The 144,179-nt window shown below is 37.1% G+C and overlaps 1 protein-coding gene and 1 pseudogene across 7 annotated transcripts; one reads left to right on the forward strand and one right to left on the reverse strand.

Annotated features, from left to right (window-relative positions):
* Nucleotides 1–595: 595 nt before the first annotated feature.
* KTN1 (kinectin 1) lies at nucleotides 596–119,528 on the reverse strand. 7 transcript variants are annotated; one of them, XM_060142148.1, is made up of 45 exons: nucleotides 119,417–119,528; nucleotides 83,351–83,388; nucleotides 79,079–79,631; nucleotides 75,556–75,693; nucleotides 73,944–74,114; nucleotides 72,429–72,559; nucleotides 58,236–58,352; nucleotides 55,606–55,746; nucleotides 53,042–53,148; nucleotides 52,093–52,225; nucleotides 50,592–50,679; nucleotides 49,041–49,207; nucleotides 48,556–48,624; nucleotides 47,113–47,150; nucleotides 46,347–46,437; nucleotides 45,896–45,964; nucleotides 45,143–45,180; nucleotides 44,918–44,999; nucleotides 44,024–44,092; nucleotides 37,553–37,587; nucleotides 37,044–37,134; nucleotides 36,312–36,380; nucleotides 35,655–35,692; nucleotides 34,887–34,977; nucleotides 34,669–34,737; nucleotides 33,529–33,566; nucleotides 32,655–32,745; nucleotides 32,510–32,578; nucleotides 32,000–32,037; nucleotides 30,564–30,654; nucleotides 28,374–28,442; nucleotides 27,258–27,295; nucleotides 25,250–25,340; nucleotides 22,926–23,012; nucleotides 19,614–19,703; nucleotides 16,059–16,139; nucleotides 15,189–15,278; nucleotides 14,977–15,069; nucleotides 13,953–14,024; nucleotides 13,630–13,713; nucleotides 13,386–13,469; nucleotides 10,425–10,508; nucleotides 8,316–8,408; nucleotides 7,338–7,458; nucleotides 596–1,081 (listed from the first exon to the last, which is right to left on the reverse strand). In XM_060142148.1, the coding sequence occupies exons 3-45, from the start codon at nucleotides 79,599–79,601 to the stop codon at nucleotides 1,077–1,079; spliced, it is 4,074 nt and encodes a 1,357-aa protein (XP_059998131.1). In that variant the 5' UTR covers nucleotides 79,602–79,631; nucleotides 83,351–83,388; nucleotides 119,417–119,528; the 3' UTR covers nucleotides 596–1,076. The 7 variants fall into 7 exon arrangements, with proteins under 7 accessions (XP_059998131.1, XP_059998150.1, XP_059998143.1 ...); XM_060142167.1 differs by lacking the exon at nucleotides 22,926–23,012; XM_060142160.1 differs by lacking the exon at nucleotides 13,386–13,469.
* LOC132530052 (actin-related protein 2/3 complex subunit 1A-like) lies at nucleotides 89,354–90,423 on the forward strand (annotated as a pseudogene).
* Nucleotides 119,529–144,179: the final 24,651 nt, after the last annotated feature.

Consider the following 144,179-nt stretch of genomic DNA (forward strand, 5'->3'; position numbering starts at 1 on the left):
CTGACACCCAAGAGAAGAGAGCTGTAGCAGAAAGAACAGAAAGTGGAAAGGCCCCATGGTAGAAGCATGGCTGAAACAGCAAGGAGGCCACCATATGGTATAGCAGGTACTTTAATACTCAGTGGCATAAGACATTTGTCAATGGTTATTTAGCATCTGAGCACTCAGTGTTTTCAGCCAATTATTAAAAAAGAAAAAGAAAAAAAAGATAACATGTTATCAACATGTTCAAACAACAAAAAAGGTAACATATGTAAACTGTGTATAAGTGTCTGATAAGAAGGAAACAAAAAAGTTAATCATTACTTAAAATAATAATAGTAATAGTAAAAATAAAGTAAAGCTCTTCTACCTGAAGCAGGGGTGGTAGGTCTGAAACCCTAAATACTTGCCCCATCCTTTCTGTAACCCACACTACCTTCAGGACACAGTTTACCTTGCACAGAACCACAGAGAAGACCCAGAGCTCTAGTTAGAGAAGGTGTACAAGCAACAAACCTACCCTGTCTGAAGTTGCAATTAATGATTGTGCTCTAAATTATGTTGATCTAAGTGCTAATGAAATCTGTTAAAGCTCAACGAAAATCAAAACCAGTTTGAATAATAAGCATCCCTTTATTTGCTGACGTCATTACAAAAACCGATTACATTAGCAACAAAAAGTGTTTTCTTGAGTTGAAGTCAGAGGCAGTTGCTCCCCAAAATGTTAAGTAAAACAGTGTACAACATCTGTATTAAAATGTTAAATTTTACATTGTCTTTACCACTTTTGATCTTCTGAACAATTTTATTGAGCAAAATAAGATACAAGATTACATGTTTATTTTATTTTCAGGAATGTAAAGGTCTAATTATTCAAACAGTTTTTATTATAAAACTAAACTCTGAAGGTGTCTACAGAGTTGGCTTTTTTTCTCTCTCTTTAAATCAGTAGTCTAACAAGGATTAGAAAAGACAAAACTCTGTTCAGTGTTTCTGACAAAGTAGAAAGGGTGAAAACATAAATAAGGCTTTAATTTGGCAAAATATAATACAATGCCTTCTGTTATCCTTGAATGAACAGTTTCCCAATTACTTCACTCTGTAAAAGATCAGAAAGAAAGAAATTCATTTTAAAACAAAGAAACAAAAGGCAATCAGAAGACATCTGTCAAATACCAAAAGTACATATGCCATTTGATCTAGCATGGCCTTTTCAACTAAGATCAGAACAATTAATACTGATGGTAATCAAAAATAAGAGAAAAATCTCAGGATTCAGAAGGAGCTTCTGAAGGTGGATTTTTAAATATGTGAACCAAAATCTCAGACCAAAGTGAGAATAATACAGGGATTTAAAAATCCTATTTAGAAAACATTTAAGAGAACAACATTGGGAATCCATTTGTATTACTGTTCTACTCAAGAGACTGTAAAGCTAATAAGGTGAGTGAGCAGCACTGGAAAGAAACTGAAATTTACAACTCTCCCCCGGTGAATAAATAATTGAAGCTTCAGACAGAGATTTTCTAAGGTCTTTTGAAGCTTTCCAAGTCAGATAAAATGACTAAAGAAATTAAACTTCAAAAGCCATTAAAGAGATTAAAAGGACTTAACCATATGCAACATGTGAAGTCTGACTGGATCCTGGTTTGGAAAAAATAGCTAAAAAGATATTTCGGGTATAAGTGGGGACACAAATATGGGCTTTAAAATGGATGATATTAGAGCTACTGTTCTGGTCTTTTTGGATGTGACAGTGATACTATGGATTTGTAAGAGAATGTCTTTGTTCTTAAGAGATACATACTTAAGTGCTTAGGGGTAAAATGTCATATTATCTGAAAGTTACTTTCAAATGTGTTGACATCAACAAAATATGTATACACAAATAAAGAGATGAAGTAGCTGAAGGGTGTCAGTGTTATACACTATATATCCTTTCAACTTTTCATTAAGTGTGAAATTTTTCAAAATTAGAAAGTTGAGGGGAAAAGAAGCAATTAGAAAGTTAAAAAACAAAGTTATCACTGGCTATCATGTTCTCTAATTAAGACAAGATTAACAGCTAATCAGAAAGTCTACATAGCCCACTGGTACATTAAACTAAGAAGTGCTGTGTAAACACATTACACAAAATGAAAACCTGATCCATATGACAGTCAAGTGTAAAGTGTAGAAATAAAAGCTAGTTTTTGTCTGAAACATTAACTCTTACACTCCAATAGCACCAAAAAAGAACTTTTTCCTTTCAGAAACAAGAGAAAACCGTATCATGAAAGAATCTATTTGTTAAAGAGAGTAAGAAGGACACATATATACAAAACACATACACAAAATTTCACCTCAGTTTTTCCTGGATAACTTCAAGAGCCTCTCCAATTCAATACTGACAAACCAAATTACCAACTTTAGGAAAAAGCCAGAACTGAAGGAAGAAACTATAAGAAGCTGGCAATAAAGGATTAGACAGAATAAGGAGAAAGGAAAGCTGTGACAAGGATCAGAGCACATAGTGCTTGAATTAGGGAGAAGAAAAGTGCAGATTAAGAGCACAGGGCCTAGGCCCAGACCACCTTAATTTAAATCCCAGCTCACCCAGTTACTAGCTGTGTGACTTTGGGCAACTTACAGAACTTCTTTGGGTCTGCTGTAAAATGGGAATAAAAAAATAAGTAATAATATTAATCATCATCATCGTCACCATCATCCCTATCTATCTACTGCACTGGGTTGTTGTGAAAATTTAAATGAATGACCATGTGTTAGAAGCATGTTCGTTCTTAGAGGCACATTCATGAAGTGTCAGCTGTTAAAATCATCAGCCTCCTTCCACATGATTCCACAAACAGGTTCCAAGGTAAAAGATCCTGGGTGTTATAGTCTGAATGTTTGTGTCTCCCCCGTCCCCCGAAATTCCTATGTAGAGATTCTAACTCCCATGTAATGGTATTTGGAAGTGGGGTCTTTAGGAGATTCCACTGTCATGAATGGGATTAGTGCCCTTTTAAAAAGGACCCCAGAGAGCTCCCTTGCCCCTTTTGCCATGTGAGGACACAGAAAGAAAATGGCCATCTTTAAACCAGGAAGTGGGTCTCACCTGACAGAACCTACCGGTGCCTTGATCTTAGACTCCCCAGCCTCCAGAAATGTGAAAAATAAATGTCTGCTGCTTAAGCCACCCAATGTATGGGTTTTTTTTTATAGCAGCCCAAACAGACTAAGACATGGGGTGATAAAGTTTTCTGATATAGTCGGACATACACTTGGAACACTTAGAAGCCAGGCAGATATGAAATACAAGAAAAAGTAGGTATCTGGAAACAAAAAAGTATACTACAAAATACTACTGTTAACAATCCAAAGCTACAAAAACAATTACCTTAATTAAAAGGGGGACAGGCGGATGACAGCCTTCTGTTTGGGGAGGTGGCAGGGGTGGGGAGAGAAGGATAGCAGATGAGCAGGAAGACTTCCAGAAGAAAAGAAGGGTTAATGTTTTACAAATTATAAAATAGGGGCAAGACAAATGCCCCTACAACTCAAAGAAAGGCTAAGTTCTGTGTATTAGGATTTCGAAAACTAAATTACTATACATCATCTCTCTCATTTTTGTCTTTTAAAAATAGCTTTTCTCTTACTGAAAATGTACAGCATTATCTTAAACAATTCATATGTACTTGTAGTATATACTAAAAAGAAGTAAGATTCCTGGTAGGAAGGTAAATTGGTGCAGCCACTATGGAAAACAGTATGGAGGTTCTTCAAAAAACTAAAAATAGAGTTACCATATGCCAATCCCACTCCTGGTCATACAGCTGAAGAAAACTAATTAAAAATACATGCACCCCAATGTTCACAGAGGCACTATTTACAAGAGCCAAGACATGGAAGCAACCTAAGTGTCCATCAACAAGAAGACGTAGTATATACATACAATGGAATATTACTTGGCCATAAAATAGAATGAAATAATGCCATTTGCAGCAACATGGATGCAACTAGAGATTATCATACTAAGTGAAGTAAGTCAGAAAGAGAAAGACAAATACCATATGATATCACTTATATGTGGAACCTAAAATATAACACAAATGAACTTATTTACAAAGCAGAAACAGACTCACAGACATAGAAAATAAACATGGTTATCAAAGGGGAAAGGGGGCTGGGGGAGGGATAAACTGGGAGTCTGAGATTAGCAGATACAAACTACTATATATAAAACAAGATAAACAACAAGGTTCTACTGTATAGCACAGGGAACCTTATTCAATAAGGTTCAATATTCAACATATTGAATATTCAATATCTTGTAATAAACTATATGGAAAAGAATATGAAAAAGAATATATATATATGTATATATATAACTAAATCACTTTGCTGTACACCAGAAACTAAAACAATATTGTAAATTAACTATGCTTTAATTAAAAAAAAAAAAAACAGTAATAACATATACCTAAATAAAGCAGGGAAGAAAAAAAGATTCTTGACATCAGACATTAACCTATAAATTCTGATGATTAAGAAATCTGTATTTCCAATTTAATTATCTGGTAGTAATTTTAAAAGAGTTGACAAGAGGGAGAATACACTGAGCAAAAATGATGGCTGAAGTTAAAAACTCGAGGGTAACACAAACATTTAAAGGGCATAAAGAAGAGCTGTGGGAACCAAGAGATCCCTAAGGAGGGGTTATCACTGTCAGTGCTGGCTAGAACCTATGCAAGGAGAGAGTTCTCAAGTGCTGGTGGACCTCTAGCTTCATACAATCCATCTATCTTTCATGATACACTGCTGACCACTCAACCGCCCTTTCACTTGCCAAATTTGAAATTAAGTTCATCAGCTAACAAAAGAATGCTGAGTTATCTATCACTTAGGTGAGCTGTCTGCTAAACAACAGTTCAGCTGTGTTGCCAGGGTATATGTATTTCTTTTAACAAATTACACACTACATTTTTATAAATTAGGAAGAAAAAAGTCTGGAAAAATAAAAGTGTTACTACCAATGATCAGTGTAAGTCTCAAATTTAATATGATTAAGGCAAATGTGGAAACAGGCAAGCAAAAATGGTTCAGACCACATGTTTGAGAAGAAAAAGAAAATACTGAAGAACACTTTTGAGATGCTGGAGAGATACTACTGACAAGGTCTAAAGGCAAAGGGTAACAGGCCATCTTATAATTTTTTAGGTTCTCAGAAGCGAAACCCTTCCCTTAGAAAACAGAGGCCTAAGGACTGACCTCACCGTATTTAGAATAATTCACAACTATTTTCAGTATCTTATATGCAAAAGATGATCCTGTATTAGCTCTAGCAATTAGGAAATCATTAATGAATTACCTCAGCAAAAAAGGTTTCAACGGAATGGCAGAAAGAAGCCATTCTAGAGGAGATGGAGTAGTTAGTAGCATGAGACTGTGCGAATAGTTTCTTCTTTTAAGAATCTTTGTTAAACAGTGAAGTAAAAAAATTAGGGTGGTAATCTAAAGAAAGTGCAAAGTTAAAATAATATATTTGAGCATTTTTCAAGACTGAACAGAAGCAGTGAGTGGAGAGGACTGAAGATGTGGACTTCAGGACTGAAGCAGGACTGAAGATGTGGGAAGGAAAGTTGCCCTGGGAAGCAGGAAACGAGGTTATTTTCTAGTTTGGGGAAGAGTGGTCAGGTGGCAGAAATTTAACTCTAGGCAACTGAGAGGTCAGCTTACCAAGGATAAAAGATTAAGGTATAATTCTTTTTGCTGACAGGTTATAAGAATGAGTTGGGTTTATTTGAAAAGTCTTCTTAGAGGTAACTCACCTGAAATAGCATTTTAAAGGAGAGTGTATGCTAAGACAGGCCAGAGGACAATCATTCTACAAAAGTGAGACAGAATGCCCCTGTGACCAAGATGGAGGTCCATACCAACTTTTCCAGAGCACCTAACCTATCCTGAGGCCTTTGTATAACCTAAGAGTCTTAAGTTTGGGTTCTGAAAGGGACAATTAAGTGATGAGTTGCCCCCTGGCATTGCACAGGCCACCCTACTCATGTCCAGGACACCACGATTATTATAGAACAAACGGCTTCAAAAGAAGAATATCTAAAGTATTCAGTGCGTATCAGAACACCCTAATTACCCAAGGCATTGTGACTTAAGTCATTCTTGAAACAGGTAAAACCCAGGAATCAAATCAATCAACATGCATTTCCAGGTAATACGGTCAATAAAATTTTACAGCTTGGTTTGTTTATCTTCAGTTAAGACTCTCACTTCAGGAGTTAAAAAATGGATTTCTTTGATTACCCACAGCAAACTTAAATAAAATCCAGCTTCCAATGTAAAGAAACTGTGACGACTTGATTTTCAGTTCAGCATCTTACCTCAGTAAAAACATTATAGTCACTTTATTTTACCAAGTCATTAAAAAAAAAAAGAAATCACACAGATATTCTGCCAGAACTAAGATCAGGATAAACTAAAGAAACAGTTGCAGACATTATGGCAATGAACAAAACCTAGGTAAACAAGTTATGAGTCTGTTCTGTAAAAAGGTCAAAAGAGGCAAAGAAAAAGGGTTTTTACATGAAAACACTAATTGGAAAAGATATGTTCACTGCAGCATTATTCACAATAGTCAAGATATGGAAACAACCTAAGTGTCCACCAATGAATGAATGGATAGAGAAGATGTGGATGTGGTATGTATGTGTACATACACATACACACACACACACACACACACACACACACACACACACACACACACACACAGTGAACTACTTGGCCATAAAAAAAGAAGGAAATCCTGCCATTTGCAACAACATGGTTAGAACTTGGAGGTATTATGCTAAGTAAAATAAGTCAGATGGAGAAAGACAATATGATTTCACTCATATGTGGAATCTAAAATAAAACAAACAGACAAAACAAAAACAAACTCATAAAAGAGAATAGCTTAGTAGTTACCAGAGGGGAAGGGAGTTGGAGGGTGGACAAAATGGGAAAAGGAAGTCAACTGTATGGTTATAGATGGTAACTAGTCTTGTGGTGGTGATCACCTTGCAGTGTACACATGTATAATGCTATACTCATGAAACTTACATATTAAAAAAAAAAAAAAGATAAGGTATGTTTTTTTCTCCTCCAAGCTACAAGACCAAAAAATATGTACAAGATGGAAATAAAACTCCAAGAAAGCTATAAAGCTGTCATTTGGAGGTTCTGAGAGAGATAAAGAGGGAATATTTCCACTAGGGTAACAAGAGTTCCTATATTTAAAGTAAATACACACTATACATACATTCACACACACAGTATGTCAATTATCTATAGACAAACAGTAATACTTCAGTTATTCTTACCTAATACCTGATAGTGTTCTTTCTCCTTTGTGAGCTGTTGGTTTACTGCCTGAAGTAACTGCTGTAACTGTGTTACAGTCTGATTTAGACTTACAGACATTGTCTCCTTCTCAGAAGACTCCTAAAAAGAAGACAAGAAGAGATGAAAAACGCTGAGCACAAGAAAAAGGCATTTGCAACCAAAACCAAAAATAGTTTATTGCTGTTTTAAACACAAACAAAAAAATCTGAAAGATGATATGAAAACTGACAATAAAAACCACATAGCGCAATAGGGTTTGCTACCTAGCATGCAAATTAGTTTACATCAAAGAAAGTTATGTTATAAATGTTGTCACTAGGTTACAAAGGGAAAAATCTAGAATCGATGAATATCAGATATAAATCCATTTCTCCTTTCAGAAAAAAAATTGCAAGGAACCAAAGGAGAGTACATTCATAACAACAGAAAAATAACAGTTAACATATATTGAGCTCTTACTAAACTTGAAGCACTGTTTTAAGTGTTACCCACTATTCTAAGTGTTTTATATAGTAATTCATTTATTCTCTTCAACAATCCTACAAGATAGGTACTAATATCATTGCCTTTTACAGATGGAGCAACTAAAGCACAGAGAGGATAAAAAGTTTCCCCTAAGTCAGTCACACAGCTACTGAATAGAACCAGGATTCAACACAAGCAGCAGAGTCTACATTCTTAAGCAGTACACCATAATACCTTCCACCACAAACCTAAACATTAACATAATAATGTCTCACCAAGCTAAAGTGAAAACAAACATTAATAAGAACACTGCATTTCAGATAAGATACCTCAAAGAAAAAATAACCTTGAGTTAAGAATGCAACATAATTGATAGAAGCACATTAAAAAGGCATTTTTTTTAGGTAGAAATGGATCCTGTACATTTTTTATTCTTCACATAATTTACAAGGTAATCAGCGCAGAGATTTGGAGCTAAAGAAAATGCATACCGTTTCTGGGGAAACATCACTATTCTCAATAACAGTAGTGTCTCCAGCAGCTTTTACTATTTTTGACTGGATAAGATCCAGTGACTGTTGAGCCTGTGAGGAAAGCAATATGGAGTCCCTGAATAATACAACTGATAAATAAATATATACAAGAAAAAAAATGAGTGATTTTCTTACACTCATTATATTTTGTACAAAACTAAAGCTCTTCTCAAAATACAATGTAAAGCCAACCTGTTCCGTTTTTTCCCCCAAATCAAATAGCTTTCTCCCCCACCAGATTATAAAAACACATGCTCACCATTTTAAAAAGTTCAAACAATGCAGAAAATGTATAAAGAAATAAAAAGCAGAAATAAGCACAGTGATATTTAGGTTAACATTAGTCTAGATCAGAGGTCAGCCAAATCTAGCCACACACAGCCTGTTTTTGTAGAGCTCACAAGCTAAGATTGGTTTTTACATTTTTAAAGAGTCGTGCTAGACAAAAAAACAAAGAGTATATGAAAGAAACTATAGGTGGCCCACAAATCCTAAAACAGTTTGTGAGTTTGCTGACTCCTAGTCTAGATCCCTCTTTAGTGCATATATGTCCTAACAGAAAATTGGTAGAAAATGTTCTATAAATGGGCTTTTAACATACATGCTGTTTGACGAAGCATTTTCTTTTTACATGTCAATAAATATTTATGTGCATTTCCAATTCAGAGTTGCACAGTATTTCTATTACATAGATATGGTACAGTTCACTTTCAACTACTGTTGCCATTTTATGCCAAATAACACGGCATATCCATATCTTTGAGCACCTGTTTAATATCCTTAAAGTACCTCTTGAGAAAATAAACTGCTAGGCTAAAACTGCAAGTTTTATATTTTGTCCAGTGATCAAACATTCACGTTATCAAAATATAAATCAGATTGCTCAATCCTGACAATGTATCATATATCTAAGTCAGAGTTCTGAAACTTTTTTTAATAATTCACATTATTAATTTATCTTCATTCACAAAATAGCCCTTGTAAATGCCATTTTATAGAAGATAAACTTGAGACTTGCAAAGAGCAAATAATTGCCCCATGGTCACACAGCTCAGAAGTGGCAGCAGTAGGATTCAAACCTAATGAAACTTCTTAAGTTCACATTTTATCTACTGGTGACAACATCAAAGTAATCTGAAGCAACTCTAGATTCCTAGACTTTTGCATAACAATTATGATATAATCATACAGAACCAACAAATATTTCTTTCAACCTTTAAAAGAGTGGCAAATTTAATTGTTTTGCTAATGACTAGATCTGCTATAAACAATCTTAGCTCTAAAGCAGCTCTGATAAAAGCATTTATGAGTTACACTATTAAAAATCTCAAAACAGGGGCTTCCCTGGTGGCGCAGTGTTTGGGAGTCCGCCTGTCGATGCAGGGGACACAGGTTCGTGCCCCGGTCCAGGAAGACCCCACATGCCGCGGAGTGGCTGGGCCCGTGAGCCATGGCTGCTGAGCCTGCGCGTCCGGAGCCTGTGCTCCGCAACGGGAGAGGCCACAACAGTGAGAGGCCCGCGTACCACAAAAAAAAAAAACAAAACTCAAAACAGAATTACAAATAACTTGTCAACCTAACGCAAAGAATAAAAACTGTAATCCTAAAAATCACCCATCTACATGTGAGATTAAGAAAAACATATTTCTACAAAGAAATAAAGGGACGAATTTCTGAAACATCAGAGGTCTATATATACTTCTTTCACATTCATGAAGATCAAAAGAAACATACTTTGTAAATGACTATATAAGCAAATCCCAATAAAAAATATATAGATGTAACCAATTTTAAGAGTCACATCAACTGAATTCAAAATTTAATCTACACTTTACAAAGCAATTAATTATATAAATATGATGAAATGAAGAAGCGAATTAAGAATGGAAAAACAAGCCAAAAAGTCTAGTTCCAAATATGTAACTGTATAACAAACAGCTTAAATTTATAAACAAATTAATGTAATGATGTAAAAGAATGAATCCAGGGTTAGCAGTATGTCTGCTTAAGATTCAAGGTACAACATAATATGATGATATGGCATCTTCAGGACAAGCAGTGTCTTACCTTATGCAAGTCACCAGCTACCTTCTGTCTTTCACTTTGTTCAGTTCTAAGTTTTCCAAGTGTTTCATTTAACTGCTTCTTTAACTGTAAAAATACAGGAACACCACAATTAATTCACATCCTTCTCTGATTCCTTCTTTGATTATGCTGAGACCTCTAGGACTGAAGAATGAATGAGAAAGAATGGGCTCGCTAACAGTTATTATGCACAGTGGATTAGCCAATATGCTGCACCAGATGTACAGAAAAGCTAAGAAGTGGAGGTTCCAATCTGTAAAGCTAAACATAAGAAAAGCTACAAAACCAACTAGAGTTGAGAGTAGAAAACTGCAAATGTAAAAACAAAACCATCAAATTCCAGTAGATTATTTTTTTAAAGTATTACTATTCACTATTCATAGGGCAGTTCATTCGCATTTATTTCAAATTAAAAGGCAAGTCATAAGAAATTTTACTAGTTTTTACATGTTTAAAGGCTTTCTTAACCTATATAGTTCAGTTAAGAAGAATCAATTGTGTAATATTTTTAATAAAAACATTGAACAGAAGATTACAAATCCAGTAAAATGAAATCTTCAAAAATTTAAATGTCACTCATCCTTTAAGATGTCACTAGAAAGATAAGTGCAAGACCACACTGGCCTAACTATACCAACAAGGCATGTCTTAATATATACATCTCAACCAACTTGTTGAAACAGTTATAAAGCTCTATTAAACTCTAGAGCTAATACATAGTAACTGTTCTCTTAGTAACTATTCTGATTACATAAGAATGAGGGAAATGGACTCACTGACAAAAGATAACTTTTTCTTATTAAACTCATCAAGTTAATTATGTCTCTCACCCACAGGCACAACATTCCAAACAGTTCTGGAAACCCAAAAGGGGGAAATATAAGACACTGACATTTCGAACATGTAGAGAGAATTAGTGCAGGATATTCCATTTGGAAATTTTATTTTGGGAACTCTATCCCAAATGCTTCAGTTCTTGCTCCTTTACTTAACTCTGATTTCACACATCAGAGAGGTTATTCCTTTGGCCCAGGAACACACAATGTATAAGCAAACAAAATTATTTTAATATATCTTAAAATGTGGCAACAGTTACCCTGAGCAAAAAGCAAACAGGAAGATTAAAATGAAGACTGCAAACTCAAGGCAAAAAAATTTTAAATATCACTCAAAATGACCTCTTGACAGAAGTAAAGGGTCAAAATGTACAAAGAGAGCATTAGACTGAATGGAGACTCAACCATAATCCTGTGGGTTTGATGCTGCACTGGAGTCAGCCACAAAGCATCAAAGTTAAAAGTAAAATCTCCAACAACTGTAGGTGGAAGTGGGTTTTTAAAAAACACATTACAGGGGCTTCCCTGGTGGCGCAGTGGTTCAGAGTCCGCCTGCCAATGCAGGGGACACGGGTTCATGCCCCGGCCCGGGAGGATCCCACATGCCGCGGAGTGGCTGGGCCCGTGAGCCATGGCCGCTTAGCCTGCGCATCCGGAGCCTGTGCTCCGCAACGGGAGAGGCCACAACAGTGAGAGGCCCACGTACCACAAAAAAAAAAAAAAACAAAAAACACATTACAGGATAAGCATATCACTTAAAGCTGTTGCATATCACAGTACCAATTTGTGCAATGTATAGCAAACGTATGCATAAAACCTTAATTGAATCATTCCCACACTGCAGTGGGAATGATTCAATTAAGGTAAAATAAAGGTAAATTTTATTTCAAAAATAGAAAGGGGCGTGTGTGTGTGTGTGTGTGTGTGTCGGGGTGCGGACTCTGTGTACATTTCATAGAGAGCTCTACTCTGAAAATTGATTCCCATAAATCACTGCTGTAACACTGCTTAACATGAATGAGTTAAGAAATTTTCTTTGGTACATACAGCAGTGCTAAAAGAAAATCCCAAACTTGGCAGCGTTAACTTATAGTAAGGAGAAAACTGTCTTACTGCAATTGTACTAGAGTTCATTCAAGTACTTTTTTTTTTTTTTTGCGGTATGCGGGCCTCTCACTGTTGTGGCCTCTCCCGTTGCGGAGCACAGGTTCCGGACACGCAGGCTCAGCGGCCATGGCTCACGGGCCTAGCCGCTCCGCGGCATGTGGGATCTTCCCGGACTGGGGCACGAACCCATGTCCCCTGCATCAGCAGGCGGACTCTCAACCACTGCACCACCAGGGAAGCCCCATTCAAGTACTTTTTAAAAATCTAATCATATTCTTAAGTTTTAAAAGTCACAGATAGACATAATGATTACTGTTTCAAACATACAATAAGATAGTCATGTTTATTTAAAAAACAAGCCTGCCTCAGTGTAAATTTTCAGAAAATTTAAGAATGGGAATACAGGGTACTCTGTCTTTATACAACACTTAACTAACTTTGAGTCTGTAGTTTTCGGATTATTATGCTCTGAATGATAAGACGATGATAAAGAATTCCACAAGCTTTTTGTTATCTATAATGTGTAGAAAGGCCAGTTAAAATAAGAAGCTACATTGGATCGTTGCCCTTGAATGAAGAATATGTATCTTCCACCTTCAATAATCTCCTTCCAGGTTAGAAAATAAGAGGCTCAGTTAACTATGGTAACTCTCAGAAGAGAATCTTTGCAACTCAGCCAGTCTTTGTCTGTTTGTTTCATTTCTTTATTCACTGAAAATAATGCTGTTGAAGAAATTTGGTTTTATAAAACACAGAAAATTCTGAAAAAGAGTTGCAAGCCAAACATGCCATTGTTAGGAGCTAAGAAAAGAAGGATCATCTTAGGAATCAAGAAAAGACAGACCATCTTGAGTCATCAGAATATGAAGATTATCTTAAACTTATAAAAATGCCAAGCTAAAGGTGTTAGCAAGGAGAAGAAGTCTGGATGGTTTCTCCACATGTCAACACAAGTGTTTTCAGAGCCTACTTGATACCCCGTGGAGAACAAGCTTCTTACCAAATTTAGCTCTTCATTCTGTCTTACTGCTTCAGAATATGAATCATCAAGTTTTTTCTGCAATTCAGTCAACAGATCTTTCAGCTGCAATGAAGTTTAGAGTTTAAGATTGATTTCCTTATGATATCCCATGTTTGTATGCTACTTGGAAGCTCTGCCAGAAACAACTTACACTGAAATATTTTATCACTGTTATAAATTTAACTTAAATTGAGAAGGTTGAAAAAAATTCTATCATAAGTACCTCTCTGACTTCCGTAACATAGGTAGATCGTTCCATTTCTGCCTTCTCTAGCTCCATTTCCAAATGCTCTTGTTCTCTTCTCAGCTAGCAGTGCAACAAAGAAGGAAAAGTTAAGAGCCATATTTAAGAGGCTTCCCTACAATGAAAAGTTATGACACTTATGAATATAAAACTATACCATCTGAAACACTACTCAAGATATTCTTAAAGGCGTAACAACCACATCATAAGACAAAAGAAATCTTAAAACACAGCTTGTAAGACAATCCTTAATGCTAAAAAATGAGTCCATAGGTTACAAGTCAAATGGTGAGATAACATACATTTTCAATATCTTTATTTTCTCTTCTTAATCGCTCTAGCTCTTGCTCCGAAGATGTGAATGACAACTGCATCTGAAATGTGAAATAATTACATGACCAAGTTAAACCACCAAGGATACAGAGGCTTTTCTATCTTGTAGAATTTTAATCAATTAGACACTTACAGGTTTTTTTTATGTATCTCACTTAAAGCCATAACTGAATTTTAAAAGATCTTAAAAATTAGAGTGTCACATTTAACTTGATTTAAACTGTGGTCAAAACCTACCCCATTTGCATGGTATTATATTAGGTCCAGTTAATTGTTAATTAACTGTAATTAACAATAATCAGCTGTACTTAATCCCCAAATGCATTAATATAGAATACCATCAGCAACCCCAGATTCTGCATAGGTCAGTCCAGGAAAACAAGTGAGCAAGAGATGGCACTCTTTACCACACCCAAGTACTACTACGCCATTCTATATGAGCATCCAAGATACCAGATTCTGGTATCTGTGGAGACTCCTGGAACTAATTCCTTGATGGATATGGAGGGACAACTGTAAACAGAAGAAAAACTAAGACTACAAAATAATATTCAAGTCCCGTGAACAGAAGAAGGACTTACTTTTTCTTGAATACTATATCATGAGTCACATATCTGTGTTTTAAAACTTATTGTGAACACCAAATTCTTTGCCTTATGCTATCACATTGTGGTTCTTTAACTTCCAAAGCACTCTGCACTCTGTATCATTACTCTTTAGTCATACCCTAAACCAGTGAGTCTCAAGCGTCAGTGGGTATCAGAATCATTCGGGGGCCTCTTTAAAACACAGACTGCTAACCCCACAGCTTCACATTCGGTAAGCCTTGGGGGGGCCCAAACAATGTGCGTCTCTAACAAGTTCCCACGTGACGCTAACGCTGCGCGTCCAGGGCCCACACTGTGAGAACCACTACTCTAAGCTTTTTTTTTTTTTAAATCGTTCACACATCCCTTTTATTTTTTTTCCCCTAAGCTCTTCGTTTTTAAATACCTGTTTAATAGTCTTTTGTGATTCATCGACCTTAACTTTCCATTTATTCTCTTCTTGCTCCACACTTCTCTGTAGTTTCTGTAAAATTCCTTCCTATAAACAAAAGTATAGTTGTTCTGAAAACTTCATGTTCTAATACCAAGATAAACTATTTAAGCAACTAAGTAATGTTAATAATTATTTTAAAATGTAGGTTAAAAATCATTTCCTACTGTTTCTGCAAGGACAGATTTGTATTTTTCACACTCTAGCTGTAACAATGTGTGCATTTCATCAGCTTCTTTCAACTTGTGCTCTAAAACCTGCAAATAAAATAAAGAAAAATTCTCTAGTTTAGTTTTACCAGAAAGTTTTGTACTTCAAATTTGTTTCAGTACTTAATGGTATATTATACAAACGGTTTCTGTTTTATTATTAATTATTACATTTCAATCTTCTTAAGTAACAATGAAGTTTAATTACCTTTTTTATGGTCATTTGATTTTCCTAATAAAACTCTTAGAGTCTGTTTAATACAAAATATATCACACAATTTTGTAATAAATAGGCTTGTCACTCTTTAATGAGACAGTAAATCAAAGCAGATCCACATGTGAAGTAAGATCACAATGCCATGGGAAGGAAATTTTATTCATGCCACTTGAGAGACAAAAAAAGTTAATTTCCCAAATTTCAGTAGTCAAGGATAAAAATACATCTAGGCTCTGAATACTCTTAAGTAATGTATTTGGGGATACATTAGCAAACCAGTCAGTTTCTACCTATCAACTGATCTTTACTTTCTAAACCCAAGCTAAAAAGAGAGCAACAGACAGTTAAATATTCAGTTTTAGAAATGACTAAGATAACAGAGTTAAACGAGAAACATCAGCTTTGTACACAAATCAAACACAGGGAAGACTTAATACCATTTCCACCAAAATGTACACAAAAATGAAACCACCTTCTTATACTTTCTGAAAAGATCACTATTCTACTCATAATATAGCCTTTATCTTTCCCAAGCTTATAAAGACAAATTCTGATTTACTTCTTTTTTCTGTGTTTCTTTAAAATATAAATACTTCACTTCATGAACTAACCTTAACCTCTTCTGAACCTGAAGTTCCAGCCACACATTCTTTTGCCCTCTTTTCAAATCCATGCAACCATTCACTATAACTCTGTGGAGAAGAAAAGTCAAAACAACCAATTTCAAAAAATACCTAAATGAAATAAGTAAGTATTTTAAATAACCAAATTAGAAGATTATAAAAGAAATCTATATAGACAAATACCATCCTTCTGGAAATTTCAAAGAAGAATAGAATTGTTACATAAGTTGTACGTGACCCAGCCTTGAACATAAACACTAAAAATATGCCTATGTACTACCACAAAATCAAATTTAAATTTATTTACCCTGTCCTAGGATATGTGCAACTGAATTCTGGACATACAGGTAGAAGATCTGGGCTCAAACCAGCCTCTACCACTTACTAGTGCTAGGACTAATAGATTCAGTATTTAAGACAGAGAAAGCCTAGAATGAATAATTTTTCAAACTTTTTTTCAGGTGAACCAGTTCTCAAAAACTGAACTCATAAACTAAAAGTTCAATTGAGATACTGTAGTGAAAAGATTTCAGATTCTGTGAAGGTGCTCCAGGGATTGTGAAAATACTTCAAAATAAATATGTATTATGAAGCATTTTTTAAATCATAATGAGAGATAAGAATACACAAACATTTGTGTGTTTAAAACCAACAAAAACTCTATTTGTACTGAAAGGTCAGCTGATGCAAACACAAGGCATTATTATAATTTTAGTCATTATTCCACATTTCAGAATAAATTATTCTAGATTTTTGATGATTCTTGTCTGAATTTTAAACTCTGATAGAGAGTATTTGTTAGATACTTTAAAGCAAATTTCCTCTTATTCCTCTTTTAAGTCTTTGGTTTGGTTTAATTCAAGACAAAAAGAACACACATGAAATTTCTATTAATTGCTCTAATTAAAAGTTTTACTTATGTGGCTGAATCAGGATTCTCTATACTCTATCAAATAAAAAACAAAACTGGACGCTGAGATCACCCTGTAGTACAGTACCCCGTAGTACATTTTAGTCAAAAAAGCCTCTCCATTTAAAAACAAAATTACATTCTCACATCATAAATCTGAATGATGACAAAATGATACTATTAAAATCCTACTTAGCTTCAAATACTGGGATTCAATATAAATTAAATTCAGATTTAGATGCTTAAAGTATGTAAGCCTCTCTTCAATCCAGGTCATATAGTTTAGATCACTCCTCTGCTGATTTTCTTAGCAAAAAAGCAATAGAAAACAGTTTAAAAAAATTACTTCATGTATAAAAGCCCTTTTATATCTACTGACTATATTAACAATATTAAATTTAATTATTATCTTAAGGTAAATAGTTTATTATCCATCATATTTCTAAAAATTTTAAATGCTAGACCCTAGGTAGCACATAAAAAGCTTAATATATTTCTTCAATACAGACTACACGCAGAAGTATTCAACTTTTAACAAGTGGATGAACAAAAGCCAAATATCATCATTCATGTCTTATGGTGATTTATAAATATTTATAGTGTCAAAAAGGTCTGGTGGTTGAAGGTGGGTAATATTGCTGTTAAGAATGAATGTTACATTAAAAAGAATTTTTAATTCTGGTGATCTTATACAATCTTTAAAGAAGAGAAACACAAATTATTAACTCTTTTGGCTCATAAAATACTGCCAAATAAATCCTGCAATTCTATTTCCACTAATAAAATATAAAGTAGGAATAAAGAAATAAAAACGGCTTATGGTCACAAAGGAAAAAATATGAAGTATATGCAGAGCAACCCTTTCTCCTAGGTTCAATGTAAGAACAGTACTAGAACTGACAATTTATTCATATTGCCCAGCACAGGTTATTTCATCAGCTCAACCCGTATCTACTAAGCTGATCAAACCTGAATATATCCTCAACAGTTACAACAGAAACAAAAGAATTTTTGCTTCTTGTGCAAGTTAGACGCAGACGATATGTAGATAAAACCGAAGAGAGCAAGCAGCTAACTCAGACTGCACAGAAAACAGGCCATGACGTCTACTTACATCACACCTGGCACCTACAGCCCTCTCCTTGAGAAATACCCTGATTCCAAGTTTGGGGCAGGAAGTGTACACAATAAATCAGGAACAACTTGTCACACCACAAAGCAAAGAAGCTACCAAAGTTTAGCAGTGCTGTGTCAAAAGGATTTGGTAGCCAGCCTAAATAAGCTCCAACGGGCCAAAGAAGCAAAAGCAGACATGATGGATCTCCTAATGGAAGTACACAACACTGGCCATGAAGTAGTCTTGCCTCTACCCATCCTAACCCTGAAGTGTTGAGCCTGAATTTAATCAGGCCTCCACTGACTACCAATTTATAGGATACACAAAGGACAGAGGAACATACTGACATTACTGGGATGCAGTCAGCTAAATCCAGACTGGGAAACTGCATATGAAACCACTACATTAAAAAAAAAAAAAAGGGTGGGCGAGGGGGTGTGCTGACAAATAAAAGGGAACCCGTGGAATAAAGATAATCCAAAAGATGTCTTAAATCAATCACAGGTTGACCTTATTTGAGTCCTGACTAAAACAAACTACAATAAGTAGTTATTATTTCATTAAAATACATTATATGACAACTAAAAAATCCAAATATTGACTAGATGTATGACATAAAGAATTTTTTTAAAATATAATAGTATTTTCTTAAAGGAATCCTTATATTTTAGAAATATTTACAAATGAAATGCTCTGATGTTTGACTTCCTTCAAAATAACAGAGGAAGTACAGGGCTAGAAGTAAAACAAGACCGTGCATCAAGGCATGCGATATACTGGTAATGGCTGAAGTGAGATACTGGTTTACCTGGCTCATTACGCTCCTCTCTCTGCTTCTGACTATACATACATACAACTTCCCACTAAAAGAGAAAAGGACCTGTGCCACCATTTTAGTGCCCTCAAGTATTCACTGTATTAATTCTCTGAACGGAGGGAACTTTTCTCTCCCATTTAAAACACATACAACCTCAAATAAAGCAAGTTGTTCTATATCATCTTTAAGACTTTTGCTTGAAGCAAGTTGTTCTATATCATCTTTAAGACTTTTGCTTGAAGAAGTTAACAGATGACCAAAATCTTAAGTTATGAAATAAAAATAGCCTGGTTCTTAGTATTAAATACATTTAAAAATAAAGTGTTCCTAAAACTAAGAAGGAATCACTTAAAATTAAGTTCTATTTTGAATAAAGCCATTAAGAACATTACTGATTTATTAACCACTATTGACTTAGGAAGAAATATTTCTTTCCCAAATATGATGTTTATGATCCTCTAAATAATGTCTCATATGCAAATTTTATAGATTACAACAAAGTATCAACTGAAAAAACATAAATGTCTTTGAACCAAGTTATTGATTTTAACTACTCAAAACACCCTAGGTTAAAAATGAGAAAGACTGAGGGATCAGTGCACCCTAAAACCAAGTGCAGAGTGCAAATGCTGCTTATTCACAACTTCCTTGAATAATGATAAAGACGTCATATTTTAAAAAATAATAAATTAATCTTACCAAATTAGAAGGTACAGACACCTTTGGAAATAATTTTTTGAGAACTTCTTTAGCTTCTAACTCAACAGCTTCCACATGCTGTTGTCTTTCCTAAAGCAGAAGAAGAACCAAATCAAACTTACAAGATTACAGAATTAAAAAAAAAAAAGCTACAGTCTTTTAAGCTCTAAGGGAAGAAAAAGACTTAATATTTTAAAAATTCTTCTTATTACTGACAAATGTTCAAATTTCCCATTCTGAAATATCAAAATGCTTACATAAGAAAAAATCTGCAAAATCACCCTACATAACAATGTCTTATATTAATCAAACTAAGGCAGTATCTGACAATATGGACATTTTCCTTGCCATCAAGTGATACCCCTCCAGGAACAATTCAAAAAACAAACAAAAACACAAAAAATAATTCCTACAGCTAAAACAAACTGCATGCAAAAAATATGCATCTGGGTGACATAACTGAGGCTTATTAGGCTGGTAAATCTCTTTCCAAAAAATGCATCACTGATGGACCATGGAATTAAAATGGCAACTTTGATACTTCCAGTTTCAAGGTCAGGTGAAGCTATTTAAGCTAAACAAAGGGGGGGAAAAAGGAACCACCAAAATTTGACAGGTGTACATATGGGAAAAAGAGAAAGAGGAAAAACTGATGGTGCACTACTTCACCAATGCCGTCAAGAAGACTAACTCTGGCATGTGTGTATGGACTCTTGTCAGCTGTTAAATTTAAAGATAAGTATCACAAATGCATGTCTAGATTTGGTGATTTTAAATCCAAGTCTAATGGGTATCAATTATTAACTCAAAAGCATTGTTTGTCAAAATTAGGGTAATGACTTGATCACACGAAAAAATAAAAATCGAATATTCAAACTATCTCTACAAGATTAAAAAACAAAAAAAGACATATATAAAAATGCACATCTAAACCAAGCCAAGAAAATCATCTCAAAACACTGGTGAAGTTCAACAGGTGACAAGAAGGCAAGCAAGCTAGCAAGATCTCAACCCTATCTTCCCCCACCATTTAAATCAATCTTTCAAATCTATTATGGATTTAAGATGCACACACTTCAATTTAAGAAAATCTAATAACATGAAAATCTAAAGTTACACAATAAGAAGCTAGAGATTAATCATATTCTGTACACACAAAAAGCTGTTACTTTATTCGGATTAATGGCAGGATTTTAAAAATGGATGTTTTAATGGAGTATTTTCAATAACTCAGTAAAGTCCACTATTTTTCAGGGATACATGCACCTAACTGCATAAAATAAGGTACACTCATTTAAGGAAAATGATTAACTGCTAATTCAGAAACAATGAAGAGCTCATTTTTATCATCTGACCATAGAAGTGGTAGAGCAATCTCTAAAGAAGATCAGGAAAAGAGACACTGTGGAACAGAAACTTTTTTGAAAATTCCCCAAGGGAAAAAGAATCTAACTAAAGGAAATAGGTGTCTAACTTGTAACTAAGAAGCACAAGGATGTACTAGCAATTTTAGGTAAAACGTTTTCATTTGACACAGTAGTTTGGTTGTGGATAGCAATTTCTATTCCACTTTAATACTGAAAACTGCATTATTATAATTTCCTTACTATCTTTACCTAAATGTAACATGTGTGAAGTACCTTTCATGTGAACCTGTCATTAATAGTAGGTCCTCAAGAACATTTACTCCTTACAGCACAACCTGTAGTCAGGGGTCAATCAACATCATTTTATACCTATGCTATCTGAGGACTGTCTAAATTCCATTAAAATAGAGAAGGAGTATAAAGTCTATGCTCTGTAGATCATCAGCCATGCGAGAAGCCATCATGCACTTGGTGATTAGTTCTGAAATATATATAAATTCTTAAATTCACCACCAAACACATGATGAAACAAATTCTAGCTTTCTTTTGGCATCATAATATGCAAGAATGCCTATGACAGGTGGCACGTAACTTCTTGTAGGAATGGCATATTAAGAGTTTAGCACTTTCTAGATAACCAGCCTCATTAACAACATAAGGCTAAAAGGTAGCTCTTAACAGTGAAAAACAAAGTTACAGAAACAATCAGAAACTATACAGAACCCCCACTGCTGACAGGGCTGACTGCAACCACTGACAATAAAATAATAACGTCCTACCTGGCCTAGATTTTTCTACTCTCTGGCTTGGATTTCTCTGGTTCCAATATCTGCCAATATCTCAAATTAAGGTTTTAGTGAAAATTAGGGCCTGATGAATAAGTATATAAGTAAATACAAATCCATTTACACTAAAGGAAATATAACTACAAACATGACTGATAAAAAATTTATTAAAATTCTATTCTGCTTAAAAAAAAGTCCTTCAAATGTCACTAAGACTTACATTTAAAATTCAGCATATTACCTTAGCACACAAAATACTTACAGAATGCTGAATTGAATAACATAATGAACTTTAATTAACCCATATATGAAATTCAATAATTCTGTTCCACATTTATTCTTGGTAGGAATTTTCAAAGTGCTTGACTGAACTGGCACATTTATTTCTCTCAATCTTTAAAAACAGCTTCTCGATTACAATTCATTAGAAATCTTTAAATCCATGGAACAACTTGAACTCAGGGACAATACCTTTAATCGTCTTTAAGACAGAAGGGGATATATGTTTCAGGAGCACTTTACATACTCTGGTCAAGAGGATTATCCCTTACATTAATATTCCATACTAAACATAAAATGTGCATCATTACTGCCCAGATACTTCAAAACCTAAAGTTTAATTTTAATTCCATCTCTTCTAAGGAAGCACCCCCAATAACACACCCAGAATTGATCCCGTCCTTGTACTTCTGAAGATTTTTATCATTTTCCACCTTGTCTGAGTCATCTTGGAGTGCCTCAAAGAACCTAGGAGAGTCCACTGTGCATCACAGGTGCATTCTAGGTAGTCAAATGTGTTTGTTAATTCAGTTAGATTTTTTTTGGCTCAGGGTTTTCACCAAGTTGTCTTAATCAACTCAAGAGGTACACTCTGTCTAAGAAGAGCTTACATGGGTAGCATAGGCTTCCAGAGACTCATCAGCTTAAAGCAGTAATCACCAAAGCTCAAACAATCAAGTAATCACAACAAAACAGCATGCCCAAAATTAAAGCTTCAAGGAGTAGATGAAAAAAAGCAGAGATGACAGAGGTGATAAATGTGGATGATAAGGAGATTTTATATTCAAATTGCAGTAAAATTAAATGCTTTAGTCTGATTTTAAGACAAGCTGCAGATTTTCTCTGTTCAGTGGATTGTTTCTAGGAGTTAGCATTACAACCTTGGAAGTCTTGTTCACTTTGTCCTGCAGCATTTTTTCAGTTGATGCCAATGCTTCCATTGCTTCCCAGTTTTTCTCCCGAAGGTCCTAATCATTTTTAGAAAGAATGATTTCAGTTTATCCATTATTGAAAGATTTTTGCTTTTTGCTTCATCAGTATTTTGCACTGCATTTAACTGCTGCTTACTGCAAAATTATTTCAATGGGAAAATATGTATATTAGCAAAAAAATAAAAAGCAATGTTTAGAAGTTTGAATGAGAAAATAAAGATGCCCACTTCCCATGTTTTAGTATACACACCAAATATGCCAGCTTTAAAGTAATTACTATGCACATATAACAAGGAAGGAAAAGCATTCAAAAGTAAACACAGAAACCAAGATTACAAATATAATTTCAGGTACACAGAATATTAGAGGATTAAGGACAGAACAAATACACAAGTATTACAAAAAGCTTTATGTGTGATTTTTAAACAGGACCCAGTATCACTCATGGGACTTTCCACTGCAGCATAACATTTTTTTCTCTAAATATGTTTTATTGATTTAACACATTTCAAGTCTACCTAGGAATGACATAGGAATTCACTGTATTTCTCTATCTTTCTTGGCATGGTCAAATGTGCATACCAAAAAGCAACCTGACAGGAACTGTATGAGCTACTTGATCAAGGCAAACGAGGAGGCTAGAAAGAGAAACAGAGGCCTTTGGAAACTGAGTTCTGAAAGATCTATTTCAACAGCATTTCATTAGCAAATACTAATAAGGACAATCTGCTATATTTCAGCCTTTCTTCAGATTTAGAAATCTAAACAGATTAAAAACAAAAACTAAAAAGCCAATAATCACCATCTATTGAATGCTTACTTATGTGCCCAACACTGTACTTGGCATGTCACAAAAATTTTCATTAATCCTCATAACAACCCTAAGAGGTATTTATTCCCATTTTATAGATGGCAAAACCACAGCTCAGGTAGGTTAATAAATGTGACCAAGTGTACACAGCAAATGAGGGGGCAGAACTAGAATGGACTGACGTTGCAGTCTGCTGGCCTCCAGTGTCCTGGCTCTTTTCACACACTTCAGTGCCTCCAGCACTGCTGCTGCTGAGGCATTAGACTGGCATTACCATACCTTCCTTATCTCAGAATCCCGATAATAAAACACAGTTAAGATGGTAACAGTAATACTGGCAAATTGAGCTTAGGTTTTCTGGCCAAGCAATGCTATTAGTAATGTTACACAAACACACAAAGGGCAATTCACATACCTAATTTTGACAAACTCAGAGGAGCAGGAACATGTCAACTTGTTAAATTAACAAATTAACGCAAACTTTGAAAAATTAGCTTTCATTAGAAAATACCCGCTTAGATTTCAATAACATTTCTGACCTTACTCAAGTCTTAACAATGATACTTTTGTGTGCAAAAATTCCTCGTCTAACAAGAACGCTTGCATTCTACTTAAAGGTGTCATCCTCTGGTCAGAGAGAATTTAAGAAACTCATCTAAATTCACTACTTGTCAATATTTCACTATCCCTTCCATTCTAACCTAAATGTATTCAGGTTTTGAGCCCTCTAATATGCTTAATTACCAAAATTTGAAACGCCTCTCAATTTAAAAAGGGAGGTGGCAGAAGACTTTGAAAGACATTTAATTATTGAAAATACTAGGTTTGAATACTGGCATTATTTTCAGTTTACAAAAAGGCTAGCCCAATCAAAGTAAGAATAAAAACCTTTAATTTTAAGATACTGAGCTGAAAGAATAATTTTTCCAGATAAAAGTTTAACAGATGGGCTTCCCTGGTGGCGCAGTGGTTGAGAGTCCGCCTGCCGATGCAGGGGACACGGGTTCACGCCCCGGTCCGGGAAGATCCCACATGCCGCGGAGCGGCTGGGCCCGTGAGCCATGGCCGCTGAGCCTGCGCGTCCGGAGCCTGTGCTCCGCAACGGGAGAGGCCACAACAGTGAGAGGCCCGCGTACCACAAAAAAAAACAAACAAAAAAAGTTTAACAGAAAGTCAACTATAGTTTAAAAAAAAAAAATCTGTAGCTGTAATAATTATAATGTCAACATTTAAAATGATATTCAGACATGTACAAAATGGACTTTTCATTTATTCATTAAAAAATCCACTCTCTAATAAAGTGGTTTCCCCAATAATCCTCTCATAAAACCTACACACAAAACAGTACTTTCCTACAAAGATTAAGAAATCTAAAGTAAAAGTTGATTAAAAAATTCTTAACCATGATATTTCAGTGAAATAATAATAATAAAAAGCTTTATTCTGATACAAATTTGCTTACATTGTTTTTCTTCCTCTGGTGTTCAACAGCATCCTTCAAAGAAGCTAACTCATTCTGGAGACCAGTTATTTCTTTCTCTCTTTCTGAAATTCTAAACCAGAACATGAATATATATAACAATATTTTAGGTAAACAGTGAACATATTATTTGTTACTACAATAAAAACAGCAAGTAGATGATGCTTTGAAAAATGCATTAACCTAACAGGCAAACTCTTTAAGCTTAACCAGTTACCACAGAAAGCCTATCCATGAATTCCTATTTTCAGAAATAACCTTTCAAATAAATTTTTACAATATGATATACTGACATTTATGCTAAAGAGAAATCATCCCCTAAGAAACAGTTCATGAATACATGAACAGCTGTAGTTGTAGTCACTTCTATTTTTATCTAGGGCAGTGAAGTAGCTATTTTCAGAGGAGTAAAAACTGATGTAGACACATTCCCTTAAATATTTTTTTTCCCCAGAAGGTAATGAAATCAATTATGACTTTAAGTGGCTAACCCACAATAAAAGCATAATATTAACGTGAGGTAGGTGTTCTCTTTTCATTTTCAAAACAGTCTTGGGGGCTTCCCTGGTGGCGCAGTGGTTGAGAGTCCGCCTGCCGATGCAGGGGACACGGGTTCGTGCCCCGGTCCGGGAAGATCCCACATGCCGCGGAGCGGCTGGGCCCGTGAGCCATGGCTGCTGAGCCTGCACGTCCGGAGCCTGTGCTCTGCAGCGGGAGAGGCCAAAACAGTGAGAGGCCCACGTACCATTAAAAAAAAAAAAAAAAGAACAGTCTTGGGATTCATGTTTTTCTGGTTCTATCAAATAAGTTAGTTACTTCCCAAAAATGCAGAAAGAAATGGCAAAGAGTCACAATTTGATTCTGTAATAGCTGAGAGGAGGCTTGGGTAGAAAATTAAAGTACAAATCGCTCTTCCCTAAGAATAAAGCTCGATATAAGGGGTTGGCAAACTAGGGTTCAGGGCATGACCCACAGTCTGATTTTGTATGGCCCTTGAGCCAAGAGCTGATTTTATGTTTTTAAACAACTGTAGGGAAAAAAGGAAAAGAAGAATATGAAACTACGTGGCCCATAGAGCCTAAAATATTCACTGTCAGGCCATTTATAAAAAAAAGTTTGCTGACCCTTGCTCTATACAGTCAAACTCAAGACTCAATTTAATAGTAAATAATTCTAAACTAGTAAACTACCAACTGTGTAAACAAGTCAAGATGGAAGAACACACAGATATATCACTGAATGTACTTCATGTGGTTGACATTTAACATGTTGAAACATACCAACTTACCTGAAATGACCTTAAAAGCAGCCTCTTAGAGAAAAATACAGACCCACAATAAAAATGTTTCAGTTAAAAAAAAAAAACTACTTAAAAGAGAGTAACCACAAAGATTACAAGATTTACTTTTTTAATGCAGAAGCTAAACCAAAATGTGCACCACTCAATTCCACAAAGATATCAGGAGGATAATTGAGATAATTGAAGGTAAATCAGTAAAGCCTTCAAAATATAGTTAAATGTGATTAGGTATTTTCTGAATGCCTGAAAAACCAGTTATCACCCTCAACAAAATGTTCAAAAAGGGCCTCCCTGGTGGCGCAGTGGTTGAGAGTCCGCCTGCCGATGCAGGGGACACGGGTTCATGCCCCGTTCCAGGAGGATCCCACATGCCGCAGAGCGGCTGGGCCCGTGAGCCATGGCCGCTGAGCCTGCGCTCCGCAACGGGAGAGGCCCGCGTAACGCAAAAAAATAAAAATAAAAAAGAAAAAGAAAAAAAAAGGTTCAAAGAAATCCAAATATCATAAAAGGTACATTTAGCTCAGCCAAAGGCACAGCTAAAGCTCTAATGACCTACAGTCCAAGAAATCCAAATAGAACTGTAAAAATTAGGGGAGCATTTGCAGTTACATCAAATTGCTTATCTGAGAACTGTTTAGTAAATAAAAACAGTTGCCACGTCCCAAATTGTGAATAAGAATTATTACTTACACTTTTAATAGTTCTTCATGAGGGGGAAAAGAAGATGCCTATTAAAACAGTTAAATGTTATTTTCAAACACAGCTTTCTAGAGGACTTCAAAAAAATTAAATCTGTTCTCAGACTAAAACTGAGACAACACCAAAGGTAAAAATATCATATATTCTATATGCCATCAAAAAGTAATTTTAATAAAAACATGTACACATTTATACAATGTACTGAGTGCTAAATCAAATCTTCATTGTCACTATATTCTTAAACTCTTCATTTAACAAACATTTATAAATTTCCTATCATGTGCAAAGCACTGAGTTAATACCTTAAATTTTCATAATGCATAATTCATATTTGACTACACTAAGCTTCCAAAAGTCAAAAAAATACCATTAATGAAGGAAAAGTATGGAAAAGTTAGTTAACTTGCATGTAACAAAAATTTAATTTTACATAATACGTAAAGGTACATAGCCCTTCACATATGGTATTTATTCCTGATGACTACAATCTCCCAAACGAAACTACTATAAGCTTCTTGTCGACAAGGACTCTAATTCTTTTGTCCTTCAAAATACTTTCGAGTTTATCCATATACATTCATAATATAAATTAATTTAAAGAATATTTTGGTTAACATTATTTTTTTTAAAAATCACACATTTTATTTTTACCAAGCAGAATTATACTCTGAGAAAGTATTTTAAATGGTGGTAAACTATTACTTATAATATTACACATTTCTTAGTTTCTCTCCAATTATAGATGTTTTGTTTGCGGAAAGGGGAAGTAGGGTATACACATGTTTTTAAGCTGACCTCTACATGATTTTATCTGACTTGCTAAGAAAGGCATTCTAAAGGATCTGAAAACATACACACACAGATACATAACAGAGCTGGAATACAGATAGTAATGTTATTTGTGTATACTTTATAAATTATAGATTATCTTATCTTGGCTATAGCATAGCAAACTGCTTTGTTTTTTAGGAAATTTGATAAACACTTATAAATAAAACAACACATACTTTATTCTCAATGAAAAGGCAAAATGGTAATACTTATGGTCATGAGTCATAAAATTTTTTTACCACATAAATAAAAGGCAAGGCATCTAACAGTACCTACCTGTTGGTAGTTCTGCTGCTTAAGCTCCTCAATTTGTGATTTAAACAATTTGTTTTCATCTTGTACTTCCTATTTAAACAAAAATTAAACATGAACACATGGACAGAGCTTTTATTTTCCATATAAGCTTTAAAACGTATCATACAGGCAAATTCTACAATAGTAACAATTTTTCAAGGGTGTAATAAGCCCTATATTAAAATACATTATAATTGAGAGTCGATTATAAAATACATTATAATTGAGAGTCAAGAGAGTCCCCTGCCGATGCAGGGGACACGGGTTCGTGCCCCGGTCCGGGAGGATCCCTCATGCCGTGGAGCAGCTGGGCCTGTGGGCCATGGCCGCTGACCCTGCGTGACCGGAGCTTGTGCTCTGCGACGGGAGAGGCTACAGCAGAGAGGGGTCCGCGTATCGCAAAAAAAAAAATTATAAAATTAGAATAATTCAATTATTCAGTACTAGCCTGGGAGTGGGTATGTCTCAATAGAAGAAAACAGGATCCAGAAACAGACCCAAACACATGTCAGAATTTACTACAGGGTGACACCTCAGATCAGTAGGGCAAGTCCTACTGGTATTTTGGGCAGTATTTTCTTTATTATGGGGGCTGCCCACATACTGTAAGATGTTCAGCAGCATCCACAGCCTCCATTTACTGGATGCAGTAGCACCCCTCCGCCAGCTGTGATAACCAAAAATGTCTCCAAATATTGCTAAATGTTCCAGGCAGGGGACAGAGCCACTGCAGTCAAGTAATAATCGATTATTTAATAATGTGGCTAGTCTTTTATTTTTTTTAAGGTTGAAATGCTATTCTTATAACTTACTCCAATAAATTACATGTGAATAAAACATCTAAGCAAAAAAAATAAATTATAAACATAGTATTAGAAGAAAACACGTGAAAACATTTTTATGATCATAGAGTCAGAGATAACTTTCATTTCAAGACTTCAAATTCAGCAAACCACTTAACATTTCAGTACATAAAAATTTCCAAAGCCGGGGGGGGGGGGGGGGGGGGGCAGGAATTAAGTCGAAAGAAAAACTAAAATAAATCACCTCACATGACAAGAAGGCTAACTTCCCTTACTATGTTAAAAGGATCTTATAAATTAGTAAGAAAAAGTCAACCCAGAGGGGAAAATGTAGGAAAAATTACAGGCCAATTCATATACAAATGATGAGTGCTTAACTTCTCTATCAAATGCAAATTACAATAATCTGACCATCTTTCAAGCATAATATCAAATGTTTTCATCTTCATCAGTGTTGAAGAGGATGAAAAGGAAATGGCTCTCTGTTGGAGAGTGTAATTTAGTTGTTGTAGTCTGGTTGTTTAATTTAGTGCAATTTAGTTTAGTTGTAATTTAGTCTGTTGGAGAGTATAAATTAGTAAAAACACTTTGGAGGACAATTTAGCATTATATGACAAAATTTAAAATGAACCTACTTGGGGAGGAAAGGGAATGTGACAGAACCAACCCTTGGAGCATGAAATGTGAGCACAAGTATCTGAGACAGTGCAGACATCTAAAATTTCCTATTACTTCAAAACAATGTTTTGTAAGGACTTTCAATACTAACTACATGAAGATGAAGAGATACTATTTTCTATTTTAACTATCACTTTCAAGAAGGAAAAAACCCCTCTACATAAAATCCAAAATCTCACTTGTAGGAATTATAAATACAGATATAGTATAGTAGCATAAGTATTGAAAATGTGTGTGTAAGGATATTCACCATAGAACTGTTGTAACAGGAAACACAACTCTAAATAATATAAGTATCCATAAACCAGGACTGGTTGTATAAATGATAATACAATCATACAAAAGAATTCCATGAAGCCATTCAACGTTAAAGATAAAAATGTGCTTACGTGGAAGGACCTCAAAAACATTATTAATTGGGTGGGGGGAGCAAAATACAAAATTGTGTATGATTAAATACAATATGTTTAAAAACTATTAAGTACACACACACACACACATTTTATGCATGGGCGCTTGCTCAAAAGATATATAAATAATTGATAGTAGTTATCTCTGAGGAATGAGACCCAGTATCTGGGTAGGAGGGAATGTCATTTTGCATTCAATTTTCTTTTGCAGTAGTTAAAATTGTTTTCAAACATGCAAAGACAGTAACTCACATGATAATTTTAAGTATAAACATATTTACCTGTAACAGCTTTGTTTTTCTAGAAAGATCACTCTCCCTTTCTTTTAGCACAGTTTCTAATCTCTTCATTTCATTTTCCTTTTCTTTCAACCTAGAATTTTTACAAAGACGTTATATTTAGTTAGGTGAATCGGTGGAGCACAGGAGAATTTTAGGACAGTAAAACTTTTTTTTATAATACTGTAATGATGGATACATGTCATCATACATTGGTCAAAAACCCCTAGAATGTACAAAAGGCGTGAACACTAATGGATACTATGGACTTTAGTTAATAGCAATATATTGATTTGCTTCATCAGTTGTAACAAATTACCACGCAAATGCAAGATGTAAATAAGAAGAAAAATGGGGAAGGAGGGTATATAGAAATTCTCTGTACCGCTCTCTCAATTTTTTCTGTAAACCTAAAAAAGCCCCCCCAAATATTATATTAATTTTCTTTAATGTGAGGTAGAAATAAATCTAAAATCATACTTTAATGATCTATATACCTACTACAAATAGGCTTCAAACGTCTCTAAGCTTTCTATTAGCAAATGATAGAAAAGCACCTTGACAGTTATATAATGCCCATAAGATAAACAGTTAGTTGTACATATGAGCAATCTTAGTGCCAATAAAGACATCTCCTTTTTCTCCATAAAGATAATGACCTAATAAATATCTTCAATATCTTACTTTTTTAAAGATACAGTTTCAAAGGGCCACTTCTTAAACATCAATAAAGACTGATGAGATTACATCAAAGGAAAAATCTCTTAAAAGTAATTGATAGAAGGCCAAAACTATGAAGTACAGATACCTTTCTTACCACTGTAGACTGATTTAGTTTAAGAAAACAGACTTCATGGGATAAAAACTGTCTAGGATAACATCTATTAAGACTGATACCTCCTATGCTCATCAGATTCAGTATTTTTACTAATCGGCACAGCATTAACTGATACAACAACAGATACTATTTTCCCCCAAAGGCAAGTTACTTTTATAGAAAGATTCAATATTCATTATCAAGATTATGGCTAAGATTATCTTCTGGTTAATTCAGAGATGTTATTCTTTCAAATACTAAAAATGATTTTGCTTTGAAATAAATTTAACCTCTCTTTATAATAATTACATACTTCATTTAGAAAGAGAGAGAGAGAGAGAGAAAACTTAAATAAAACCAACCAGTCTATATTAGCAGAAAGAGCATCTCAGAAAATGCATTTGAAGGATTTGGAAAAGATAAAGTCTCCAGGTATCAGAAAGCATTTGAAAGGCCTCTGTTTTATTATACCAAACAGAGATTTAACTTATTTGCCCCTGGACTATAATTCCTACTTAACAAGAAAGTTAATAACTTAGAAGAAACTCATCATAATATTCAAGGACAGTCTAGAAAATATTGAGAAGTTCCTCTTTAAAATGCTGGCTAAAAGTATACTTACACAATCTCAAGTTCTTCAAATCGTGAGGCAGAACATGCCTAAGAAACAGATTCACATTTTTAATTATAACATGAAAAAGATCAGGTTCTATAATATATTATCTATAGAATCACTCACCAGTAAAATAAAAACACAATTATATGTGGTAAATTTAAGATTGGGCCATTCATAAAACAAAGAATGGATTTTCTTTATTTAACTTAATTGTTAATATCCATTTGTTAAAGGATTACAGATTAATACACCAATTAAACACAGACTTAAAAATGAGAATAAGAGTCCATCTGAAAAAGTAAGGAGAGGAAATTCTTTCAGACTTAGGTTGACAAATGAGGCAGTAGTAGACTTGACAGGGATAAAAGTTATTTTATCAACAACAAAACAACGATACAACAGTAATTTTTATGGCAAAAAACTCAGAGAACATATTAACTTCTTTGCTTCCTAGTACAGTAAAATAAAGCTTCCTCATGTTTTATAAAATATGCTGGTAATCTGTTTATACTATACCTCTCGCAAGTTATGTTGTGCTACCTCCTGAACGTGAGCTTTCAAAGATTCATTTTCTTCTTGAAGATCCTGAAGAAGAATAAGTCTAAATAAAAGTGATATTCAAGTATAAAAAAGGTGTTTACTATTGTTTTTAACTTCTCACCTGTAACCATTTCCCTTTATTGGCTAGGTCTTTCTCCTTCTCTTCTAAAACAGTCTTCATGGTATTCATCTGTTCCTCCTTTCCTTGTAATCTAACAGTAAGTTAAGAACTATCAGTGAAAATGTTACATGACTAAACAAAGTAAAAATACTGGAGACTGGAAAAGCGTATTTTAGGTTGTACTCATAACCCGAACTGATTAAATAAACTAAAAAATAAATATTTCAAGTATAAAGGCATATAAGATTTTGGAGATATCAAATTAAGCAGTAGCTCTACTCCCACCCCTTAACACCCTGTTTAAGTCAATACCAGCAAATTTAGCTTATCACAGCTAGTTTGGGTATGAAATATATAACCAGTTTCACAGTGGCTATTAAAATGGGCAAAGAGCAACACTGTCAGTTGAAGGTCACATTCAGATTATAAAGCAGAAAAATAAGACTTCCACTCTATCCCCATTCCCATCAAAAAACCTATAGGTTAAATCCTAATGAAAAATTTAAGACTTTGAGGCCTTTGTGAGATATAATTTGATGGGTTTTTTTGTTTGTTTGTTTGTTTTGAGGTATGTGGGCCTCTCACTGTTGTGGCCTCTCCCGTTGCGGAGCAACAGGCTCCGGACGCGCAGGCTCAGCGGCCACGGCTCACGGGCCTAGCCGCTCCGCGGCATGTGGGATCTTCCCGGACTGGGGCGTGAACCCGTGTCCCCTGCATCAGCAGGCGGACTCTCAACCACTGTGCCACCAGGGAAGCCCGATGTTCTTTAAAATATTACTTGAAATCAAATAAAAAGGAGCTACAATTTTCATTATAATTATGTTTAACTTGTGGAAGAGAGATATTAAAGGGAAATGAGGCAAATGGTACTTACAAGTTCTGAAGTTCTTGAACTTGAGAAGTGATAGATAACTAAAATATAAAGAAAGAAGCAGAAAAAAAGCAATTCATAATCCTTTCAGTTTACCTTAATAGGCTTTATGGTAAACCTTAAAATGTGCACACTTCAAATTACAAAGACCTAGCCAAAACAGAGATGACTTGATTTCACCTTCTCGACTCCAATGACAGTAAGAGTAATAAATTAAAAATGGGGGGGGGGGGGGTAGAAGAGACAAGGAATATGGTTATGAATAAGTCTAAACAATGTGATACTTTTTTAAATTGTGAAAATTAGAATATTAACTGTCCACATACCTCCCTATCTTGTCAAAGCGCTTTTTCTTCCCACTCTTCGAGGCGAACTACTCAACAGTACTCTATATTGTCCTTTAATCTCCTCTTCTTACCATACACAGTTCAATAGTACCTTTCATTCCCCACTGCCTTCTCACCGTCCCTTCAGATCTTGGCTTAGATGTCAGTTCCTCAGAAGGAGACCTTCCTGAACTCTCAGTCTACATTAGGAATTTAATCTTTTCCTCATACCCTATTTCATTCAACACATTATCTCCAACCACTAACATAGTACTTTGATAAGCAGGAGGAACTGAATAAATACTGAATGAATCTGTTGGTTGGATGAATGAATGAATCATCTCTTCCATGCAATCTCACCACTTTTTTCAATCAAACCTTATCAGATTATATTCACCAAAACCACCCATCTATTTCCAGTAACCACATCTACCTCTGAAATCCCCCAGTGAAATCTGTACTTTATTCTATAGGCAAAGGTTGAGCAATACGTATTCTATAACAAAATGTTTTGGAACATGCAGTCAAAAAAAAAAAAAGGTTGACCAAAGTGTTTTTTTTTTTAAGTTGGCAAACTAAAATGAAACATTAATATAGAAAACTTTCCAGAAAAAAAACTTTAAACAGTTAAAAGATATGTTGATTAAAATATTAAAACATTTTCTCAAATCAGGCAAAAATAATAAAAAAGCACATAACCCAATATACTTACAGCACACTACTAAAAGTTTTCTTCTGAGTAACAGAAAAAAACCAAATAGTTCATTAATACACATACACTAATGAATCTGTCATGCTATGGCTCTGGGATTTTTACCTGTTGAGCCTTTTCAAGCTGGATATTTCCTATTTCTTCTTTTAGAGCCTCTATTTCCTGTTTCAAATCCTTGACAATGACAAAACAGACAAGATTGGACAATGGAAACACAGAAATTGACATAAAATGCAATGTACAGACAAACACATGAAATTAAATGGTATTCACTAAAGTTGATAAACAAAAAAGCAAAACATAAGTTTTCTCTCTCTCAATACCTGAATAGTTTTCTCCTTATTAGCAACTTTGAGAAGTTCAGCTTCCAGAAGCTCTTCCACAGACTTGATCTTTCCATCTTTTTCATGGATCCTTAGATAAAGAAATGCATTATTAAACTTGAGGAGAAATCATCAAGATCCACCAACTAAGATATAAAAATAGTACCAAATCATTAATAGGCTCACCAAATCAACTCTTCCCATTTTAAGTAAAAGAGCAACCATATTTTGCAGACAGAAGGGGAAAAAAATACTTAAAGCTCTTCCTAAATGAGAATTAAGCAGTAACTACCAGATGGCTGAAGCCTATGCACGCAAGGAGAAGCTGGTGACATGTTTCCAAAGTGCACAGGGAATATAAGATTTGCACCCCAAAGAATACTAAGGAGAACTGAGTTCCTCTCAACAATATAGGTTTCTGGGCTCTGAAAGCTATGGCAAAACTTACATACAATTATGGTATTAAACTTTATAGACACTTCAAGAAAACAACACATACAAGGAACTGATCTCTATCCAATATAACCTGTTCATTAACAGTTCCTAGTGCAGAAACAGAAAATTAACAATTTGATGCCACAAGTTAATAAATGGAGTCAATCATGGAAACTGATTTTTTAACAACTGCACTGGGAAAGCACAGCTAAGTCTCCTTATTCCAGCAATGAAAACTCCTAGCCATCTTAATTGCACAATAAAACAAGATTTATGAGCACTAATAAAACTGGACCAAAAGAAAAAGACCAGTTTAATAATGTCATTACTTACACTTTCTTAAGTTCTTCAACTAGAGATGCAAAGGAAACCTAGAAATAGGAAGGTATCCTACTTGGTAATTTGCTCAAAATATAAATGGGTCATAAATAGAAAAGTATGTTGTTCTTTAAATTTTCCACTACACCAAAACCCCGGAAAAGTAAACCTGGGAAGTAATTCTTTCTAGATTTTTTTAGATGTCATAATTATGAAAATGAAAAGCACTTTGAAAGTAAGCAGCTTTAAAGCTACTTATGGTAAGTGTAGGTCAAAAGAAAAACCAATAGATAAATATTAAAATTATTGACTCAATGATTCTAACCAGATAAGGAGAAAATAGGAAATTTCCTAACTTCAGGTAACCTCTTTTACTATTATTTAGAGTCTTACTTTATATATGTATGCTCAAAACCTTTTATCACTATAGTAACAAGCAATGACATCCTACCTAGAATACTCTATCCAGTGCCTGGCATAAAGTAAGCATTTAATAAATTGCAGCTTCTATTACTGATAATCAAGTCACCAATCATTCACAGATTAAAACTATAATTGACAAATTCCATGTTGGAGAAGGGAGGAACAAAAAAAAGGCTTGCTGCTATATTTGATAACAGGTTTGCCCAACATTTAAAAGAGAATGGTTGCAGGATCTACTAAATATATTACCTGATCATTTTGCTTGGCCTTTAAGTCTTGAACTTCTTTTGTCAGAGATGAATTTTCTGTTCTTATTGCCTTTTCCAAAGACACATAAGCACAACATACTTTTATTTTCTGAAAAAACAGCTAGCTTCTCATTTTTCTCTAGCTGCTTCTTTTCCTCTCTGAAGGCCCAGAAATCTCAGTTGCTCTATATGTCTACAATTCTGCAAATGGACTTTAATTCAATTATCCTCACAAGTATTTCTACTTATGTTTCCACAACCTGAAAACCACACAGTCAAGTCACTTCTCTCCCTAAAATCAAATACACCTTTTACCTTATTTCTTCCAGCAATCCTATCCAAATTAAGTTAGTTAAGGCTAATGATAATCATAAAATAAAACTGCATTCTCTCCATTCTATGGCCTCCAATACTATTTCATGAACTTATCAAGTCCACTAGTTATTCTTGTAACTAGTTGTTGTTTGGTTATAATTCGGGCATGCGTGGAGGTGGGGGAGCATCTATTACAAACCATAACAATAATATCTACATCATTAAGGCAGTGAATGCTATAGGTAACTACACATTTTTGTATTTATAATAAAATCTTAAATTTAATGAAAAAGGACATCATATAAATTCATAAAATGTGGGTAACTAAAAGGTATGGGAAAAATATTACACATTACAGTAAAACCGCTTCATGTTCACTGAATAATCATAAGGAAAACAAATATACAAAATTCTTTACATTCAGTTCTTCCTCTTTAGTGGCCACCTGAATAAGTCCAGTTTCAAGTAATTCTTCTACAGTCTTCAACTTCTCATCTTTTTCTTGAATGCTGAAATTATAAATTTAAAACACATGTATGAACTATTTTTCAAAGAAAACAATATGATTTCTAAATAAATATTTTACATGGATCAACTCCTATGCCCATTTTTCCTTCTAAACTTTCAATTCTAGAAAGGTTTCTAAGGATCTTTGGTCATGGTCCAAGGGTAGTCCCTCTTTACCAAAAACTAAACTGTATTCAAGTAATGCATGCTTACATGCTAGCCTAAACAAGTAAATCATGGCCACACATGACACCCACAAACTTAATGTAATTCCAAATCAATCAATAGTACACCACTCTCTTCCATTATGAAGTACAAAGAGAATTTTAAGAATTTAGATTAATATAGTTAATAATTCTGCTTTCTCACACTTGGTAGAAATGAGTCATTAAAATATTTTTAAAAAATTTAATCTCTTACCATCTTTCCATTTGTTCCAAAACATCTTTATTAGGCTAAAATAAAATCACCAAAAAAGAAAAAAAAAAGATTAATTTTACCAAGTCTGCATGAGGTAAAACTACTTCAGAAATAGAATTCTATTAGTATTAATTAGATCCAAAATTTAGGAAGATGATCCATGTTTGAAGACTGCTAATAGTTAAAGAATTACTGAATTCAGAAAACACAAGACAGGGGCATCCCTGATGGTGCAGTGGTTAAGAATCTGCCTGCCAATGCAGGGGACACGGGTTGAGCCCTGGTCCGTGAAGACCCCATATGCCGTGGAGCAACTAACTGTGGCCGTGTGCCACAACTACTGAGCCCATGTGCCTAGAGCCCGTGCTCTGCAACGAGAAGCCACCGCAATAAGAAGCCCGCACACCGCAACAAAGAGTAGCCCCCGACAGCCACAACTAGAGAAAGTCTGTGTGCAGCAATGAAGACCCAACGCAGGCAAAAATTTAAAAAAATAAAATAAATAAATTTATAAAAAAAGAAAAGAAAACACAGGACAGAAAAGACAAGGCTACACAAAAGACACAGAAAAAGATGAAGTATAAAATGGGCTGGCAAAAATGAACTAGTCCCTTGTAAGTTTTCAATTACTATAAAAGAAATATTAAGGATAAGAAGAGAATTTGCTCCTCCTTTACATTAATTCTTCAAATCTATAATTCCAAGGCTCTAAGGCCTTGCAGGCCAAGAAGGAGGCTTTGTTCCTTTTTTTTTTTTAAAAAGTAACATATAAGGCAAGTGCACAAATCCTGTGTACAATTCAATGAATTTTTAACATGTAGATTTCACATAACCAACACCTAAGCCAATATACAGAATGTTTTAAAATTGATTGTAGGTACTTCCCTGGTGGCGCAGTGATTAAGAATCCACCTGCTAATGCAGAGGACACTGGTTCAATCCCTGGTCCAAGAAGATCCCACATGCCACAGAGCAACTAAACCTGCGAGCCACAACTACTGAGCCCGCGTGCCACAACTACTGAAGCCCACGCACCTAGAGCCTGTGCTCTGCAATGAGAGAAGCCACGGCAATGAGAAGCCTGCACACCGCAAAGAAGAGTAGCCCCCACTCACTGCAACTAAACAAAAGCCCACGCGCAGCAACGAAGACCCAATGCAGCCAAAAATAGTTAAATAAATTTATAAGAGTAAAAAATAAAATAAAACTGATTGTGAAGTGCAGAAGCAACACAAGAACGTATTCTCCTTGCTACATTAAAACATGACATGTGAGCTGATCCCAACCATTCACCCATCCTTCTAGCATCCCGCCCATACACTTTACAAAGTCCTCAGTGTTATATTTACTATGTGTCCAGAAGCAAGGTTTCCCCCTCAGCATTCCTAGGTCTTCAGGCAGCTAAGCAACCTGACAAAACAGGTTTGGGGTCTTTTTCCCTTCAACATTCTCTTCTACCCATACCATTCCCTACCTGCTTTCTCCTAATTTTGTTGGTTTCATAATTTTTTTTCCAATTTTATTACAACAATTTTTCACAAATACTATTAATTTTTCCATTACCAAATCCAAGTCATAAGATTCCACTTTCAACGTATTTCTAAAAATTAACCCCCTTTTCTTCAGTGTCTTAGGTTAGATCCTCAGCTTTACTCATCTTAAATATCACAATACCCTAATTCTTCTCCCTGTCTCTAGAGTTCATAAGGACTATACTGTGAGAGGTACAGAACTTCCGAATGGGAAAAAAAAAACTTTCCTACCATCAGAAAGGGCATAGGAGCTGTCAAAAGTACATTATATCATGTTTATAAATTGTGAAAAATAAATCATGCAGTAAGTTTATAAATCTTTCATCAAGATGGCTTTCGTCCATCTTTATTTTTTTTAATAAATTTTTAAATTGTATTATTTTATTTTATTTATTTTGGCCTTGTTAGGTCTTCATTGCTGTGCGCATGCTTTTTCTCTGATTGTGGCAAGTGGGGGCTACTCTTCATTGGGTGCGCAGGCTTCTCACCGCGGTGGCTTCTCTCGTTGTGGAGCACGGGCTGTAGGCGCATGGGCTTCAGTAGTTGTGGCACGTGGGCTCAGTAGTTGTGGCTCATGGGCTCTAGAGTGCAGGCTCAGTAGTTGTGGTGCACGGGCTTAGCTGGTCCGTGGCACGTGGGATCTTCCTGGACCAGGGCTTGAACCCATGTCCCCTGCATTGGCAGGCGGATTCTTAACCACTGCACCACCAGGGAAGTCCTGTCCATCTTTATTTTTGATGCATGTCCCACATAAAAACAATACAAAGTAGGTGACTATGTATGGTGATAGACATTAACTAGACTTACTGTGATCATTTCACAGTAACACAAATATAGAATCATTATGTTGCACACTTGAAATTAACATGTCAATTGTATCTCAATTTTTTAAAAAAGACAACACTATTAAGTCCTAGTTATATGCAGCTTGATCATTTAGTTGTATTACACCTTTAGTACTGCATACTTCACTACCACATAAATTCAAACACCTCATGGTTACCAGAATGATCCAACTAAAATACTAGACAAAATGCTGATTCATTCTTTCAACATCCTTCAGTAGCATACCACATTCTAGATCAAGCTCATGGTCCTTACACAGCCTACAAAGTCCTTCATGATTAGGCCCTAGCAAATCTTTCTCTTCCCCTTAATACCTCATACTTTGCACTTCCACAATATGCCAATATGCTCTGAATATGCCAATTTGGCCACACTACCATGACTTTTAACACTGTATCCCCTCAGTTTGGATTGCCCCATAGCTGTCAGCAAATTCTTGGCTATTTTTCAAAATCAGGTTTAGCTGTCCCCTCTCTGTGACACCTCTTACTCTCCTTCAGATAGAATTATCTCTTCCTCTAAACCTGTACACACAGTTTAAAATTTTTTCAAAAAAAGAATTTTATTCATCACACTTTTTCTGTGTGTACACCTAATTCCACACTAAACCACATTCTTGGGGCAAGAACCAAGTCTCATTCATCTCTGTAGCCTTAGCATTGCAGCATAGTACCTAGCATACTCTCCATTAGTAAAAATTTAATGGACTCAATATCCTTTAACAAGGTTACAGTTTAACAAGTACTCTTGGTCAATTGCTCACTGAATGTTCAATTGCATGAAATCGACCCAACTTAGTTATCTATCCAATATTTTACCTTTATACATTATTAATCTAATCCAATCCAATTTTCTCCTCCGTGGATGACTTTCAAAACTACATCATACAACAATGAATTATTCTGCAATAAAACAGAACCAGGCTGCAGGGCAAAAGAAAAAAACTTCCTACTGCTACAGTTTTTGCTTAATAATCTTTATCTTTGAATCTTAAAAAACTACTACTAAAAAGTCATGCTGTTCCTTTGCTAAAAAGTCAAGATGCTCAAAAAAAAATAAGACACCTCAGGACCTTCCCCCACAAAAAGTATTATTTTATTCTGAAGAAATGAGATCTTAGTAACTGATTTATTTCTTTGATCTATCCATAGGCCTATATCCAAATGGAGTCTTCTCTTCTCTAGTATATAAACAGGTTACCTTACCTGATATTTGCTGTCTTTCTGCTTCCTACACCTAAAGAAACAACAAAAACTTGGCACCATTATTGGTTTGTGCTTCAATAAGCTCAATTTTTTCCTCCAGGATAAAAATCCATGGAGCAAAGAGACAGAATTTTTTTTACATAACTAAACTGTTCATCTCTCAACTGTCACTTGGAATTCTGACTGCTGGGTAGGAAGGGGTTAAAGAAAGGTGGAAATGAAAGAAATTCAAATTATGCTAATCTTTATCTCTTCTTTCACTAGCAGTGGTAATAAAAATGACCAGAGGAGGGCTTCCCTGGTGGCGCAGTGGTTGAGAGTCTGCCTGCCGATGCAGCGCGGTTTGTGCCCTGGTCCAGGAGGGTCCCACATGCCGCGGAGCAGCTGGGCCCGTGAGCCATGGCCGCTGAGCCTGCGCGTCCGGAGCCTGTGCTCCACAGCAGGAGAGGCCACAACAGTGAGACGCCCACTTACCACAAAAAAAAAAAAAAGACCAGAGGAAAAACCAAAGAGCTGGTTCTCTGGTCTGCTAAGGTCAGAGAGAGAAGTCACAATGACAACCAAAAACATAACATCACAGTCATATGCTTTCTAGACTATTTAAAAAAAAAAAAAAAAGCTTTCGGAACAAGGAGGAAAAATTCTAAGAATTACCAAAGAGCAAATCTTAAAAGATGAGTTTCTCCTCTTATCAAATAATTCTTTTAAATAAATTTTAAAATGTGGCTATGAAATTATGTTCTGTGGACTGTTCTGCATAAAACTGTTCTTCATAAAAAAAGAATCCATCTCACGCTAAAAGTTATGTTAACAGAATATTTAAAAATACACAGAAGCTTTATAGTAGACAGAAGGCTGATTCAGTAAGAAAGAAATTAAAACAACAAGATCCTGTTGTATAACACAGGGAATTACACTCAATATCCTGTAATACACCATAACGGAAAAGAATATGAGAAAGAATATATATATATATAAAAATCACTTTACTGTACACCAGAAACACAACTGTAAATCAACTATACTTCAATAAAAAAAATTTTTTTAATAAAATACAATTCAACACCCCCCCCCAAAATAAAGAAACTAGAGAAAACTAGGTAATTCTTAGGCTATCATGTTACCTTAAGGGGAAAAAAAAAAAAATTAAGGCTAATGGTTTTACTCTTGTCTAATGATGAAGAATATCATTTTTAGTATACAATAGAAGTGAAAAGAAAAGATCCAGGTACTCTGTTTAAAACTAAGAATTACCATCACCTTTAATACTGGAATTCTAGGGTAGATTCAGAAATTTCTAGGCATTTATTTTACCTCCCATGAAGTGAATTTTAGAAAGTTTAAAACTTTATATATTGAAATAGGTGTTCCAGAATCTCTGACAACCAACTCAAAAAAAGGACTACATTCTGCTTTTCTGGGTAAGAATTAACACAGCCAAAAAATATCTATCATATTTTATCTAATCCAAGTCACCAATGTTGCATCTCACAACTGGTAAAATGTTTACATAACACTAAAAATTAAAGATGCCTCCAATTAAACTGTAACCGGAGACTAAGATACATCCAGACTTCAGAGATAATAAACTGAGGAGAAAAAAATTCTTACAGTTGATGAAATATCTTATCTGTTAAAAGCTGTATAACAACAAAAGGAAATAGGAATAAGATTTAAGAATAAAACTTAAATATCATTTGAGCATTACACTGGCATGAAGTCATGTCCACACACTAAACATCATTTGTTCAGCATTTTCTCCTCTATTACCTTTAGTTTGAACGGGTAAAGCATATACAAAGTTTATGCAAAGCACTTAAATACCATATTTGTGGGGGAGGAAAACAAATAATGGATTAATTCTTGACAAGTAAACAGATGTTCACAAAATACTTCTAAGATACTTCCACAACATTTGGCACAGCTACTTACACCAATTCAATACCTGCACAGATGTGGATTTTAAAATAAAAAAGAAAGCATGCATCTGCTAAAGGAAGTGCTATATCATTTGCAATAACCTACACTTCAGCTTCTAATAAAATATGTCAAAATTTAACAGTAGTAGAGAAACATGCCTTCATTTTAATGTGTCATATAATATGAAGTGTTTCTAGAATATTTTTAAAAACTGGAATTTGAAGAATTATTTAGAAGAGTATGAAGGCAACTCTTAGGAACAGCCACAGAACAGACATCACCTGGGGCTCGAGTTTACGGAGCCATGCTTATTCAGGCTGCTACAGTTTTGACCGCTTGCTATAAATACAGAAAGAAGTATGATGGCAATAGAGGGTGGAGATGAGATGGAAAAAAATATTCTAAAGGAAAGGAATTAAGGCTTAAGATGTCTGCTATATGCAAAGCACTAGGCTACTCAACTATACATAAACTCCCCAATTTAAATCTAACAAGCTTGTAATGTAAATAAAATCTCAATGTAGGAGACCTGGAATGAGAGGTCTTAGAAAGGTTAAGCAATTTGATCAACATCACTGCTTTTAAGTGCTGGTAGTAGGTTTCAAACCCATTCTCTTTTTAAGAATCCACACTGCTTTACAGAAAAAAGTGAGGCTCCAAAAGTCTGACTATTATCCTGAGAGCCAAATGCATCAAAATGACTTAAAGAAATTATTTTTATGCATCCTATTAAACTTTTTTTTTTTTGGAAAATGCTATAAACAGCATTAGCTTCTTCTCAGGAAGAGAAATTAAATTTTCCTTGATTTAGAGACTTGATTAGCACAAGATGACTAGAAATGCAATTAAAAGACATATCTACACTTAAACAAAATTTCTAAAAATGAACGAGTTGATTACTACTTAAGAAGAATCAGACCTTGTTATCTATTGGATATTTCTAACTTATAATTCATGAAAAGCCTTACCTGTTCAGAAACAAGAGTCTGTAGCTTCTGAACTTCTAATTGTAATGCTTTCTTTTGGTCATTTAGAATCTAAAAGAAATAATCTCAATTTACTGTTTTATTAAGAAAAGGTAACAAAGCAACCATCTGAATGTTTTTTTAAAAATCAAAGCCATATTACTGTTAAGTACTTATAAAGTGACAGGTGAATTATATACTGACCTAAGAATGCAAATCTCATGAGGCTCCATTTTTCAGTTTCAATGAACATATTTCCAGAGAACAGGAATACAGTAATAGTATAATGTACATATACAATGATCTATAAAAAGTTGTTTCTACTGAGCCCCCCTAATTCAGTCATGTGGTTTATCCCAAACAGTGTTAACACTGTGCTTAGAACCCTTACATGTGTATTTCAAAGAGTTTAATCGTCTGTGCCAATGAATTCTGGGAAACCCTGCTTTCATAAGTGAGTACTTACAGGATTCCTATTAAGCAAAAAAAAAAAAAAATTAAAATTAAAAAAAAAAAAGCAAATCTTACTGCATGCAGAGATGTACCCTGGCAATCAGAATGCTTTACAATAATCCTCAAGCTGTTTTGGCCATGACCAGAAATTAGCACTACACCAACAATGGAAGCAAATAAAACCATCTCAAACTACCAAATGAAAACTGTAAAGAAAAGGTTGCGGCAAAACAAGTATCAAAAGTCTACTATAAAAACAGGTAAGTCAAAATAATCAAAGCAAAAAGTCTATGATAAAATTGTTTGTAGAAGTCCCCAAATAAACTATAGAAACACTGTTTCAGAGTGATCACATATAAAAAAGTAGTATTTCTACATTCACTTCAACTGAAAATTACACAAGTTTGTTCAAAGAAAGCTGAGTTGACAAGTTTAATTACACACCTTAAATTCTTCCATTTTGTTTGAAATTTCACATTGTAGCTGCTCTTCAAGCAGTCTTATTTTATCATCCTTAACGTGAATACTATGAGAAAAAAAATACTTCATATATACAGAAAGCTTACATAAATTATGTGCACAACTATCAGCTATAAGCAGCAATGTCTTCTGTAATTACACTGGAACTTAAATGTATGAATGGCCCATGTACAGCAATACTTTAATCACCTTTTTTGCATCTTCTCCAGTTCATGTGCAGCAGCAGCCTGTTAGAAATGAGAATTGTATCATTTCTCAGGAAGCACTCCAAACTATTCTTTTACTTATTTTTACATATTAAAGTTATATTTTCATATATTTAGAGTAAATAGTTAAATCAACAGCATACATTACAGTAATATTTTTCGCTGTCCAGTATTTTGTACTTCTTACTGTTCAACTTTTATCCTAGTTTAAGGTATATCCTTTTCTGATTAAATGGCAGAAGGCTAAAACAAATCAGCACATCATAAGTGTTATAACTGAATTCTCTGATAAAGTGATCAATTTCTTGGATCAAACATTAATTTCAACATGAATATAGTAACATTTAGGTGAGTTGTGAGAGTCATGGTCAAACAGAAGAGGGTTTGGGGCTTCCCTGGTGGCGCAGTGGTTGAGAGTCCACCTGCCAATGCAAGGGACACAGGTTCGTGCCCCGGTCCGGGAAGATCCCACATGCTGCGGAGCGGCTGGGCCCATGAGCCATGGCCACTGAGCCTGTGCTCCGCAACGGGAGAGGCCACAACAGTGAGAGGCCCACGTACCAGAAAAAAAAAAAAAAAACAGAAGAGGGTTTTAACAACACACCATGCAGCCAAACACAAGTAACCATTATGTTTACTATCTACATAAGTAAAACTAAGGTTTGCAATACCAATGAAAATAAGTGTCAACAAACTGTAATTCTAAGGTAAATGCTTAAAAGCAATAAAGATCTACCTGTTCATTTGCCAGGGCCTGTAATTTTTGCACTTCAGCTTTTAATAAGAAATTCATATTCTGTATATCCTAGAACAAGAAGGAAAAAATAGTATTAGAAGTATTTAATATTAAATTTGAAGTTTTGTAATGTATCTCTTCTACCTAAGCAAAGGTCTCAAAGCAAAGGTCTCAAATTACAATTTCTTAAGTCAGAAAGAAAACCATCAACTTCTGTTATTTAACATATTTCCCAAATTATTATAAATAATAAATATCATGTGAGAAAAGGCCTTTGAACTTCTCTTAGAGGGCTAAAGAGGATTTTGTAGTTTAGAAAAGAGGTAAGACACTTTTCAAATGAATTCTATCTAGAGTATTTTCCAGTCTTCACAGACACTCATACTAATTACAAGATCAGGGTAATTCAATGACTATAAAATACTGTAGCCATTTATAAGAATTACTGTACCTTAAGTTCCTCCTCTTTACTTGCTAAGTGATCATGTTCATTTGCTAAAGAATCTTCAGTCTGTTTTATCTGCTTATCCTTTTCTGCAATCCTTTAACAGGAAATAGATTTGTACATTCAATAAACATTTAGAAGTCAAGTCACAAATCAAAGGATTAGAAGCCTCAAATATGGTCATCCTTACTTAAGTAGTTTTTCACATAACCGTACCTTCCATTTCTACAGACCATATCAGTTTAGTAGTAACTGTCACAGGCATTACTACAACTCCTTAAAATACATACCCCTATTTTAAAACTTGAGGTCAAAGAAGTTAAGTAATTTAAGCTCACAAGCCTGGCAATCTGAAAAAAAGATTCCAGGTCTTCTGAATTTAAGTGATCCATGTCTATGCAAATTATACAATACACACCCAAAAAAAGAACTTCATTTTGGGCATACCACCATATAGTTAGATACAGCGTAGCTACAACTACTTATTAGACACAAAAACTAACTTCCACTAATCTCAAATCACAATAATCTCTTCCACATAACTGCTAAAGCCCAAAGGGAAAAAAGCTTTCCCAACTCTTTTTATGACAAAGACATAAAAACATAGAATACATAATGCTTAGGGGTAGAAGAGCAAAAGCTGCTCCAAATCTACTTGAGAGTATTTTTTGAACAAGTTAGAACGTAAAGTCAAACATAAGTGTAGAATCTAACAGCTATCAGTTAGTGGTGACTAAGCAATTTTAAGAGAAATATAGAAAGGCAGGCTTACACTTTATGTAACTCTTCTGCTAGAGCTGAAGCGGATGTCTAAGAAAGAGAAACAGTGTCAACATAAAAGCCCTTAAGGGAAAGTTTTAAAGTTGTACAATAATCATCACAATAAAGCTTTAAAAATTAAAAGAAATAAATGTATATAAAGTTAAGGAAGTATCTGGCTCATGATGAATGTTCACTAAATAACAGCTAATATTATGAAAGTAAATTTGATCAGTAACAGCCAGTATTAGGGAATTATACACATCATAAGACATTTTTAATAAAGTAAGTTGACAGGTCTGAAAACTATGTAACTGCCAAGCAACACATAAATAGGAAAAACAGCAGCAAAGGCTATTTTTCATTCATGTGCTTCTTTTCCTTAGTAACAATTTCCAATAATGAAATGATACCATTCAAGATTAAGATAACAAGTCGTTTGGTAATGCTCATGTTTATCTTTACTTTTCAAAAGGTACTTATAGCATTCTCTAAATATTAAGTTTCTGATAAATTTTCTATAACTTAAGATCTCAATTCAATTTGAGTTAATAATTTACATACACACATCCATATACACACACCCTTTCCTATATTATATAATTCTTTCCCAATTAATTTTAGACTATAGTTTCTACAAAGAAAACAATTAGAAAAGAAAAAAATGGTGGCAACCTCAAAGTTTTGGGATTTTCAACTTGCCTGAATGTTACAAACAACTTTTTAATGTTAAAACCACTTTTTGCACAGAAAATAACTTCTATTCTAAGCTATTACTTTTCCTACAAACAACTTTTAGAAGTTTAAAGTTGAAGAACTGAAACTGAAATTCACAGTATGTATATTATGGAAACAAGCTAAGTACTTGCAAGTTTCTTCTCTTCTTAATGTTATATTATTTATATTCTAAAGGCTATATATCTATATCTATCTATCTACCTATTTATCATGTTACATAAGAATGATGCCAAAGATTAACAGGTTTTACAATACCACCTAGAAAACTCTGGAAGGTTTCACACTCAAACTATACTGAATTATAAATTTAAAAATGATTCTTTGGCATATATAACCTGAGAGCTATGGTTAACATACTGCTAACACCTGAGGGTATACAAAGTTTTCCCTTATGGCTAGTCAATATTTAGTGAATACTTCTAAAACTTAAACTATGATTCTTGACACCTGTTTTCTGACAGGATGGTAATCAACATTTTTTTCCTCCTAAAGTTAAAAACTCTCTAACCCACCTTCCCATTAGATTTGGAATTCTTCCGTAGTGTTTTCTTACAGCACTATACTAATTATCAGAGTGCTTAGCACTTAGGATCATCCAGTTGATTCATTGACTAGTCACCCAACTACTAATCCAGTACGTAGCACTCAACAGGCACTCAGATTATTTACACAGCTAGGAAGCCATTAGTAATGACAAGCAATAAGAAAGCACCATTACCTGGGCTGCTATCTGGGAATGGAATTGTTGAATTTGAGCTTTTAAAGCCTCATTCTGCTCCAAAATATCCTTTCATAAAGAGCAACCAAAAAGGAGAGGGAAAAGTGTTCTGTTAAATATACCAATGTATATGAACAAAATGAGTTACAGGTACATCTGTTTACCTTTAAAAAGGCACTCTTAGATTCCAAAAGGCGTCATTTTAAACAATGATTAGGCATTCTATTCTGAGAGCTAATTTACAAAGCAGAAATTAAGAATACATTGTACTGTTCCTAATCTAATGCAAAAAAGCATAAGACTGTGGGTAAAGGCATCTTTGAGCACATATTCAGATCATATTGTGACAACTGCTTGAAGATTAAATTAGAATTATTCATCCGCACTCCAGAATTAGGATAAGATAGGCTACCCTCTCTCTTCTACACAAGACACATCCAACCACTGCCCGTCTTTATTTTTTTTAAAGAGGGAAAATTAGATACCTGAACTTGCATTTGTAGAGACTCTTCTTTGTTCACCCTTTTTTGCTCCGATTCCATTAACTGCATTAGCCTTTGCTCCAACTGTTGTTTTGATACCAAGGTATCTGTAAGCTTACTATGCAGACTCTGTACTTCATTTTCTTTGGCCACAAATTTACTCTGTAAATCTAACAAAACATTGCATTTTATAAAGGTCTCTTCCTTGGCCTGGTTACTGCTACTCGTCGTTAGTGTAGGCACTGCCTCCTCTAGAATGCTCTCCTTGAATCTCTCCTCTGCTTCCTGCATATGGCTCCCTTGAGCAGTCTATGCTTACCTTTTTCACAGCACCTGCCACACTGTACTAATTCACTTCCTCTCCCAGAGAGTGAGCTTTTTGAGATCAGAGATTGCCTTTTCCCTATACCCAGAGCTGTACCCAAGGCTTGGCACAAAATACATAGTCAATAAACGTGTTAAATGAATGGTACATGGATGTTTAAAACTCTTATATCATTTCTCGCAAGCATTCTTTATTTCCCCAAAGATGCTTTAGTAAGTTATTTAGTGAAAAAAATCAGAGGAAACCAAAGGTCTAAAGAGCCAAAACTCTGTATGATCTAGCCTTGTGTTTAGAACTATATTTTACTAGCTCTCCACCATTTTCATGGGAGGAAGGGGAGTAGTGGAAACATAGATAAAACACACTAATACAAGCTCCATTATTTCCTAAATGAATTCATCGAATTAAGAATAAGTAGTGAAAGTTAGCATTTAAGTAGGCAGTTTTAAGTCAACTACTTGGGGACTTCCCTGGTGGCGCAGTGGTTAAGAATCCGCCTGCCAACGCCGGGGACACGGGTTCGATCCCTGGTCTGGGAAGATCCCACATGCCGTGGAGCAACTAAGCCCGTATGCCACAACTATTGAGCCCACGCACCACAGCTACCGAAGCCCGCGCGCCCTAGAGCCCGCACGCTGCAACTACTGAAGCCCGTGCACTCTAGGGCCCACGCACCACAACTACTGAGCCCGCATGCTGCGACTACTGAAGCCCGCACGCCTAGAGCCTGTGTTCCGCAACAAGAGAAGCCACCACAATGAGAAGCTCGCGCACCGCAATGAAGAGTAGCCCCGCTTGCTGCAACTAGAGAAAGCCTGCGTGCAGCAACGAAGACCCAACGCAGCCAAAAAAAATTAAGTCAACTACTTGGAATGGTAATGCTCTTGCTGTTTTTCTCTTCGCAATATAGGAATGAGTCCTTCTTAGAAAAAAAAAATTAAATGAAGAACTGATCAAGGAACCAGAGGGAATAACTACAGAAAGGGAACATGCACAGGTTCCCATTACCCTATTTATTGACTATAACTTAATGCCTCAGACAAAACTAGAGAGCTTATTTTTAAAACCCTAAGAAATGTTAAAGAAATAAAAGTACTATGAAAGTGTAAAAGCTATTTTTATTGACCTATAACCAAAATGCCAATTTACACTGTCTTCACATATGGAGAGGGGAGGAAGTTTTACCCAGAATTACATACTAAATTTAAATGAATACCACTTCCCCTTACCTTGCTGAGCTGCTTCATGCTCTGCTGTTCTCTTCCTGATATAGCTCTGGACTTCTTCCCACCTTCTCTCAGCTTCTTGCAGTTGAACCTGGAGAAAGGATAAGTCAGCACAAATACAGAATTCCAATTTAACGGAAAAAAAGCATCCTTTATCTTTACTGTTGTGACATAAAACTGCTTATTCCAACAACTAATCACTAGTCTCCTACATTTTAATAAGATAGGCAGATGTGCTCAGCCTGATAATATGCACAGATATTTTCAGCCACTGCAATTCTACCCTCCAATACACAGGATTTACAGATTGGAGATTATTTCAGAAACTCAATATCTGTGCTGGTGCATCAATATAGCTACTACTATGGATATACCTGATCCACTTTGCTCTGATCAGCTTTCCACTGATCTTCCTTCAGCTGACAGGCTTTCAAAAGGATAGTATCTTTACTGCTAAATTTCAGTGGGCACCTAAAATTCTTATTTTTAGGTATAGCACAACACTTCAATTATGACTATAATATTTAATGTCATTTATCTACTTATCCATATCCATAGAGCACAAACTTCCATATTTATAAATGCTACCAGCAAACACACCAGCAAGACAAATATTTACTGAAAGGAAGGACAACTATATCACTCTCCCACAGGGACCCATGAAAACGTCAAGAAAACAAAAATTATGCTATTTTCTGCATTCAATTATTCTCAAAGCCCTTTTAACCCCTACTACTCTAGAACTGGTATTAAGCTATATTGATTGTATCAATGAACTAGGTAGGAGTCTGTCAGATACATTTAACTTACAGAAATTGAACTATACGTTCAATAAATCCTCTCCCCAGTAAAAGGAGGAACAGACAATTCTACTCGTCACTCTACTCAATGTACACAGGCTAAAAAGTGCCAGAGAAATGAGTCCACTCCTCTCTCTCAGTCAGCCTGAGCAACCCCATGCGTGTCTTCCTAGTATAAGCATCTCATGACAGCAAGTGCCATTCTGGTGTCTAAAGAAACAATGTGTGATTTTTTTCCCACTATGGCTCAAGTGAAAGCAACTGGAGCACTACTTCGTCTCGTGCTAAAGGAAAGGAAAATCATCTATTCCAATGCCGGAATAAAAACAGGCTCTACTAAACTTACTGAGAAATCCAAGTTATGTATAAGCGATGTTGAAGGTGATTTTAACTACCTATCAAAAATTTGATTTTTGCCTTACACATATACACCCTAATCTCCATATATATAAGACGAAATTCTACTGTGTATGCCTGTCAATCAGCTAATTTCAATTTTCATATCTTCAAAAAGTCTTTAACTGCAAACTCAAGCCTATATTCAATTTTTTCATTAGTGTACACGTTTCTATATAGGCAGAGCACTAAGACTACAGAAGTCCCATTAAGCCTCAAACTACACTTCTCAAAGCTATATACACTTTAATGTCATTGAATTGAATACCTACATTATTGATGAAATGATAAAGGTAGGAATATATCACCTTCAACTGAGTAACTGCCTGCTCAGCATTCTTCTTTTGGACTTCCTCTTGCTGCAGCTTTCCTGTTTTCTCAGTCAGCTCATTCACCAACCTAGCATAATCCTGGCGCAGTTTATTTAGTTCAGCAGACTGCCTGAAAACAGTAACTGGATTAGGAACCTTCCATTACTACAAAACACATATGAAGAGTAAACAAAATATATTTTATATGAGTTATACTGAGTTAGTAATTCCACTTATAGCTAAATGAAAATGAATGCTATAAGTGACTACTAATAATGAAGTTTGGTTGAGTGTAATCTGAATCATTCTGAGGACAATAACACAAATACTAAAATTACTATAAAATAATCAAGAAAAACAGATGACCACACACCATGAGCACGAATCAACAGTGTCACCCTCAAATCAGTGTTCTGAAAATCTATTAAAATCAACCAGTCAGAATATTTATTCTATGTAAGCATGCTACTAGTCTTCTCTTGGACTGTTTGTCAAAGTACAGCCCACAGCCAACTAAATCACTATCACAAGGAATGTGTCTTAACATGCAGATTCCAGGATTCCACATCTCAGAGCCAATAAATCATAATCTTATAAGGGTAAGACTCAAGAATATGATTTTTAGCTAACATGCCAGATGTTCTTCAGAATAATGAAGTTTGAGAACTACTGTTAAATGGAATAGAAGGTTTAAAACTTGTAAATTCAGCCTCATAAATTTATAAACTGTTCCAGTGGTGGCACTAGTGTTCATCATACAGTTTAGCTGAAGAGGTTCTTCAAAAGCAAGAGGATAGTTTTAGAAAATTCATTTTAGAAACAAGTGTAAAAAACAAAAGTCTAACCAATTATTATCAAACACCATTTTGGTGACTGAAGAAAATACTCTATCATTCAATGAAAATACTCTGCCATTCTATTAAAAGTAAAGCATTTGCAAACATACTTGCTTTCTAGCTGGTTGGTAGTATTGCTGACAGCATCTCTCAGTATGCCATTTTCCTGCTTCAAATGAGCTATCTCTGCCTCCATCTGCTCACGAACTTGCTGGAACTAAAATAATTTTACACACATAGATTTAGAAAACAATGATTGCCAAAGCTAACTTCGAAGAAAATTTATTATGATGAGAATGCAAAAAGCATCAATAGAATAAAGTCTGGATATCCTTTTCAAATAAATATAAACAAATTTAAAGGATAAATTTTGATAGTGACGAATACAAAGTAAACATAAGCTGCCACAGCATTCAAGAATGCAAGTAGATGCCAGCTGCTATCATAGGCAAAATAAATACACTGAGATGCTGTTTTAGAACTAAAAGATGTTTTAGAACTCTTTCCTACACAATAGACTCACATAGAATTAATGTCAATTTTGTGTTAGCAATATTTTAATGAAAGATTTTAGTAATCAAAACTTTAAAAACTGAAAACATGTTCAAAACATTTACATTAAGTTACAAATTGAGCCATAGCCAAATAGATGGCAAATTCACTACACAAAAATCTACTTGCTAAAATATCTGGCTTCTTGTTTTTTATTTCAGAGTTACAGAATCAAAAGACAAAGAACACTGAATCTTATATCCCCACAACCTCAATTTAGTATGTGAAATAATCTTAATAATTTTTAGTAAACCTATTCAATTAAGAAAATCAAGTCTATGTTTCCACTTTTCAGAGAACTTATCATATGTAATCTATATCCTGGCCTCTATAAGCAATCAAGTTGAAAAAAAGAATCACTTCAACACCCTTAACCTTCAATAAAAGATGTTGCTACATGTATCCCACTAATTTTCAAATGAATAGTAAGTCAGAATTAAGAAGAAAAAAGATCACACAAGGCCAGGAAAATCAGTTCTTCAATAACCTTGTTAATGGGAAAGAATATTTCAAATGGCTGGGGCCTGGGAAGATGGAGGATTGAGCCAAATTAGGGCATCAAAGTAGTGGATGCAGTAAGAACCTGAGAGGAGATTCATTCACTTCTTTATCGCTATTAGTGGTATTTCCACAGAAAAAACTGGAACTTCAATAGCAGTAAATTTTTCAGCAAACTACCAATGTGATCAAAGTAATATTTTGCAAATAAAAATCTGGTACTAATTACACATATTAGAAAGGAAATGAGAGATCTATTAAGGTGCTATAATTATGCTAGTATGAAATAATAAACTAGGGTCATATCTAAAACCTGAATGCAAGAATAACTAGAAATAAAGTATCTTCAAGATTTCAGAACAAATTGTAGATTGGGCAAGGGAGAGAGAAGTCAAAGATTCAAGCATAAGGATAATAATGCCTCAAAACATTAGAAAATAAAAACAACCTGACCAGAAGCAAGAGTTTGATTTTAGACATACGTTAATTTTGAGGTGACGACAAACACTTTCAAATTGAAGCATCAGCCAGCAATGTAAACAATTTCAAAAAGAAATCACTGGTCCACAAAGTCCAATTAGAGGGAGTGTTAGAAGCCCACTTGACAAGCAGACTGAAACCATGTTCTTCAAAACAACAACAAAAATCACTGGTCCAGACCTAACCGAAATCATGAAAATGGATAACACTGTAAAAATAGGCAGTAAGCACTGAACCTTCTAAAATGTTGAAAGAAAACAGGTGAAAATAAGGATCAGAGAGAGAAGGTCACTTAGGCCAAAACCATTATCACTTTTCCTCTCTTCTCCACTCCATCATCAAGCCCTATCTACTATCTCTTTTTTATCAAACTCATCCCCTCATTATCAATGTCTGACTTAAGGTCCTTATTCTCTGACTTGGATTCCTGCAAAAGCCTTTCAACTATCCCTGTTCCACTCTCTACACTGCTGCCACTCTCCATACTATGCCAGAGTAATAATTTAAAATACTAATATAATCACACTGTTGGGTTGCTTAAACTCCTTCACTTGGCTCCCCAGTCTTCAGGGATATAAGGCCCTTTAAGACAAGACCTCCATCTATTTCTCTAGGTCTCTTCATTCCAGTCCTGATTCCCAAATACCACAACTCTTTACTGTATTTCTCACAAACCGTTATCACTAGACGACCTATGCTGAAAACACCTGGAGTGCACTCATTAAAAAGCACGATCCTGGGCCCCAAAAGAGACCTACCAAACCATCATCTCATGGGATGGGAAGGAATTACACCAAGTAATAAGTCTCATACCCAGCACCCATTCGTTCACTTGCTTTCCTGACAATGCCTAATTGTTTCAAAAGATTCAACACAGTCTGCTTCTCATTTCTAAAAAGTCCTCCCTATGAATCCTTCTCTTCCCCACCTCTCATCTGCGCTGTCCCAAAGCACCTGATGCTTACCTCTACTATAACAGCGTATTTACTTGTCAACTTCTAGCCTCCCCAAAAAGTTGCTTACTTAAGGACAGGGAGACAGTTTAATTAGCCATTTGTACCAAAGCCCAACCCAGGGCACTTAAAAGTTTGCTAATTAAATGAATACAAATATTTAATTTTGTATTCAAAGAATGAAAATATACCTTCATCTGCATCTGTTGAGTCTCTTGGTAACTGACATGCATTTTGTTTTGAAACACATTATGTTCCTTTTCTAATGTCCCAATCCGATCTTTCATCCTTGCTATAACCACACTGCTTCTTTCTTTCTCTGCCATCATTTCCTAGAAGAGTAAATCAGAAAAAAAATATGAAAAACTTGTTATTTAAAAAAATAAGAACAAGACTTTACTAAGAAGAAAACAACATCAGTAAAACAATCATGAATTCTTTTTTTTTTTTTAATAAATTTATGTTTTTATTTTTGGCTGCGTTAAGTCTTCGTTGCTGCGCGCGGGCTTCCCCTAGTTGCAGCAAATGGGGGCTGCTGTTCGTTGCAGTGCGTGGGCTTCTCACTGCGGTGGCTTCTCTTGTTGAGGAACACAGGCTCTAGGCACGCAGGCTTCAGTAGTTGTGGCACACAGGCTCAGTAGTTGTGGCTCGTGGGCTCTGGAGTGCAGGCTCAGTAGTTGTGGTGCAGAGACTTAGTTCCTCCGCAGCATGTAGGATCTTCCCAGACCAGGGCTTGAACCCTTGTCCCCTGCATTGGCAGGTGGATTCTTAACCACTGTGCACCAGGGAAGCCCAATCTTGAATTGTGAAATAAGTACTTGCTTAAAAAGCAAGGTCAAAGGTTTTTTAAAAAAAAATTTGTCTTCTGCATCTTACCTGCTCTTTACATCAATTCCCTTCATAAACACTTAGCTGTTCTGTTTACTCATATTTCAAATGCACTTTCTGGTTTAAGAGTTAAAGACCTGAACATGGAATAAAATCCTACATTCTAACTTGATTATAAGAAAGAACATGTGTTTTTTTTTGTGGTACTCGGGCCTCTCACTGTTGTGGCCTCTCCCGTTGCGGAGCACAGGCTCCGGACGCGCAGGCCCAGCGGCCATGGCTCACGGGCCCAGCCGCTCCGCAGCATGTGGGATCCTCCTGGACCGGGGCACGAACCCGTATCCCCTGCATCGGCAGGCGGACTCTCAACCACTGCGCCAAAAGGGAAGCCCCCAAGAAAGAACATTTTTAAAGCAAAACAAGGTAATTCTTCATTATTTCCAGGTACCAGCTCTTTTAGGGTACAGAATAGGCCCCCAGAAAAAAAAGAGCCGAGAAATAAAGTCTCCATCCTAAGTTAAGAGATAAGGATAAGATATGTTTATAGCAGAATAGGGAAAGTAAAACTCAGAAAGTTTTATTATCTTCCCAAGTCAAACATTAAAAGGGTAATTTCATTTTGAGTTGCAAGTATTGTGAACTCCTAGGATAAATATTAACTATTAAAGTGCAAGAAAGCCAAGCAACTTTAAAGTTATCTGCAGGTATGATCAGTCCATTTTCCCTGCTCTCAGAAACTGTTTGACAAACTTTAAGATTTTCATTTAACTAACGGTTTGCCCATAAGAGTTCATTTACATTTGCAAATTGTTTTACTGATGTACATAATACATTTAGGAAAAAAGTATACACATCTTAAGTATACAGCTCAATGAGTTACACAAAATAGTTTCTTTTTTTAATTTTTAAAATAATCAGAAAACTATAGCTACAGAAAACTACAGTAAAGTTTCTAATCTTAAGGAAACACTTATTTTAGCAACACCTTTGATTAATCTTAATCAAATGCAGCCAAAAATAAAATAAATTTATTAAAAAAAAATCAATCTAACCAAGTTTTCCACTGACTTTTTTATTTACCTCAAATTCACAGAAAAGATTTTATATTCAAATGAGGCCATTCTCATAACGTCATCAAGTAGCTACATGAACGACAGTGAAATAAACCTCATATAGTCTACTGTATTTAACACCTAAAAGGAGAAACAAGCACTTCGGGAAAAACGAGACCACATTTACTACAGAATTTCAATTATGTTCTCAGTCTACATGATTTTTTTAAATATAACTGACATAGAATATTATATTAGTTTCAAGTATACAATATAATGATTCAATACTCGCATTTATTGCTAAATCATCACCACACACAGTTACAAACTTTTTTTCTCGTTATGAGAACTTTTAAAATTTACTCTCGTAGCAACTTTCAAATATACAACACAGTATTAATAACTATATTCACCATGCTGTACATTACATCCCCTGGACCTATTTATTTTACAACTGGAAATTTGTACTTTTACACTTGTTTAAAGGCCTTTTTTTTAAACCTCTCAAAGTAAATGGGATTTAAAGAACTTCACTGATTAAAAATTATATCACAAAAACCTTCATGAATAAACCACCCATGTAAGAGTTTCACATTTGTCCCATAAATTGGATTTAAACAAGATCACACTGAGTTTTGTGCTTCTATAGAATAATTCTAGGTCAGAACCAACTGAAACATACTCCCAATGTCCACAGGCTTCCATTATTCAGAAATTAGTATACCTATAAGTACTGCTATTTTAAATTCACAATTCAACTGTAGGCTATAATAACATGAAAGAGTGAGACCCCATCACCACCACCTAAATTCTAAAAGAAAGTTACTTTCACGTGGTATAAATCTACTGCACAAATAAATCAGGAATTATGGACAATTTCTAAAATCCTTCATTGTATCTGATTTAGAAAGTATAACCCTTAAATACAAGAATGTCTTCACCTGGGTTAACTGCTTACACCGATCCTTCACAGCAGCAGCATCTTCCTTCAGAGCAGTAAGTAACTTGTCTTTTTCTTGAAGCTGATGTACAAGTGCAGTCAACTCTCCTTTATTTGACTACAATTGAGAAATCAATACAAAATTAGTTAATAGTAAACATCGGCTAATGAAAATTATGAAGATGAACTATCTGATATCAAGTGTTCTTAGGCCAATGCAGAGTTCACTATTACATATAAAGTAGAATAACTGCCAAACACTGGTCAGTGAAATATCATTCAGAAAAATCACTGTATCATTACATATTCTGATGCATAACAGAGGACACATATCAATCAAGAAACAGATTTTTACAAAGAATTATGACTTCCATTTTTAAACACAAAATCAAGATAGTAATCTCTCCCTTCTCCTCCTAAAAGTTCAAAAGAGGGGTATGAAATGAAATGCAAACTGAACCAAAAGAAAACAAACATCTGTAACGTCAAAGCATAATATCAGGAAAGACTTCCGAAAGCAGTGGAGATCAAACAGATGCTCAACAACCTTGTCAAAACATACCCAAGACTACAGAGGTGCCATGGGTACATAGTTCTCTGAAGTTAACAGGAATACACTGAAAGGTAAAACCAACAATCCCCCATTTGACATCAGGAACAAGCACAAATATAGAAGGTAGGAATTTTCTTGGTAGTTCTCTGAAGTTAACAGGAATATACTGAAAGGTAAAACCAACAATCCCCCATTTGACATCAGGAACAAGCACAAATATAGAAGGTAGGAATTTTCTTAGCAAGCAGAAGTAGGAAAGAAGAAATCATACAGGTAAACTTTATTCAAAGAGAGCAGCTAATCAGTAAGGAAGAGTTAAGAGAGATCCTCTACAGTGAGATCCTCTGTAGTGAACTCTTATATGAGAAAAAGGAAAGGCTAAAAGAACTCATTTTCACACATAGCCGAAGGAGAACAGCTCGTCTTAGCCATTCATTATCAATCCCTAGCCACAGAGATGATCCAAGAGAAACACCCCTCACTGGAAGAGGAGTATTAATGAAAAAGAAATAAAACAAGGTCTATGTAAGATATGAGAAAAAAGGAAGGAAAGCAATAAGAAAAACCAAATGCCAAATGGAGAAAAATCACCATAAAAAGATTGTCAAGAACGGACAAAAACTGATTAAAAAAACATATCACTATGACTTTCGAAAGTCTAACATAGCAACGATTTCTAGAAAAACAAGAGCAAAGAACAGAGCTCACAAGAAATAATTCAGAGGAAAGATAAGACCACAGAAAGAGATGAAATATAAGCTGGCAAAGCCCAAAGTAGAAGTAAAAGTAACACCATCTCAGAAATACAATCCAATTAGAAGTAGCAAACAGAAAAAGACATGGTGCTGAAAACACAGGAGAAGACATAGAGTTCAGGGTGGAGAGAAGTAAATAAAAATAAGAGGAAATAAACCAAAGCTTTATTTTTTTAGGACAAAAATATGAAAGATAAAGACAATAGGCAAGGAAGATCCAACTTATGCTTAATTGATACCATTATTTCAATTCTTTTAAGGGACACTGAATCTCATGACTGAAAAGACATGCTTTGCCCAAGGGAATACTGATAGAAGAGTCAATGCAAAGCCACATTATAGCAAAATTCCCATGACTTCAAAGAAGCTGAATTCCTTGATGTTTGTACAGTAGGGTGGACACTGGAAAGTCCAATAAATAATAAAAACTTGGTTGATTACCCAAAGGATGTTTTCATTGTGAGAGTGTATTTTGACAAAAATACATGAAAAGAATGCAAATTCAGGGGACTTCCCTGGTGGCCCAGTGGTTAAGACTCTGGGTTCCCAATGCAGGGGGTATGGGTTTGATCCCTGGTTGCGGAACTAAGATCCCACATGCCACGTGGCAGAGCCTTTAAAAAAAAAAAAAAGAATGCAAAACTCAGGCTGGTCTCAGACTTCTATCCAGCGATAGGAATGTAGAGAATGGTAAAGCAAGCATGACAAATTATCAAGGAAAGAAAGTGCAACCCAGAAAAATTATACCCCACCAAACTATCATTCAAGTACAAAGACAATAAAACAGCATTTTAACTTGCCAGAATTTGGGAAATACAGGTTCCATAAGCCCTTCTTGAAGCAATTCCAGAAAAAAAAAAACAATTTCAGCCAACCAAGAGATGAATACAGAAGCTTATGGCAAAAGAACTGGTATCAAGCTTTGAACCAGCATTAAGCTACAGAATTAAGACTGAAACAAACATAAAAATTACAGTCACAAAACAAACATTAAATATTGTAAGTATCTGATAAACAAATGCTATAATTAACAAAAGTAGAGAGGGAAGGAAGAGAGAAGGTAGGAAAAATTTTAAATAGACTTCCTCCTGTTATACAACATGGGGCCAAAATAGTTACTAACTTAGAGTTGGAAAAAAAACACATAATTGAGGCAAGTATATTTAAAGGCCAACAAGAAGAAATCAATAATCAACCAAAACTATCAAATATTTTTTTGCCTTTTCTTTTTTTTTAATTGGGGTGTAGTTGATTTACACTGTTATATTAGTTTCTGCTGTACAGTGAAGTGGATCAACTATATGTATACATATATCCCCTCCCTCTTGGACCTCCCTCTCAGCTCCCACCATGCCACACATCTAGGTCACCACAGAGCACTGAGCTGAGCTCCCTGTGCTATACAGCAGGTTCCCACTAGCTATCTATTTTACACATGGTAGAGTACCTATGTCAATCCTGATCTCCCAATTCATCCCACCCACACCTTCCCCCACTGTGTCCACACGTCCATTTTCTACATGTGCATCTCTATTCCTGCCCAGCAAACTGGTTCATCCATACCATTTTTCTAGATTCCACAAATATATGTGTTAATATACAATTCAAATACATTTTAAATGTTTTCTTACTAGTAATCACACTGAGTTAACATTTTTGAGCAATTATTTTATGCTAGGAACTCTAAGATAATACCTTATTATCATTCCCATTTTTGAGATGGGTAAACTGAGACACTGAGGTTAAGTAACTTATCTAAAGCCACAAAGCTCAAAGCGGCAGAGTCCAAATTTGAATCCAGGAAATCTGACCCTAGAGCCCAGGATCTTAACCTACACTCTAAATATACAACAGAAGTGTCTTATAGCTTAAACACAAAGGCGTGTGTACATACGCATAGAACGTAACATCTCCTCTCCAACTCTGCAAAAGCCCTCTAGCTTTTACTGTTTTCCCCTTCCCATCTAAGCTTATTCAAAGTGGATATTGTCACCTTTCCTATTCATTCATCACTTAGTTATAGTCTAGTACTCCAATGAAACTGCTTTCACTAAGGATATCAAATCCATTTTTTCAATCCTTACTCTCCTTGATTGCTCTAAAGCATGTCACTGCTGATTTTTCCCGCCACCCCTGAACTCTCTACCCTCCCTAAGCATCTGTGATCCCACTGTCTCCTGCTGTTTCTCCTCTCACTATACTCTGTGGTGGCTTTCCCTCACCTTTAAATGTTGGTGCTTCTCAAGGTTCATTCCTGAACTTTCTTACCACTCTCCACATCCTCTCTGGACTAACATATATCCACTATATGTACTGGTGATAGTTGATTACTTTCCGAAATTACCCACTTTGCAATATATTTTCAACACCAGAGAATTATATATTCAATTGTGAAATAATTGTATCCATTTAAATGCTCCAAAGGATGCCTAAAACAACTTCCTAAATATTTTCATAATCCTCTACTCTCTCTTCCTTTGCAAAGTGCTCATGAATACCATTGTCATCACAATGTATCCAGTTACTCCAGAGCAAAAACAAGCATTCATTCTAGACTCTTCTTTAGCCACCATATCTAATTGGTCAGCAAGTCCTCTAACTCCTCTATCTCTATCCTACATCTATGCTTATATTCCTGCATTTATCTTCCCCCTTTCTCTGAAGTGGTCTTTATTAGGTGTGGGGATTCATCTACATCCTGGACCTTGAAATCTATTAAAAGGTCTGAGCAAGAATCAATTTCTGTGACAGGAAAAGGGAGAAATTAAACTTACCAAGTCTTTCCCTGATAAGAGTGGATCTACAAGGGCACAGAGTCCCTGAAGAATAGAATCACACCATAAGAAACACAGAACAAGATTTTAATTGAAAGCCAAAGGTTCCAAGGAAAAGGGAAAACTGTAAGATTTCAAAATATTTACTCTATTTCAAAACGTTATCTTTAACAGTTCCCAACTTCCTCCTTGGCCTGCCTAATACAGCTATCAAGGGGAGTCTGATTTACCACCCAACCTCTAGAGTTCAAAGCTGTCTCAAGCAATAAAATGACTACTCTTGCACCCATAAACCACCACCACCACCATCCTTAGTCAGAAGAGAAACACCTGAAGCAATTAATTTTAAAAAGCAGTGATTTCAAACAGGTAGTAACTAAGTTCAGCTGGAGGCTTTTCCCTGCAAGAAGGTTTTCCCAATCCTCACAAATAACCAGGAACCCTTTTAAGATATACACTTACCCAATTAAAGTAAATCAAAAGATAAATTCTTCAATCAAGAACTTCAAGAACGTTCCTTGCAAGAGAATAATCTAACTTTGTATCCAAAGTCACACAGTTATCACACTCTGATGATCCTCGAACACACTGTTTACTCTGAGCCACTGCTGGCACCACACGGAGACTGTCCAACAAGCATACTACATTGTAAAATGCCACAGATTTGCAAAACACGTTGTCAATAGATACCTGGAAGTATGGACAGACATATGCCATGATAAATGCTATATGACAAAAAAAATTCAGATGGTTATGAGAAAGAGAGAAGAGAATAATTTAGACTAGGAATTCAGATTAGCCTTATATGAGGAAATGATATTTAAATGGAAACCTGATGGAGGAAATAACCAAGGAAAGAAGTTAGGGGGTAGGAGCTTGGGGGTTTTCGGACAGTCCAGACAGAAGAGAATATTTGGTTTGCTTTAATGAGGGGATGAGGAAAATGCCATGAGATCAGGTTATAGAGAGAGACAGACATAGGCCTTAAAAGGAATCTGGATTTTGCTTTAAGTGCAAAGAGAAAGGCACCAAAGGGTTTTTAAAGCAGTGATTTACCTCTTAAAGGCTGCCTTGCAGTTGTGTAGAAAAAATAGACTAGAAGGCTACAAGGGAATGCAGAAACATCAACTAGGAGAATACTGAAGGTAATCAAATGAGAAGTGATGGTATGGACTAGGATGGTCTTTAATAAATGGGAGAGGATTCAAGATGGTGGAGAAGGGACTTCCCTGGTGGTCCAGTGGCTGGGGCTCTGGGCTCCCAGTGCAGGGGGCCCAGGTTTGATCCCTGGTCGGGGAACTAGATCCCACATGCATGCTGCAACTAAGAGTTCGCAGGCCACGATGAAGATCCCGTGTGCCACAACTAAGACCCAGTGCAACCAAATAAATAAATACATATTTAAAAAAAAAAAGATGGTGGAGAAGTAGGAGGACGTGGAGTTCATCTCTCTCCACAGATGCATCAGGAATACATCTATAGATGCAACAATTCTCACAGAACACCGGCTGAAGACTAGCAGAAGACCTTGAACACCAGACAGGACTATAAAGATCCCTGCATAACTGGGTAGGATGGCAAAAAGAAGGGAGGAGGAGGAGGAGAGGAAGCTGGATGGGACCTGCACCCCGGGGAGCAGGGGGGAGGCAGAAGCAGAGGAGAGAGTCCCAAATTCGGGGAAACCTCCTCTCCAACAGAGAAATCGACTGGGACAGAAGAAAGCATTTGAGGCTGTTGGAAGAGGGTGAAGCGGCCAATCGGTGGCAGATGGGACACAGTGAGAAATACACAGACGGTCTGTACCGTGGCCCCACATACCCTGGACTGGGACATGTGTTCACAGGTGTGCAAGGGGGCTGGGAGCTGGAGCACAGGGACTGGAGAACAGGCCCAGAGCAAGAATTGTTGTTGGCTGTGGGGAGATGGACTGAGGGGACGGGAGGGAGGAAATCCACAGCAGGGAATACCTACAGGGGAAGACGGGACTGCCATGGAAGGAGGGCACTATTGCTGAGTAACACGCAGGGGGACAAGCCACTCTTGCAGCCTCTCTCTCCCCTCATGCCAGCACCTGCCAATTAGCAATAAAAAAAAGCCCCCTCAGGGATGGCCCTAGCGCACCTGCTGCTCGGAGCCAGAAAAAGCCCAGCCAGGGCTGGCCCTGACGCACCGTACACTGGGTGCCAGAAAAGGCCCTCACTAGGGCCATACCTCTTGTGCCTGTGGCTGACGGCTCCCCTATGCATTTGGCACCACCAGGGCTCCCGCGATCCAAGCAGTCATACCACCTCTGCACTCTGTCCTCACTGGAGCAGACCCAAGATCTCCACGGCAGCCTCAGGACCAGACTCTGTGGGTGGACCACACACAGAGGTGGGGATAAAACCAAAGCTGAACCCCAGGGATGGGGCAACTAAGGAAGAAGATCGAAAACTTTCCATCAGCTGTACAAGCTGCAGATTAAATCCCCGTAATCAGCTAGGTAGACCCTGCGTCCATGGAATATCTGAGTAGACAATGAGTGTTCTCACAAATGAAAATGGTCTAGCTCTGGCAGCTGTGGACGTTGGGGACAAGCACACACAAGAACTGGCTCAGATCAGAGTCTGAGTGGTCTTCACAGGGCCCACAACAGGTCCAGAGACCAGTCCAGAGGCAGAGGAGGGCCTCTTGGGGAGGCGGAGGTGGGCTATGGCTCACGGTGTGCGCAAAGACACTTTCAGCTGAGACCCCAGGGAAACATAATTATTACTATTAATTTTATTATGTTTTGATTCATTCTGGCTTTTTTGTTGTTGGGTTTCTTTTCTTTCTTTTTTTTTGTTTGTTGTTGTTTCAGGTTTTTTTTCTTTAGTCTTTTGAGATCTTCATGTTCTATAACATATTTTTTATTTTTATTTTATTTTTTTATAAACTTCTATTTTTACTTTGCTTTTCTGTTTTTCTGTGTTCTTTTCCCGTATTTTTTTCTTCTTCTTTTTCTTTATTTTTTACATTTCCATTTCTACTTTACTTTTCTGTTATCCTGTGTTTTTTCCCTTTCTATTTTATTTAATTTTTTTAATTCATTTTTATCAGTTCTGTTTCCTTACTTTATTCTTCAGTTGGCACACTGCTTTGGTTTTGTTATTAGGTTTTCTGTTTTTGTTAGTTTTGATTCTAATTGTTTGATTTCGTTTTTGAGTTCTTCTGTTTGTCTGGTTGTTCCCTTGTTTTTGTTTCATATGGTTCTGTTTTGTTTCTTTTGTGTGTATGTATGCTTCCTTGTTTCTGTTTTTGTTTGTTTGATTTTACTTTTTACCATTTTTCTATGGTTTTATTAGTCTTTTCTTTTTTGTTTTGTTTTTTTAATCCCCTTTATTGAGGGATGAGCAACTTGCGGTGTCTTGGTTCCCAGATTGGAAGTCGGGCCTGAGGCTCTGCGGTAGGAGCACGGAGTCCAGGATACTGGACCACTAAAGAATACCTGGCCCCAGGGAAGACTGATCACCAAGAGCTCTCACAGAGGCCTCTAACTGAATCCAAGACCCGGCTCCACCCAACTGCCAGCAGCTCCCAGGGATGGATGCCTCTCACCAAACAACAAACAAGACAGGAACACAAACCCACCCATCAGCACACAAACTACCTAAAGCCATACTAAGCTCAAAGACACCCCAAAACATACCACCTGACTCAGCTCCACCTACAAGAACGCAGGCACAAGTCCCTCCCATCAGGAAGCCTACACAAGCCACTAGACCAACCTCACCACCAGGGGCAGAGAACAGAAGCAAGAGGAACTATGACCCTGCAGCCTAGGGAAAGGAGGAGACCTCAAATACCATAAACCAGACAAAAGGAGAAGACAGAGAAATATCTTGCAGGCAAAAGAGCAAGATAAAAACCCACAAGAACAAATAAATGAAGAGGAAATTGGTAAACCACCCGAAAAAGAATTCAGAATAATAATAGTAAAGATGATGCAAAATCTCAGAAACAGAGAAAATACAAGAAACATTTAACAACGAACTAGAAGAGCTAAAGAGCAAACAAACAGTAATGAACAACACAATAACTGAAATTAAAAATACTCCAGAAGGAATCAATAGCAGAATAACTGAGGCACAAAATTGGATAAGTGAGCTGGAAGATAGAATGGTGAAAATAACTGCCGCAGAACAGAAAAAGAAAAAAGAATGAAAGTAATGGAGGACGGTCTCAGAGACCATTGGGACATTAAGCACAACAATGTTCGAATTGTAGGTGTCCCAGAAAAAGAAGAAAAAAAGAAAGGATCTGAGAAAATATTTGAAGAGATTATAGTCAAAATCTTCCCCAACACGGAAAAGGAAATAGTAAATCAAGTCCAGGAAGCACAGAGAGTCCCATACAGGAGAAACCCAAGGAGAAACATGCTGAGACGCATATTAATCAAACTAACAAAATTTAAACACAAAGAAAAAATATTAAAAGCAGCAAGGGAAAAGCAACAAATAACATACAAGGGAATCCCCAATAAGGTTAACAGCTGATCTTGCAGCAGAAATTCCACAGGCCAGAAGGGAGTGGCAAAATATATTTAAAGTGATGAAAGGGAAAAACCTACAACCAAGATTACTCAACTCAGCAAGGGTCTCATTCAGATTCAATGGACAAATCAAAAGCTTTAGAGACAATCAAAAGTTAAGAGAATTCAGCACCACCAAACCAGCTTTACAATAAATGCTAAAGGAACTTCTCGAGGCAGGAAACACAAGAGAAGGAAAAGACCTACAATAACAAACCCAAACAATTAAGGAAATGGTAATAGGAACATACATATCAATAATTACCTTAAATGTAATGGATTAAATGCCCCAAGCAAAAGACACAGACTGGGGACTTCCCTGGTGGCACAGTGGTTAAAAGTCCATCTGCCAAATGCACGGGACAGGGGTTCAATCCCTGGTCCAGGAAGATCCCACATGTCGCGGAGCAACTAACCCCAGGCACCACAACTACTGAGCCTGCACTCTAGAGCCCACACTCCACAACAAGAGCAGCCACCGCAATGAGAAGCCCACACATCGCAACGAAGAGTAGCCCCCACTCAACGCAACTAGAGAAAGCCACACACAGCAATGAAGACCCAACACAGTCATAAATAAATAAATAAGCAAACAAGCTAGCAAGCAAGGAAGCAAACAAGCAATCATTAAAATAAAGAAAAAGACACTGACTGGCTGAATGGATACAAAAACAAGACCCATATTATACACTGTCTACAAGAGACCCCTTCAGACCTAGGGACAATACACACCGAAAGTGAGGGAATGGAAGAAGACATTCCATGGAAATGGAAATCAAAAGAAAACTGGAGAGGCAATACTCACATCAGACAAATCAGACTTCCGACTTTAAAATAAAGACTATTATAAGAGACAAGAAAGGACACTATATAATGATCAAGGAATCAATCCAAGAAGAAAATATAACAATTAGAAATATCTATACATCCAACACAGGAGCACCTCAGTACATAAAGCAAATGCTAACAGCCATAAAAGGAGAAATCAACAGTAACACAATAATAGTAGGGGACTTTAACACCCCACTACACCAATGGACAGATCATCCAAACAGAAAATAAAGAAGGAAACACAAGCTTTAAATGACACATTAGACCAGATGGACTTAATAATTTGATATTTATAGGGCATTCTATCCAAAAACAACAAAATACACTTTCTTCTCAAGTGCACAAGCAACATTTTCCAGGATAAATCACATTTTGGGTCACAAATCAAGCCTCAATAAATTTAAGAAAACTGAAATAGCATCAAGCATCTTTTCTGACCACAACACTATGAGACTAGATATCAATTACAGGGAAAAAAACTGTAAAAAAATACAAACACATGGAGGCTAAACTATACACTACTAAACAACCAACAGATCACTGAAGAAATCAAAGAGGAAATCAAAAAATACCTATAGACAAGTGACAGTGAAAATACGAAGACCCAAAACCTATGGGATGCAGCAAAAGCAGTTCTAAGAGGGAAGTTTATAGCAATATAAGCCTACCTCAAGAAACAAGAAACATCTCAAACAACCTGACCTTACACCTAAAGCAATGAGAGAAAGAAGAACAAAAAAACCCCAAAGTTATCAGAAGGAAAGAAATCATAAAGATCAGATCAGAAATAAATGAAAAAGAAATGAAGGAAACAATAGAAAAGATCAATAAAACTAAAAGCTGGCTCTTTGAGAAAATAAACAAAATTAATACCATGAGCCAGACTCATCAGGAAAAAAAGGGAGAAGATGCAAATCAATAGAATTAGAAATGAAAAAGGAGAAAAAACAACTGACACTGCAGAAATACAAAAGATCATGAGAGACTACTATAAGCAACTATATGCCAATAAAATGGACAACCTGGAAGAAATGGACAAATTCTTAGAAATGCACAAACTGCCAAGACTGAATCAGGAAGAAATAGAAAATATGAACAGACCAACCACAAGCACTGAAATTGAAACTGTGATTAAAAATCTTCCAACAAACAAAAGCCCAGGACCAGATGGCTTCACAGGCGAATTCTATCAAACATTTAGAGAAGGGCTAACACCTATCCTTCTCAAACTCTTCCAAAATATAGCAGGGGAGGAACACTCCCAAACTCATTCTAGGAGGCCACCATCACCCTGATACCAAAACCAGACAAGGATGTCACAAAGAAAGAAAACTACAGGCCAATATCACTGATGAACATAGATGCAAAAATCCTCAACAAAATACTAGCAAACAGAATCCAAGAGCACATTAAAAGGATCATACACCATGATCAAGTGGGTTTTATCTCAGGAATGCAAGGATTCTTCAATATATGCAAATCAATCAATGTGATACACCATATTAACAAAGTGAAGGATAAAAACCATATGATAATCTCAACAGATGCAGAATAAGCTTATGACAAATTTCAACACCCACTTACGATAAAAACTCTCCATAAAGTGGGCATAGAGAGAACCTACCTCAACATAATAAAAGCCATATATGACTAACCCACAACCAACATCATTCTCAATGGTGAAAAACTGAGAGCATTTCCTCTAAGATCAGGAACAAGGCAAGTGTGCCCACTCTCACCACTGTTATTCAACATAGTTTTGGAAGTTTTAGCCACAGCAATCAGAGAAGTAAAAGAAATGAAAGGAATCCAAACTGGAAAAGAAGAAGTAAAGCTGTCACTGTTTGCACATGACATGATACTATATATAGATAATCCTAAAGATGCCACCAGAAAACTACTAGAGCTAATCAATGAATCTGGTAAAGTAGCAGGTACAAAATTGATGCACAGAAATCTCTTGCATTCCTATACACTAACAACAAAAAATCAGCAAGAAAAATTAAGGGAACACTCCCATTTACCGCTGCAACAAAAACAATAAATACCTAGGAATAAACCTACCTAAGGAGGCAAAAGACGTGTATGCAGAAAACTATAAGAAACTGATGGGGCGGAGGGGAGAAAAAAAAGACACTGATGAAAGAAATCAAAGACGATACAAACAGATGGAAACATAGACCATGTTCTTGGATTGGAAGAATCAACACTGTGAAAACAACTATACCGCCCAAAGTAATCTACAGACTCAGTGCAATCCTTATCAAATTACCAATGGCATCTTTCACAGAACTAGAATAAAAAATTTTACAATTCATGTGGAAACACAAAAGACCCCGAATAGCCAAAGTAATCTTGACAAGGAAAAACAGAGCTGGAGGAATCAGGCTCCCTGACCTCAGACTATATTACAAAGCTACAGTAATCAAGACAGTATGGTATTGGCACAAAAGCAGAAATATAGATTAATGGAACAGGATAGAAAGCCCAGAGATAAACCCACACACATATGATCACCTTATCTTTAACAAAGGAGGCAAGAATATACAATGGAGAAAATCCAGCCTCTTCAATAAGTGGTGCTGGGAAAATTGGATAGCTACATATAAAAGAATATATATATATATATAAAAGAATGAAATCAGAACACTTCCTAACACCATACACAAAAATAAACTCAAAATGGATTAAAGACCTAAATGTAAGGCTAGACACTATCAAACTCTTAGAGGAAAACATAGGCAGAACACTCTATGACATAAATCACAGCAAGATCCTTTTTGACCCACCTCCTGGAGAATTGGAAATAAAAATAAACAAATGGGACCTAATGAAACTTCAAAGCTTTTGCACAGCAAAGGAAACCATAAACAAGGCCAAAAGACAACCCTCAGAATGGGAGGAAATATTTGCAAATGAAGCAACTGACAAAGGATTAATCTCCAAAATTTCCAAGCAGCTCATGCAGCTCAATATCAAAAAAACAAACACCCCAATCCATAAATGGACGGAAGACCTAAATAGACATTTCTCCAAAGAAGACATACAGATTGCCAACAAATACATGAAAAGATGCTCAACATCACTAATCATTACAGAAATGCAAATCAAAACTACAATGAGGTATCACCTCACACTGGTCAGAATGGCCATCATCAAAAAATCTACAGACAGTAAATGCTGGAGAGGGTGTGGAGAAAAGGGAACCCTCTTGCACTGTTGCTGGGAATGTAAACTGATACAGCCACTATGGAGGACAGTATGGAGGTTCCTTAAAAAACTAAAAATAGAACTACCATAGGACCCAGCAATCCCACTACTGGGCATATACCCTGAGAAAACCATAATTCAAAAAGAGTCATGTATCACAATGTTCACTGCAGCACTATTTGCAATAGCCAGGACATGGAAGCAACCTAAGTGTCCATCAACAGATGAATGGATAAAGATGTGGCACATACATACAATGGAATATTACTCAGCCATAAAAAGAAATGAAACTGAGTTATTTGTAGAGATGGATGGACCCAGAGTCTGTCATACAGAGTGACATAAGTTAGAAAGAGAAAAACAAATACTGTATGCTAACACATATATATGGAATCTAAAAAAAAAAATGGTTCTGATGAACCTAGAGGTAGAACAGGAATAAAGATGTAGACGTAGAGAATGGACTTGAGGACATGGGGAGGGGGAAGGTTAAGCCGGGACGAAGTGAGAGAGTAGCATAGACATATATACACTACCAAATGTAAAACAGATAGCTAGTGGGAAGCAGCTGCATCACACGGGGAGATCAGCTCGGTGCTTTGTGACCACCTAGAGGGGTGGGATAGGGAGGGTGGGAGGGAGGTTCAAGAGGGAGGGGATATGGGGATATATGTATACATATAGCTGATTCACTTTATTGTACAGCAGAAACACATCATAAAGCAATTACTCCAATAAAGATGGGGGAAAAAAATAAATGGAAGCCACTAAAGGTTTAAAGGCAGAAAAGTGTGTTAGGAGTGTGTGTGTATGTGTGTTTAAAATAAGAATGGTCACATCCACAATCTAATATTGAACACCGGATACCATGTCATCTTATCTCACACAAAGTTAACACTTAAAAACTTGTCACATTTCCCAATATGAGATAGTTAGTAGACCTGATAATATAGTGAGTGTAATATAATGAGAAATTAAATATTAGCTTCATGGCTTTGTTTTTTTCAAATTTTAGTCAGTCATAGCAATGATTCTATCATTCAAAGCATTTACTTTAGAACAGTAGTATTCTATACATACATACACACACACACACACACACACGAAAAAGATGCCCAGGTGCTTTGAATGGTGCTATCTTCAGTCACAGAAACATTCCATATGTTATCCAGAAATCACCCGACCTTGCCTTCAGCACTTACATTCACAGGAAAGCAAGGTACAACTTAGCCAAGTGCCAAATGACTTTAAAGTTATATAAATCTTCTTACTTATTATAAGCAACTCGTTTTTGTCAAAACCTCAGATGATTCGGACACCTGACTGAACTAAATAAGTATATTGATTAGTATGGATATACGAAATAACTTCCGAAGGCATTCCAGAACTTTTAAATGTCACTAAGTGCTTTCGGGGTATGAAGGATGGGAGTAGGTTATAACTTATTGCTCTAGCAGAAGTCTTGCTTGGTGAACTTCTAATCACTGCCCTCAAATAGGCTCATAATCTAAAATATGCTTACCTTCTTTAAAGCATCCTGTATCACACCAGACTTTTCCTTTAGCAGGTCTACAACACAAAGGGCCTCATCTTCAGAAAACATCATAGTCTTCAAGGACAGAAGAAAATCTTTAAATTTTACTTCAGCATTCTCTTTAAAAAAAAAAAGTTAACATTTAAAAGATATAAGTAACAACTTCAGCAAAGGTAAAGCACCAAGAATTCTTGACCCAGAACGTCAGTAACCAAGAGAAAACAGATTTACATTTCAGGTCAAACAACAATTAATGCTCTGGTCCACAGAGAAAAAGTGTTTATCATTTTTAATATAATATGGAATAATTACATTAAATAAAAATTTGCTCAACCTGCAGAATATTTTTTATGTTTTCTTAATTGGAAATATAGTTGATTTACAATGTTGTGTTAATTTCTGCTGTACAGCAAAGTGATTCAGTTATACATATATATATATGTACATTATTTCTTAGATTCTTTTCCATTATGGTTTATCATGGGATACTGAATATAGTTCCCTGGGCTATAGAGTAGGACCTTGTTGTTTATCCATTCTATGTACATAGTGGTTTGTATCCAAACTGCAGAATATTAAAGTGCCAGTATACCCTTACTTTAAAAAAAAAAAAATGCAAATGTCTAATATATGGTAGTATCTATACTAAATATGTTCACAAATACTGTCATTTAACTATAATACTTAGGACTTATGAGCCAAATTTTACAGATGAGAAAATAAGCTCGAAGACAATTACAAAAAGGAAGTCTGATTTTACAAACATCAAGTATATACAGCAATCCTAACATTTTAAAAATCCATGTGCCAAACATCTCCTGACTCACCCACTTCGATTCCCCTAGGGCTCTTATATTAGGCAACAGCGGCCTCTCATTAAAAGCAACTGCCACCCATTACACCCAAAGGTGCCCAGAGCTTTTAATACTTCAGCTACATTATAAGTTTAAAAAGGCAGTTGTGTGCATGTATGAGAACAAGGGGTATATGGAAACTCTGTACTTTCCACTCAATTTTGCTATGAACCTAAAAGTGCTGTTTAAAAAAAAAAAAACTATTAAAAAAATAATATGGAGTTCCCTGGTGGTCCAGTGGCTAGGACTCAGCACTTTCACTGCCGTGGGCCCCGGTTCAACCCCTGGTTGGGGAACTAAGATCCCGCAAGCCATGTGACTCGGCCAAAATAATAACAATAATAATAATAATAGTAATAATAATAATAAGGCCGTTGTGAATTAGCATAGAAAACTCTGAGAGACAATAATAGAAGGGAACAGATTACCCGACAGCAAAACAGCTATGAAACCTTAGGCAAGTCAAAGTCTAATGTCCAGCTCTACAAAACTGAGAAGGTGGATTAGAAAACTACCAATAAATCTTTTACTACAAAGATTCTATTAGTCTTTTGCAATTCATTGCTTCTATGAGAAAACACACTCACTCCATCAGAACTCAAAAATGTGTTTTTTTCAATACAAAAGATTGTCACATTCTGTATATTACCTTTATCAGCTTCAATCTTCAGTTTTTTAGCCCCTGTTTTCTGAATTCCTTCTACTTGGTCAGGTTTAATCAGATCAATAACCTCTCTCTTATCCACCACAGGATTTGAATCAGCATTATCCATCAAAGGAATATAAGTTGTTGCATGAATAAGGGGTTCATCTACCAAGACTGTAATTTAAGTTCAACAAAATCATAATTACTCAGCATTTTTTATAACAGAGTAATTAAATAACATGTAAGCACAATTAAGTTTAATGATAAATGCAGTTATTTTCAAATCTCTAATACCAGCTCAATTTGGCTTTAAATTCCTATTTTATCATTTAACAACTCAAAACACTCTTCTAATTAAGAAATACCAGTTCAATATTATTTTATAGCATATCATTTGTATCACACATCTCCTCTAATAGTATCTGAAAATTTCTTCTTATACATCCCTATACATTTTAGTTAGTTCTCATGTTTCTCCTGATTTAACTAAGAATCCATTCACATTTAATTAGTGCTCAAGGAAAACTATTAATTTTTAATGTATGTTGGTACTTTACTGACCTCTTATTCCAATTGGTTAATTCCTGAGTTTTTTTCCTTGCTAGATACAAAATTAGTCACTGCTCCTTGCAGATATCTTCTCATTTCTAATAGTTATGCCTCTAACTTATATGGTACATCTTACTACACTGTTAAAACTTCCAGAACCACATTAAAAGTGGAGGAAGGAAGGCTTCTTACTTTGTTCCTAATTTTAATGGGAAAAGTTTGAATACTGAAGTCTGATATCTGTTGGTTAGAGACAAAAACTTCCACACCCATATGGAAGTCTCTCTATATCCCTACCTTAAAAAAGAAAAAAAACTCTGGGGCACATACAGTTCTTTCATTTAAAATGTATAATAAGTATTTAATATTAACAAATATTTTGTGATAATATTTTTCTATACCTGATTGCTTGATATATCATAATTTTAATGCAAATAACAGAATTTCATCTTTTCCCTTGCCAATTTTACTATTTTCTAGCACTAGTTGATATCACAGCCCAATATTATAAAAATCACTGTTTTATCTATGTAAATTTCATAGCTAAGTCTTCTGTGGACAATTCGGAACAGATAAAAATTGCTCCATCACTTTTAACTGGATGCTTCTCATACACACATGCAAATTATGTTTAATAAATAGTTAGGAATGTAGGGTAATGATAAATTTAACTAATGTTCTCAAGCATAATCTTTATGTGATATTAAAAAGTACAAATATTTCAGGAATACTTTTCTTCTATAGAGTTTATATGCTATTAACATTATTTTCAAAACTCAAGAATGAGAATATTTATAAATGCTTCTGTCCTTTTATAAATTTCATATGAAGGTCTTCACCACAAACTTATAAATGCTTCTGTCCTTTTATAAATTTCATATAAAGGTCTTCACCACAAACTTATACCCTAACCATCTGTCAAAGCACCATGGGCTTGTATTAGTTTTAAAGCTGTTATGGTACATATTAAGCTGGAAGTTAAAGAGCATGTGAGGTCTCTAGGTTCCTTGTCCTAGTGGACTTCTCTAGAATTAGTATTTATAAAATAGGTATCTACACATTTCACCATTTTCAGTCTTTTGCTTCTTTGATGAAACCTTCTTCTTTCCTGATCCACCTTCTTGTTTAGTCTCTTGATGCAGGGGTAATGGTTCTTGCTTTTTTGACGGTGCCATAAGAGGTTCCACCTTTTTATCCTGATCATCTTTATTAAAAATAAATGAAAAATCATCATAGCAAACAATGAACACACCAGAAAAGATTCAATTATTAATGAATACTTCCTAAAATGCTTTACCACCAAAATTTTAAACTCTGATATACAATTCTCTCACTTATTCTAGCTTTCTTACTCTGCCACATATGCTCTTTAACTTCATCAGGACTTCTAGTACTTGCTCCTTCTTTTATATCCCATTTCTCAGCCACTCCTAGCCCTACTCAGCTTATAGGCATGATCAAATCCCTTATCATCTTAAAAAATAAAACCCTTCCCACCACTGTAATCCCTAGCCCCCCACACCCATTTCCTTTTTATACTGACCAAAGAACAGTCTGTACTTCCTTTCCTACCAATCATTTCTCAACTAATTGCAACCTGATTTTTCTCTCTTCCATTATATCCATGAAAGATTTTACTCAGGTCCCTAGTGTCCCAAATGCCACATTCTACCAATAATATCCTTTAATCCTTATTTGAATTCTATTTAGCATTTCATACTATTGGTCTCTACCTCTTTAAATTACTCTCTTCTCCGTTATGCTAAGTGAAATAAGCCAGTCACAAAAGGACAAATATTGTATGATTTCACTTATATGAAGTACCTAGAGTAGTCAAATTCATAGACACGGAAAGTAGGATGGTGCTTGCCAAGAACTAGAGAGAGCGAAGAATGGGGAATTAGTGCTTAACGGGTACAGAATTTTAGTTGGGAAAGACGAAAAGTTCTTGAGATGGCTGGTGGTGATGACTGTGCAAGAATGTGAATGTACTTAATGCCACAGAACTTACACTTTTTTTTTTTTTTTTTTTTTTTGCGGGACGTGGGCCTCTCATTGTTGTGGCCTCTCCCATTGCGGAGCACAGGCTCCGGTCGCACAGGCTCAGCGGCCATGGCTCACAGGCCCAGCCGCTCTGCGGCATGTGGGATCTTCCCGGACCGGGGCACGAACCCGCATCCCCTGCATTGGCAGGCGGACTCTCAACCACTGAGCCACAAGGGAAGCCCAGAACTTATACTTTAAAATGGTAAATTTTATGTTACATATATTTTACCACAATAAAATAAATAAAATTCAGCTCCCATGATAATTCTTTTCTTACACTTGGAATATTCCTTTGCAGTCTCCTTTGTAAGCTGTTCCTACTGAATACCTTATACACTGGTATTCTTCAGGATTGTGTCCTCATTTTAAATACTTTCCTTGAATGATCTTCTCTACACCCACGACATCAACTACTACCATCATGCTTAATAAGGCTTCTGAATCTGTAGTCTAGGCTTATGCCTCTGTACTTAAATTTCCTACTGCATCCTCCCTATGTAAATAGCCCCTATAGGCACCAGAAACGCAAACTGAAAGCATTCTCCTCTGGGCACACATCCACTCTCTCCCCATTATTCCCTCTTAAAGCTATCAACATTTACCAATCAGAGCTTGAGTAATCTTTTCTACAAAGGGCTGAACAGTAAATACTCTGGTTTTGTGGGCCATTTAGACTCTGTCACAACTATTCACCTGCTGTTGCAGTGTGAAAGCCAGACACAGACATACGTTAACACATGAGTGTGGCTGCATTCAAAAAAACTTGATTTATGGACACAGAGGTTTGAATTTCATATAATTTCCATATTTAACACAATATTACTCCTTTAGTTTTCTTAATCCATTTGAAATATAAAAACCATTCTTGGCTCATGGGCCATAAAAAACGAGAAGCAGGCCAGATTCGGCTCACAGGTTGCAGTTTGCCTACCCTGACCTAACTTAAAACTTGGAAATTATCTTTGATCCTGCTTTCTCCTCTATCTGCCATATCCTATGCATAACGTTAGTCATGTCATTTTTGCTTTGCAGATCTCTCTAACCTCCTTACTATTTCTTCTGTCACTACCACAGTTCAGTCCTTCAACTTAACTCTGGAGAATAATACCCTCTTAACAAGTGTGCCTATATTAAACACTGCCCTATGAAACTTGTCTTCCCTAGTTCTGCCAAAAATACCTTTCTAAAATGTAAATCAGGCCATGTAAACTAAGCCTGCTTGAAAATCTTCAACAATGGCCAAATCACAACATCCCAGCTCCTTAGCATTGTATACAAAAATCATCATGATCTACCCACTCCATTAGCTTTTCAGCTTTGTTTCCTACCACTCCCCACCTCCCATTTCATGGTTCAACAATACACTGTACTCTTGCATCTTTAATGCCTTTATGCATGATCTTCTGCCAGTGGGGAATGAGATCCCACTATTTGCTCGATGAAGTGTTTCATTCCGGAAGACCCAGCTCAGGCACTGCCTCCTCTGTAAAGCTTTTGACCCATGGTCCCCATAAGCACTAGGTGTTTTGGCTCCGTAGTATTTCTATACTTTGTATTTTTCTTATATAAGTCACATTTCATTATTGACTTACATGTTCTTCTGTCCCCTTTACTCTTATTTCTCTAGTACGATGCTTGATCAGAGCTGGCAAGCAAATATTTAAAATCCAGTATAACTAACTTAATACTACATAAGTTAAGATACGAAAACAACTTAATAGTGAACACAAGTCCTTTCATACAGAGCAAACTGTTTGCAATTTCAACCATCAGCACACCATTTCTCATGTCCTTTCTGTTGTACCTATTAAGCTCTCTCCTTGGAACACCCTATCCACCAAGAAAAACTAGCTAGTACTTATTCAACCTTTAAGATTAACTTTAGGCATCACATGCTTTAAGTGGCCCACCTTAGAACTCCAACACTGGTTTAGACATACCTAGCTCATTATACTAAACTTTTTATATTATAATAACCTATTTCTCTTTGTATCTACAACTAGCATGAGGCTACCTTGAAAATGCACACTTCATCTCTGCAGTCCTAGTACCTAATCTAATGCCTAGCACAAAACACATGTATTATAAATGTTTGCAAAATTAATCAATCAAAGGTGAAAATGATATCTGATTTTTCTTTTCATCTTTAATTCCTATCACACTGATTAGAAAGTACTGGTTGAAATAAATGTGAACATTTCTAACTACTGATATTTACAGGTCCTCAGTGGTTTTATATATTTCTATAATATATTTTATATATTTATATTTTATATATATAAACAGATTTTATATATTTCCACTAAAGGCCTTTTCCATATTTGTAATGTGAAATTTAGTTTTGAACACTGTTTTATGCTCAGTACTTAATTCTTTCTATCAGCAATTAATGAAAGCAAACACACAGTGAAAAGGATAATGTTCTCGATTTCAGATTCAGTATTTAACATTTGTGTGCACACTTAACAAAGTATCTGAACTTCAAACTCTGAAGTTATTAAAACAAATATAACCACGCAATAAAGTTGAATAGAATACAATACCGCTTCCATTTTTAGACTTCTTCTGCCCTGGTTTCTTCTTTGAGGCAGCGGCTTCCAAGGGGGGGGTGGGCTGTTTAGTAACTGGGACAGGTTCCACTTTTTTGCATGGAATCTTTGATACATCACTTTCTTTGGTGACCTGTTCTTCTAGTACAGGCTTGTGTTTCTTTTCCTTCTTCTTTCTTTCTCTAACACTACTTGAACTTTCAACCACATTCAGTGGAACAGGTACAACTTGCTCATCTTCCACAGCCAAGGCATCAGATAATTTAAAGTCCCGGGGTACACTCTCAGAATCAGATTCATGGAGGTTCCCATTTTGGAGTTCTTTCTTTTTATTCTTTTTCTTTTCTGCCTTCTTTTTATCTGTTTTGGTAGGAATAAGCTTTTGTTCTCTTTTCTGTTTTGCAAGAACTTCATCATATAATGTTTCTTTCATGAAAAGCCAGAAGAAGAGGAAAATTACTGTAATAACTACTGAAGGAATAAGAACAATAAAATATGTTGACTCATAAAACTCCATGGTGCTTTTGTTAATGTGATCCTATAAAACCTAAATGTGAAAGAAGGAAGAAACAAAAACCTGAGTCAGTCTTATTAAACACAAAAAATCTCTGTTCTTTCAAGTGGTATTTCATATTTAACCTGATCTACAAATCTGAACAGGTTTTTTAAATCACATACTGGATTACTTTGCCAAATACAATTTGAATATACTTTTTAAAAAATTTTGTGGTAACTAGGAGTGTAACACAGCCTTCCCTTTTTTTTTTTTTTTGGTGGTACGCAGGCCTCTCACTGTTGTGGCCTCTCTCGTTGCGGAGCACAGGCTCCGGACGCGCAGGCTCAGCGGCCATGGCTCATGGGCCCAGCCGCTCTGCGGCATGTGGGATCTTCCCGGACCGGGGCACGAACCCATGTCCCCTGCATCGGCAGGTGGACGCTCAACCACGGCGCCACCAGGGAAGCCCCCAGCCTTCCATTTTTAAATCATGTGGAAAGGTTCTAACGGAAGGAAAAAAAAACTTAGCCATTCATTACTTTTTCCCAAAAAATATCCACTTTTGACACTATTAGTATTTAGTTTTCCTCTTACTGTACAATGTTCATGAATACTACTATACGTGGAAATAAAGAGGCATTAACTATTACCAACACACTAGATATCTATTAAAAGTACCACACTCTTAACTGCAAAGAAAACAAAGGTGGTTCATTCCTCCACTTAAAGATTTAAGTCCATTCACAAACTGTGAGCACCTTTATTCCAGTTAACTAACAGCCTCATGACATGGTGGGCTACAACAAGGATATGGAAATATAATACAGTAAAAAATCAAAATGTTAGGATATGTCATTTGGCACTAAAATAAATTACAAATAAGATGCTTTTCTCAATTTTTTTCAAGGTACCTCTTACTGTAAAAAAAAAGTTATACTGCAAAAACAAGGGCAATCACCATCCTCTCTTAATAATGTTTAATTAAGAAGCAAAATTTTTAATGGTATTAACACAACCCTGGACTTACTAAGAGAAGGTTTTAACAAGAGGAAGGGGAAAAGGAATCATGTGCTAACAAAATACTAAAAGGAACTTTATACAGAATTGTTCTTCCCTGATAATTCATGAACTATCCAAGATTTTTAATTTATTAAACATATTTTACTGTGCCTGTTAGTGGTCAACCAGAAATGCTTTTTAAAAGATGTTTGTTTGTTTGTTTTGTGGTACGCGGGCCTCTCACTGTTGCGGCCTCTCCCGTTGCGGAGCACAGGCTCTGGACGCGTAGGCTCAGCGGCCATGGCTCAAGGGCCCAGCCGCTCCACGGCATGTGTGATCCTCCCGGACCGGGGCATGAACCCGTGTCCCCTGCATCGGCAGGCGGACTCTCAACCACTGCGCCACCAGGAAAGCCCTAAAAGATGTTTTGTTTTTGATTTTTGTTTGTTTTAACATGACCACCTACAGGCTACAAAGCCTGTTCAACTTGGCTGGGGAATTGGGGGAGAAAAAGGACAAAACAATGACTTAGAACTCTATGGATTTTTGCTTTGAGGAAAGAAAAGAGGCTAAGGCACTTAGCAGCAACCACAGATGCTGAAAAAAGGTCAAGTCAAAGTCAGAAGGGCTTTGATGAACAGCAAACTGCACCCACATGCAACTTAAGTCTTAGGAGAGCAAAATCTATGATGAAGCAGAGCAAGAAGCAAACGTTCAGGGAGAAAAGAGGCCATGAGACCACAAGAACTCTGAAACACACATTCCTCAAATGTTCTGATGATTTTTCTAGGTCCCTTTTCCAGGTCCCACACGAGCCTGGAAGAATCATGATTTCCATTTCTGGATTTTTCAGGAGATTCCCTTCACACAATTCAATTCTCAGTCATGTGAGCTCTTTCTGCAACTAGGAGCAGCCCAACCAAAACACCAAGGCAAATTTAAAGTCAAGAAAGTGTTTGCGTTGCTTTAATCCAACATTCCCGATTCTTTATCCCAAGAAATTTACAAAGAAAAGCATATATAAAGATGTTCACAGCAGTATTATATATAATACAAAAAACTGAGATAGAATATACAACATCAGAATGGGTTAAATTAGCAAATATCAACTCAATAAAACACTGCTGTTAAAACTGTAAATACTGAGACTTTCTTAAATTCAATTAAATACCGAATAGTCAAAATCACAGTTTTACTTGTATGATCAAAACATCTCATGTATAATACGTTATTGAGATGAATATGTAAATTAAAGAGTTGTGCCATAATCATGGGTGCAGTCTCGCTTGCCTTAATATTTTAAATTTTGTTAGTTTAAGAGAAACTCATAAAAGTTTTAATTCCTTGCTTTTTTTTTTTTTTTTTGCTGTACACGGGCCTCTCACTGTTGTGACCTCTCCTGTTGCAGAGCACAGGCTCCGGACATGTAGGCTCAGCAGCCATGGGTCTGGGATCTTCCCAGACCGGGGCACGAACCTGTGTCCCCTGCATCGGCAGGAGGGCTCTCTACCACTGTGCCACCAGGGAAGCCCCAAATATTTTTAACATACAGTTCATTGCTCAACTTTTTAAATTTTTTCTACATTAAAACAGAAATTTAAGTAACCATGCTGAATGCACAGTATTATACTTATAAAGTTTAAATAAACACAAATCTTAAAAGAACCGTTACTTACATATTACAAGGAAAAATGCAAGCAGTTTGATAGGTATACTATTGAATTTCAAGTAAATGTAAGAATTTTGAAATCTCTTTCCTTACTACCACAGTATTTTAGTTACTCTTGTCTCTGACATCATTTTCTTTAAACTAAAAGAACATTTAAAACAAATGACACCAAAAAACTAATTTTTTAAATTATCTGTGCTTCAATTGATAAAAGTATGTCAACTGGAGTGACTCAAAAGAACCAGTAAGAAAAATATAACAAAAATCCAAGACTGAAGTCTGAACAAACTGAAAGTCAATTTTTTTCCACGGATGTATACCGAACAACATACAAGCAAGCATATTTGTAAAGAGCAAGCAAAGATTTGAGGGAAAGGTAGTTTTCAACCCAGGAACACTTAATTTCTTAGAAGTTCCTGTATAAATCTGTAATGTCCGAACAACTAAATGAATATACCTTTAAAAGATATACAGGCACCAAGAGTAGCCTACAAGAGCTTTATCCAATGTACAACATAGTTATAATATTACTAGAAGTAGCTGTGAAACCTAAGCTGAAAGCTCTTATCACAGGTTCTTTGTAAAAACAGAGTTCATGGGCTTCCCTGGTGGCGCAGTGGTTGAGAGTCCGCCTGCCGATGCAGGGGACGCGGGTTCCTGCCCCGGTCTGGGAAGATCCCACATGCTGCGGAGCAGCTGGGCCCGTGAGCCATGGCCGCTGAGCCTGCGCGTCCGGAGCCTGTGCTCCACAACAGGAGAGGCCACAACAGTGAGAGGCCCGCGTACCGCAAAAAAAAACAGAGTTCGTAAGTTAAAAAATCTATCTGTAACCTGATCATGCTGAATCTAAGTAGTCTGTATTCTAAACATGCCATGTTTCTCTTCCTTTAAATCCATAATAACATCTTATGTTGTTTTTTTAATGTTCAAGTTAATTTTTTTGAGGAAAACTTTATTTATGGAAGTACCATACACTGATAAAAAGTATATTCATGGACAAGTATCACTTACTCAGATTTCCATTACACAACAGAAGTTAACTACAGTATTTTCTGAACCCTTCTTGGTAAAATGTAACATTAAACATTATGGTGTCACTAACCTTCAAATAAAGTATGCATGTCATATTCCAGATATATCCTGAAAAATAATAAATTTTAAAATTGATAAACGGCAATATAATAAAGCACTAAAATAAAGTCAAGAGTCTTGACTTTTGGTCCCAATTCTGCCTTGGCTCCAGGGGTCTCTTCTTACATAGGTCTAAAGTCCAAACTACTTAACACGATCTTGGAAATGCCAAGACAAAAAATTTAAGTGGTTCCAAGTTGGTGGTGCCCATAGTGCATGTGGCAAAAGTGAATGCACATCTTCTTTGGTATATTGCTCCCTCAAGCCAGGAACCTCAAGATTTCCAAAGAAGACTGTCATCCACATAAGAGCCCACAACACAAAATGACAGAAGCCACCATGAGCAAGAGGCAACAAAAATAAACTAAGGAATCACATCCCTAAAGATTCAAGATACTGGAATTAATAGATATAGATTATAACCTACACACATAAAGAAGAGGTAACTGGAAAAATGAGCAAAGAACAGAAACTATGGGCTGGGCTTCCCTGGTGGCACAGTGGTTGAGAGTCCGCCTGCCGATGCAGGGGACACGGGTTCGTGCCCTGGTCCGGGAAGATCCTACATGCCGTGGAGCGGACGGGCCCGTAAGCCATGGCCGCTGAGCCTGCGCGTCCAGAGCCTGTGCTCCACAACGGAAGAGGCCACAACAGTGAGAGGCCCGCGTACCGCAAAAAAAAAAAAAAAAAAAAGTAACTGGGTAGATACGAATCAATTAGGACTTCTACAAATAAAAATTAGCATCAAAATTTAAAATCCAATGGATAGGTTAACACAGGTGCAAGGACACCAATTAAAATAACTATTTCAATAGGCTAAAGTGAGAGTGAATTAAGTCAATGCAGATAGAGGACAAGGCAACTATTAGAGCATGGTGAAGGACTTCCCTAACAGTCCAGTGGTTAAGACTCTGTGCTTCCAATGCAGGGGGCACAGGTTCAACCCCTGGTCAGGCAACAAAGATGATCCCACATGCCACTTGGCGCGACCCAAGAAAAAAAAAAAAGAGCACGGTGAAAGTGAGGAAGGAGTCTAAGACAACTAACTCCTATGTTTCTAGCTTGGCCGAAATCTGTAAATTATGAAATCACATGTCAAGTTCAAGACAAGGAATAGGTTTTTGTCTTAGAGTTTTAGATATGATTTTGAGGAAATATAAACTACAACCAGCTACAGAATATCAGCAGTCAACTGAGTAGACAAAATCAGCACTAAGAAGGCACTACAGGTTCTAAATTGGGGAACAAAAAGGAAAAACTTTTTTCCTTTTCCTGCCTTCCTATAAAGGCAGGCCACAATGCCTGCCCTTATAGGGCTAACATTCTACTAAAAGGAAGACAGTCCAGCAGTTAATATACAGTATATGAGACAGAACACAACCTGACACATTTGACCAAGAACAATAAAGACAATGTGGTTCAAGTATAATGAACAAGAGGAAAAGTAGTAGAAGATGAGGTTAAAGAGATCATTTGAAGGGGGCAGGGCGCAGTGAACAAATCATGTAGTTTTTTTACAGGCAAATGGAAGGGCTGTGGCTTGTACTCTGAGTAATATGGGAAACCAACAGAGGGTTTTGAGTAGAAAAAGGGTATAGGGAGAAGGTGACAGCAGGGAAAACTTAAGAGACAACTGAAGTAATCTAGGCAACAGATGATCAGAGCAAGCAGGTAGCAAGAGGGGTAGTAAAAAGTAGTCAAATTCTGAGTACACTATGAGGGTAGTGAAAAGATGATTTGCTGAGGACTGGAAAATGGGGTGTGAGAGAACAAGCAAAGACAAAGACAACTCCAAAGCTTTCAGACTAAGCCAAAAATAAGAGTTGCCCTTTACTGAGATGGGGGAAGTGTGGAAAGGACATGGTTGGGGTTAAAGACCAGGAATCAGGTTTTAGACAGGTGGAGATATCCAGCAGACAGCTAAACAAAGAGTGCTTAGGCAGGTGAGGAATACATGCTAAAAATATAAATTTAGTCATACTCAGCATATAAATTATATTTAAAGCCATAAGCTTGGATAAAATCACCAAGGGAATGGGTATAAACAGAGCCCAGATCTCAAGACAGAGCCCCTGGACAATTCAACAACAGGAAGATGAAGAGGAACTTGCAAAGGAAACAGCGAAGGAGAAGTAGAAAGAAAATTAGGAGAAATGTCACCCTTGTTGCTAAATGAATACATTATATTAAGAAAGAGAGATTAATCAACTTTGTCAAATGGTGTTAGTAAATAAAGTACAGTAAAAACTATTGATAGAAATTGACTATTGGATTTTAGCAACAGAGACATTAGTGGTGACTGACCAAAGCAGTAGAGTGGTGGTGATCAAAACCTGACTGAAATGGAAGTCAAAAGTGAGAACTCCAGCAGGTGTGAACAACTCTTTGGAGAAGACTTCCTGTGAAGTAATAAAAGAAATGCAATGGAAGCTGGAGGGGAATATGAGGTTGGGGCTTTGCTTTTTAAAGTTTTTAAAGACAGGAGAAATAACAGCATGTTAATATGCTGATAAAGATGATCTGGCAGAAGCAGAAAGACTGATGATGCAAGAGAGTGAGGGGTGAGGGACAATGTTCTCAAATGGCAAGAGGAAAAGAATTTGGTGTACAAATTCTGAAGAGACTAGCCTTAGACGGAAACATAGGCAAGGAGGTAGATACAGTGTAGAAGTCTGTAAAAATTATCCTCCTAATGCTACTACTTTCTTAATGAAATGGGAAACAAAGTTTAGTTCTGAGTAAGGGTGGAAAGGGTGGCGCTGGTGGTCCTATAAAACACATTATAATTATTACATTGTTATTTTTTACTTATAAATTTTGTTCATTTTGATTCTCCACTTAAATTTAAAACTTTGGAGAGAATACAGGGTGCTTAGCAGTGTTGCACAAATAGATTCACTGACTTTAAATGAATTTATGACCCACCTGAGGAAGTACATAGTATCAATAAAACAGAGCATAAAAACCAAACCTGAGCCTCAATGAGGTCTACTCTTCCAGCTCAAGTACCTTGCCTACAGATATTTCTCTTCCTCCTAAAATCCTAGAGCATTTATTCTCTATGTACACATTCATAGCGTTCTATGAGATAGGAGATAATTGTGTAACAATTATAGGAAAGTAGCAATATACTGCAGTGTGATAAAAGATAAAAGAACAGAAAATAATGGAACTCAAAACCTAAAATAGATTCAAATTGATTTTTAAAAATTTAAAAATCAATTTATCTGATCGTTCAGATCAAATAGATATCCAGACAGATTAAAATTTTAAACTTAAGAAAATGTATAAAGTACTTGGAAGAAAAACACACAGAAAAAGTAGATTCACCTTATATTGTACAGCTATATATGTTTAAAAGTTTACATGTATATTAAGTCTACAGTAAGTTTTTAAATACTTGATTCTACAAATAAATAAGAAAAAGACACCAATGAGAAAAACAAATTATTAATCATTTACTGAAATAGCCATCAAAATATAAAAACTTACCTAAATTTCCATTCTCTACACCAAAAGTATAATGTCCCCAGAGCCCACAATACAATTATAAAATTATCTTTTAAGATAAGAAGAAAAACATTCAAAGCAACCAAAAGATAAGATAATCTAGCAAATCAAACACTGAGTTGCCTGACATGGGAAGTCCATTTACAACAGCTTTTCTAAAATTAACTTTACATATTACACTGAAATCTTAAAGCTGAGGTGCAATTTCTCCTTGTAAACTGCAACACGTACTTGTTTCTATGACTCACACCTTATTAACATACCATTTAAGTTATTTCAGCAATACCCGTTCTAGAGAACTGCTACCCCAGTCTGAAACAAATCCAACTAATACCAGAGATGAATAATAAAATTTCACTTCTCCATTAGTTATCATGTCACAACACGTGAAACTTCTATTTCGTTTTTTTTTAACCAAACTTACTTTTTTTCCTTTAATACAAGACTAGATAAATCAGTTTGAACAGCTTCTCCAAGAAAATGAAAAGTATCTGTGTAGCTGGTAGCTGCTGAGAGTTATACCAATATCTTTCAGACTTTTGCTTACCCATCAAGCCCCAACTAGTCCATTTTCCCAGGAAAAGACACTGCTCATTTAAAAACATATCCACAGGACTTCCCTGGTGGAGCAGTGGTTAAGAATCCGCCTGCCAATGCAGGGGACACGGGCTCGAGCCCTGGTCCGGGAAGATTCCACATGTCATGGAGCAACTAAACCCGTGCGCCACAATTACTGAGCCTGCACTCTAGAGCCCGTGAGCCACAACTACTGAAGCCCGTGCACCTAGAGCCCGTGCTCCGCAACAAGAAGCCACTGCAATGAGAAGCTCACACACCACAACGAAGAGTAGCCCCCACTCGCCACAACTAGAGAAAAGCCTGCAGGCAGCAACAAAGACCCAATGCAGCCAAAAATAAACAAATCAATAAGTAAATTTTTAAAAAATTAAATTAAATGAATAAATTTAAAAAAACATACCCACAGGAGATAACCTGGTTAAAAGTTTATTCTGTAAAGAAAGCTAATTTATGATAACTTAAGTAGACAAATTAAAAGCTTTAATACCAAAAATTTAATAATACATTTAAATAATCAGTATTTCAAATCAATATGTAAAAGTTTCCAAAGGTGAAGATAAATCGTCAAAATTGTTCAAAAATTAACACCGTTCAAAAATTAACATTAAAACATGAAGTTCACACCAATGATGTAATTGTAAAACAGCTATACCATATATACAAGACTGCCTTCCCCTAAAATCTAGTCTTGACCTACCTTTACTTTTTCACAAGGCCTCTGAGTTGGAAAGGGCCATCTAATTAAAACACTGGACCCAGCTGAATGGTCAGTGAGCCTATGCTTATGAGGAATCAGCACCTCCCATAAGCTCCTTTCACAAAAACATTAGAATATTCTTCATAGTTGTGATCCAAAATCTTTTCCTCCTGTAACTTCTCCTTGAGGCCCTCTAAGTGCCCTAGCCTCCTCATCTATGTCCAATCCCACTACAACAAGGCAGTCCTAGTAATGTATGGTACCAGTTAAATTTATCAACAAACAGAAAACCTACTTCAAACCCTATCATCCTTTAGGAAAGTTTTGCTAGGGTGTTAAAAGTTGAACATAATAGACTGATGAAATAACTCATAAGTACATCACCGTAGGTCACTCAACAATGAAAGTACTAAAATAATAAAATGTTATATTTATTCTTGCCTATTCCTAAAAAACACATAATACTTAAGATCATTTCACAAACTAAACAGGAAATGTAAATGACAAGCCAAAATCGTCAAATACTACCCAAAAAAACTCTAAGGGAGCTATTGGAAAAGCTTCACTATAAAACAAGAATCTTTACATCTTGCCCAAGAACTGTCAAATAAATGCAACATAAAAAGCCCCAAATACATGTGAAAAATTTAGTATATAATCAGAGAGCTATTTCAAATCAGTAAGTAAATCTATGGATTATTTAATAAATAGTATCAGCACAAATGACAGCCATTTCAGGGGAAAATTCAGCCCCTACCTCAATTATATATGGATCAAAGTTTTAAAGGTTAAAAAGTTAAACCATGAAAAAACTAGAAAACAAGTGTATTTCTTTCAATCTAAAATAATTTTGTTTTGTAAAAGGCTTTTTCTATGTCTCATGTAAAACCCAGAGCCATAAAGGAAAAAACTGGAAAATCTGACTAGAAAACATTGTAAAGACTTTATGGGAAGAAATAAGTGACTAACTCAAAAAAGACAAAGGTCTGGTAGGCTTAACTTACAAACATCACCTGAAATGTGAGAAAAAGATGAACCTGGCCGGAGCCTGTTCGCATCAACTGACCAGAGTCCACGAATTCCACGCTCCGAGCCCGTCCAGATGGCCCCAACCCCCAGCTTTCTGTCCTTTGAAAACACTAAGAATAATATCCCTGCATCAATTTTTACTAGAGCCAATTACCTGTCATGCCTGGAAATGGTATCATACCCAGATTGCCCTTAGCCCCAATAACCATGAAGTCCACATCTATAAGAAGTTGGGAGCCAGTGGGTGAAAATTCATGAACCTCAAGCAGCACAATGGACACATCACAGGTATCGACTGCGCTCCCAAGAGTGACCTCATGGTCACTTGAGGGGCTGACCGCAACGCCTACGTCTGGAGTCAGAAAGATGGTATCTGGAAGCCAACCCTGGTGATCCTGAGAATTAACAATGCAGCCACTTCTGTCAAGTGGTCCCCACTACAGAACAAATTTGTTGTGGGCAGTGGAGCATGACTCATTTCTGTTTGTTACTTCGAGTCCAAAAATGACTGGCGAATAAGCAAGCACATTAAAAAACCCATTCGCTCCACAGTTCTCAGCTTGGACTGGCATCCCAACAATGTCTTGCTGGCAGGAAGATCCTGTGATTTCAAATGCAGAGTGTTTTCTGCCTACATTAAAGAAGTGGATGAGAAGCCAGCCAGTACACCCTGGGGCAGCAGGATGCCTTTTGGTCAGCTGATGTCAGCGTTTGGTGGCAATGGCACTGGCAGCTGGGTGCATGGGGTCAACTTCTCCGCCAGCAGGAGCCACCTGGCCTGGGTCAGCCACAACACGGTGTCCGTTGCCGATGCCTCAAAAAGTGTGCAGGTCTCAACTCTGAAGACAGAGTTCCTGCCCCTCCTGAGTGTGTCCTTCATCTCGGAGAACAGCATCATGGCTGCTGGCCATGACTGCTGCCCCATGCTCTTTAGATGCAACGACTGCGGCTGCTTGACCTTCGTCTCCAAGCTAGACATCCCAAAACAGAGCATCCAGCACAACATGTCGGCCATGGAGCACTTCCGCAACATGGACAAGCAGGCCACAACTGAGAACCACAACAAGGCCCTGGGGATGCTGCACCAGAGCAGCATCACTCAAGTGTCTATTTATGAAGTGGACAAGTAAGATTGTCGCAAATTTTGCACTACTGGCATTGACAGAGCCATGACCATTTGGCATTTCAAGACCTTAGAGTCTTCTGTCCAGGGCCTTCAGATAATGTGAAGCTGAGCGAGCCTCCCAAATCCAGCACGAGCATGGACAGGCTGCACTGGGCAGCTCCGCCATTCACATGATGGGGAGAAGAGCCAGCCGCCAGGAAATACTGAAGACACATATGGCGCAAACCTTGTTGTGTGTTTTGTTTGAGGATAATTGGTGAAAGTGTTGGTTTTTTAAAAGCAGCAGTGATTTGGGTTTTCTTTTTTGTTTTGCTCTTTCATTCTATTCTTGACGAAAGCTTCTCTTTAAGCAGATTATGGAAAACTGTCACACTAACTTAAAGGAAGGGGTGGGGGTGGTATGTAAATTGTCTGCTAAAAAATTAAATAAAAGTACTGAACATGGAAAAAAAAAAAAGATGAACCTGAGAAAGGTTAAAGGACACGTTTAGAAGATTCCTAGGGGGAGAAAAGATATCCAATAAATACACATACAGTACAGTATTAACCCAAAGAGGAACACACCAAGGCAGACTGTAATCAAAATGACAAAGATCAAAGATAAACAGAGAACACTAAAGCTATACGGGAAAAGCAACAAATAACATACAAGGGAACTCCCATAAGGCTATCAGCTGATTTTTCAGTAGAAGCTCTGCAGTCCAGAAAAGAGTGGCATGATATACTTAAAGTGACAAAAGGGAAAAACCTACAACCAAGAATAGTCTGCCCAGCAAGGCTCTCGTTCAGATTTGACAGAGAAATCAAAAGCTTTCCAGACAAGCAAAAGCTAAAAAAAGTCAGCACCACCAAACCCACTTTCCAAAAAATGTTAAAGGAACTTCTCTGGGCAAAAAAGAAAAGGCCACAACAAGAAACAAGAAAATTATAGAATGAAAAAGCTCACCGGTAAAGGCAAACATAAAGGTAGGAAATCATCCATACACAATGCCAGTAAGGAGGTTTAATTAAAAGACTGAAGTAGTAAAATCATCTATATCCACATAAGCAGTTAATGGATACACAAAACAATTAGATGTAAACTATGTTATCAAAAACAGTAATCAGTGGAGGGAGAGAGTACAAATGCAGGGTATTTTAAATGCATTTAAAATTAAGAGATCAGCAACATAAAACAGTCACATATATATATACGTATATATATACACATACACTGCTATACAAAAACCTCATAGTTAGCTACAAACCAAAAATCTACAATAGATATACACACAAAAAAGGAAAAGGAATCCAAACATAACATGAAAGATAGTTATCAAATCACAACACAAGAGAACAAAAGAGGAGGGGGAAAAAGACCTACAAAAACATAATCCAAAACAATTAACAAAACAGCAGTAAGAACATACATGTCAATAACTACCTTAAATGTAAACAGACTAAATGCTCCAACCAAAAGACACAAACTGGCTGCATGCATACAAAATCAAGACCTATATATATCTGCTGCCTACAAGAGACTCACTTCAGATCCAGAGACACAATCAGACTAAAACTGAGGGGATGGAAAAAGATATTACACACAAATGGAAATCAAAAGAAAGCCAGAGTACCAATACTTACACGAGACAAAACAGACTTTAAAATAAAAACTATTGCAAGAGACAGAGAAGAACACTACATAATGATCAAGGAATCAATCTAAGACGATATAACATTTGTAAATATATATGCACCCAACACAGGAGCACCTCAATATATAAGGCAAATATTAACAGACATAAAAGGAGAAATAAACAGTAACACAGCAAGAGTAGGGGACTTTTAACACCCCACTCATATCAATGGACAGATCATCCAGACAGAAAATCAATAAGGAAACACAGGCCTTAAATAACACATTAGGTCAAATGGACTTAGTTGATATTTATAGAGCGTTCCACCCGAAAGCAGCAGAATATACACATCCTTTTCAAGCACACCTGGAACATTCTCCAGGACAGACCACATGGTAGCCCACAAAACAAGTCTTGGTAAATTTAAGAAAACTGAAGCCATATCAAGCATCTTTTCTGACCACAATGCTATGAGACTAGAAATCAAGTACAAGAAAAACACTGCAAAAAACACAAACATGCAGAGGCTCAACAATATGCTACTAAACAACCAATGGATCACTGAAGAAATCAAAGAGGAAATTAAAAACATACCTGGAGACAAATGAAAATGAAAACACAACAGTCCAAAACCTATGAGATGTAGCAAAGGCAGTTCTAAGCAGGAAGTATGTAGCAACAAAGCTTACCTCAGGAAAGAAGAAAATTCTCAAATAAACAACCTAACATTAAGCCTAAACCAACTAGAGAAAGAGGAACAAACAAAGCTAAAGTTAGTAGAAGGAAAGAAACTGAAGATCAGAACAGAAATAAATGAAATAGACTTAAAAAAATAGAAAAGATCAATGAAAGTAAAAGCTGGTTCTTTGAAAAGATAAAGAAAATTATTAAACTTTTAACCAGACTCGTCACGAAAAAAAGGGAGAGGGCCCAAATCAATAAAATCAGAAATGAAAAACTAAAAATAGAGTTGCCACATGAGCCTGCAGTCCCACTCTTGGGCATATATTCAGAGAAAACTATAATTCAAAAAGATACATGAACCCCAACGTTAATAGCACTATTTACAATAGCCAAGACATGGGAACAACCTAACTGTCCATCAACAGATGAACGGATAAAGAAGATGCGGTATATATATACAATGGAATACTACTCGGCCATAAAAAAGAATGAAATAATGTCATTTGCAGCAACATGGATGGACCCAGAGATTCTCATACTAAGTGAATTAAGTCAGACAGAGAAAGATAAATACCATATGATATCATTTATATGTGGAATCTAAAACATGACACAAAGCAACTCATGTACGAAACAGAAAAAGAATCGCGGACACAGAGAACAGACTTGTGGTTACCAAGGGAGAGGAGGGTACAGGGGAGGGATGGACTGGGAGATTGAGATTAGCAGATGCAAACTATTACATATGGAATGGATAAACAACACAGTGCTACTGTATAGCATAGGAAACTATATTTGATATTTTGCAATAAAGTAAAACTGAAAAGAATATGAAAAATTGTATGTGTGTATATATATGCATAACTGGATCACTTTGCTGTACACCTGAATCACTGTAAATCAACTATACTTCAATTTTAAAAAATCAAATTTAAAAATAAACAAATTAAAATAAAATACAACCAGAAAATTTTTTAAAAAGAGATCGATGTAAAACAGTTTGCAAGTGACATCTCCAAATAAATACTGATTGTTGACCCTTAAAAAAAAAATTTATAACCATAGATTCTTAAATTCACATCTACAGTCTCTGCCAGTCCAGAACACCCCCAATGTTTCTACCAAAAATATGAACACAAAAATGGCTCCAAGGCCATGAAAGCCTCTGGAAAAAAAATCCTTCTACCCAGTCTGGCCTGAACAGTACAGTATTTTCAGATACCCTCCTGTTGAAGGTGAACTTACAATAAAAAGAGAAGAAAATCAAAGATACAAACAGGGATTATATCCCCAAGAATTCCAAATAGAATAATGTGGAGGACTATAAAAAATAATTTTTTCAGCTATTAGAAGCATAAATTAAATCATACATATGGGAAAAAAAATAACACTCACATAAAAGACCAGAAGGTAAAAATTAAAGAAACTGTAAATTGTGTATAAGCATCCACAAACATATGTGCATACACAGACATGCAGACATTAAAAACTAAATGAACTGATAATTATACACAGCTGAAGAATTATCAAACAGAAAGACAGCTTATAAAAACTGGCAATGCAGCACAAAGGAATACATTAGGGAAAACATGAAAGAAAAACTAACAGACATGAAGGAAAGAATGAGAAGGTCCAATAAATCAAATGGGAATTCAAGGAGAGAAAAGAATCAAGAAAGGTAATATTTGATGACAAAATGGCAAAGAATTTTCAAAAACTGCTGAAAAGATATAAATCAATTCCAGAAGGGCAACAAAATCTGGACAGCATAAATAAAAATAAACAAACCGAAATATATGTGTAGGAAAATTATATAACTCAAAAGATGCAAAGTAGGTCTTAAAAGCAACATAGAAAAATTACCTATAAGAGAATAAAATTAGACATATATTACTCAGCAATAGAAGCCAAAGGATAATGGAATAAAATCTCCATAAAAACAATGACCACTAACACAGAATTCCAGATCCAGCAAAACACTGGAATATTCACTTTTCAGAAGCAATAAAGTCTATCAGCTATGTGTAACAAATTTAATTTAGCAAACAATTATAAATACTTAATCTAAAATTTAATAATCTAGCATGTAGTTTCTGTAAATGAGCAATACTTCTTCCTACCAGAATACAATTGAGAATATTACCAAATTCTTTCATTAGGGATCACATCTAACCTTTTTCTTAATAAGCTTTTCAGGAAGCCAAGGGGAAAAGTGCTAGTAAAAAATTTTCTGGGCTTCCCTGGTGGCGCAGTGGTTGAGAGTCCGCCTGCCGATGCAGGGGACACGGGTTCATGCCCCGGTCTGGGAAGATTCCACGTGCCGCAGAGTGGCTGGGCCTGTGAGCCATGGCCACGGCGTCCGGAGCCTGTGCTCTGCAACGGGAGAGGCCACAACAGTGAGAGGTCCGCATACAGCCATAAATAAATAAATAAATAAATAAATAAATAAAAACAACGAGACAAGAAATAGTGCTCTCCTACAAAGTCAGGTGTTTTCATTAAAAAGAAAAAAAAGTTAAAAAAAAAATTTTCTCTCTGGTCCCTCAATTACAGTGTTCAGAGCTTCCAAGTATAAAATCATATAAAATTAGGACAAAACTCCACAGCATTTTACAATCAAGTACACTAATTAAATAACAGTAAAATCCTGATTATCTTTTCTAAGACTATACAATCTATTCTGAAGTTTACATTTCAAGTTCTACACTTCTACAGTCTAAATTTCAGTTTTTACTTTAACAGTATTCCACAAACTCCTAACTGTTATTTAAAAGAAAGCAAAGAGACACAAAGTCCACACAAAGAACAAAATTGTGAATCAACAGCAAAATCTTATACATATTCAAAATGAAAGCATATACAAATAAGGATAGTAAAATAAGGTAGGAAACTACTTATATATTTTCATTTTCCTATTTTTTTATGAAACATTACCTCTGTTAATAAATTATTAACCCATGGTGAAGTTAAAGAATCTTAAAATAGTAAGAAATTTTCCCATCCCCATTCACTGAAATCAAGCAGCACTTGCTTTTATACTCACAATCTTATGTAGACAACTTCTAGTGAAATTGTACCTTGAAAATTATGGTTCAAAAAAAATTCACTAAAGATTTTTACTTACTTGTTATACAAGGTTTGCTTTATACTACTGAAATTTAACATGCCAAATCAATGACTCTCCTACCGATCTGTATGTTCTCTCCCAAATACCTGCAAGCCCAACACAGTCAGTGCTCAACACATAGCACTGTCAGATTTTAACTGGCTAAAACACAACCAGCATGAATCTGGGAAGAAAAAAAAGTTTACTTCATTAACATAAATAGCTTTATACAGGTAGCCCTTATGATTATGGATTTTCTTTCAAAATAACCTTCATAAATATAGTTTACATCAATCCCATTTGTGTCCACCAGTACTGTGAAACATAAAATCAGGGACTTTTTATCATAATATGGACTTCATTATAATATTCTTGAAGCTGCAAAAGAAGTATATAACAGAAAAATAAAAATCAAAAAGTCCTGATAAAATTACCATTAATTGGAAATAAGTACATACTTTGTATTTTAACATTTAAACCTACAACAGCAGCCCCCACCAAAAAAAAAATTTTTTTTTGGTTGTTGGTTCCATTCTTGATATTGTTCCCAATAAGCAACCAAAGCAAAAAACAGTGAGAGAAGTTAATCTAAGAACGATACCCAAGAAAAACTCTCATCTCTAGAATTTCACTAAATGAATTCCCACATTCTTAAAGTTGGTTTATAAATTACCTAGTTACAAAATTGAAATACAGTAAGCCTTCAAAATTTGTGATTGCCAAGACTCCCTTTCAAACAACAGAAATATAACTGAAGAGGTTCAAAGGTGATCAGTTATTAGAAACCTAAAATATAGCACCAAAAACAATACTTAGGAATAAATGCAACCAAGGAGGTGAAAAATCTGCACACTGAAAACTGTAAGACAATAACGAAAGAAACTGAAAATGATACAAATAAATGGAAAGATATTGTGTCAAAAGAATAGTGTGTTCATGTACCAAAGAATTTTAATACTGTTAAATGTCCATACTACCCAAAGTCATACAGCTACAGATTCAGTGCAATCCCTATCACAATTCCAACAGCACTTTTTACAGAAAAAGAAAAACAATCCTAAAATTCATATGGAACCACAAAAGACTCCAAACAGCCAAAGCAAACTGGAGAAAGAAAAAAGCTGAAATAAATCACACTTTATTTCAAATTATACTACAAAGATACAGTAATCAAAACAGTATGGTAGTGGCATAGAAACAGACAAACCAATGGAACAATAACCCAGAAATAAATCCACTCATATACAGTGAACTAATATTTGACATGGGAGCCAAGAATACACAATGGGGAAAAGATTGTCTCTTTAATAAATGGTGCTGGGAAAACTGAATATTCACACACAAAAGAATGAAACTGGACCCCTATCTTACAACACTCAAAAATTAACTCACAATGGATTAAAGACATAAATGTTAAGGCCTGAAACCATAAACCTCCTAGAAGAAAACACTGGGAAAAAGCTCCTTGACATTGGCCTTGGCAGTGATTTTTCGGTGTATGACACCAAAAGCATATGCAACAAAAACAAAAATGACGAGTGGGACTACATCAAACTAAAAAGCTTCTACACAGCAAAGAAATGATCAACAAAATGAAAACGCAATCTACAGAATGGAAGAAAATATTTGCAAACCATATGCCAGATAAAGGATTAATATCTAAAATATATAAGAAATTCATACAACTCAAAAGCCAAAAAATATATATTTTTTTAAATGGGCACAGGACCCGAATAGACATTTTTCCAAAGAAGGTATACAAATGGCCAACAAGTACATGAAAAGGTGCTCAATATCACTGATCATGGGGAAAATGCAAAGGTCAAAACTACAATAAGATATCGCCTTACACCTATTAGAATGGCTATCATCAAAAAGACAAGAGATAACAAGTGCTGGCAAGGATATGGAGAAAAGAAAACCTCTGTGTACCACTGGTGGGAATGTAAATTGGTGCAGTCACTGTGGAAAACAGTATGGAGGTTCCTCAAAAAATTAAAAATAGAACTACCACATAATCCAGCAAACCCAATTCCACTGGGTAAATATGCAGTGGAAATGAAATCAGTATCTCAAAGAGATATCTTCAACATGATATCCATGTTCACTGCAGCATTATTTACAACAGCCAAGACATGGAAACAACCTAAGAGTTCACTAACAGATAAATAGATTTTAAAAGTGTGATACATATATACGATGGAATATTATTTGGCCATGAGAAAGAAGAAAATCCTGCCATTTGCAATATCATGGACAGACTTTGAGAGCATTATGCTAAATAAGACAAAGAAAGACAAATACTGTATGATATCACATGTGGAATCTTGAATTCATAGTAACAGAGAAGAGTGGTGGTTACCTGGGGCTTTGGGGAGTTTTTTTTTGAGGGTACAAACTTGCAACTAGTACATTAAAAAGTCCTGGAGATCTAATGCACAGCAGTGATTACAGTCAACAATAATGTATTATAAACTTCAAAGCTAATAAACTTACACAATGTTATGTCAATTATACCTCAATAAAGCTAGAAAAAAATGAAATACAGTCACAAGTAGAGGTCCTTATCCTACAGCCATCTTGCTCTGAACACTGTGCTTAGAAACCATATTTATACAACCTCAAAAGCCATGCAAAGATAGATACAGCACTGCCTTCAACAGACAGTACACAGCTGCCAGGATCCTACATTTCAAGATCCCCGAAAGACTTCTGCTTTCCCCACTATTAGAAGATGCCTGAAAAGGTTAAGGGAAAAAAAAAAAAGTAAAAGTAAAAGCTATCATATACTAAAAATAGCAGAAAGCAATCGAATTAAAATAGGTGAACTCACTGTGTGTAAATTCAGACAATGTCACTAACTAAAAAATTTAGGAGCATCGAAAGTCATTCACTATAAACAAGTCATTTCAATGTCTTTTTTTTTTAATAAAAGGTTTACTAAATTAGGAAAAATCAGAATGTCTGATTTTGACAAAACGCTTGATAATGTATACAAGCTATCCTTGGAAACAAGATAGGTAAGTACTAAAACATGGCCAAAGAGTAGGAGAAATTAGAGAATATTTAATAGGTAATAATAGGTAATAATCATATCCCAAAGTTGCCAATTAATAGTTTAGAAAGAGGATTATTATGTATCAGACTCTGTTCTTTGCCTGACCTTAGTCACATTTTAATCCATCCATTACCCTGATAATACGACAAGCTTGCCAGTTTACAAAGATGTGCTGAACTCAGAATAGGAGAACAAAGGACAAACCAACTAAAAATGTTTCACAAAATAAGATTTTTATTTATCCTTTGCTACCAAACTCTTTCAGTTCCCTAGCTGGAACAGCAGGAATTCCAATAGCTATCTCAGATAAGGAGGGATACCATGTTATTACAATCTACAGACCTACCTCATATAATCGTTCAGTTAACTGGTTTTCATCAAATGACTCTTGAAAAGTACTACTTTTCAAACTACTACTATAAACATTAGTTATTATTCGCCTAAAATACACATAAAATAAATATTCTATGAAGAATAAAAATTTCAACATTATAATTTCAGCTAAAGGTACACTCAACAATTTAATCAATACAATGGTATCCAGTTGGAACACATCATATGTATTGATGTACTGCACACATTTGGATGAACTGAGAACATGTGCTTTGTGCACATACTGCCAAGCAAGAGGGATGCAAAGCTATCATCTCCTACAACTCTTCAGTATTTTCTGCCTGTATTCTATTTCCACATTGCTTAAAGGACTTGTGTTTGGCCTTTATTCCACTAAAAGTGCTTATCTGTACCACAATTTGACTTTTAAGTGCAGACTGAATGTAAGATAACCCTGAGCTCCAGAAAGGTTGAAATTGGTGAAAAAAATAGTATAATAAGAATAGACTTTCCAAAGAATTACACCTCATCAACCACCACCACAACCAAGTTTTCTCTTCCTCCTTTGGCAAGTATAATACAATACCCCTTCATTTTATCACATTACATTTTTTTAAAACAAATTTATTTATTTTTGGCTGCATTGGGTCTTCATTGCTACACGCGAGCTTTCTCTAGTTGCAGCGAGCGGGGGCTACTCTTCATTGCAGTGCGCACAGGCTTCTCATCGTGGTGGCTTCTCTTATTGTGGAGCACAGGCTCTAGGCATGCAGGCTTCAGTAGCTGCAGCACACGGGCTCAGTAGTTGTGGCTCATGGGCTCTAGAGCACAGTCTCAGTAGTTGTGGCACATGGGCTTAGTTGCTCCGCGGCATGTGCGATCTTCCCGTGTCTGAGACACGGGCTCAAACCCGTGTCTCCTGAATTGGCAGGCAGATTCTTAACCACTGAGCCACCAGGGAAGTCCCTATCACATTACATTTTAAGATCAAGTATATTTATTTACTTTCAAAGTGTTGCTTACGCTTGTATAAACTCATCTTCATTTCTAGATTAATATTTTCCTATGTGTAAAAATTGGTTGAGATACAACAGAGCATAATTTCCCATTAAAAATGAATGAAAATATGCTTTGACAGATACACACTACCAATAAAAACAGATAACAAAGACCTACTGTATAACACAGAGAACTATATTCAATATCTTGTAATAACCTATAATGGAAAAGAATCTTAAAATTTATATATACAAAAATATATAATACATATATATATAACTGAATCACTTTGCTATATACCTGAAACATTGTAAATCAGCTATACTTCAATTAAAAAAATTAAGTTTATATGTAGGAAAAAATTAAAGGAAATATGTTTTCATGTAATGGCTTTTCACTTAGCAGAATTTTCAAGAATGAATTCAAGTCATTAAACAAAGGATACATATATTTGATTCCCAAGTTTGGAACAGTAAGCAACAAGAGTTCAGACAGCAAGGGATACCAGTGCTACCTCAAAAAAGAAAAAAATTACCCAGCCTGAGTTGGACTAGCAAGGGATACCTGTACTCCAAAACAAACTAAAGAAACATAGGATGAGTGAGATGAACTAGCAGCAACAAGAATCATACTTCAAGGCTTTAGGATTTTAATTGACTGTAGTCATAACAAATTAGTGTGATACTAAAATCAAACTTATTCTATAAAGTTGAAAAACACCCAACAAGATTAAAAGAGGGCAGGGAGTTCCCTGGTGGTCTAGTGGTTAGGATTCAGCACTTTCACTACAATGGCACAGGTTCAATCCCTGGTGGGGGAACTGAGATCCCACAAGGCACACAGCATAACCAAAATTAAAAAAATAGAAATAAAAAATAATTTTAAAAAAAAGGTTAAAAGAGAGCAGATTTGAGCAAAGGAACAGATCACTAAACAAGAGCACTCAGGATACACTAAGTTGCGCTTCAAAAACAAGATTATAATAGGTAGAAATGAAAAGATGAAGACTTCCAATAAGGATGCTTCTATTCCAAACACATAAAATCATGGACGACCATCAACAGAGGAATGAAAAGAAGTTGTGGTACACATATACAATGGACTATTACTCAGCCATTAAAAAGACTAAAATAATGCCATTTGCAGCAACATGGATGGACCTAGAGATTGTCATACTGACTGAAGTAAGTCATACAGAGAAAGAGAAATCATATGATATCACTTATATGTGGAATCTAAAAAAAATGATACGAATGAACTTATTTACAAAACAGAAACAGATTCACAGACTCAGAGAACAAACTTATGGTTACCAGGGGGAAGGGTGTCAGGGAGGGATAGTTAGGGAGTTAGGGATTGAGAGAAAAAAAAACAACTGTATATCAGTATATTATATACCTGTAAATTATATCTTATTGTACATCAACTATACATCAATAAAAAAAAAACAAGGTTCTACTGTATAGCACAGGGAACTATATTCAATATCCTGTGATAAACCACACTGAAAAATATAAAAAAGTATATAATTGAATCATTTTGCTGTACACCAGAAACTAACACATTATAAAGCAACTATACTTCAATTAAAAAAAACAATGGATGAAAAATAAGATTATAAAAAAAGATATGGCTGAACCCAAAACGAAAATAAATATATCCCTGAGCTAGAAACAATAAAAATTCAAAAGAATAAACCATACAGTACCTAAAATGGAGCACCGGGAATAAAGAATGGGAAAGATGGCTGGATACTGACTATAGCAGGCAAATGGTCAGAGAAGTTCAGCTCCCACAGGTAACAGCAAAAGAACAGAACCAGGTTTGCTGCTTGACACCAAGAGGTGGGTATGGGAATAGAATTTGCACAGCTTGGGTGGCGGGGTGGGGGGAGAAAGAAGATGTATGAAAAAAAATCAGGCTGGGTACTTCCCTGGTGGCACAGTGGTTAAGAATATGTCTGCGAATGCAAGGGACACGGGTTCAATCCCTGGTCCGGGAAGATCCCACGTGCCACAGCAGAGCAACTGAGCCCGTGCACCACAGCTACTGAGCCTGCGCTCTAGAGCCCGCGAGCCACAACTACGGAAGCCCGAGCACCCCAGAGCCCATTCTCCACAACGAGAAGCCATTGCAATGTGAAGCCCACGCACTGCAATGAAGAGAAGCCTCTGCTCACTACAACTAGAGAAAGCCTGCATGCAGCAACGAAGACCCAAGGCAGCCAAAAATAAATACTTTTTTTTAAAGTTTAAAAAAAAAAAGAATCAGGCTGAAAACCTATTACCTATAGCTATATAGCTTTATAGGAGCTCTGAGCCTGGAAAGGAAAGAGGACAATAATCCAGGCTCACAGCACATTTAAAATTAACAATAATCCCTTAATATCAAATATCAAGCCAGTATTCCCATTTCCCCAACTGCTGTGTAAATATTTTTTGAGTTATTCTGTATTGATTGATGTACAGTAAGTCCCCTACATACGAAACTCAAGAGTTGCGAGCTTTCAAAGATGCAAACGTGCGTTCCATCAACATCAGGCGTGAGTGAAACTGCAGCTTGCCCTCCATCTCCTATTGCTGATGATCCTTCAGCTCTACCATCTCCCACCTCCTCTCCCTCCTCCAGTCAGTAACTCTTCTTGCCTGTTCACTCGATGCCAGCCCCTTTATGCCAGCTGTTGTACTGTACCGCTGTACTTTTCAATGTACTGTACCACAAGATTAAAAATGTTTTATTTTTTGTGTGAAAAGTATTATAAACCTATTAGAGTACACTATTATATAGCTGATTGTGTTAATTGGGTACCTAGGCTAACTTGGACTTATGAACAAATTAGACTTGTGAACACACTCTCAGAATGGAACTCGTTCGTATGTAGAGGACTTACTGTATTTATCTCGTCTCCTTCCATTCATCATCCCTGTATCTTTTATTATTCACTTTCTTGCAATTCTTAGAATTTGGGGTTGGAAAAACCAGGCAGTTGTCCTGTAAGGATTCTCAGTAGGAATTTTGTTGATGGCATCCCCACAGTATTAACAAGTTTTTTTGGTGTTTTGTTTTTGTTTTGTCTTCTATTTCCTATAAATTGGTAGTTAAATTTAAAGGCTAGATCAGATTCAGGATTATAACCTGAGGGCAAGACTAAGGCACAGACAGCATGGCATACTTCCAAAACGATGTATCTAGTATCTGGATATCTTTTTGTGATATTACCAACTATTGGTGATCTTCGCCTAGACATTATTCATTAGGAGATGCAAAATGGTGACATTCTAAGCCTATCACTGAGACTTCCCTAGTGGCGCAGTGGTTAAGAATCCACCTATCAATTCAAGAGACACAGGTTCGAGCCCTAGTCCAGGAAAATCCCACATGCCGTGGAGCAACTAAGCCCATGCGCCACAACTACTGAGCCTGCACTCTAGAGCCCATGAGCCACAACTACTGAGCCCACGTGCCACAACTACTGAAGCCTGCACGCCTAGAGCCTGTGCTCCGCAACAAGAAAAGCCACCGCAATGAGAAGCCCGCGCACAATGAAGAGTAGCTACTAGAGAAAGCCCGCGCGCAGCAACGAAGACCCAACACAGCCAAAAAATATGTAATAAATAAAGTTTATCAATCTTTATTAGAATACATCTATAGAAAGAAACTTCTCTTATTTGGTCACCCAGAGATCCAATTCATATAAGAAAAGTAGGATAAATGCTTATTTTTCTTTACCTATCAAAACTGTCAAATAATGAGTTAGCCCAAGAGCAACTAAAGTATTTTTTTAAGTTTTAGCATCATTACGAACTCAAGGATTAAACATACTTGACTTGTTTCAATTCATTAGTTATTTTCTTTACTGATGTTCAAATTGTCCCTTTTATAAATTTATTTTTTATTGAAGCACAGTTGAATTACAATGTTGTTTATTACTGCTATACAGCAAAGTGACTCAGTTACACACATATATACATTCTTTTTCATATTCTTTTCCATTATGGTTTACCACAGGATATTGAATATAGCTCCCTGTGCTATACAGGACCTTGTTGTTTATCCATTCTATATATACCAGTTTGCATCTGCTAATCCCAAACTCCCAATCAAACCCTCTCCTACCCCCTCCCACTTGGCAACCACCAGTCTATTCTCCATGCCCCTGATTGTTTCTGTTCCCAAGGTAGGTTGATTTGTGTCATATTTTAGATTCCACATGTAAGTGATATCATATGGTATTTGTCTTTCTCTTTGGCTTACTTCACTTAGTATGATAATCTCTAGTTGCATCCATGTCGCTGCAAATGGCATCATTTACTTCTTTTTATGGCTGAGTAGTATTCCATTGTATGTATGTACCACTTATTCTTTATCCATTTATCTGTCAATAGACATTCACGTTGTTTCCACGTCTTGGCTACTGTGAATAGTGCTGCTATGAACATAGGGGAACGTGTATCTTGTATCTTTTTGAATTATAGTTTTGTCTGAATATCTGCCCAGAAGTGGGACTGCTGGATCATATGGTAATTCTTTTTTTAGTTTTCTGCAGAACTTCCATTGTTTTCCATAGTGGCTGCACCAACTTACATTCCCACCAACAATGTAGGAAGCTTCCCTTTTCTCCCTACCCTCTCCAGCATTTGTTATTTGTAGATTTTTTAATGATGGCCATTCTGACCGGCATGAGGTGGTACCTCATTGTAGTTTTGATTTGCATTTCTCTAATAACTAGCAATGTTGAGCATCTTTTCACGTGCCTATGGGTCATCTGTATTTCTTCTTTGGAGAAATGTTATTAAGGTCTTCTGCCCATTTTTCGATTGGGTTGTTTGTTTTTTTGTTGTCAAGTTGTATGAGCTGTTTGTATATTTTGGAAATTAATCCCTTGTCAGTAGCATCATTTGCAAACATTTTCTCCCATTCTGTAGGTTGTCTTTTTGTTTTGTTTATGGTTTCCTTTGCTGTGCAAAAGCTTGTAAGTTTGATTAGGTCCCATTTGTTTATTTTGGCTTTTATTTCTATTGCCTTGGGAGACTGACCTAAGAAAACACTGGTACAATTTATGTCAAAGAATGTTTTGTCTATGTTCTCTTCTAGGAGTTTTATGGTATCATGTCTTATGTTTAAGTCTTTAAGCCATTTTGGGTTTATTTTTGTGTATGGTGAGAGAGCACGTTATAACTTCTTTGATCTACATGTGGCTGTCCAACTTTTCCAACACCACTTGCTGGAGAGACTTCTTCCCATTGTATATTCCTTTTTTTTTTTTTGGCTGCTCCGCGCAACATGCGAGATCTTAGTTCCCCAACCAGGGATCAAACCTGCACCCCCTACAGTGGAAGCATGGAGTTCTAACCACTGGACCACCAGGGAATCCCCTCCCATTGTATATTCTTGCCTCCTTTGTTGAAGATTAATTGATCGTAGGTGTGTGGGTTTATTTCTGGGCTCTCTATCCTGTCCATTGATCCATATGCCTGTTTTTGTGCCAGTACCATGCTTTGTAGTATTGTCTGAAGTCTGGGATGGTTATGGCTCCCAATTTGTTCTTTTTCTTCAGGATTGCTTTGGCAATTCTGGTCTTTTATGGTTCCATATGAATCTTAAAATTATTTGTTCTAGTTCTGTGAAAAAGGTCATGGGTAATTTGATAGGGATCACATTAAATCTGTGGATTGTTTTGGGTAGTATGGCAATTTTAACAATATTAACCCTTCCAATCCAAAAGCATGGGGTATCTTTCCATTTCTTTGCATCATCTTCAATTTCCTTTATTAATGTTTTACAGTTCTCAGCATATAAGTCTTTCACCTCCTTGGTGAGGCTTATTCCTAAGTATTTTATTTTGGGGGCTGCGATATCTAAAAGCATTGTTTTTTTTACATTCCCTTTCTGATATTTCATTGTTGGTGTAAAGAAACACAGCCAATTTCTGTATGTTAATCTTGTATCCTGCTACCTTGCTGAATTCGTTTATCAGTTCTAGTAGTGTTTAAGTGGAGTCTTCAGGGTTTTCTATATATAGTATCATATCATCTGCATATAATGAAATTGTCCCCCTTTTGACCAATGGGATCTTATTCAGGATGGCTCCTAGGTTGTTTTGACACTACCTTCATAGTTTTTAGTTGCTCTATTGCTTTCTGACAAGACATTCTAGGGGAAAAAAAAAAAGAAACTCGAGTTGCTCTCCTGGCATTCTCACCTTTGTACAATCCCCTCCATTAAGTATGAGTGGGACCTGTGACTTGCTTCTAATCAGTAAAATATGACAAAGGTGACAGAATGTTAAAAATGATTACATATACATAATTATATTACATAAGACTGTAACCCCTGTTAATAGGTCACTCTTTCTCTCCCTTACTGGCTTTGAAGAAAGCAGCTGCCATGTTGTAAGCTGCCTATGGAGAGGGTCATGAGGCAAGGACCTAAGAACAGCCTCCCAGACAACAGCCAACAAGAAACTAAGGCTTTCAGTTGGGCACCCTCCAAGGAACTGAATGCTGCCAACAAGCACATGAACTTGGAAGCGGATCTTTCCCCAGCTGAACTTCAGATGAGACCCCTGCCATGGACAACACCATAACAGCAGTTTTGTGAAACCCTGTAGCAGAGGACCCAGTTAAGGGGGTGGTGCAAATGTGTGTCGTTGCAAGCCTCTGAGCTTGTGGTACTATTGATAATTAATATATGCAGGCTCATCTCCTACATTTCCTGCCTCAGACTTGGAAAATGCCCATTCTGAGCACTAGTTTACTTTTATTGTGAAAAGGTATTTAAAGACCACAATGTGAGCATCAAGAGTGCTATTGAATTGGTCACTGTTTCTAGGCGTTTTAAGTCAACAGGGCCAGAAAATGCATACATTTCAATAAGTTAAGTTATTGCATGAGTGCATACAGAGACTTCTACTCAAATTTAGTACTATAGGGTTTTTGGGGCTTCCCTGGTGGCGCAGTGGTTGAGAGTCCGCCTGCCGATGCACGGGACACGGGCTCGTGCCCTGGTCCGGGAAGATCCCACATGCCACAGAGCGGCTGGGCCCGTGAGCCATGGCCGCTGAGCCTGCGCGTCCGGAGCCTGTGGTCCGCAACAGGAGAGGCCCCAACAGTGAGAGAGGCCCGCGTAACGCAAAAAAAAAAAAAAAAAGGGATTTCCCTGGCAGTCCAGTGGTTAAGCCTTCGCCTTCTAATGCAGGGGGTGCGGGTTTGACCCCTAGTCGGAGAGCTGAGATCCCACATGCCTTGTAGCCAAAAAACCAAAACATGAAACAGAAGCAATATTGTAACAAATTCAATAAAGCCTTTAAAAAATGCTCCACATCATAAGTATTAAAAAAAAAACCTACATCTTCTTTAAATAATGCTAAAAGTTTGTTTTCAACAAAACCAATATATTCACTCATTTCAATTAGCCCACAATACATACATTACACAGTACTGAAATGCAATGTATACATTGCCACCAAAATTATAATAGTTCAAGACTTGTTTCCCTTCTTTGCCATCCTTCCTGCACTCTCTTCCCAGGGTCTATTTCAGGGGGAATATCATCAGTGAGTCAAGTCACTGTCTTTTAAAGTCACTTGGCGGAGTTTCACTCTGGTATCCACCAAGTGAATACATGTAAAATTCATTTATTTTGTTTTACTTTTAATTTTTAGAGATCTAAAAAAATTTTTTAATAATTATGTAAAACATTTACATGGCTCCAAAGTCAGGTCTAAAGAAAAAGGAAAATTCAGAACATAGTGTAGTGCTCTTCTACACTGTGTTCCTCTCCCCCATAACAAACTGTCATTTTTTTTAGATTTCATTCAATACTCTTCTAAACATGAGCATGTGCTCTTGCTCTCTCGCTCTCTCTATATATATACACACACACACACATACACGCACAAACACACACACATCCTTATCTCCCTCTTTCTCAGTACATGATTTCACATTAGAAACACTTTCCACCTTGCATTTTTCTTTTAACTGTCCCAGAATAAACCTAGCTTGCAACTAGAGTAAGAGTGGGCCAGACAGAAATGGTTTAAAAATAAATAAATAATTTGGAGGCGGGGGTGGGAATGATCACTTAGAAAAGCGTAAAAAAAAAAACTCCACTTAAAATGAACTTAATAAACCAATAATCCAAAACATAGGAAGAAATCTAATGATGAGGAAGAAAAAAAAAACCAATAAAAACATGAATTCACACCAGATGGTATTAGTTTTATGAAACAGTCTGACAAAAAAATTTTTTTAATTAATTAATTTATTTTTTTGCAGTACGCAGGCCTCTCACTGTTGTGGCCTCTCCTGTTGCGGACCACAGGCTCCGGACGCGCAGGCTCAGCGGCCATGGCTCACGGGCCTAGCCGCTCCGCGGCATGTGGGATCTTCCCGGACCAGGGCACGAACCCATGTCCCCTGCATCGGCAGGCGGACTCTCAACCACTGTGCCACCAGGGAAGCCCTATTTTATTTTATTTTTGGCTGCATTGGGTCTTCGTTGCTGCACGCGGGCTTTTCTCTGGTTGCGAGAGTGGGACCACTCCTTGTTGCAGTGCACGGGCTTCTCATTGCAGTGGCTTCTCTTGTTGTGGAGCACAGGCTCTAGGCACGTGGGCTTCAGTAGTTGTGGCGCGTGGGCTCAGTAGTTGTGGCTCGCAGGCTCTAGAGCACAGGCTCAGCAGCTGTGGCGCACGGGATTAGTTGCTCCGCGGCATGTGGGATCTTCCCAGACCAGGGATCGAACCCATGTCCCCTGCATTGGCAGGTGGATTCTTAACGACTGTGCCACCAGGGAAGCCCTGACAAAAATTTTTAAATTTGAACATGTTGAAGATGTCCGAGAGATAAAGGAATCTTTTCATAAAATAGCACAACGGTTATAAAACAAAAACAGAGAACTGAAACAGGCAGGTATATGTGAAAAAGCAATTTCAAATCTAAGAAATGAAAATCGTATGGGCTTCCCTGGTGGCGCAGTGGTTGAGAGTCCGCCTGCCGATGCAAGGGACGTGGGTTCGTGCCCCGGTCCGGGAGGATCCCACATGCTGCAGAGCGGCTGGGCCCGTGAGCCATGGCCGCTGAGCCTGCGCTCCGCAACGGGCGAGGCCCGCCACCGAAAAAAAAAAAAAAAAATGAAAATTGTAAATACTGGCACGTAGACTCAATAGACGAATAAACTCTAGGCTGGACCGTAGCAGAGGAACAAAGTAAATTGCTACACTGTACCAAATTCACCTGGTATAAGGCATAGAAAATTTTTTTTAAAAAGACTGAAAGAGCAATTAAAATACACAGAGAATAAAAAACTCCAACACAGGTCTACCAAAAGAGAAGAAAAGTAAAAATAAAAGAAGCAATATTTAAATAGCTGAGAATTTTCCAAAACTGAAGAAAGATCTGATTCCTCAGATTATATGTATACTCTGAGTATTAGCTGGATATAGAGAAATAGGTCCACAGTCACAGTGCACTACGGTAAAACTGCAAAATACCAAGCACAAAGAGCTGCAACTTTAGGAAAATAACTAACCAGACTACTTCACAACAAATGTCCATAACAACTTAAGAAAACCACATGCAAACACTGACTTGACTTCCCTGATTATTTACAAATCTATAATGTCATATGGGCGTTGGGGGAGAGTGAAGACTTCCAAGTTTACTAGATAACTATCCATACCTTAACATTCTTAACATAATTATTTACCTATGACTCTAAAAGCAAGGTGTGGACAATACATAATACTAGTAGCTCAAAAGATTTATTTCAAAGTATCTACTAAATTCACACATTTTAGTCCTTAAAAAAAAAAACTGAAATGCTAAGTAGTGGAACTTTGGAGAAAAGAAAACAGCAGCATAGAAGGGAAGAAACAAAAATCAATTCCTGGGAAAACAGTTGTGAAAGGCAGCATTGAACTTTATACCACAACATGCAAGAAAGAATACCTTTATAACCTTGAGGTAGGAAAGGATTTCTTAAACAAGACACAAAGACACAAACCATAAAAGGGAAATCCTGAGAAATTCAACTAAATTAAAATGTTTAACTTTTATTAACAAAGAAACCATACAAAAGTGAAAACGACAAGCCACAAAATGGGAAGACATTTGTGATACATGATCCACAGAGAATTAGAATTCAGAACATATAAAGAACTCCTATCAAAAAGAAAAACAAACCCAACAGTCATTTCTGAGAAAAGGAAACAAAAATGGCCAGGAAACATTTGAAAAGACATCTCCCCTCAGTAAGCAAAAATGCACAAACTACGAGATATCAATTCAACCCAACAAGCTGTCTAACTTTAGTATTTACCAACATCAAGTACAGTAGACCTTTGAACAACATGGGAGTGAAATGTGAGGGTCTTATATACAGATTTTTTTCAATAGTAAATACTACAGTACTATACAACGTGCAGTTAGTTTAATCTGTGGATGCCAAATCATGGATTGAGAGGAACAGGGTAGATATGGCGGGCCAACTATAAATTATAGGCAGAATTTCAACTGCACAGAGGTCAACATCCCAAACCCCACCGAGTTTTTCAAGGGTCAACTGTATAGACCAGAATGTGGAGCCATCACATGTATACACTAGTGAGGAGAATAAACTGGTACAATTATATTGGAAAACAACACAGCGCTACCTACAGTAAGGCTGAAAATGCACCTCTCCTACAATTCAGCAATTCCACTCCTATCTAGGTTATGGTCCGACACAATTTACTCAAACTGCAAATCTCAACATTAGTGGGTAGCAAAAATCAACTCAGTGGGTCTTGATTAGCATTTCTATTCTTAATGAAACAAACTAGTATCACATGAGGTTTTTTTCCCAAGAAACTTTGTTACATATGTATACATCTGATAATGTATTGAGTCTCATAACGTAAAATTTATTTCTTATTGTAAGTAGTAACAAGAAAGTTTTTTAAAACACGATACTAGAGACAGTAGGGATGCAAGTGCACCAAGAGACCTATACAAGGTATTCATAGCAGAACTGTTCATAATAGCAAAAGAAAACTGGAAACTACCCAAGTGCCCATCAACAGATAACAAACAAGGTGGCAAATATACATACAATGAAATTCCAGGTAGAAGTGAAAGTGAATGAATTAGAGCTATATACAAGATGGTGGAAGAATATTTGGACAATAAAGTTGAGGAGAAAAAGGAAGTTGCAAATAAACTCATACAGAAGGATCCCATTTACAGTGTTCAAAAACAAAACAGAAAAAAAAAAAGATACCAAAAGGGATTATACACCACAGTAACTGAAACTATACCCAGAAATGAAAATACCAAATCATATGAGAAGCTTGAGAAATTCACTTCACAGAAATCATGTTCAGCCAACCTGAGATATCCAGGTTAGGAAAACTATGTAAAATAATTATGGAAGACATTTCAAACAAACATGACTTCCCAATAAACTAATCAAGTACAGGCCAAAAGCACACAAATGAATTCAACCTGTGCATGGATATTAAAAATTTAAAGGACTTCCCTGGTGGCACAGTGGTTAAGAATCCGCCTGCCAACTCAGGGGACATGGGTTCAAGCCCTGGTCCAGGAAGATCCCACATGCCACGGAGCAACTAAGCCCACGAGCCACAACTACTGAGCCCGTGTGCCACAACTAATGAAGCCCCCACGCCTAGAGCCCGTGCTCCACAACAAAAGAAGCCACTGCAATAAGAAGCCCAAGCACCGCACGAAGAGTAGCCCCCGCTCACCACAACTAGAGAAAGCCCGCGCACAGCAACAAAGACCCAATGCAGCCAAAAATAAATAAATAAAAATAAATTTATTTTTTAAAAAATTTAAGGAAACACTTTAAATGTTCAACAACATAGCATTCAGAACACTGGAGAGCTTTCAAAGTACAGCCTAGCTTGTTCAAATTTACTTCAAAGGTAACCAGATGTAAACATATGCAATCACTAAATAATGTATGTATATATTTCACTCAGAACACTTACATTGCTGATCAACAAGATTAACTAGTACTAAGAAGTACTTTGGCTGAAATTCGTGCATTAAATTTTGTTTGCCATCCCACTCCCAAGAGTAAACCTGAAACCCTTATTCTTGAAGTCTCACTTTCCATGGCATTGCACGTAAATCAACTAGCCATGCTAATGGAGAAGGCAGATGGCACAAATGACAAGTAAAGCAATTGGCAAAATTAGCAGTAATCCAAGTCAAGAAGTTTCAAATTCTAGCCTCAAGTTTGTTTGTTTGAATACATGCAAATTTTAACATTATTAGTTTGACTTTCTCATGATCTGTTTAATCAGTGGTGTCTGAAAGGAATGATACGACTTTCCTAAGTCATTATTTAAGCCTTAAAGGAACGTATTACATGCCTTTTTGTATTTGGACAATGCTTTTTTTAATCATTATTTCTTACTCCAGATCTGTCATTTAAATATGGCTAGATATGGAGAGTTCCTTAAAATACGTGATATATCTAGCTCCTCACTTATATATTTGCCATGTAGGTAATTTATAGTTAAATTATGAAGTACTTTTTCAAAAAAATGAAAACTGTGAACTGAAATAATTATATAATATTTCCTATTAAAGTATCCATATTTGAAAAAAAATGACAAGTAAAGCAGAAGGCTCAATGAGTCCCAATCATTTTCAAACATCAGGCAATTGATTCATTCATTAAACTGAGCACTACCTAAGTGCGAGAAATATAGTTCACAGTGGTGAGCAAGAGTTCCCGCCTCATAGTGCTTATATTCTTAAGAGGTGAAACAGATATCAAGCATATAAATAAACAAGCATATATTATAATGTTAGGTAATAACTGATCATGAAGTGAAGAAAAATAAGGCTGAGACAAAGAATAAAGATTCATTCTGGTGATCAGGGTTGGCCTTTCTGAAATAACCACTGAGCAATGCCTACAAGATCACACGGCAGTAAAACTCATACGCTACACAGGAATTAAGACTGAAAATTTTTCTTGTAAATTAAAAAGATCATAGTCTACCTATTGCTTTCTCTATAAAACACTTTATAGCATTTGGTTTTAAATGGCTTTTACTATTTTCTCTCCTTGGAAAACTTTAAGTTCTCAAATTTAAGTCACTAGCTTTAAGAGTTAATCCTCTAACTCCAAGGGAAAGAAATCTTTATAACCTTCATGTAGCTTTCTAATACCTAACATCAGACAACTGCACATGGACAAGTGCCTTACTCTTTTTTTCAGAAAGCATTCTTACGAAACAACTCAATGTATGAGAATGGGCTCTAGAGTCAGAATATCTAGTTCAAATTCAGGTTCCTCCTTTTATTTGCTCCGTGTCTTTGGACAAATTATTTAACCTGCCTCCCTCGTTTCCACCAAATACTATCTATCTCATAAGGTTGCAGAGAGGATAAATATGATACTATACATAAAGTATTTACAAAGCCTTACAACAAATAAGCACTCTAATGTTAGCTATCACTTATGTAGCAACTACTAAGATAATATAAGCAAGGCAAATGAGTTTCCTGCAAGTAAATCCACACATACAGTAAGTGGTATTAACTAGCAAAGCCAAATTCAAACCCAAGTTCTTCAGACTCCCTAGCACCCACACTCTTTACACTTACACCACACATTATACAATTAAAGAACTGAGCAATAAGAAATTTGCACAAACCTTAGAATTAATAAGGTCTAAGACCTGCACATCTCCTAACTACTGACTTCCAGACCAGACTGTTCCCTTAGCAACTTAAATGACTCATGTGTAAGAGTAAATAATGATCATCCCACATTTTCCAGTGAGAATGTAGCATAACATCAGGTCTCTTGACAGACAATGTAATTACTAAAAATCATATAAGTTCTGATAACTAATTGCAGATGTCACTCAGATCCAAAAATAAAGAAATGTGGATAAATGACATTCTTCTCTAGTAATGGCAGGCAGCTAGGATCCTATGGCCCCCATGAAAACGATTCAATATGGAAGCTATCTTAAAGGACCTCTCACTGGATTAAATGACATTTCTCCCCTTGGTTAAAAATACATGGGCTAGTGTCTACAGAAAGCTAAATGCTTCTGGCTAGCAACCTACTCACCTACACATTTGCTTATTTCTATAAATCGATTAAATGACAGAATAAAGACAAAGCTGTTATTTCTACGAAAACAAAGCTAAATCCTTTGGAAGGCCTTGATAAGGATTGGAAAAATCTAGAATGATTTTGAATTCGAATGTTTCATTACACTGAAAAAAAGCAATACTAGAAATTACGCTTTTAAGGAATGATGTATAGAAAAAAGATCAGGAGACCCCCTACTCAAAGACAAGAGATTGATCCAAATAAAAAAGAGAGGCAAGGGCTTCCCTGGTGGTGCAGTGGTTGAGAGTCCGCCTGCCGATGCAGGGGACACGGATTCGTGCCCCGGTCCGGGAAGATCCCACATGCCGCGGAGCGGCTGGGACCCGTGAGCCATGGCCGCTGAGCCTGCGCGTCCGGAGCCTGTGCTCTGCAACAGGAGAGGCCACAACGGTGAGAGGCCCGCGTACAGCAAAAAAAAAAAAAGAGAGAGGCAAATAAAAGTAAGTAAATGCTTAAAATTAAAACGAAGTGCACAGATACCTCGAGTTCTTGCTTTAACCAACTTTTTATATTACCTAACTAATAGTCCTAATCACGTGAGACAGGTAAGACGGTCTCCGCCACATTTAAACATCACTCCCTCCACCAAGGGGTTCCCAAAGGTTCCCTGCCACTTTTCTTCTGCTCTCTGACTGTTCCTAGGAAAGGAGCAAACTGAAAACTACATGTGTCCAAAAATGAGGTATGCATCACAGTAAAAAAAAAAAAAAAAAAAAAACTGTAGGATAAAGATTTTAATTCACTTGTAATGAACACACCTTTAATAAATCTTTATTGAGCACCTGTTATGTGCCAAGCACTGCCCTAAACCCTTAGAATCCATCAATAAACAAAAGGAGACAAAAAGCCCTGTCCTCATAGAGGTTACGTTATAGCATACGTCTGGGGGCAGAGAGAAGAGATAATAAACACGATCAACAAGGAAATTATATAGTTTGTTGAAAGGTGACAATTGCTATGTAAAACAGAACAGGGTACAGAGATCATAAGTAGGGAAGTGCAGCTTTAAATAGAAGGCAGATCGTTTTGAAAAACATTTCAAGAGCAAAGACTTGAAGGAGACAAGGCAATCAGTCATGTAGATACCTTACAGAAAAAATGATTGAAGAAGGGGTAACAGCCAGTGTAAAGGCTCTAAGACAGCTGAAATAAGCAAGACGTAGAGTAGTAGCTAACTTAGGAGAGGTAAGGGAGGATGGGGAGAGTAGGAGTATCCAGATTCTGTAAGACCTTGTAGACCATAAGTACTTTGGATTTTACTCTGCATATGGGAAGTCACTGCAGGGTTCTGAGGAAAGAAGTGGTATGATCTGGCTGCTCTGTTGAAAAAGACTGTAGAGAGCTAGGATAGAAGCAGAGAAACCCATTAGAGGTTAACTGCAGAAATCTAGGCAAGAGAGAGAAAATTGGTTTGGACTAGCCTAATGAGCAATGGAGGTGGTAAGAAGTGATTTGATTCTGGATATATTTTCAAGGTAAGATTGAGCCAAGAATGCCAAGTATGAATGAGATAAGTCAGGGATGACTCCATTTTTCTTTTCACCTGAATACTGGATAGAGCTGCCATCTAATAAGATGGATCAGCCTGCCCCTACAGCAGGTTTAAAGAGGAACATGGAATTTTAGTTTGAGTTTACTACTTTACATCCAAACAGAAATTCAGAACAGGTCGTACAGAATACAGGAGGTAATATCTGGGCTGTAGATATAAAAATGGAAGCCATCAGCATATAGGTATTTAAAGCCATGACACTGGATGAAATCACCAGAGGAGTATAAAAAGAAAAGTGAACCAAGGATTGAGCACTTCAAGAATGAGAACGAATCGTAAACACAGAATGAGCAGAGCAATTAGTGAGAAGAGAAACCCAAAAAGCAATGTCCTGGAAGGAGGGGAGTATAAACAATTCATTTAAGTTCCACTTAGTGTACAAATCACTTTGCTGAAACTAGACTTGAGGTTAGAAGCTCTTAATCAGCCTGTAGTAGTTAAGGTGATAGGTGAAATACTAAAGCACAACTTTTTTTAAAAGGAGGTCACTTCTTACACATTTCCTAGGAATATTAGATTTCCTACTGGAATCATTACTAAAACTATTCTTAGTACTAAAAGTATACTATTTTGCCTATCTTATCTTTTTAAGATAAAACCAATTAAAAACGTATACCATTTTAAAAATTAATTTTAAAAGCCTAAATAACACTGCAATCAAACTCAAAGACCAAAAAAACCATTTAAACACCAATTAAACACCCTGGCATGCAAACAGTTATAAACTGTCATTACTTTTCTCTTTCTAGAGCTCACATACAGAAGGTTAAGTTAAATCAAACTCCTTAGTTATGGTACTAAAGGCTTTTCCTCTTTCTGTTTAATTTTCTGTTTACAGAAAAAAATAGCTTACATTCTTATCTAAACCAATGTTTAACCTGTGCTTTGTACATAAACTACACTTTTATGATCAGAACACCCAAAGTCATGTTCACAAAAACTGAAAGAGGAAGCAATGAAACTCAACTTTATTTATGCATAAAAGTAATCACTTCTAAAGAAACAATTACTTGCTTCTAGCCTCTAAGTATCCTCTGGATTTACCTTCAAAATAACTAAAAACATAAACAGTACACAGAAAAAGCAGCTTATAAGATGTTATCCTCAAACGTTCGAATGTTCTTGAAAAGCATAGTCTCTCTTCATTTCCTTTTTACACATTAGGTCAGATTCCTAAGAAACCCATACCATTATGTTTATTAACAACTTAAATTTTTTACAAAGTATTGTGAGATCTTTTAGATTAAAACTTTCTTTGCTATAAAAAATTATAATAAGTATGCAATTAAAAATATACCTTCCATACATTTCAAGTAAAATTCAAGTTAAGTTCCCCACAGTATCAATCTTAACACAAGTCCTTTAAAGTTAAGCCTCAAAAAAGCCTTCACTTCTCAGGCCCTTTATAAAAGTCATACTGGGGCTTCCCTGGTGGCGCAGTGGTTGACAGTCCGCCTGCCGATGCAGGGGACAGGGATTCGTGCCTCGGTCCGGGAAGATCCCACATGCCGCGGAGCGGCTAGGCCCGTGAGCCATGTCCGCTGAGCCTGCGCGTCCGGAGCCTGTGCTCCGCAACGGGAGAGGCCAAAACAGTGAGAGGCCCGTGTACCACAAAAATAATAATAATAATAAAAAAATATAAAAGTCATACTGGCTGTCCTTTAACATCTAATTATTAAAATGTTCTCCCTACTAAAAGCAGGTTAAAGCCTACAAACTGGAAGGAGGCTTGGAGTGAGAGACAGATGAAAACACTTGCATCAAGCAGAAGAGACTATGATATTAAAGGAGGATACAGAAAATACTAAACTGGAAACACATTCATAAATTAATGGCTCTTCATGTTGACCCTGAGCCATCAAGAAAGGGTTATATAATACTCAATACCCTTTATAATTTTAAAGTGTTTAATATTTTTAAGAAAAAATTTCATCAGGCTTTGTTATATTTTAAGTTTCAGTATGAATCTCACAAAGGTAAATAGAACACTTCAGTCTCCAAGTGCACCTGATAGAGTTGGTTACACTGCTAAGGCTGCAAAATTAGAAGAGATTTCTAACTCAGTGTTGGGGGGAGGGTAAGAGGGATGAATTAATGAATTTTCCTTAGAATCTACAAACAATAAACCCAGTTATTTCTTGTTAGATCCCTAAACAAGAGGATATGGGGAGTCGGGGGCGAGGCGGGGGCTTGTTTATCAGAGAACACATTAAATATGAAAGTATTTATAGCAAGGTATGTCTACCCAAAACACAGAGCAATTCAAGAGTACTCCGGTGTTATTCTTGGGACAATAATAACAGTCTCATCAGCAACTACTTTAGCCAGACTGGAGACAGTGATGCCATTCACCTGCTAGGTGAGGTAAGGAGAAGTGCAACCTAATTAACCAAGAATTCAAACTTTAAGACAATTCCTACACAATTCAGAATGCTTAGTTCACCCCAAGGTGTTTACCTTTAGCAGGCTACGGGTGTCTAAATTTCTCAAGGGTTTCCACAAAGCGTCTCAAAAAAAGCACAACTTTGAACAGTTAACTTCAACTGCAGCTTTTTAAGCAGTGCTTATTCAGATACCTGCTAAGAAATCCTTTTCTGGAATAGGCGCAACCATGAATTTAGATTCCTGCTTCCTCCCACAAGGAAGAGCTAAGATTAAACAGCCCGCTCTTGAACCTAATCAGGGTGCAGCTGGCCGAGGTTAGGATGCCGCTCCCCGCGTCTGGGGATGCCGGTCTCTGGTACACATGCTGCCTCACGACCGACGCGCGGTGCTGCACATGCCACACCAGTTGTCGGATTACCGTACGACTTTTCTAGGCTGCCGGCTGAGTTTTCTGCCGAGGTCCCCAACGCCAAAAATCTCATTGTTGGAAACTGAAGGGGGGAGGGGGAATCAGTAAGGAAGACACACCCCTCAGGGAGAGGAAGGATAACTTCCCCCGTCTCGAGGGCGGTCCACAGATTTTTCCAAACTCTGCCCTCACGCTGCTTTCCCATGGCCAACCGCCCCTCTCTAGGACCCGGGGGCGAGCACAGGGCGGCGGAAGGGGGCACTGGAAGGGCCGAAAGCCGCTTCACCAAGTACCCCGAGAGCGGCGAGGGCTGGAATTCCAGCATGGCGTAAGCGTGGCCCAGCTCCCGCCCAGGGAGGCCTCCGGGGACGCGCTCCCTCAGTCCCCCGGCCGAGGATACGGTAATCCGCCTTCCTTCCCGGGGGCCCTCACGCCCAACTAAAAATAGGTGTCTCGGTCACCCCAAGGCCCTCTCCGGCCGACCTCACCCTCGGGAGACGTCCTCGGACGAGACGCCGCAGCGGAACAGGGGTCGGGCCCGCGGCGGCCCGGCGAGGCCGCGAGGCCGCTCGGAGCCCGCCAGCCTCGGTGGCCCGGCCCAAGCAGGAGCCCGGCGGCGGCGACCCGGCGCCCGAGGCCTACCCGGCGGGGGCGGCGGCAGGCGGTGTCCCGGCCCCACGGCCGCACCCCCCCCCCGCCCGACGCGGCCCTCCCGTCTGCCTGGGACCCCGCGGCCGGCGCAACCCTCCCCTCTCCGCGGTCCCCGCGGCCGGAGCCTGGGCCCGGCGCGGCCCGCTCTCCCTTACCCTGCGCGGCCGGGGAAGGATACCAGAAAGACGCGGCGACGCCGGCAGTACAGCCCGAGCCGCCAGCTCCAAGTGGCCGCCGCCGCCGCAGTACCTCAGGTGCCGTCGCGCCGCCCGGCAGGAAACGGGCGGTTTCGGGGCGGGGCGGCCCCGGCACGTCCCGGCGTCTCGGCCGGCAGTGCCCGGAGACCGGCCCCTTAAAGGGACAGGCGTCGCCGCTTCGGCCCCCGCGCGCTCTCCCGCGCGCTCGGGTAAGTCCCAGCGTTCGGCGGGCTCGGGATTCCGGGGCTTTCCTCCCGAGATGACGTCCCGCAGCTAGGTGGAAGGTGGGAGCTCTGGGGCTCGAGGCGCAGCGGAGTTCCCTTCGTCCGGGGGCCCTGCTCTCTCTCTCTCTCTGTCCTTCCCCCAAAGCTGGTTTCGTCTTGCATGGCCCTCCAACCTGGCCCCTCAGACTGGATTTTTTTTCTCTTCTTTATGATTTTCTTTTTTTGAATTTTTGAATTTTATTTTATTTTTTTATACAGCAGGTTCTTATTAGTTATCCATTTTATACATATTAGTGTATATATGGATTTTTTTTATCACTAGAAAACGAAATCATCCGTTCCTCTGTCTCCAGAGTTTCTCTCTGAATTCTCCTTCGGGCATCCCTGGAGCCAAAGAGAGAGAGAAATTTTAAACGGACCCAAATAAATTGTGTGCAAATATTGTGAAGCTGTTGTGTCTGCCAGCCGATGGCCATTCATTAAGCCCGAGTAAATAACTTTAAGCTGCAGAAGAAAGGAAAGGTTGGCCAGAATCCCTGCTTATTAGTTTGCTCTTTGCTAAAAGAATGATAGCTATCTTCCTGGTCCACTGGCAAACGAGATGTGTTTATTACTTACTGCTTATCAATCTCTCGCAGAATGCTAGTCATTGTCCAGAACATACACAAAACACCTACAGGCTCTCCTCAAATGTTATGAGAGTTCAAAATAATTCAAAACCTTTTAGAGGGTGGATAGAGACACATAAAATTAGGACTCATCACTAACACCTCCCGCTACATACTGACAAAGGGGAACAAGACCAGTTTTTAAGTAATGAACGTCAGAACAGTTCCTGCACCACCAGGGTCACCTTTATATGGGCTGGCTAAAAATGTACTGTACATCTGAATTCTAATTATTTTTTGTCAGAGCTTTCTAGAGCACCTCCAAAGTACACATGAAAACTGAACAGTATGTGGTAGCCTGAGATGTTGAGAATTCTGCCAGTCTTCAGCCACTGTGTTCTCCAATGATGCATTCTGTCTTATTTTAACTCCAGAAGCGCCACCCTCTTTTTTCTTTCTCAGTAGGGTTACTCAGCACCTCAGCGGTTCCAGTGCCCTCAAAGCAATCTATCTCTAAACCTCTGGCTGTCTCCTGAGCCTGTGATAAAGGATCCAGCTTCACTGAAGAGGGTAGCCATTAGTCTCTTAATACAAAGAGGGGAAATGTATCATTCCTATAGAGGAGTTTAAGGACTCTTGATTAGCCTACAAACAACCATCTAATTTCCTCTGGTTGGTACTAAAGCAGATTTTAGGTTAGAATTTTAAAGTTCTACCATTTTTATGATTTCAGTAAAACCTCAGTGTCATTTTAGAAACAGTAATTTTTAGGTACATTTGTACATAAGACAAGAAGTGGATGGAACTTAGGGACATGTTTACCCTAAATATACCACTTCTTACGGTCAGGGATCACTTATTTTTGTGTTCCATAGTTTGAAACAAAAAAAGCGTAAATGTGTCAGCTATTTCAACTTCTCCGAGTGATTGAACTTTGACTTTGAAAGGGAAGTGCCTGGATACTTCATTCTTCAGTATAAGCTTCATATTTATTCACGTAAAAACAAAGCCTTACTAGAACTGTTATTCATGATAAGCCCTATTAGGAATTAAGACCTGCCCTCTAAGTTTTGAAGTATAGTATAATATAATATCATTAACTATAATTAACAGATATAAATAACCTAAGATATAATTAACCTTGGTTGCTGCTTACTACTCTCAATGTTACTGAAGAAGCAACTAACTTGCTAACAACGATTAGCACTCCCAACATCTGAAGTATCTCTAGTGGTTAACAACTAAGAAATTAAATTTTATTGAAAATGATAAAGTGTAACACTATTACCTGAAGAGTATTCTTGCTCACTCTCTCTTGCTCACTCTCTCTTTCTCAAGTGCAATTTACTGGCGATTGCCTTCTGACTTCTAGTGTGTAATAACTTTTATCTAATTTTGGAAAAGTTTTAAAGGCACACAGTACCTATCTCTCTAGCAGATAGAGAGAAAGCAGGCTATTCCTGTTTTTTCCAGGGAAGATTTCCCAGAAGTGGTGAGTTCTGTAGAGATTTGAGTAATATATGAGTAACGTATTACACCTCCTACTCCACCATTTCAGGGATGGCAGAGATGAAAGTATAATAGAAGCATTTCACAGAACTGAAAGAAAAAGGAAGATTCCAGGTCCACCTTTTCCACCCAAATAATGGAGTGGGGAAGTTTATACAAACATCTGCAACTGGAGATCTAGATGTAATCAGCTATTCTAACAAAGTATCTGGCACATAACTGTGCTTATGAGAGGTCTGCATTGTTCCCGTTGACATGTAATCTCTTCAAGCATATGGCATTCAAATGCTTTCATAACAGACTAAAGGTGACCATAAATCATTTGCCACTCTTTACATGGACAGGTGGGATCTGTGCCCCTCCCTTTGATTCTGGGAGGGCTCTGTGACTGACGTGACTAATAGGATATGCCAGAAGTAACACTGTGCCAATTTCTGGGCCCAGACTGTAAGAGACAGGCAATTTCACTTCCTGTCTCTTGGAACCATTGATCTTAGAGCCCTAAGCTGCCATGTGAGAAGTCCAACTACCTTGCTGGAGAGACCATGTGGAGAGGCCTTGAGACTACATGGGGAGGAAGAGAGAACCAGCTGGGCCCAGCCTTCCAACTGTCCCCACCAAGGTGCCAGACATATGAATGAAGGCTCCTGGAGCCCCAGACCATCCATGCCACAAGCTAAATACCACTAAGTGATCCCAGTCAGTACTACACGGAGCAGAAGAACCACTCAGCCAAGCCCTACTTGAATTTCTGACTCCATATAATTTTTATGATTTTTGGATGGTTTGTTATGCAGTAATAGATAAGCCGCACATCTTTCTTCCACTTCTAAATAGCTGCAAGAAATTTTAGTCTGATTTAAGCAGAAGGGAGTTTCCACTTTGCCCATACAATCCCAAGACATCACTGGGGACTTTCAAGGGAAATTTGGGCAGGAATAAGTAGGGAGGTAAAACTACTTTGTAGCATAATTTAACATTATTGAAGGCACCTTCATGTCTTCTATCTTCAAAGGCTGCCAGTGATTGGAAACTGGTGGATTAAATGAGGAAAGAGGAGCCAGTATTTCTTCCGCATATGCACGGTGCAGGTGTTTAACGTAATTAGCACACACGATTGTCCAAACAACCCCATAGGACTAGGCTTACGCTGAATAACTAACTACCTCAAGAACACAGAGCTCAAAAACTAGCACCTGGGGCTTCCCTGGTGGCGCCAGTGGTTGAGAGTCTGCCTGCCGATGCAGGGGACACGGGTTCATGCCCCGGTCCGGGAAGATCCCACATGCCGCGGAGCGGCTAGGTCAGTGAGCCGTGGCCGCTGAGCCTGCACATCCAGAGCCTGTGCTCCGCAACGGGAGAGGCCACAACAGTGAGAGGCCCACATACTGCAAAAAAAAAAAACCCAGCACCTGAACCCAGATCTATTTGATTCCAATTCCCATGCATGTGCCACTGCAACATGTTGACTCCCAAAGTATAAACTTTTAGGTACACAAACAAAATGTGAGTTTTCATTTATGTATAGGATTCTCTTACTTATGATATCTTTTTTGTCATTAGCATAAACAATGAGCAGATAGATAACACTAAATTAAATCAACAATATTAAATTGGCTGCCAGCCAGCATCATGTAAACTCTTCTTACCAAAATAATACAGTATTGAAATATGTACATTTTGTCCAAATACACCTAGCAATTGGAAGAAACAATCTTAAAAACTCTCTGATTCTTTTTTTTTTTTTTTTTTGGCCTCGCCTTGTGTCATGCAGGATCTTAGTTCCCCCAACCAGGGATCGAACCAGGGATCTTCACAGCATGCTTGAATAATGGATACTACGCTTTTACTAATAAGAGACCTAAATAATGTGGAGGGTAAAAGAAGATTAACTTGTAGTCCTCATGTGAGAAGTTTTATTTGTTTAGTAAGTTAGATCGGTTGATTAGTATTAGCTATTCAATGAGGCCTAAATAAAAAATGTGGTCAACATACTGCTGCTGCTTAGTGTCACATAAAGAAAAGAAAAAACAATGACTCTTTCACCACTGCTGCCTATACAAGCTTCACCCTAACCAGGCAAGTTGCAGGGTTGAATCTTGGCCTGAGGAATCAGGCAAGAGAACATGGATATTTCAGTATAACTGTCACCACTCCCACCCAAATAATTTTTAAGAGTATGACCTGGTGAGGGCAGATCAGTAGCAACAAATCGAACAAAGTCAGCAATATTTGCAACATATACAGCAGCATGCTAGGTGTTTAAATATAAAACATGCATTTAAAAATGTGTGTCCTGCAGAATGGTGCCTGCTTTTTAAACCACACTTCTGGGAATTCCCTGGTGGTCTAGTGGTTGGGACCATGCTCTTTCACTGCCGGGGGCATGGGTTCAATCCACTGATCAGGGAACTAAGATCCCGAAAGCCGCATGGCACCACCAAAAAAACAAAAAACACGCTTCTATTTGCTTGTTCATATTCAGCTCCTCATGATAACTCTTAGATTCCCAGCCAGTCCTTGCCCAGTGTTTTTCCTCCCTGTAGTATGACAACCCTGTAATTAACCTTTCCCAGGCTTAGTTCCATTTATTTCTGACCACATCTCCAATTTACCAACTTCCTTTGATCCAGGTCAACAATTTTTAAAAGCCACCTTTTGGTACTTGCATATATTGTTTTGGAAGTCTTATGAGAGAAGGTAAACAGACTGCAACCTCTATTACAAATCATCATTCTGTGAAGGCTGTAGAATAATTCTTCTGGATGCTGACTCTCATGACACAGACCTCTGGATGTCAGCCCTCTGAGCCTCCTCAGGGACTGCAGTCCATCAACAATGCCCTTTCTGTCTGAATCTTCAACCTTTCCCTCTCCATCAGCCATTCCTGCATTCAGGGATCTCTCCAGTTAAACGAAGGGGAAAATATTCAAACTCCAGCCCACCCCATCTACCCCATCTCCTACAAAGCCAGGTTTTTGATTGATTCTTGGATTGGTTAAGATGCAACTTACTTGACTATATTCTCACTACCCATTCACTCTGCCTTATACATCGGTAACCTGCTTCTGCACCCACAACTGGATTCTGAAACACTTCTCACTGAAGTCACCAATGATTTCCCTGCTGCTAACTCCTCTCTGTCACATGACACCACTGATTACTTCTTGAAAGGCTTCTCTTTCCTTGACCTCAGTGACCTCACAAACATGGCTCTTCTGCTCTCTCTTTTCCTTCTATGTAGCCTGAAGCTCCTCAGTCCCTTTCTGAATTTGTCTTCTCTATCTCTTTTGTGTTGATGTCCCTCAGGTTTCCAGCCTTGTCCCTCTATTGTCTCACTCTGCAGTCCCTCTCTGGTCTTATATTACAATCTATATTCCCAAGCAAAGACCAGTGTCTGCATTTTGCAAGCCCTACCACTAAGGAAAAGGCATCTGTATTAGTCTGAATTCTTCAGAGAAATAGAACCAATTTTTTATATATGCACGTGATTGTGGAGGCTGAGAAGTCCAAAATCTTGAAGGTGGGCAAGGCAGGCTGGAGACCCAGGGAAGAAAGAGTGTTGCAGTTCAAGTCCCAAGGCAGTCTGCTGGCAGAATTCCATCTTCCTCTAGAAGGTCAGGTTTTGTCTTTTAAGGCCTTCAACTGATGAAATGAGGCTTACCCACATTATGGAGAATAATCTGCTTGACCCTAAGTCAGCCAATTAAAATGTTCATTTCATCTAAAAAATTCTTTCACAGAAACATCTAGAATAATGTTTGACCAAATATCTGGGTACTGTGGCCTAATAAGTCGACACATAAAATTAACCATCATGGTATCTTTGGATTCTGTAGGCAATGCATACTACATTCGGGTCTGCTACTCTAACTCATTTTCTGGGAAACCTGTTAGGCTATGAATTTTGGGCCCAGATCAAGAAAGAACTCTAGCAGGTCTAAGACTCATGTGCCCTATGGTCAGTTGAGACTTGTGACCCAGCAGATCCAACAGCGAAAATGAGAATACAATGTAAAGCCACTGGCAAATCTCAATAGGAGAAGCATAGTGCAGACTTTTAGATTTTGGGGTATGCTGGCCATTTTCCTCTAATTAAGATCAAGTCCTTGACCATGGAACACCAACTGTCCAGGTGACCTGAGCTGCCTATTATGAACTGGGTGTAATCTAACCCATCAACCCATAACTTTGGGAGTGGGAAAAGATGTTCATCATCAAAAAGATATGGTTTATGCAAGATCTAGGTTAAACAGGTTCATAACTCATTTGTGCCTTCAGAGAAGGCACAAATGTGTTACAAACAAGTGGTTAAGACTGCCACACCATCTACTCCAGTGCCGCCTATCCTTCATTCACACCTATGGTCTCATAAGAAATTCCACCTGGGACTTCCCTGGTGGTCCAGTGGCTAAGACTTCACGCTCCCAATGCAGGGGACGTGGGTTCAATCCCTGGTCAAGGAACTAGATCCCACATGCCACAACTAAGACCCGGTGCAGCCAAATAAGTATTTTTAAAAGTATATTAAAAAAAATAAATTCCACCTGATCAAGGAAGGAAAAAATTGATCCTGGTTTAGAGATGCAACTATACAACGTGTGGGTACTAGATGAAAATAAACTGCTACAGAATCACACCCTGTTCAGGGGTGACCCTGGAGAACTAGGGGGAGGATAAATTTTCCCAAAGGGAAGAAAGTCAAGCCATACATCTGGTATGCACTTTTCCTGGAAGGAGAGATGCCCATATATTTATGTCTACAAAAATTCATGGGTTGGAGGTCAGGGACTTGGTACAAGATTGGAGAACAGTTAACAAGGAGGTTTGGGGAAGAGGCATGTGTATATGCCCACTTAATAGTGGACATAGAATGTAAGGATAGGACTTCCCTGGTGGCACAGTGGTTAAGAATCCACCTGCCAATGCAGGGGACACAGGTTCGAGCCCTGGTCCAGGAAGATACCACATGCTGCGGAGCAACTAAGCTGGTGCACCACAAATACTGAGCCTGCACTCTAGAGCCTTCAAGCCACAACTACTGAGCCCGTGTGCTATAACTACTGGAGCCCACGCACCTAGAGCCCATGCTCTGCAACAAGAGAAGCCACCACAATAAGAATCCTGCGCACCACAGTGAAGAGTACCCCCAGCTCGCCACAACTAGAGAAAGCCCACGTGCAGCAATGAAGACCCAGCACAGACAAAAATTAATTAATTGGGAAAAATAGACCACTGCCAAGATTATTTTTAAAAATGTAAGGATATTTCTTTCCTGTAGGAATGCTTATCTAGGGCAAAAGCTTGCAGTTCTCTATAATCAGGTAGGCAAGATGGGCCACTATAGGTAAACCAACCTCTTTCCTCAGCCAACCTGCAATTCGTTCAACGAATTCATAAGGAAAGTGGTCATAGTTGCAGAGATGGAGGTTCTGCAGGGCTTCAAGCACATGGACTTCTTCTCACTAAGATTAATCTACCTACCACTACTGCTAAGTGCCCAGCCTACTAACAGCAGATACCTACACTGAACCCTAGTATAGCAACATACCCTGGGGGGAACAGCAGCCATCAGATAGCAGGTTGATTTTATTAAACACTTTCCATCATGAAGGGATTAGTGATTGGTCCCCCCAGAAATAGACACTCCTTCTAGATATGGACTTGCTTTCCCTGCATGCAAAGCTTCTGCCATCACCACCATCTGTGTACTTACTGAATGCCTATTCACTGTCACAAATCCCACACCACACTGTTCTGACAAAGAAACTCATTTCACAGGAAAAAAAAAAAGTGAGGCAAAAGATTCACTAGAAGAGCTGACATTATAGAATGGTTGGAATGGCTGTCAAAGACCCAGTTTTGGTGACAAATGAGAGACAGAAACAATGCCTTGCAACATTAGGGTGCTCTTCTACAAGATGCAATATGTATCTTGCGTCTCTTTTTTTTACCCCACAGACAGAGTATATAGGTACAGAAACCAAGGGTAAGAAGTAAGAGTGGCTCTTCTCATTATTCTACTTAATCATCTGCTTCCAAAAATTTTGCTTCTGATCTCTGCAAATTTATTTTTTATTTTTATTTTTTGGCCACACCAAGAGGCATGTGGGATCTTAGTTCCCCAACCAGGGATCCAACCTGTGCCCCCTGCATTGGAAGTGTGGAGTCTTAACCACTGGAATGCCAGGGAAGTCCCTCTGCAGCTTTAAAAGTTCTTAATTCCCAAGGGAAGAAGGCTTCTACGAGGAGACACAACATGGTTCTATCTGAACTGAAAGTTGAGGCTTCCAACTGGCTGTTTTGTGTTTCTCAAACCACTGAACAAGAAGAGGGATATACCCTATTGATTGGGGTGGTGGATCTGTACTACCAATGGGATCTGACTTCTGCTTGGTTCTCTCATAACTGGGGTGACCCACTTGTATCAGTTTGCCTGAGATTTTCCCAGTTTTATCATTCAAAGTCTCACATCCCAGGAAATCCCCCAGTCCCAGGAAATCTGGGACAGCTGGTCACCCAAGTTCCCTGAGACATGAAAGGAATTCAACAAATTTGCTTTAGAGTGGATCTGGTTTATGTCAGGCTCAACCCATCTTCTCCACCCTCCCAAAATATATTCCTGATGACATCCAAACTTATTTTGCATCCCAGGGAGAAACATTCAACAATGACATTGGCATGCCTCTTCATTCGCTCACCTCTCTTCACAAAAATCCTCTTCAGTGGTTTACATGCCTTTGGGAACAGTTAGGCTTTCTTGGCAAGTCGAAGGGAAAACTTTGACTGTCATGCTCTTTACTCATATTTTTCCAGGACATGAATGAAGTACTCTGATGTTTATCCTTTCTTGTGAATTCTCATTAATCTAATTTTTCCAGCACCATGAAAAATTTATGTTAGATCTGCAAGAGATGTTATAAATCATCTAATCCAACCCAAATATTTCATATTTATTTGCAATGCTCTGTTATTTAAACTTCATTATTTTTGTTTTAGATTATGATTTGTCATGCTCACCAAGCATTCATTTCCTTAACTGACCAAAAATTATACTTACACATTTAATCCAGTGAGTAATTTAATTTTTTGCTTATATGATTGTGAGCCCTGACTTTCCTAGAAAAAGCTCAGTGTTCTTTAGTATCTCATCAGAAATCACTGTTCAATGAGGGTTTGTTGGTGAGAGACCCTGGTCTTCTAAGTATTGAACATCGCTCTCATTTTCTATTGTGTCTGGGTAATGACATCAGTGATTGTCAAAAGATCTGTTTGCAGATGAACTAGGCTTACAGCACCAATCACAGAGTAGAACTCAAGATTAAGATTTATTTTGTTTCAGGTCAGAAACAACTGAGGTAAAACAATACTCTCCCACAAAACCTCCATTGGTACTACTTTCAACCAAATAATGGGGTAAATAGATCACTAGTCTTGTGTTATGTTCTTATGAATCAGTTCTTCTAATTTTTTAAGGACATAAATAAAGAAGAACAGAATTTCCAGAAACAGTGAACTGTGAATTTAAATTTAAATACTATTTAAATACTAACTAACTTGGTTAGAATTTAAATACTAACCAAGAAATATTCATCATGCTTAGAAATTCATGCCCGGGGTTATCAGAGTCCACCTCCTATGAAATTCCCGGGAGAGAAAGGAGATGTCTACTGTCAGCTAAAGGTCCATGAAAGAGATTTTTTTTCACCACTTTTTTCCTTCTTTGACTTTAAATTTTATTTTTCTATAACTGTATTTTCTTCTACTGAGTGCATCGGGACTATTATGAGAGATCTGAATTCCCGTTGGTTCAGGAGATTGAAAAGAAACCAAATTACAGGAGCATAAAGGTCAATAGCAAAAAAACTCCTTTCAGCTTCTAGCCTGACAATAGAGGATATAATGTCCAGATTAGTGAAAAGCTCAGATCCAGCACTGATATTCCACTGAAAATTTCAATGAATACCTTTGTCAAAAGTTATTTAGTATTGAGAGATAGAAATAACATATCTCTGAAAAAGAAAAAAAATGTTTTGATTGAAAGAAGTACAAATCAACAGCTGAAGCATTATACAAAGCATCATCAGGTTTGAATATTCCTAAACTTTTTCCCAATTTCTTTTCATAAATCTTGTAGTTAATCTTGTCCCATCAGTTGTAGGAGTCTATTGTAGGTGACAATTTTCACATGGCTTCAGAAGAGAAATCAAATCTAGGATAAAACTGCAAGATTCTTTAGTAAAAAGTCAGAGAGGTTTAAGGTGGTGCAGATCAGATCCTTGCAGACAGGCAGAAGGCCTTCTAAGGATTTTTAAGAGTCTATCTTGCAGACTTTCTCTGTTTAAACAGCGGGGCTTTTAAGAATCTAAGTCCATTGTCTCACAGCAGCTTCACAGAGAGTCCAAGGAAGGTAAAAGCTTATTTGAAAGAGATTTGTGGGCCTGGCTTTTATATAATGGAATAGATTATCAATGGACACTCAGGAAGTCCACAAAGTTTTTAAAGTAATTATATCAGCGTGATCTGAAAAAGACAGAGACATACAGCAGCCACCATGCCTTTACTAGCATTTCTCAAAGTGTAGTTCACAAATTATTTGTGATCCACATCAGGCCTCCTGTTCTGAATTTTGGGGGAGGAGGGGTGGAGGGAGGCATATTCAGGACCTAACATTTTTAATAGGTAATACTTATGAATGTTAAAATTTGATATCCCCCTCAAACAGACCTACTTACTCATTGCTAAATATATTATTCCTGTGGCACTGCCTCCCATTCCTTCATGTTGGAATACCACCACCTTCCATTCCTCACATAATATCCATAGTTTAAACTTTACACGTTCTGGAAATTTTGCCATTTACAGCAATATGGATGGACGTGGAGGGCATTACGCTAAGTGAAATAAGTCAGAAAGGGAAAGACATATTGTATGATATCACTTATATGTGGAATCTAAAAAATATAACAAACTAGTGAATAAAACAAAAAACAAGCTGACTCACAGATAGAAAGAACAAACTAGTGATTACCAGTGTGGAGAGGGAAGGGGGATGAGGCAGTATAGAGGTAGGAGAAAAAAAACAGGTTTATTATGGGACTATACGAAATCATTTGTGTGAAACTTTTGAAAATTGTAAAGCACTATAGAATTTAAAGAATCTTTCATTCAATAAAAAAATATATTACATAAATAAATAAATAATTTTACACATTCTGTCCTTTCAGTAAATAGTGGTGAATCAATTGGTCAAGGAAAATGTGATGCCTATCTCACATTATATAACACACAAAAATTTTTATTTCAAACAGATTGTAACCCAAATATGAAAATTAAAATAATGCCTTTAGGGGCTTCCCTAGTGGCACAGTGGTTAAGAATCCGTCTGCCTAATGCAGGGGACACGGGTTCGAGCCCTGGTCCAGGAAGATGCCACATGCCGCGGAGCAACTAAGCCCGTGCACCACAACTACTGAGCCTGCGCTCTAGAGTCCACGAGCCACAACTACTGAAGCCCTTGAACCTACAGCCTGTGCTCTGCAACAAGAGAAGCCACCACAATGAGAAGCCCGCGCACGACAAGAAAGAGTAGCCCCCGCTCGCCGCAGCTAGAGAAAGCCCGCGTGCAGCAACGAAGACCCAACGCAGCCAAAAATTTAAAAAACAAATAAATTTTTTTTTAAATAATGCCTTTAGAAGAAAATGTAGAATATCTTTACAATCTTGAGGTAGACAAACATTTATTAAATAAGAGAAAAAAGTATAAACATAAAAGATTAAAAATTGCACTTCTTCAAAATGAAGAACTTATTTTCATCAAAAACACCATTAAGGCTAAATAAATTATGATGCTCAAAGAAATTAATTAATAAAAATGGATGTGAACTCTAAAAAAAAAAAATACCATTAAGAGAGTGAAATGCAAGTAGAGCTGGGAGAAGATATTTGAAATACATATATCCAACAAAGTACTTTTCTCCAGAATATGTAAAGAGCTCCTACAACTCTAAAAGGAAAAGGCAAACATCCTATTTTTTGACTAGGCAAAATACCTGAATAGGCACTTTACAAATGAGGTTATCTAAACAGCAAATAATCATATAGAAATATGTCCAATATATGTCCAATATAACTAATTATCAGAAAATTGCAAATTAAAGCTACACTGAGTGGCAAATAAGAATTAAAGATGTTCAATGTTATCAAGTCACTAGGGAATTGCAAATTTACAACATAATTAGGGGATGTCCCTGGTGGCGCAGTGGTTAAGACTCCACGTTCCCAATGCAGAGGGCCCAGGTTCGATCCCTGGTCAGGGAACTAGATCCCATATGCATGCTGCAAGTAAGAGTTCACATGCTATGACTAAGGAGCCCACCTGCTGCAACTAAAGACCCAGCGCAACCAAATAAATAAATACATATTTTTAAAAATAAATAAATAAAACACAATTAGATCCCACTGCACCTACTAAGATTGCTAAAATTAAAATTCTGACAATACCAAGCGCTGACAAGGATGCTGAGGAACTGGAACTCTCATACATTGCTGATGAGAATGCAAAATGATGCACAACTTTGGAAGAGAGTTTCTTATAAAATTAAATACACACTTACCATATGCATTAGTTTGCTAGGATTCCCACAATAAAATACCACAGACTGATTGACTTAAGCAACAGAAATTAATTTTCTCACAATCTGGAAGCTAGAAGTCCAAGATCAAAATGTCTGCAGGTTTGGTTTCTTCTGAGGACTCTCTCCTTGGCTTGCAGATGGCCACCTACTTACTGTATCCTCACATGGTTTTTTCTCTGTGCACTTGTGCCCTGATCTCTTCTTCTAAGGACACCAATCATATTGGATTAGGGCTCATTCTAATGACCCTATCTTAACTACATCTTCATGAACTTTAATAATAAACGTAAGTATCTGATTAAAAAAAACAGACAAAAATGAAAAAGGAATAATGATTACCACTATACCTCCTCTAGAATGCCTAAAGACTGGCAATCCTAAATGTTGGCAAGGATGTGGAGCAACTGAAAGAACTGCCTTAACTTGGTGGTTGGAGTATAAATTCGTTCAAACACTTTGGAAAATTTACAGTACTTAAAGCTAAACATATTTATACTCTACAACCCAGTAATTCCACTCCAGTAAATATACCCAACAGAAAGGAGTGCATATATCCACCAAAAGGCATGCACAAGAAGCTTCATGGGAAAAGCTAGAAACAACCCACATGTCCATCAACAGTGGAATGGGTTAAAAAATAATGTGGAGGTAGTTCTGTAGTGGTCTAGTGGTTAGGATTTGGTGCTTTCACTGCCACGGCCCGGGTTCAATCCCTGGTCAGGAAACTGAAATCCCACAAGCAGTGTGACCCAGCCAAAATAAAAAATAAAAATTTTTAATTAAAAAAAATTTAAAACAAACAAAAAATGTGGAGTATTCACATAATGAAATATTATACAGCAATTAAAAACCAAACTACTGTTACATGCAACCACATAAATCAATCTCATAAACAAGAGATTGATTAAAAGAAGATGGACGCAACAGAGTACTTACTATATCATTCCATTTACGTGAAGTTCAAGAATAGGTAAGACTAATTTATAGTGATACTGGTCAGAATACTGGTTATGTTGTGGAGTGGGGCAGCATTGACTAGAAGGTGACATAAAGAAAACTTCCAGTAAACTGGGAATGTTCTATATCTTTTTTCTCCAGCTTTATTGAGGCAGAATGTTCTGTCTTGATCCAAGTGGTAGTTACACTGGTATATACGTATGTAAACGTTCACTGAGCTGTGTTGCTAGATTGGTGTTTTGCTGTACCTAAGTTATACTTCAATTTGGAAAAAAGTAAAAAATAAAAACAAAACAAAACTGTACCCATATTTCCAAGGGGGGAAGTAAATAGGGCTATAGACGAAACAAGATTAGTCTCATGTTGATAATTGTTGTGTGGGTGATCTGTACATCATTGAGGCCCATTATATTCTCTCCAATTTTTTTTTCCACTAAAGAGAAATCTTTCATCCATTCTTACAGGCACATTTCAAAGCTATTTCTTCTAAGAAGCTATAAGATTTTCTTTCCTCCTTTAAACTTCCAAAACATTTTGCTTCATTAGTAAAAACTCTCTTATCCAGCCTCCATTTAACTCATTCTCCAAACTCAGTGGCTCTCTCCATTCTCTCTGTGCTATGCACTGCCTTGTAACACCTGTGCCTATAGGCTACACACTAGCACACCCAAGCACATCTACGCCCGTGATTGAGTATGCTTACCAAGAGTCCATTATGTTTTCTCAGTCAGATTTCTGTAACTGTATTTACATAATTTAAACAAATACTGAGTGCAAAAAGACCTGTTAATTAAAACTATGTTCATTACTTCGGAAAGAGTTGGTAAAGACAAATAGCTAGAAACTTCAATGTCAAAATAAGTGTGTGTGTTAACTCTGAATTACATTAAAAACCACTAAATTGTACAATTTATAGGGGTGAATTTTATGGCATGTGTATTATATCTTAATAAAGCTGTTATAAAAAATTAGGAGTGAGTGAAGTGACTACAAAAGTTTGCAAGGACTTTGAAAAAAACTAAAAGACCTTTGTAATTACATTACAAATGTCTTTAATTTCTTATTAATCTTTTAAGAAAATATAATGGAAATCATAGACAACCCTTTTGAGTGTGGTTTATGCAAGAAAAACCCTTTGAGTGTGGTTTACTCTTGTTGATTCCACATGTATTATACATACTGTATATAAGTTTTATTGCAATATAATTCACAAACCATACAATTCACCCATTTAAAGTATTCAAGTCCATAGTTTTAAGTATATTGAGTTGTATAACCATCACCACAATCAATTTTAGAATATTTTCAACATCCCAAAAAGAAATCCCATAGACATTAGCAATAAATTCCCATTTCCACCCAAGCCCTCCAGCTCCTGGAAACTACTAACCTACTGTCTTTATTGATTTTCCAATTCTGTACATTTTATGTAAATAGAATCATACAAAATGTGAATTGTGACTGGCTTCTTTCACTTGGCATGTTTTCAAGGTTCATCCATGTTATACCATTAATCAGTACTTCATCCCTTTTTTGGCTGAATAATATTCCATCTTATGAACATACCACAATTTATTTATCCATTTATCAACTGATGAACATTTGAGTTGTTTCCAGTTAGTGTGAATAATACTGCTATGAACATCTGTGTACAAATTTTGTGAAGATATGTGTTTTCATTTCTCTTTGGTATATAACTAGGAATGGCATTGCTAGCCTCATATGGTAATTCTGTTTAATCTTTAGAGGAACTGTCAAACTGTTTCCTGCAACAGCTGCACTATTTTATATTCCTACCAGTTGTAGATGAGAGTTCCAGTTTCTCCATATCCTTGCGAACACTTAAAATATCTGTCTTTCTTATTATAGCTATCCTAGAAAAATAGCTATAACTATCTCATTGTAGTTTTGATTTTCATTTCCTCATAATTAGTGATGTGAGCATCTTTTCATATATGTGTTGGCCATTTGTATATCTTCTTTGGAGAAATGTCTGTTCAAGTCCTTTGTGCATTTTTAATACACGTTATTTGTTTTTTTGCTGTTGAATTGTATGATTAGAAGACTTAATATTATTTAAATGTTTATACTACCCAAAGCGATCTACAGAATCAATGCTGTTCCCATCAAAATCTCAATGGCATTTTTTACAGAAATAGAAAAAATCCAAAATTCATATGGAACCACAAAAGACCCCAAATAGTCAAAGTGATCTTGAGAAAGAAAAACAAAGATGAAGGTATTACACTTCCTGATTTTCTAAATGTATTACAAAACTACAGTAATTAAAATAGTATGGTACTGGCATAAAGACAGATATGTAGACCAATGGAAGAAAATAGAAAGCCCAGAAACAAACCCATGCATATATGGTCAACTGATCTTTGACAAGACTGCCAAGAATATGCAATGGGGAAAAGACAATCTCTTCAACAAATGGTGCTGGGAAAACTGGATATTCATTTGCAAAAAGTGAAATTGGACCCCTACCTTATCGCATACACAAAAATCAACTCAAAATGGATTAGACTTAAATGTAAGACCTGCAACTATAAAATTCCCAGAAAAAAAAAATAGGGGAAAAGCTCCTTGACATTGGCTTAGTAAGGATTTCTTGGATATGACACCAAAAGCATAGGCAACAAAAGCAAAAATAGACAAGTGGGATTACAACAAACAAGCAGATTCTGCACAGCAAAGGAAACAGTCGAGACTGAAAAGGCAACTTATAGAATGGGAGAAAATATTTGCAAGCCATTTTTCTGATAAGGGGATCATTTTTAAACATCCATCTGAAGTCTCATTTGAGGCCTGTAATAAAAAGTCACAGACTCATGAAGTATCTTCCCCTTGCGAGTTGTACAAGTGCGTCCAGAACAACATGAGCCCACAGAGCGTGGACCCAACATTTCACTGACTGCTCAGGATCGTGTTCCTGCTGAGTCAAGTCTCCTGGTTCCCAGGGTGCCCAGAGCTCTGACTTGGGCTGAGATGCAAGAGCTATAAGCACAATGGGAAAGAAGAAAAATAACAGAGGGAGCCCTTGACTTTGAGGTGTGAAATAAAAAGGAACCAGAGATACTCTGCTCTCACTCACAGGCACTTCAGTGTGGTCCAGAACTGCTATTCCAAATTTTAAACAGGCACCTTTGTTCGGAGATTGGCTCAGATGAGCCCAATAAATCTCAGCTTGAAGCCTCTTCTGCAGGTTCCTCCCTCAGACATCTCATAATGCATGGCCCTGGGCCCACAGCCCTGTATCATCGTTCTTTATCATATTGAAGGATGGTGCCGAACAACAACAATACTACCCAAGAGTGTGAGTGTCGTTGGACAGATTAATGGAAAGTTTGTATTTTGGTTTGTGGCTGTGGTCACTGCTTGCATCTCAGCCTCTCAAGCTGCCCGTTTCAATTCAAATTAAGCAGCGCTTCTCATACTGTGTGTCCCAACATGCTGTACGTGCAGCTGCTGCCTTCCATCCATCACAGCCCAACTCAGCACACTCTAAGTTCCAGGTCAGCATTTCCTGATTGCATTCCTTGTCCCAGTCATGCTTTGAGCTGCGTTACTTCTAGCCATTCATCACCCAGCAATTGTTGTTATTAGCTGTCTTTGTCGCATGACCAGTCCTGCCAAGTATCCCAGATGGGAAGGCCAGTGGTCTGGCTGCAAGCCAGCATGTTGCCTGGGCTTTGTTAGTGATCTTAAGTATAGATAAATGCCACTAGTGAAATCTGTGCTGAAGCTGAAAGCAATATGTGAGGACATTGAAGGCCTAGCTCTTTCTGTACAAAGTGAGAAAGCATCCTTGATTCTATGCTTGGGCTGCAGTATGAACTAGTACTTAAGCAGACAGGCTTTTGAGTCCGACTGCAAGGGTCTGCCACAAACTTGAAAGGTTAATTTAGCTCTGCTCAGTTACATGACTCTTAGGGTTACTGCAAGAGCTGAATGAGTTGATCTATGCAGAGCAATTAGAACAATGCCTGTCACCTTAAGGGTTTGCTATTGCTATTTTTCTGCTTACTCCGCTTAGTATGCTTAGGTTGACCCCTTCAGATGATTTATTTATCCCTTCAATCAGTATTTAGTGAGTGCCTATGGTGTTCCAGGTACTGTGGACAGTGATCCATTTCCTTTACAGTAAGCCTTGGCATGGTCATCTGGAAACCCTTTTGCAATCACAGCTATGCTACTTACTATGGAAGCAATAAGACCCCAGAGAAGAAACCGCTGACCAGTGCGCCTAGGCTGGCAGATCCCTAGGCAGCGTCTCTTGATCTCCATGCTCCCAGCACGGCCTAGGAAGAACAGAGGCAGAGGACATGGAAGACACAGCATCAACTTGACCAGATGCTCGTCCCCTTCCCCAAACTCCCATTCACCCTGGAACTTTCACGTATTCTCAGGTAGACGAGGAGGTTGGATGGAGGACAGTCGTAGATGAAGGGGGAGGTGTAAAGAAAACCTGCAAATGGCCAAGGTTATCTTTCCAGCCAGTGTGGCAAGATGAGGTTCTAAATAGAATTAAATTGATTTAGAGAAAATTACTAGGGTAACGCATATGAAATTGATGGTATGTAACAATTTTGACTTACAAAACATCAATTTCATATGGTGTAACCTGTAAAAGGTACAATATTTCTTGTCTCCTCAGTTTGTTAAAGTCATATCTGCCACACCTGTTTTAAATTGTTCATTGTCTCAGAAAAACTCAGGTATAAGAAATCATCGTCATGAAACTGAAGCTGAAACATGAAGACAAATTTGGACTACCTATGTGAGAAATTTGATGAATGCCGTCTCAAAAGCCCAGATAATAACTGACATGTGGAAGGCTTATTTATTGTACTCTATAAGCCAACATTAACTAATTGGATTTTCTTTCTTTGTTCATTTTCTAACTGGATCTTAGTAATACTCCTTCACAAAATAGGTTTATTAAAACACTCAGGAAGATTTGAGGTCTCCAGAACTTCTCAGGGACCAAGGTAAATGTTGGGCTGTCTTCCTTGCCAATTTCTTATCTTTGTTAAATATTTAGGTATATCCTCATCTGGTTGGATCCAGAGTATAGATTACACATTTTAAAGGGTGACTCTCTATATCACCAAGATTATAGACATTCCATCTAAAATGCATACATGTCTTTTCTAACAGGTATACCCAGTGTCTTAGCAAATTCTTCATCTTGAAATTTACTTGAAGAGTATAATTAAAGATATACATAAAGATTTAAACACAAAGGTTATATTAGTGAGAGAACAACAACTAGGATAATTTGAATGGGGTTAATTTACAGTGGTATGGATGATTTATAGGAAAACCACAACAATGGTGCAGGTACCCAGGGCTTCCAGCAGCAGCAGAGCTGTCACCATTGGGCCCAGTAAAAAAGGACAAGGGAAGGATTGGTTAGGAGAACTGGGAAGAGAGGACTGTGTAGGGTTGGCCACCTTGAGGATAATGACTTTCAGTTGAGGAGCACAGCTAGCTCTAGGAGACCTAACAAGGAAGGAGCCAGGATGAATGCTCTGATCTCACTCTTGTCCTTTCCTCAAGTCTCCTGCTGGGCCTTTGTGTTGTCTGAACCTGACAGGAAGCCAGAGAGCAAAGGAACAAGTTAATGTACTCCCTAAAGAGAGTGGAGCTGAGAGTGGGATAGAGAAGAGTAGAAGGTAAATCTGGACAAATAAACAAGAGATTTCCAGCATAAGATATTCATTGCATCACTGTTTATAATGACATAAGATTAGAAATAGTTTGAGGGCCCAAACTAGGGAGATTTTTAACAATTTAAGGTATATATACCAAGTGAAGTGCTTTGCAACCATTACAAATATTGATGTAAAAAAAAGCTCACAAAGCAATCTGTATAACGTGCTTTATCTTTTGTTGTAAAAACTACATATGGACATAGTTTTTACATATGTATATATACACATAAAATACATGCATACACATTTATTTTTTAAAAAAAGGCTTAAAGTATATGCACCAAGATGTTAATGATGGTTATCACAGGGAGAGTAGAGTTACATACAATTTTATGTAGGTGGGTTTTTTTAAGCAAGGAAAAATTTAATATAAAAAATTATTAACTATAGAAGGGAATTGGACTAACAAGGATTCAGCTAGTAAGAAACAAAGAGAACTCTAAAGAAAATAAGAAGGGGGAGTTCCCTGGTGGCACAGTGGTTAAGAATCCACCTGCCAATGCAGGGGACATGGGTTCAAGCCCCAGTCAGGGAAGATCCCACATGCTGCGGAGCGTGTGCCACAGGTACTGAGCCTGTGCTCCAGAGCCCGTGAGCCACAACTACTGAGCCCATGTGCCACAACTACTGAAGCCCACGTGCCTAGAGCCTGTGCTCCACAAGAGAAGCCACTGCAATGAGAAGCCCGCGCACCGCTACAAAGAGTAGCTCCTACTCGCAGCAACAAAGACCCAATGCAGCCAAAAATAAATTAATTAATTTTAAGAAAAAGAATATAAGAAGGGCATATATAAGGAGCAGCCACAACCTCTAAGTCTGAGATAGAAGGCTCAAGGACCCTCCCTACCCCCACCACAGGATGGCAGGAAAGTTACTGAGTTGCTGTGCTGTCGAACCTTACTCAAAATCTGCTCTCTAGGCTTCTGGGGAAGCCAGAAGCATTCTGTTGCAAAACCACTGGAGGGGTCAGGTGGGGCCGTTGGGGAAGCTTTTGGCCACAGGAGCCTGCCAAGGCAATACACTGGAACAAGGGAGGAAAATCCCTCCCACCTGCAATGAAACTCCAGCTTCCTGTACTGATGAAGTTTACCACAGGTGTCAGCTGGCAAAGGCAAAAAATGTATCTCCATTTTTGTAGAACAGGGAGTGAACTATGAATTTGAAGCTGAAAGGCAATAAGTTGACAACTGGCACACACTCTAAAACCTACCACCTAGGGGTACTGCATATGAACACACACCGACATGTACATGGTTTTCCGCTATTTTCTCTTGGTAGATGCTGTGTGCATCTTTCTATGTCAATAAATATAGATCTACATCAACATTTTTCATTGCTGAACAGTATAGATAGATGCTTCGCTTTATATAATTGATTTCCATTTAAACTGTATCCTATTTTTACTATTATGAACAATACCGTGTTGAACTTCTTTAAATAATTATTTTCTCATAATAAATTGCTAGAAGTTGATTTGTTACATTAACAGTTCTGTGTTACATTGACAGGGGTACCTGTTGGGTGCATTATTTATTTGATTTAGAAAAAAGTGCGTTTTTCATTTTATGTATTTCTCAAGAATGCGTAAAAAAGATATAACTCGGACATCTGATCTGGAATCCAAGTTAAATAAGGTCGGATACCAAAGTGGTTCCAGGAAGAATTTCCCTGAGAGCCGTGTGTTCTGGCCGAGAAAGCAAATTGTCAAAGATGGCACTACTCGGGCTTTTCACTAAAGTAGCATACAGAATTTTTTTTAATTAATAAACTTTCTTTTTCAGAGCAGTTTTATTTAGGTTCCCAGCAAAATTGAACAAAAGTGCAGTGAGTTTCCATATACTCCCTGTCCCCATGCATGCACAACCTCTGCCACTGTCAACGACGCTCGCCAGAGTGGGACATTTATTACAATCAATGAACCTAAATTATCACTCAAAACTCACTCTTGGTGTTGTACATTCTATGAGTTTTGACAAATGTATAATGACACGTATCCACCATTGTGGTATCACACAGAATCATTTCACTTCCTTAAAAATCCTCTGTGCTCTATTCATCCCTCCCTCTCTGCTAACTCCTAGCAGCTACTAATCATTTTACTGTTTCCATAGTTATGCCTTGTCCAGAATGTCAGATAGTTGGAATTCCACAATATGTAGTCTTTTCAGATTCGTTTCTTTTACTTGGTAGTATGGATATAAGTTTCCTCCATGTCTTTTCATGGCTTGATAGCTCATTTCTTTTTAATATTCCATTGTCTGGTTGTACCAGTTTATTTATCCATCTTCATGCTTCTTTTTGGCACTTATGAGTAAAGTTGCTATAAAACATCCATGTGCAGGTTTTTGTGTGGACATAAATTTTCAGTTCATTTGGGTGAATACCAAGGAGTGTGACTGTTGGATCATATGGTAAGAGTATTTTTGTTTTGTCAGAAACTACCAAGCTGTCTCCCAAAATGGCTGAACCATTTTGCATTGCCACCAGCAACGAATGAGAGTTCCTTTTTCTCCACATTCTTACCAGCATTTGGTGTTGTCAATGTTTTGGATTTGGGCCACTCTAACAAGTGTGTAGTGGCATCTCATTTTAAGTTACAGTTCTCTAATGATGTTGAACTTCTTTTCATGTGCTTATTTACCATCTGTATATCTTCTTTGGTGAGGTGTCTGTTAAGAGCTTTTGCCATTTTTTAATCAGGTTGTTTGTTTTCTTATTGTTGAGTTTGAAGACTTCCTTGTGTATTTTGGATAATAGTCCTTTATAGATGTATCTTTTACAAATATTGCCTCCTAGTCTGTGGCTTGTCTTCTTATTCTTTTAACAGTGCCTTTCATGGAGCAAAAGTTTTTAATCTTAATGAAATCCAGCTTATCAGTTATTTCTTTCATGGATTATGCCTTTCATGTTGTATCTAAAAAGTTGATCATCACCCAAGATCATCTAGGTTTTCTCCTATGTTGTCTTCTAGGAATTCAGAGTTTTGTGTTTCACATTTAGGTCTGATCCATGTTTTGTTAATTTTTGTAAAGAGTGTAAGGTCTGTATCTAGATTCTTTTTTGCTGTTTGCTGTTGCACATAGATGCATCATTTGTTGGAAAGACTATCTTTGCTCCTTTGTCAAAGATCAGTTGATTTTAGTTATGTGACTGTACTTCTGGGCTCTCTGTTCTATTCCATTGATCTGTTTGTCTTTTTTTTTTTTTTTACCAACACACACTATCTTGATTACCATAGCTTTATCATAAATCTTAAAGTTGGGTAGTGTCAATCCTCCAATTTTGTTCTTCTCTTTCAATATTATGTTGGCTACCTTGGGTCTTTTGCCTCTCCATACAAACTGTAGAATCAGCTTTTGTCTATATCCACAAATAACTTGCTGGGATTTTGTTTGGAATTGCATTGAATCTATAGATCAAGTTGGGAAGAACTGACCTCCTGACAATACTGAGTCTTCCTGTCCATGAATATGAAATATTTCCATTTGTTTAGTTCTTCTTTGACATTTTGTACAGTTTTGTAGTTTTCCTCATAAAAATCTTGTACATATTTTGTTAGATTTACACCCAAGTATTTTATTTTGATGGGTGCTCATGTAAATGATAATGAGTTTTAAATTTCAAATTACACTTGTTTATTACTCATATATAGGAAAGTGATTGATTTTAGATATTAACCTTAGATCCTGCCTCTTTTCTGTAATTGCTTATTAGGTCCAGGATTTTTTTTTTCTCGTTTAACTTTTCTGGCAGAATAAAATAGGGTTGTTTTACTCCTATTCTCCAGCAAAGCCCCATCCCAAACTTATTAACTATTTTGGATCATCTGGATAACCCTACTCAATCTTCAAATCTCATTAAATATCTCCTCTTTATAGAATCATTCTCTAGCCCTTAGATTAGTTTAAGAACCCCTTGTTTTATGTTCTTACAGATCCTTATTCTTATCATAATACTAACACTTTACTTTGACTATTAATTAAAATTCTGTCTGCCTGACTGCAATGTAAAGTTCATTGAGGTCAAGGACCTTGTCTGCCCTGTTCAACACTGATACATAGCATAGACTCCCAATGAATGTTTGTTGAATGAATAAATGATTGTACTTCCCTTCTGACCACCACTGAAAAAAGAACAAAAAAATCCCCAGAATTATCCTGTATTTATCACTCAGAATCAAATCAGGAAACTAAAATCACTTGGAGTATTTAAAGCAGAAGGAATTTACCACAGTGAGTTGGTAACACAGGAGGTGGAACAGGCTGAGAAGAATACCAGGGAACAGAATGTGGACGAAGAATGTCATCTGCCATCTCAGTAAACAAAGGATGTGGTGGCCCTCAAGCCATCAGCCACTGCAGCTGCCCCAGACTCTGCACCCTGAGAAGGAATTCAGGAAGGAGAAAAGCAGGATACTGGCCCTAGGTAGTTAAGGTGCATATCAAAGGAATGATTTGGATGAGCCCAGACTCTTGCACCTTCCTATACAAAGAAAAGCGCTAAATTCATTAACTTGAGATTTCTGGTTTTCCTTAATTAACAGTAATCTTTTTTGCTGCCAAACTCCTACATATCCTGGCTCCTACCTTACCTCTTCAGGGTAGTCCCTCAGAGCTATGTGAGAAGCCGTCTTCTGGGCTCAAGTCCTCAGCAGGTCCACTGAATAAAACATAATTCTCATCTTCTAGGTTTTGCATTTTTTTTTCAGTGACAGGAAGGTATCTCAGATAATAGTAACAGCAAGGAGCTCTTAGGACACTCAAGCTGGAGGGACAAGAGGAAGAACTGATATTACAGAACCCAGGGGCCCCAGTTTATGTGGGTCAGAAGTCCAAGTACAGTGCGGCTCAGCTGGGTCCCCCTTTTAGGGTCTTCACAAACCCTAAATCAAGGGGTTGGCAGGTCTACATTTGTTTGTGGAGGCTCTGGAGATGCATTTACTTGCACAGTCATTCAGGTTGCTGACAGAATTCAGCTCCATGCAAGTATAGAACTGAGGTCCCTGTTTTCTCACTGGGTATCAAATAAGAATGATTCTCAACCTTTAGAGGCTGCCCACATTCCTT

The sequence above is a fragment of the Lagenorhynchus albirostris genome, chromosome 1 (genome assembly GCF_949774975.1).
Source record: "Lagenorhynchus albirostris chromosome 1, mLagAlb1.1, whole genome shotgun sequence".
Classification (NCBI taxonomy): Eukaryota; Metazoa; Chordata; class Mammalia; order Artiodactyla; family Delphinidae; genus Lagenorhynchus; species Lagenorhynchus albirostris.

Bases quoted from the DNA above. Each gene is read 5' to 3' on its own strand.
- KTN1 (XM_060142148.1), bottom strand. From the start codon at position 79,601: ATGGAGTTTTATGAGTCAACATATTTTATTGTTCTTATTCCTTCAGTA. The intron at 30,655-31,999 runs GTAAGTATACTT...TAAAAATTCTAG, and splicing joins TTTGAAGAACTTGAGATTGT to GTTGAAAGAAAAGGAAAATG. The intron at 25,341-27,257 runs GTAAGTAATAAT...GTTCTGGTTTAG, and splicing joins CATGAAGAACTATTAAAAGT to AATTTCAGAAAGAGAGAAAG.